At 43.7% G+C, this 104,530-nt stretch overlaps 1 protein-coding gene across 2 annotated transcripts; it reads left to right on the forward strand.

Moving 5' to 3' along the window:
- Positions 1-9,931: 9,931 nt before the first annotated feature.
- On the forward strand, positions 9,932-92,866 carry ENOSF1 (enolase superfamily member 1). 2 transcript variants are annotated; one of them, XM_069731158.1, is made up of 16 exons: positions 9,932-10,129; positions 12,230-12,338; positions 17,540-17,655; positions 43,481-43,567; positions 45,775-45,801; positions 58,350-58,422; positions 58,500-58,538; positions 59,358-59,440; positions 59,540-59,574; positions 67,632-67,719; positions 69,303-69,437; positions 73,711-73,752; positions 87,444-87,573; positions 91,190-91,289; positions 92,072-92,153; positions 92,613-92,866. In XM_069731158.1, exons 1-16 carry the CDS (start codon positions 10,046-10,048, stop codon positions 92,718-92,720), a joined length of 1,338 nt encoding a protein of 445 aa, XP_069587259.1. In that variant the 5' UTR covers positions 9,932-10,045; the 3' UTR covers positions 92,721-92,866. The 2 variants fall into 2 exon arrangements, with proteins under 2 accessions (XP_069587259.1, XP_069587260.1); XM_069731159.1 differs by lacking the exon at positions 73,711-73,752 and having other exon boundaries at positions 9,939-10,129.
- The last annotated feature ends 11,664 nt before the right edge of the window (positions 92,867-104,530 follow it).

The raw sequence follows: 104,530 nt of genomic DNA on the forward strand, positions 1-104,530 counted from the left end.
ATACTGTGCAAGAGCACTGGGGGCCAAAGTACTGGTACAGAGAAGGAACGTAGGCATAACTTAAAGAAAAGAAAAGAGGGGAACGAAGGGAGAAAAAAAGGGGGGGGGGGGAATAATATAGAGTATATAATACCATAGACTATTGTTGGCAGTAGATAAATACTTTAATTAAAGAAACAGGAAAGTAGCAATGAGTAACCAGCTGAAAAATGAAACAGAAAGGTGACACTGGGGGTGGACGTGACTAATCCGGAGCACTATGACTGTGGGTGGATAAGATGGTGCTCGTTATCCGTGGTGCCCATTAATCAATATAGACGGCTCTAAAAAGACAGAGAGAAAGGAATTAGTAACATTACATAGCAACAAATATCACACAAACGCCATGAGTTCATAATCACGATTGAGCCCTTTAGGGGCCAATGTCTCCAAGGTGTGGATCCAGAACGCCTCTTTCCTGTGGAGTAAAGCGACCCTGTCACCGCCTCTCCTCAGAGGTGGTACACTATCGATAACCTGGTATCGCAACTGAGAGATAGAGTGGCCTGCTGAGTGAAAGTGATGTGGAATAGGCAAGAGTAGATTCTGACATCGAATAGTGGATTTATGTTTCGAAATCCGGTCTCTTACTGACTGTGTGGTCTCACCCACGTATAACAACCCACACGGGCACTTGATTAGGTACACAACGTACGAGGATTCGCACGTGAAGAATTGATTAATCCTAAAAGTTTTGCCTGATCTGGGGTGTTGGAAAGTGTTGCCCTTTAGTACATTGTGGCATTGTGCGCAATGGAGGCATGGAAATGTGCCATTCCTTGGGCGTGATAGGAACAATTGTCTACGTTGGTCTGCCGACCCAATATCGGCTTTGACTAAACCGTCCCTCAAATTGGGTGGCCTTCTGAAGCATGGTAGAAAAGGAGATCTGAACTCAGGTATATCCGGATGGGCTGTGGACAGGAGATGCCAGTGTCGTCTGATGGCCTTGTGAAGGATGAAAGAGAAGGGGTGGTATGAGTGCACAAAGGGAATACGTTTACCCTGATCCCTAGTGGGATACCTAGGTGGGGGATTTCTTGATTGTGCTAAGACCCCTGGTGGATAACCCCTCTCTATGAATTTGGAGGTCATATTTTGAAGTCGATTCTCACATATGGTTCTGTCTTGTACTATACGCTTCACTCGTTGAAACTGCGATATCGGTATTGAGCGTTTGGTGGATGGTGGGTGAAAACTATGGTAATGTAACAAGCTATTTCTGTCTGTTGGTTTGGTAAAGAGATCTGTAGTTAGGAAACCGGCTTGGTCCTTGAGTACCATGGTGTCCAAGAAATTAATTGAATGTGAATCATAGCTAATCGTGAACTTGATGCCTGGCCAGGCTCCGTTTAGGAAAAGGAAAAACTCCTGCAAGGACTCCAATGTGCCACCCCAAATACAGAAAATATCGTCTATGAAGCGTTTCCATATGGAGACATTTTGGAACAAGGGATGTTTATAGATAATTGAGGTTTCAAATTCTGTCATATACGTATTCGCATACGGGGGTGCCACATTGGAGCCCATTGCTGTGCCTCGCTTCTGTAAGTAGAAGGTATCCTGACTTTCTAAAGGTTCCTCCAAGGGAAACTCGTGGACGTGATCTTGAACGAGCACTTAGGCACCAAGTGAACATAGAACTGCACTGCGCCACTCTCTCCGAATATTTTCGTGTTAAAAGGATTCCGCGGGGACTTCGTGTACCGCTGCGTCCTACTCTATTCAGTGACTGTCCTGATTTTTGCCTGAGATTTGAACAGATTCTTAACAAATGTTCGTTTGATTTGATAACACTCACCCTAGAGCATCTCCACAAAGCCATCGATTCAAACGCAGCCAGGATTAAAAGCATCGAGACTCAACTCACCACCACCGGCACTGCAGAGGAAGTGAGCTCTCTAAGAGCCCAGATCCAGGAGCGTATTGACCTACATAAAAGGGATACTGAGAACCGCAAATGGATCAAGTTTTCCCGTGACACTATAGATTACGAGACCAATCAAGTGTACCGGTGGCAAGACAGCACTTCTTCTTCTCGACGTCAGCCTCCACGCAACCACAGATCCTCCACGGAATATTCTACTTCCGGTTCAGAACCAGAGAGGAACCCTAACCCCTCCACTTCAGCCTCTTTTTTAGGACCGCGACGTCGCTTCCCAAAAAGAAGACCCGACGGAGCAAATCAAAGAAGGGATACCACGGAGCAGCGGATCACCAGATCCAAGGTACTGAATCGTTGGTAGTCAATATCTCATCTAGATCATTGGGTGTTGCTGAACTCAGGGTCCTTGAGAAGGGCTTATCATTTTGTCCTGCTTACCATTGTAAAACATTTGACTTAGAAATGGATCTTTTACGTTTCTTTCGACTGTTAAGACTTAAAGTCCACTTTGCTACCTCCCCCAGTGCTCCCACTACAGTATGTACTAACCCTATGTCCGTTATGTCTTTGGGGTTACGCAGTAAAAGTTCCTTCCGTCCGCCATATGGGTCTCACGCTGTTGAAACCTTCATTGGTTTCATCCAAGATTCTTTTCATACCCTGCGTTATGACATAGAGAAGGGTAGGTTACACTATCCCCCTAATCTTTCTCCTACTGAACATCAGGCATTTATGGCGTTACAAAAAGACTCTACGTTAGTCATAAAACCGGCTGATAAAGGGGGTGCACTCGTGGTAATGGACAAGGTACAGTACATCAAAGAGATCCATCGTCAATTAAACGACACATCAGTCTACGATAGACTCTCGAGGGACCCCATCTCAGAAATTAGGGGTAAAATAGACACCGTGATATCTAAATACTCTGAATTAGGGATTATAGACACTAAAACCAGCGAGTTCCTTAGAAAAAACAATCCTATCACACCAGTGTTTTATACACTGCCTAAGATTCATAAGGACTTATCTAACCCACCTGGTAGACCTATTGTCGCCTCCACCGACTCTATCCTCTCTCCCCTTTCAATATACCTTGAAAAAATCTTAACCCCCATCACTCAAACATCACCTTCCTTCATTTTGGATACAGGGGAATTCTTGAAGTGTATTAAGGAGCTTGGGAGGGTACCCGTGGACACCATCTTGGTCACACTAGATGTTAAGGACCTGTATACATCTATTCCCCATCTCAATGGGATCAACGCAGTGCACCATTCTCTTACTACTGCAGGTCTCACCACTAGTCAGATCAATCTATGTGTGGAATTACTTACTATTGTTCTATACAACAATTTTTTCCTTTTTCAGGATACCTTCTACTTACAGAAGCGAGGCACAGCAATGGGCTCCAATGTGGCACCCCCGTATGCGAATACGTATATGACAGAATTCGAAACCTCAATTATCTATAAACATCCCTTGTTCCAAAATGTCTCCATATGGAAACGCTTCATAGACGATATTTTCTGTATTTGGGGTGGCACATTGGAGTCCTTGCAGGAGTTTTTCCTTTTCCTAAATGGAGCCTGGCCAGGCATCAAGTTCACGATTAGCTATGATTCACATTCAATTAATTTCTTGGACACCATGGTACTCAAGGACCAAGCCGGTTTCCTAACTACAGATCTCTTTACCAAACCAACGGACAGAAATAGCTTGTTACATTACCATAGTTTTCACCCACCATCCACCAAACGCTCAATACCGATATCGCAGTTTCAACGAGTGAAGCGTATAGTACAAGACAGAACCATATGTGAGAATCGACTTCAAAATATGACCTCCAAATTCATAGAGAGGGGATATCCACCAGGGGTCTTAGCACAATCAAGAAATCCCCCACCTAGGTATCCCACTAGGGATCAGGGTAAACGTATTCCCTTTGTGCACTCATACCACCCCTTCTCTTTCATCCTTCACAAGGCCATCAGACGACACTGGCATCTCCTGTCCACAGCCCATCCGGATATACCTGAGTTCAGATCTCCTTTTCTACCATGCTTCAGAAGGCCACCCAATTTGAGGGACGGTTTAGTCAAAGCCGATATTGGGTCGGCAGACCAACGTAGACAATTGTTCCTATCACGCCCAAGGAATGGCACATTTCCATGCCTCCATTGCGCACAATGCCACAATGTACTAAAGGGCAACACTTTCCAACACCCCAGATCAGGCAAAACTTTTAGGATTAATCAATTCTTCACGTGCGAATCCTCGTACGTTGTGTACCTAATCAAGTGCCCGTGTGGGTTGTTATACGTGGGTGAGACCACACAGTCAGTAAGAGACCGGATTTCGAAACATAAATCCACTATTCGATGTCAGAATCTACTCTTGCCTATTCCACATCACTTTCACTCAGCAGGCCACTCTATCTCTCAGTTGCGATACCAGGTTATCGATAGTGTACCACCTCTGAGGAGAGGCGGTGACAGGGTCGCTTTACTCCACAGGAAAGAGGCGTTCTGGATCCACACCTTGGAGACATTGGCCCCTAAAGGGCTCAATCGTGATTATGAACTCATGGCGTTTGTGTGATATTTGTTGCTATGTAATGTTACTAATTCCTTTCTCTCTGTCTTTTTAGAGCCGTCTATATTGATTAATGGGCACCACGGATAACGAGCACCATCTTATCCACCCACAGTCATAGTGCTCCGGATTAGTCACGTCCACCCCCAGTGTCACCTTTCTGTTTCATTTTTCAGCTGGTTACTCATTGCTACTTTCCTGTTTCTTTAATTAAAGTATTTATCTATTGCCAACAATAGTCTATGGTATTATATACTCTATATTATTCCCCCCCCCCTTTTTTTCTCCCTTCGTTCCCCTCTTTTCTTTTCTTTAAGTTATGCCTACGTTCCTTCTCTGTACCAGTACTTTGGCCCCCAGTGCTCTTGCACAGTATTATACTATATGTCCCAATCTCTGTGCCATCCACTACATTTTACAGCGGACACTTCACAGTATTATGTGCCTCTCCTAACATGGCAACTAAATGTGTTGTCGTTTGACGCCCAACTTCCGGTGCGTCACATCCGGCTTTTGTCCCCTCTCCTCCTCACACATTCCCGGCGCTCCTATGGAGTTCAGCCTGCCACATCCATTATGGCGACCGGGCCTGTTCTGTATGCGTCCGGTGCCCCACTTCCGGTACGCCATATCCGGCCCTCGCCTTGCACCGTCCTCTATTGGTGCATCATGCGAGCATGCTCTGTCCGTCTAAGCGCCTCACTTCCGCTTCCTCTAGCGGCCAGTGTACGCCGCAGCATACAATGTACCCATCACACCGGCGGTTTTCCCGCCTTTAGGTATTTAAATAGGCCCTCCTCCTTTAGTCCTTACCTACACAGCGGTGGACACCGCGATTCCGGCCATCAGTAAGGTATACCACCTCATATATCTGTGTGACTATAAATGATTATATATTTGTATGCTGCTCTCTACAAGATTGCTCTATCTCCATTCTAGACTGACTCAGGATACATTTCCCTCCATTTGGAATAAGCGCTGTACCTTTGATTTTATCGGTAGGCTTCTTTTACCTCTAGTTCCCATTATATCACTATACCTCCATATTTTATCGGGTTTTGCCACTATCTCCTCCTTTTTCTTTAGGCAGCGTATATAGCCAATTAGCATAAATCTTCTATCCCGACTATTGGTACGTAACCTTTCTTCTGACTCTCTCTCACTCACTGTGCCATTATTTATTACTCTCCATTCCCATATGCGCACCATAGTAACACCTCTATTGCCATGTACATGTACGGTTGTCCATGTGTATTTTGTGTATATACCGTACTTTGTTTATTAGTTTGTTTTGAGTTGACATTATCCTTATTACATGATGTGTTTTGATATATGTAATTTTCAGTTACTGACGAAGGTCCTGTATGTGACCGAAACGTTTTGTTTGGGATACAATAAAATATCCAATTTTCTTCTCACCGCAAAGTTGAGTGCTGGGTTTCTTACTTATGTAGTGTAGAAGTTAGGGAAAAAGTGGGGAAAGTGCTCTGGAAGCGATCAGCTATTGATGACTGTGTGTTATTTTCTGCAGAGACAATCCTGGCTGGAAGAAGTGACGGCAGTCTGTGCTGGTTGAAGAAGAAAAGCGAAGATGAAGAATTTCAACTACAGACGTCACTGGTGAGTCAGTGTATTACATGTACACACACACTATACACTATATGCTATATACAGAGGTCCTGTGTATAATGTCACCAGTGATCCCCGTATTACCTGTACACTGACACTATATAGAGAGGTCCTGAGTATAATGTCACTGGTGGTAATAACAGTGTTGTTAGCATTGTGGTTTGTATTCATAATCAGTGTTGTAATATTTGGTGACAATGTGGTGGTAATTTGTGGTCTGGTCATGGTGTGGCAGTATTTGTCCCTTGCATGTAGTATTATTTGGTCACTATTTATATGGAAATTTGGTTTGGATAAAATTATCCCTGTGTGTGCTGTGGCCGTACCCAATAAGACTGAGTATTTTGATCGCTCATCAAGAATGGACTGTACACCATTGTGACAGAAAAGCATTCCATCAATACTGATCATTTATTGTACATACATAGTTTTATAATTGCATATGGAAAGGAGTGGTTAGGGGTGGTTAGTTAATTAACATATTGTCTAGCTCCTCTGTTATTGGTTATCTAAATATATATGGAATATTGTGATTAATGCACATCTGAATGCTGATTAAGCAACTAAAATGAAGTTCTCTGCATCTAGGACAAAGTTGAGACATCTCATCAGCACTTAAGACATCTGGAGTTCTTCCGCTTTTTTGGGTGGAAATCACCGAACAGTCTGTCTGGCTTATATCAGTTTATGTCAGCCATTTTAAGCAATTGATTATAGTGTATATAGATATATTTGCGTTTATATGAGTATACATGATTATAGAGGAGTATTCATACAAGTGAGATCTACATGATATAAATATTTCTATCACACCATGTGGTCTGGTTATGGTGTGGTGGTATTTCTTCCTGTATGTCATGGTATTGGTCTTGGTATAGTGGATTGTGTTGTGTATGGTGGTCATTTGTTCTCTCTGATATTAATTAGAAGATTCTTTATTTCCATTTTAGAGATTACTTTGTACACAGCATCAGAGATGCACTTACAGGGGTTGTCCTGTGGAAAAAAGTAATCACCTATCCACAGGATAAGTGATAACGTATTGATTGGTGGGGGTCTGACTACTTGGACCAATTCAGCAAAATGTGGAACTTTTTATCCCCATTAGACTGGAGTGGCATGTCTGACTTGACCACTGATCCATTCATTCCCTCAGTGGCTGTACTTGTTTTTTTATGGAAGCCCCAAAGAGGATGAATGGAGCTGCGGTTAGATATCCCTCCTGCAGCTCCATTTTAAAATGGGGATAAGTGTACTATCAACGATAAAACTTCCTCATTCTTCCGATCGGTGCAGTTTCTAATGGTTGGACCTAAACAATCACCTGTCCTGTGGAGCCCATGGATCGATGATAACTTGTTTTAGTCAAAGAACCCCATTAATGCAAACTACCGTAATTGTACATCCCAGTTATGGGGGCGCATAGTAGATGTTCAGGAGCCACCGATGTTTTACAGCCGATGCTCCACTATAATGGGGATAACGACTGACAGATATTTGCATATAGCTGTAGGGTGGGCATTCCCTTGGGCCCCAGACACCGCAGCGCGACCCTGAACAAATGCATTTTCTGCTTTAAACAGGAGAGAGGCCAAAAGAAAGTAACTAATCCTCCAAGAAGCCTTAAGCATGACTATATGTGTGTAAATCTCATCCGCCGCTTGCTGCTACTGTATTCCTCCTTACATTTTCATATGGAAAGTTCACAGCCATTCCATTACATGTAAAAGTACCCTAAATACAGTGTGTAGGATGCATGCATTAAAACCAAACCAATTTAAAATGTAAGCACAAAAGTTTTATTTTCTTCATGGATATATGATGCATTGACAAGTTTGTTTTCCAATACTATTTTTAAGCTAAAAACACAAATGTGTAGATTTCCTATTAAAAGCGGTATCTGCTGACATACCATCTACCATATACCATCATCTCAACCTCCACCTATTATTTCATGTATGTGTGTGTAACTCTACTATCAATTTCTTCCTGACACTTAGCATAGGTTGTGGGTGTCATGGTACAAGACGGATAAAGCAAAATTTAATTCACAAAACCCAGATGGTAACAGGATGACAGGGTCACATGGCATTAGGCTGTTCATACAATGTATCCAGGTGACCAGCTCTCCTGGATTGATCAAAATAGATCCTGAAACAAAGGAAATAAACCAATCTCCAAAAATATATAGACAATATTTACTATCTCTTTTTTTTTACTAGGATCCCATTTTTTGATGGAAAACACATAGTATTGTGGCAGTTACACTGCTATACAATCAGATTTGCCCCTTTTTGAAGTTTGTCATTCCCCACTTCCTGTATTCCAGCTCTGATGTAACACCTCCCTTCTTCCTCACATAGTTTCTGACTGCCATGTTGCTAGTACATATCAACCCAGCTCTGGTTCAGAATTGTCTTTTTACCTGTGCATAATTACAAGAATTCCGTTTGGCAAGACAAGTTCTTCTGTAATCCTCATACATGCCTCTGCAGTCGAGTCAAGCTGTTGAAATCATTTCGCTTGAGTACTGGTTAATACAGACAGCTATAGAAATGGTGCCTCAAGAGCCCCACAATCCCAGCCTAGTTATGGACTCCGAATAATCCTCTGGACTCAGTATGACTAGTGCCTCGAACTTCTCTTATTTATAAACCTATATTATTCATTATTATTTCTATGACTGCTATATGGGCTGAGGTTCTATTTAACAAATGTCATCAACATTTTTATTTATTTATTTTACTCACTTATACAGCGCCATTAATTCGATACAGCTTTACAGACATTATCATCACCGTCCCCGTTGGGGCTCACAATCTAGACTCCCTATCAGTATGTCTTTGGAGTGTGGGAGGAAACTGGAAAACCTGGAGGAAACCCACGCAAACATGGGGAGAACATACAAACTCCTTGCAGATGTTGTCTTTGGAGGGATTTGATCCCAGGACTCCAACACTGCAAGTCTGCAGTGCTAACCACTGAGCCAATGTATTGCAAGTGTGTACAATTTTGCATGGGGAAGAGTTCACCAATTTCCACCACACCTGCAATAATCCATTCCCATCCCTAAACAGCACACACTCTTCCCTTCAGGGTAGGTTCACAAGAGCGCATAAAAAATTTATCACAGTTTCATCCTGAAACATGGGACCATTTTTTTCTCACTTGTCCGTATGGAATATATATTTTTTTTACAGCAGCAGCCATTAATCATTTACAGGATCATTTACAGTTTCCTATGTTTCAGAATTGCAATGTAAGCTATACTGGATACACATCCATAGACCTGAATGAGCGAGTCTCATCCGACTCACAGAAGAAACTCATGCGATCTGCAATTTTTTTCGCACGTACATTTGGTCAGTGAAATATAATCGCTCATGTGCACTGTCCCATTGAATAACATTGGCCCGAGTGTTGTCCGTTTTTTCCACGGACAGCACTCGGCCACAAATATATGTGTATATCCAGTCTATTGAACAACAACCTTGATGTGCGTACATTTATGTTTTCCTATTTTTCGTGCGATCGCCTTTAGATTGTGAACTCCTCACGTCAAAGGTAGCTCGCTTTATTTTCATTCATTGATATTTGTCAGAATTTAAAATGAGTTTAATAACAATACTTAAATAACAGTAAGGATAACTTTTTTAAATGATAAGGAAATGCAAAACAGGCCGCATTATTGAGCGATAACTTGCTGAGCTGTTGAGCGTGTGCAGTAAGGGTTAAGCTCTGTTGTGTCTAGAATCCACGTGAGCTACCAGTGAGTGATCAGCTGATGGGGCGTGATATCCACAGCTCGGAGGAAGCTGCCGCCACTCTGCTCTGGCCTCTCACACTGACACCAGTTATTGTTCTTTCTTCTTTTCCAGAAACAAAGTGTACAAATACGACATGGTGAACGGAAAGATTACTGGGCTTTCAGTGAAAGATGTCCGGTTCCCAACCTCACTGGGCCTGCACGGCTCTGATGCCATGGTAAGGTGAACAACTTGCACTTTAAACATGGCAAATACAAACCCTGTCTCAAGTTCCTGAAAGCCGCACTAAAACTAAACTCTGCATCTGAAAGAATACTGAACGAAATGTTGGCATATTCGGATGTTCCGAAAGGGGCTGTCTCAGGTTCTTAAATAGGTAAAAATGCAACGTGTTTGTAATATTAAACATCTTTGTAATGCACCTGGTATTAAAAATCCTCTGTGTTCTCAAGAACTGAGGGATTTTTCATTTGATAGTGTACAGCTCGTCACCTAGGTTACAGGCCACCCTGCATTCTCCAAGGGGCTGGTTGCCTAGGTAAGGAGCACATGCCGCTATCAGACTCTATGCGTTAAACGCTGCTCGTTGCACTCTGAAGTGCTCTGGATCTCTGCATCTGGTTTGTCTCGGTCCCCCCACACTTTTCCCAAACTGCAGAAGCAAAGCTTCCTCTTCTAGTTAGGCTTCTTTCACACTTCCGTCAGCAGATGGCGTCATGATGCGTCGACGCGACGTATCGACGGATGCATAAAAAATAGTGAAAAACGGGTGCAAAGTATCCAGTTTTTCGATGAATCCGCTAGACTGTTCCATCGAAAAACTGGATCCGTTACATCCGTCTTGTCCGTTTTTCCCATCCATTTTCTTGACGGATCCGTTTTGCAAGCCTACAAATGAGAGGCTCCCAAATGTGATTGGCTGCTGGAAAATAATGGAAACCTATATATTGAGTGTTTTAACACCCCATCTTTGACAAGTGGCAGAAATGATAGGAATTATAGCAAATATTGTGACCATCTATGCATCTATCCATCAGGCAGGCTGCTGGCAGGCTTCTTGCTTGTATGCTTCTTGCTGGAACATTGAGGAATGAAGCCACATGGCAGGTTTATATAAATTTGGGTCTGTCTGGCCAATTGGCTACTAAATACTGATTTGGAGCATGCTCAGTGTAAAAAAATGGATTCCAGCACTGGATTCCGTCATGCGACATACCACGACGTATCCTGCGTCCATAGGCTTCCATTCTAGCCAACGATGTATGCTGCAGGATCCGTCGTGGCACGTTTTTCCAACTCAGACAAAAACATTTAATTGTACGTTTTTTCTAGACAGTGTGCCGCCAAATGAAACGTGTGGTCATACGTCGTGATACGTCGCTAATACAAGTCTATGAGAAAAAAACGCATCCTGCGGGCAAATTTGCAGGATGCGTTTTTTTCCACAAAATGACGCATTATGACGGGTGATGAAAGACAGAAGTGTGAAAGAGGCCTTAGTGCCAGTGGTGGGACCATGTCACTAGCCCAACTATCAGTTGTGCAGTGCTCCTGGCAAAAAGGAGGCCAGGGGCCTTCTGTGGCTCACTGCTGAGGATGGAACATTAGAGCTTTAAAGACAACCTGCAGGCAGGATTTTGGAAAGTAAAGTACACACAGCCATATTGGCTCTGGGATACAGATTACAATGATACCGGCGGGGAAGACACTTGTTTTGTGTCTTTTGTGTAATCTTTGTGTGAAGTTCTCATTTAATGATATCTTCGTGCATCGGCGTGGGCTTGTAGGCAGGGTCTCTTCTTGGCGCTCTGGTCCCCTATTCATCTTCCTGATCTAATGACAAATCACTGATCCGCCTCTTCTTTTAAATATCGCGCCGACACACTAATTGCTGTGGTCTCTAGAAAAAACATTGTCTCCAATAAAATGGCGACGGCAGCACACGCACAGTCGTATCTCCATGTCATCAAACATTGAATTTGCATCCCTGGCCCTCTCTAACCTTCGCTGGCACCCGGCAGACTGGCCAATTGGTGCTCAGCGCTGTGTTTGAGTCTTTACATATTATCAAAACTGGATGTCTGACTCCTTTACAGGATGTACATTTCATACCACGATGATTTGGGGTTTTTTACAGTAAAGATTACTGGAAAAGTGACATTGTTTTATGCTAAAATGTACTAAGAAAATGAAAGAACACAAAAAATATGAAAACTAACAGTAAAAAAATGTTTGATGCAACTTATGAAAAAAATCTAAAAATGAAACAAAATTATTTCAGATCTATGTCTGATTCTATTATTTTACTGTATGACAGCACACAGACCCCGATTACTCTGCGGCCTATGTTGTCATAGAAACTGATGCAGAAGACGCTTTAAAGGGCTGCGGTCTGACATTCACTTTAGGAAAAGGCACAGAGATTGGTAAGTTGATATTTACCATTATTTGCTTTCAACTACCAATATAGGGAAATACAATGAGACAATTTTAGGAAACCAGTTACATAAAAAAAAAATTTTTGGATCCAGAGTTTAAGTTGGTACAAGTAGATACAATAGATATACATAAAGTACTTGTCTGCCGTTTTTCCATGTGACTGACAGTTTTTATTGGTAGTGTGGTCAGATTTGATGCAAATAGGCACCAAACTGTTAGCTTGAATCACTCTCTATGCAATAAAATACCTGTCAGTCAATATAAGTCACAGCAAGGCGTTCATACATGAAGCTTTCGCTACTGTGTTGTCTAGCTGTATTATATCGGTTCCCCATTTTGCCCCCTAATGCTAAAGTTATTCTAGTAAATGGCCAGGTCCTCCCAGAATGATCCACCACTGACATTACCAGCCTGGGTCAGTGTTCTGCAGTGATCGGGTACAACTACAAAGCTCTGACATCATTGCTGCCTAGAAACCCTGGCACCTAAACTGTCTACACAAAGATGGAAGCTCTATGTCTATTGTACTAGTTTTTTCAAGCCAAGTGCAAGATCTTGGCTTTAACAGAGGTCATCTAAGCAAAAATGGAGGACAAAGGTAAGTTGAGAGGCGAAGAGGGAGACCAATGACCAAAAAATACACTTCAAACCAGAGTTTCAATTTCACATTTTTACCCAACATACAGTGGGGCAAAAAAGTATTTAGTCAGTCAGCAATAGTGCAAGTTCCATCACTTAAAAAGATGAGAGGCGTCTGTAATTTACATCATAGGTAGACCTCAACTATGGGAGACAAACTGAGAAAAAAAAATCCAGAAAATCACATTGTCTGTTTTTTTTAACATTTTATTTGCATATTATGGTGGAAAATAAGTATTTGGTCAGAAACAAAATTTCATCTCAATGCTTTGTAATATATCCTTTGTTGGCAATGACAGAGGTCAAACGTTTTCTGTAAGTCTTCACAAGGTTGCCACACACTGTTGTTGGTATGTTGGCCCATTCCTCCATGCAGATCTCCTCTAGAGCAGTGATGTTTTTGGCTTTTCGCTTGGCAACACGGACTTTCAACTCCCTCCAAAGGTTTTCTATAGGGTTGAGATCTGGAGACTGGCTAGGCCACTCCAGGACCTTGAAATGCTTCTTACGAAGCCACTCCTTCGTTGCCCTGGCGGTGTGCTTTGGATCATTGTCATGTTGAAAGACTCAGCCACGTTTCATCTTCAATGCCCTTGCTGATGGAAGGAGGTTTGCACTCAAAATCTCACGAGACATGGCCCCATTCATTCTTTCATGTACCCGGATCAGTCGTCCTGGCCCCTTTGCAGAGAAACAGCCCCAAAGCATGATGTTTCCATCACCATGCTTTACAGTAGGTATGGTGTTTGATAAATGCAACTCAGTATTCTTTTTCATCCAAACACGACAAGTTGTGTTTCTACCAAACAGTTCCAGTTTGGTTTCATCAGACCATAGGATATTCTCCCAAAACTCCTCTGGATCATCCAAATGCTCTCTAGTAAACTTCAGACGGGCCCGGACATGTACTGGCTTAAGCAGTGGGACACGTCTGGCACTGCAGGATCTGAGTCCATGGTGGCGTAGTGTGTTACTTATGGTAGGCCTTGTTACATTGGTCCCAGCTCTCTGCAGTTCATTCACTAGGTCCCCCCGCGTGGTTCTGGGATTTTTGCTCACCGTTCTTGTGATCATTCTGACCCCACGGGGTTGGATTTTGCGTGGAGCCCCAGATCGAGGGAGATTATCAGTGGTCTTGTATGTCTTCCATTTGCTAATTATTGCTCCCACTGTTGATTTCTTCACTCCAAGCTGGTTGGCTATTGCAGATTCAGTCTTCCCAGCCTGGTGCAGGGCTACAATTTTGTTTCTGGTGTCCTTTGACAGCTCTTTGGTCTTCACCATAGTGGAGTTTGGAGTCAGACTGTTTGAGGGTGTGCACAGGTGTCTTTTTATACTGATAACAAGTTTAAACAGGTGCCATTACTACAGGTAATGAGTGGAGGAAAGAGGAGACTCTTAAAGAAGAAGTTACAGGTCTGTGAGAGCCAGAAATCTTGATTGTTTGTTTCTGACCAAATACTTATTTTCCACCATAATATGCAAATAAAATGTTAAAAAAACAGATAATGTGATTTTCTGGATTTTTTTTTCTCAGTTTGTCTCCCATAGTTGAGGTCTACCTATGATGTAAATTACAGACGCCTCTCATCTTTCTAAGTGGTGGAACTTGCACTATTGCTGACTGACTAAATACTTTTTTGCCCCACTGTATATGCAACATAAAGGTTTAAGGTCAATGGAATTAAAGAAGTTTCATCAAAATTTTAATTGAATTATCTATGTAATTGGGGTGCAAGTGTATTGAAGTACTTACTGACAGACTATGGACTCCAAACAAGGCTGCATAGTCCGCTCTGTCATTGGCAAACAATGGATGTTCGGACCCCCCATTCATGTGAATGGGGTCCGGGTTCGAGTTTGGGTACTGTTCTGGTACTCAAACTGAACATTTATTAACTATTCGGACTCAAACATCCAAGGGTTCGCCCATCACTACACTTTAGCCTTATTTGCATATCCATTCAAACACTGATTTCTTGGTAATGGAGGAATGGACTGGCCATGTAAAGGTATTGCTGGACTTGTCTTAAAAGAGCTAAATGTGCATATAAATACTTTTGAGGGGTGAAATCCTGTGAAGAGATTTCTTTTAAGAAACAGACATTCCTGTGTACACAACTTTCAGTTGATAATAATAAGGTACAGTGGGGAAAATAAGTATTTGATACACTGCCCATTTTGCAAGTTTTCCCACCTACAAAGAATGGAGAGGGTTCTAATTTTTATTCTAGGTACACTTCAACAGTGAGAGACAAAATCTACAAATTAAAAACAGAAAATCACATTGTATGATTTTTAAATCATTAAATTGCATTTTATTGCATGAAATAAGTATTTGACCACCTACCAACCAGCAAGAATTCTGGCTCTCACACACGTTAGTTTTTCTTTAAGAAGCCATCCTACTCTGGGACTCATTGACTGTATTAATTGCACCTGTTTAAACTTATTACCTGTCTAAAAGACTCCTGCCTACACATTCAATCAATCGCACCTCAACCTCTCCACCATGGCCAAGCCCAAAGCACCAGAGATGAAATTGTAGACCTGCAAAAGGCTGGGAGGGGTTACCGGAAAATAAGCAAGCAGCTTGATGAGAAGGCAACAACTGTTAGAAAATGGAAGAAGCACAAGATGTCTGTAAGTCTTCCTCAGTCTGGGGCTCCATGCAAGATCGCGCCTTGTGGGTTAAGGATGATTCTGAGAAAGGTCGGGAATCAGCCCAGAACTACACAAGAGGACCTTGTCAATGACCTGAAGAGAGCTGGGACCACAGTCTCAAGTATTACTGTTAGTAACACACTACGCCATCATGGATTAAAATCCGTCAGGGTGCACAAAAGATCCCCCTGCTCACACCCGCACGTGTACAGACCCGTTTGAAGCTCACTAGTGACTATCTGGATAATCCAGAGGTGGCATGGGAGAAAGTCATGTGGTCAAATGAGACCAAAATATAACTTTTTACTATCAACTCTACTCTCTGTGTTTGGAAGAACAAGGATGAGGACAACCTCAAGAACACCTTCTCAACCATGAAGAATGATGGGGAAAACATCATACTTTGAGGGTGCTTTTCTGCAAAGGGGACAAGACTGCTGCACCATATTGAAGGAAGGATGGATGGGGTCATGTATCATGAGATTTTTTGCCAACAATGTCCTTCCCTCAGTAAGGCTACGTTCACACTAGCGTTGTGCGCCGCTGCGAACGCACAACGCACGCAAAAACGCGGCAAAACGCACGCAAAAACGCTGCGTTTTGCGACGCATGCGTCGTTTTTTGCTGAAAATCGGACGCAAGAAAAATGCAACTTGTTGCGTTTTCTTGGTCCGACGCTTGCGGCAAAAAAGACGCATGCGTCGCACAACGCAACTAACAAAAACGCATGCATCCCCCATGTTAAGTATAGGGGCGCATGACGCGTGCGTCGCCCGACGCTAACCCGACGCACACTAGCATAACGCTAGTGTGAACGTTACCTAAGAGCATTGAAGATGGATCATGGCTGTGTACTCCACATGACAATAACCCTAACCACACAACCAGGGCAACTAAGGAGTGGCTCCGTAAGAAATATTTCAAGGTCATGGAGTGAAATTAGTCAGTCTCCAGACATGAATCCAATAGAAAATCTTTGGAGGCAGCTGAAACTCAATGTTACTCAATGACAGCCTCGAAACCTGAAAGATCTGGAGAAGATCTGAATGGAGGAGTGGGCGAAAATCACTTAAGCAGTGTGTGCAAACTCGGTCAAGAACTACAGGAAATGTCTGACCTCTGTAATTGCAAACACAGGTTTCTGTACCAAATATTTTAAGGGGATATCTTCACAAAAAACAAAAATTGCCTGCCTTTTGTGCGGCACAGAGTGGTCACAGACCAATTCTACCGTGGATTCAGAAGACTCTGCTGACGTCATGTTTACAGAGCGGAAACTTCTTTTCCATTCCACTCTGTAGATGTGGCGACACTTCCGAGGTAATTCCGATTGACAGCCATATCCCTGCTACCTATCTGGGGGAGTCGGCTGTCAATCAGAATTACTTGGTAGTCCCGCCCCATTGCGTTAGCAGATGCAGCTGAATCCCTGGCAGGAGTGGTCTGTGACCGCTCTGTACCAGGGAAGAACGGCGCCAGGCACAACAGGCAGGTACGTTGCAATTACCTGCCTGTAAGTGCTTAGATACATTTTTTTTTGTAAAGTCGCTGATACACCCTATAAGTTCTGTTTTTCTATTTTATCAAATGCTTATTTCATGCAATAATATACAAATTAATTATGTAAAAATCATACAATGTGATTTTCTGTATTTTTTAAAATATTCTGTCTCTCAACAGTTGAAGTGTATCTACGATAAAAATTAGACTTCTCCATTCTTTGTAGGCGGGATAACTTTTAAAATCAGCATTCTAGCAAACACTTATTTTCCCCACTGTATGTTGCTTTAAATAACAATTTAACAATGAAGACATACATTTTATAGTGAATTCAATCCTGAAGATCTAACACAGTTGGGTTATAATTAATGATGTTATTTTGCAGTGGTGTGTGCTGTGAAAGCACTGTCACGTCTTGTGGTCGGAAGAAATCTTGAAGACATTGTTACTAATTTCAGAGACTTCTATAGACAGCTTACAAGTGATGGACAGCTCCGATGGGTATTGTAAACCACTTGACTTTGATATAACTTTATCATCTTATCTTTTCAGCATTGAGAAAAAATATTTATGCTGTAAAAATATATTTCTATCATATGAATGGCATTTCAGGGTGCTGAAGTGTTTTGGTGCCAACAGAATAAAAATGGTAACTACATCTGTAATGATTTAGATTTTGTTGAAACCTCTGCTATAACACTCATCCCCCACCGAGAGAAACAATTCATGGATCACGCCATTCCTCTTTTCATTCAGTTTTCTGCAGAGATCTGGGAACTAATGAGGGCACTGAACAGTGCTTTCATGAACAATAATATTTTGTAAATATTTCTTCCAGCAAAATGCACTCCTGAAGGATGATGATGGAACTCGATATTCTGATTAAAAAAGGATTTTTATTTCAAATTAAAACACAACAGGTTTCGACTCCTTAGGGTATGTGCACACGTAGGTGGGATGTCTGCGGATTTTTCCGCACCTGTTTTTGTAAATCTGCAGGTAAACCGCACTGCGGATTACCTGCGGATTTACCGCGGTTTTTATGCGGATAACACTTGCAGTTTTAAACATGCGGATTCCCATTATGGAGGAGATTTAACCCGAAGCGGAATCCGCACAAAGAATTGACATGCTGTGGAATAAACAACGCAGTGTTTCCGTGCGTTTTTTTTCACAGCATGTGCACTGCGGATTTTGTTTTCCATAGGTTTACATGGTACTGTAAACTCATGGAAAACTACTGCGAATCCGCAACGTCAAAACTGCTGCAGATGCACAGCAAAATCCACAGCGTATGTACATACCTTTAGAGTCTTCCTCAGGTATAATGTCATGCATGTAAACAGATCTATCTGAACACATTTTATAGCAGGTATCCCTGCATATCATTTTGGGTGAGGGCTGAAAGATGTTTTTCAGACACACTCAGATACTCAGATATGAAGGATTTTGCATTTTTAGGAATCTAGTTTTTACATGACGTTTGATTTGGGGATCCTCTACCATTCTTCCTTGCAGATCCTCTCTAGTTCTGTCAGGTTGGATGGTGAACGTTGGTGGACAGCCATTTTCAGGTCTCTCCAGAGATGCTGAATTGGGTTTAGGTCAGGACTCTGGCTGGGCCAGTTGTAATGCTGCCGCAGCGCAGTACCGTGCGTTCTATCCAGGGGGTGTTGGAGAGGGAAGATAGGTAACTCTCACGGCGTAAAACTTCAGTGCGGCAGCGCAGGCACCACTAGGTGGCAAGAGAGAGAGGTCAGACAAGCCGGGTCAGGAACAGACAGGAAACGCAGTACCAGGAAAAACAGCAATACACGTGGTCAGATACAAGCCAAAGAAGTTGGAGTCAGTCAGGAGCAGAGATGCCAGAGATGTAAGACAGAGAAACAGGTCAGAGGGCAAGCTGGGTCAGATACCAAGGTCACAGCACGGGGAGCACACAGCAAGACGAGCGGGGAAGCAGGAATGGGAAGGTAGGGGAACAGAGTACACGGGCAGGGGACAAATCAGGGTGTAACAGGGTCAGTTGCTCAAACCGGGGGTAAGAACTATAGCTGATGCTGCCTGCAGGCAGCCGTGGACTGAAATAGCAAAACAGATCCCAAAATGAGGCAAAGAAGGTTAACCCCGCATGACCAGACCGGGGAGAGAATAACAAAAAACAAACCTCGGCCTGGATCATGACACCAGTCAAGATTGGTCACAGAGTTGTTCTGAAGCCACTCTTTTGTTATTTTAGCTGTGTGCTTAGGGTCATTGTCTTGTTGGAAAATAAATTTTTGGCCAAGTCTGAGGTCCAGAGTACTCTGGAAGAGGTTTTCATCCAGGATATCTCTGTACTTGGCCGCATTCATGTTTCCTTCAATGACAACCAGTCGTACTGTCCCAGCAGCTGAAAAACACCCCCATAGCATGATGCTGCTACCACCATGTTTCACTGTTGGGATTGTATTGGGCAGGTGATGGTTTTCTCCGCAGCACATACCATTTAGATTAACACCAAAAAGGTCTATCTTTGTCTAATCAGACCAGAGAATCTTATTTCTCATAGTCTGGGAGTCCTTTGTGTTTTTTTTAGCAAACTCTATGTGGGTTTTCATATGTCTTGTACTGAGCAGAGGCTTCCATCGGGCCACTCTGCCATAAAGGCCAGACTGGTGGAGGGCTCCAGTGACAGTTGACTTTGTGGAACTTTCTCCTATCTCCCTACTGCATCTCTGAAGCTCAGCCACAATGATCTTGGGGTTCTTTACCTCTCTCACCAAGACTCTTCTGGACGGCCAGGTCTAGTAAGATTTCTGGTGGTTATTATGGAGGCCACTGTGCTTTTAGGAACCTTGAGTACTGCAGAAATTCTTTTGTAACCTTGGCCAGATCTGTGCCTTGCCACAATTCTGTCTCTGAGCTCCTTGGCCAGTTCCTTTGACCTCATGATTCTCATTTGGTCTGACATGCACTGTGAGCTGTGAGGTCTTATATAGACAGGTGAGTGCCTTTCCAAATCAAGTTCTATCAGTTTAACTAAACACAGCTAGACTCCAATAAAGGAGTAGAACCATCTCAAGGAGGATCACAAGGAAATGGACAGCATGTGACTTAAATATGAGTGTCTGAGCAAAGGGTCTGAATAATTATGGCCATGTGATATTTCAGTTTTTCTTTTTTAATACATTTGCAAAAATTTCTAAATTTCTGTTATTTTTTAAGTCAAGATGGGGTGCAGAGTGTACACTAATGAGAAAAAAATGACATTTTTTGAGTTTACCAAATGTCTGCAATGAAACAAAAAGTGAAAAATTTAAAGGGGTCTGAATACTTTCCGTATCCACTGTACATAGAAAATAATAATTGTAAATTTAATGTAGGTAATTTAAACCACAGTAAATACGTTATATACCCACAACTTTAGGGCTGGTATATATGGTTCTGCACCATGAGAACCGCAGATCAGATAAGAAAATGTGCAACTGAACCAGTAATAGGATTAACACAAAATTAAGATAAAATACATAATTAGCTAGTAGATGGCACCACATAACTACAAAAAAAAATCATCAAATTATAAGACCTACATTTTCCAAACGGAATTGATACCACATCTATTTGTCATATAAATGTTAGGTAAAATTCCTTTTGGAAATTGTAGATCTTATCATTTGATTATTTTTTAGTAGCTATGTGATGTAATTTATTGGATAATTATGTAATTTTGTTAATAAGTTTTGTGTCAATCCTATTACTGGTTTAGTTACTATGGTAATTTGTATGTTCATACCGTTCCCTATTTATTGCTATGTGGTGCCATCTACTGGCTAATCAATATATTTATATTTTAGTTTGCGTTTTTCAATAAATTGTATTTTTTCTACATGTTGTTAATACATTTTCTTTTGGGGAATGTTGTTCATGGAATATAACACATCCCCTGAAAATAAGCCCTAGCGCATCTTTCAGAGAAAAAAATATTATAAGACCTTGTCTTATTTTCGGAGAAACACGATAGTAGGAGCTAAGTTAATGCATGGAGGGATTGGCAAGAAGATGCCTGTAGAAGTACTAGTGCAGGAATAGAAGAGAAAGTCCAAAAAGAAGATGCTACAGCATAAGGATGAGACAAGGTGAGGTGTGAAAACCAGGAGACGTAACAATATTTGAGCATGGACGTTATCAATTATAACTACTCTCCTATAGATGGTAGGTAAAGATGAACAGCTATATTTCTGGTTACTTCTTATCATATATGGCTTCCCGGTTATTCATATAGCTAGGGAAACACTCCTGATGGCATTGTCACATAGGTGCATAGAAGCTAAAAAAAATGCTCTTTCCATTGTAACTAAAGGACAAATTCTGACATTATGTAAAACGACCAGAATTTTTTTTTTTTTTTTTAGCAAATTACGGCAAGTACAGTATAATTTTAGACTTAACCCCTTAACGACCGCCGATACGCCTTTTAACGGCGGCAGTTAAGGGTACTTAAACCACAGCGCTGTTAATTAACGGCGCTGTGGAAAAAGTGAATAGCGCCCCCCAGAGTCGGATTTTCTCTGGGGTCTCGGTTGCCGGGGGTAGCCGAGACCCCAGAGAACATGATTCGGGTGTTTTTTTACCAACCCCCGGGTTGCGATCGCCGGTAATTAACCGTTTAACGGCGATCGCTAAAAAAATAAACGCGATTTCCCATTTAATTTTTCTGTCCTCCAATGTGATCGCACATCAGAGGACAGAGAAATGGGGTCCCCAATAGCCCCCCAATACTCACCTGTCTCCCCTGGTGCTCCTCGTGGCTCCCGATGGGCGCCGCCATCTTGTTCTGGCCAAAAAATGACGGGCGCACTGCGCCGGCCGGCACACGGAGGATCTTTGGGGTCTCGGCTGCTGGGGGTAGCCGAGACCCCAAAGAACATGATCGGGGTCGGATTTTACCGCCCCTGTTTTGTGATCGCCGGTAATTAACTGCTTACCGGCGATCGCAAAAAAAAAAAAAGCAATGTAATTCTCTGTCCTCTGTCCTGATGATGTCCTGATCGCACATCAGAAGACAGAAAAATATGGGGATTCGGGGACCCTATCATACTTACCGATGTCCCTGGGTCCTCCTGCGTCCTCTCCTGCCCGCCATATTCTGCCGGCCAGCAGGTGGAGTAGTTGTGGCTTATTTTAGGGTTAGGGTTGGGGCTAAATTTAGGGTTAGGGTTGGGGCTAAATTTAGGGATAGGGTTGGGGCTAAATTTAGGGTTAGGGGTGGGGCTAAATTTAGGGTTATGGTTGGGGCTAAATATAGGGTTAGGGTTGGGGCTAAATTTAGGGTTAGGCTTCTTTCGCACTTGCGTCGGCCCGACATACCGACGCACGTGAAAATTGTGCACAACGTGGGCAGCGGATGCAGTTTTTCAATGCATCCGCTGCCCAGTCTATGTCCCGGGGAGGAGCGGGCGGAGTTACGGCCACGCATGCGCGGTCGGAAATGGCAGACGTGACGTACAAAAAAACGTTACATTGAAGGCTTTTTTTTGCCGAAGGTCCGCCAAAACACAACTGATCCAGTGCACGACGGACGCGACGTGTAGCCATCCGTCGGCAATACAAGTCTATGGGCAAAAAATGCATCCTGCGAGCACATTTGCAGGATCCGTTTTTGTCCACAACGATGGATTGCGACGGATGCCAAACGACGCAAGTGTTAAAGTAGCCTTAGGGCTAGGGTTAGGTGTTGTGAATTCTGTGGCAGAGCTCCCTCCTGTGGTCACAAGTGGTACTGCGGCTTCTGAGTTTCCTTCCTCAGGTTATGTGGTGAAGTCGTTAGGTGCTGCTCTATTTAACTCCACCTAGTGCTTTGCTCCTGGCCTCCAGTCAATGTTCTAGTATTGGTCTTGCTTCCTCCTGGATCGTTCCTGTGGCCTGTCTGCTCTGCATAAGCTAAGTTTTGCTTGTGTTATTTTTGTTTGCTATTTTTTCTGTCCAGCTTGCTTTATTGGTTTTTCTGGCTTGATGGAAGCTCTGGGACGCAGAGGGAGCACCTCCGTACCGTTAGTCGGTGCGGAGGGTCTTTTTGCCCCTCTGCGTGGTTGTTTGTAGGGTTTTGTGTTGACCGCAAAGTTATCTTTCCTATCTTCGGTCTGTTCAGTAAGTTGGGCCTCACTTTGCTAAATCTATTTCATCTCTGCGTTTGTATTTTCATCTCTACTCACAGTCATTATATGTGGGGGGCTGCCTTTTCCTTTGGGGTATTTCTCTGAGGCAAGGTAGGCTTATTTTTCTATCTTAGGCCTAGCTAGTTTCTCAGGCTGTGCCGAGTTGCATAGGGAGCGTTAGGCGCAATCCATGGCTGCCTCTAGTGTGGTTGGATAGGATTAGGGATTGCGGTCAGCAGAGTTCCCACGTCTCAGAGCTCGTCCTATGTCTTTTGGTTATTGTCAAGTCACTTTGTGTGCTCTGAACTTCAAGGTCCATTGTGGTTCTGAATTACCTAATCATAACAGTACTGGAGGCCCAAAGTACTAATGCTTCTCAATAGAGGGAAAAAAGAAGTTCTGAGACCATTTTTTTTTCTTTGCACTGTGTTTTGCCTTTTTTTCCCCTAGACATTTGGGTGGTTCAGGACACAGGTGTAGTGATGGACATTAAAGGTCTGTCTTCATGTGTGGATCATCTCACTGCAAGAGTACAAAATATTCAAGACTTTGTGGTTCAGAATTCTATGTTAGAACCAAGAATTCCTATTCCTGATTTGTTTTCTGGAGATAGAGCTAAATTTCTGAGTTTCAAAAATAATTGTAAACTTTTTCTGGCTTTGAAACCTCGCTCCTCTGGTGACCCAGTTCAACAAGTTAGGATCATTATTTCTTTATTACGTGGCGACCCTCAAGACTGGGCATTTTCCCTTGCGCCAGGAGATCCTGCATTAGGTAATATTGATGCGTTTTTCCTGGCGCTCGGATTGCTGTACGATGAACCTAATTCGGTGGATCAGGCAGAGAAAAATTTGCTGGCTCTTTGTCAGGGTCAGGATGTGATAGAGATTTTTTGTCAGAAGTTTAGAAAGTGGTCCGTGCTCACTCAATGGAATGAAGGTGCGCTGGCAGCTATTTTCAGAAAGGGTCTCTCTGAAGCCCTTAAGGATGTCATGGTGGGATTTCATATGCCTGCTGGTCTGAATGAGTCTATGTCTTTGGCCATTCAGATCGGTCGACGCTTGCGTGAGCGTAAATCTGTGCACCATTTGGCGGTATTATCCGAGCATAAACCTGAGCCTATGCAGTGCGATAGGACTTTGACCAGAGTTGAACGGCAAGAACACAGACGTCAGAATGGGCTGTGTTTCTACTGTGGTGATTCCACTCATGCTATCTCCGATTGTCCTAAGCGCACTAAGCGGTTCGCTAGGTCTGCCACCATTGGTACGGTACAGTCAAAATTTCTTTTGTCCGTTACTTTGATCTGCTCTTTGTCATCTTATTCTGTCATGGCATTTGTGGATTCAGGCGCTGCCCTGAATTTGATGGACTTAGAGTATGCTAGACGTTGTGGGTTTTTCTTGGAGCCCTTGCAGTGTCCTATTCCATTGAGAGGAATTGATGCTACGCCTTTGGCCAAGAATAAGCCTCAGTACTAGACCCAGCTGACCATGTGCATGGCTCCTGCACATCAGGAGGATATTCGCTTTCTGGTGTTGCATAATCTGCATGATGTGTTCGTGTTGGGGTTGCCATGGCTACAAGTCCATAACCCAGTATTAGATTGGAAATCAATGTCTGTGTCCAGCTGGGGTTGTCAGGGGGTACATGGTGATGTTCCATTTCTGTCTATTTCGTCATCCACCCCTTCTGAGGTCCCAGAGTTCTTGTCTGATTACCGGGATTATTTGATGAGCCCAAGTCCAATGCCCTACCTCCGCATAGGGATTGTGATTGTGCTATCGATTTGATTCCTGGTAGTAAGTTTCCTAAAGGTCGACTGTTTAATTTATCTGTACCTGAGCACGCCGCTATGCGGAGTTACGTGAAGGAGTCCTTGGAGAAAGGTCATATTCGCCCGTCATCGTCGCCATTGGGAGCGGGGTTCTTTTTTGTGGCCAAGAAGGATGGTTCGCTGAGACCTTGTATAGATTACCGCCTTCTAAATAAAATCACGGTCAAATTTCAGTACCTCTTGCCGCTGCTATCTGATTTGTTTGCTCGGATCAAGGGGGCTAGTTGGTTCACCAAGATAGATCTTCGTGGTGCGTATAATCTTGTGCGTATTAAGTGGGGCGATGAATGGAAAACTGCATTTAATACGCCCGAGGGCCATTTTGAGTACCTAGTTATGCCTTTCGGACTTGCCAATGCTCCATCGGTGTCTCAGTCCTTTATGCATGACCTCTTCCGAGAGTACCTGGATAAATTCCTGATTGTATACTTGGATGATATTTTGGTCTTCTCGGATGATTGGGAATCTCATGTGAAGCAGGTCAGAATGGTGTTCCAGGTCCTGCGTGCTAATTCTTTGTTTGTGAAGGGATCAAAGTGTCTCTTTGGTGTTCAGAAGGTTTCATTATTGGGGTTCATTTTTTCCCCTTCTACTATCGAGATGGACCCTGTTAAGGTCCAGGCCATCTATGATTGGACTCAGCCGACATCTCTGAAGAGTCTGCAAAAGTTCCTGGGCTTTGCTAATTTTTATCGTCGCTTCATCTGTAATTTTTCTAGTATTGCTAAACCATTGACCGATTTGACCAAAAAGGGTGCTGATGTGGTCAATTGGTCTTCTGCTGCTGTGGAAGCTTTTCAAGAGTTAAAGCGTCGTTTTTCTTCTGCCCCTGTGTTGTGTCAACCGGATGTTTCGCTTCCGTTCCAGGTCGAGGTTGATGCTTCTGAAATTGGAGCGGGGGCTGTTTTGTCGCAGAGAAGTTCTGATTGCTCGGTGATGAAACCATGCGCCTTCTTTTCCAGGATGTTTTTGCCTGCTGAGCGAAATTATGATGTTGGCAATCGAGAGTTGCTGGCCATGAAGTGGGTATTCGAGGAGTGGCGTCATTGGCTTGAAGGAGCTAAGCATCGCGTGGTGGTCTTGACTGATCACAAGAACTTGACTTATCTCGAGTCTGCCAAACGGTTGAATCCTAGACAGGCTCGTTGGTCGCTGTTTTTCTCCCGTTTTGACTTTGTGGTTTCGTACCTTCCGGGCTCTAAAAATGTGAAGGCGGATGCCCTGTCTAGGAGTTTTGTGCCCGACTCTCTGGGTTTGTCTGAGCCGGCGGGTATTCTCAAAGAGGGAGTAATTTTGTCTGCCATCTCCCCTGATTTGCGGCGAGTGCTGCAAAAATTTCAGGCTAATAAACCTGATCGTTGCCCAGCGGAGAAACTGTTTGTCACTGATAGGTGGACGAATAAAGTTATCTCTGAGGTTCATTGTTCGGTGTTGGCTGGTCATCCTGGAATCTTTGGTACCAGAGATTTAGTGGCTAGATCCTTTTGGTGGCCGTCTCTGTCGCGGGATGTGCGTTCTTTTGTGCAGTCCTGTGGGATTTGTGCTCGGGCTAAGCCCTGCTGTTCTCGTGCCAGTGGGTTGCTTTTGCCCTTGCCGGTCCCGAAGAGGCCTTGGACACATATCTCTATGGATTTTATTTCGGATCTCCCCGTCTCTCAAAAAATGTTGGTCATTTGGGTGGTTTGTGATCACTTCTCTAAGATGATCCATTTGGTACCCTTGTCTAAATTACCTTCCTCCTCTGATTTGGTGCCATTGTTCTTCCAGCATGTGGTTCGTTTACATGGCATTCCAGAGAACATCGTTTCTGACAGAGGTTCCCAGTTTGTTTTGAGGTTTTGGCGTGCTTTTTGTGTTAGGATGGGCATTGATTTGTCTTTTTCCTCGGCTTTCCATCCTCAGACTAATGGCCAGACCGAACGAACCAATCAGACCTTGGAAACATATCTGAGATGCTTTGTTTCTGCTGATCAGGATGATTGGGTGTCCTTCTTGCCTTTGGCTGAATTTGGCCTTAATAATCGGGCCAGCTCGGCTACCTTGGTTTCGCCGTTTTTCTGCAACTCTGGGTTCCATCCTCGTTTCTCTTCAGGGCAGGTTGAGTCTTCGGACTGTCCTGGTGTGGATACGGTGGTGGACAGGTTACAGCAGATTTGGACTCATGTAGTGGACAATTTGACCTTGTCCCAGGAGAAGGCTCAACGTTTCGCTAATCGCAGATGCTGTGTGGATCCCCGACTTCATGTTGGGGATTTGGTTTGATTGTCATCTCGTCATATTCCTATGAAGGTTTCCTCTCCTAAGTTTAAGCCTCGTTTCATTGGTCCGTATAGGATTTCTGAGGTTCTTAATCCTGTGTCTTTTCGTTTGACCCTTCCAGATTCTTTTTCCATCCATAACGTATTCCATAGGTCATTGTTGCGGAGATACGTGGCACCTATGGTTCCATCTGTTGATCCTCCTGCCCCGGTTTTGGTGGAGGGGAAGTTGGAGTATATTGTGGAGAAGATTTTGGATTCTCGTGTTTCGAGACGGAAACTCCAGTATCTGGTTAAGTGGAAGGGTTATGGTCAGGAAGATAATTCCTGGGTCTTTGCCTCTGATGTCCATGCTGCCAATCTTGTTCGTGCCTTTCATATGGCTCATCCTGGTCGGCCTGGGGGCTCTGGTGAGGGTTCGGTGACCCCTCCTCAAGGGGGGGTACTGTTGTGAATTCTGTGGCAGAGCTCCCTCCTGTGGTCACAAGTGGTACTGCGGCTTCTGAGTTTCCTTCCTCAGGTTATGTGGTGAAGTCGTTAGGTGCTGCTCTATTTAACTCCACCTAGTGCTTTGCTCTTGGCCTCCAGTCAATGTTCTAGTATTGGTCTTGCTTCCTCCTGGATCGTTCCTGTGGCCTGTCTGCTCTGCATAAGCTAAGTTTTGCTTGTGTTATTTTTGTTTGCTACTTTTTCTGTCCAGCTTGCTTTATTGGTTTTTCTGGCTTGCTGGAAGCTCTGGGACGGAGAGGGAGCACCTCCGTACCGTTAGTCGGTGCGGAGGGTCTTTTTGCCCCTCTGCGTGGTTGTTTTTAGGGTTTTGTGTTGACCGCAAAGTTATCTTTCCTATCTTCGGTCTGTTCAGTAAGTTGGGCCTCACTTTGCTAAATCTATTTCATCTCTGCGTTTGTATTTTCATCTCTACTCACAGTCATTATATGTGGGGGGCTGCCTTTTCCTTTGGGGTATTTCTCTGAGGCAAGGTAGGCTTATTTTTCTATCTTAGGCCTAGCTAGTTTCTCAGGCTGTGCCGAGTTGCATAGGGAGCGTTAGGCGCAATCCACGGCTGCCTCTAGTGTGGTTGGATAGGATTAGGGATTGCGGTCAGCAGAGTTCCCACGTCTCAGAGCTTGTCCTATGTCTTTTGGTTATTGTCAAGTCACTTTGTGTGCTCTGAACTTCAAGGTCCATTGTGGTTCTGAATTACCTAATCATAACAGTTAGGGTTGGGGCTAAAGTTAGGGCTAGGGTTAGGGTTGGGGCTAGGGTTAGGGTTGGGGCTAAATTTAGGTTTAGGGTTAGGGCTAGGGTTGGGGCTAAAGTTAGGACTAGGGTTGCGGCTAAAGTTAGGGTTAGAGATGGGATTAGGGTTAGGGTTTTGATTAGGGTTGGTATTAGGGTTAGAGTTGGCATTAGGGTTACGCTTGGGATTAGGGTTAGGTTTGGGATTAGGATTAAGGTTAGGGTTGGGATAAGGGGTGTATTGGGATTAGGGTTAGGTGTGATTAGGGTTATGGTTAGGGTTGACATTGGGGTTGTTTTGGGGCTAGGGTTGTGATTATCAATAGGGTTGTGATTAGGATTATGGATCGGGTTGGGATTAGGGTTAGGGGTGTGTTGGGGTTAGGGTTGGAGTTAGAATTGGGTGGTTTCACTGTTTAGGTACATCAGGGGGTCTCCAAACACGACAGCCAATTTTGCGCTCAAAAAGTCAAATGGTGCTCCCTCCCTTCTGAGCTCTGCCATGCGCCCAAACAGTGGGTTACCCCCACATATGGGGCATCAGCGTACTCTGGATAAATTGGACAACAACTTTTGGGGTCCAATTTCTCCTGTTACCCTTGTGAAAATAAAAACTTGGGGGCTACAAAATCTTTTTTGTGGAAAAAAAATATATTTTTTATTTTCACCATTCTGCATTATAAACTTCTGTGAAGCACTTGGGCATTCAAAGTGCTCATCACACATCTATATAAGTTCCTTGGGGGGTCTAGTTTCCAAAATGGGGTCACTTGTGGGGGGTTACTACTGTTTATGTACATCAGGGGCTCTGCAAACGCAACATAACGCCCACAGACCATACTATCAAAGTCTGCATTCCAAAACGGCGCTCCTTCCCTTCCGAGCTCTGCAGTGCGCCCAAACAGTGGTTTACCTCCACATATGGGGCATCAGCCTACTCGGGATAAATTGCACAACAACTTTAGTGGTCCAATTTCTCCTGTTACCCTTGTGAAAATAAAAACTTGGGGGCTACAAAATCTTTTTTGTGGAAAAAAAAATATTTTTTATTTTCACGACTCTGCATTATAAACTTCTGTGAAGCACTTGGGCATTCAAAGTTCTCACCACACATCTAGATAAGTTCCTTGGGGGGTCTAGTTTCCAAAATGGGTCACTTGTGGGGGGTTACTACTGTTTAGGTACATCAGGGGCTCTGCAAACGCAACACAGACCATTTCTCCTGTTACCTTTGTGAAAATAAGAATTTGTGAGCAAAAAGATCATTTTTGTGTAAACAAATGCGATTTTTTATTTTCACGGTCTATGTTATAAACTTCTGTGAAGCACTTGGGGGCTCAAAGTGCTCATCACACATCTGGATAAGTTCCTTAAGGGGTCTAGTTTCCAAAATGGTGTCACTTGTGGGGAGTTTCCACTGTTTAGGCACATCAGGGGCTCTCCAAACGTGACATGGCGTCCCATCTCAATTCCAGCCAATTCTGCATTGAAAAAGTCAAACGGCGCTCCTTCACTTCCAAGTTCTGCGGTGCGCCCAAACAGTGGTTTACCCCCACATATGGCTTATTGGCGTATTCAGGAGAAATTGCACAACAAAATTTATCATTTAATTTCTGTTTTTACACTTGTGAAAATAAAAAAAATGGTTCTGAAGTAAAATGTTTGCAAAAAAAAGTTAAATGTTCATTTTTTTCCTTCCACATTGTTTCAGTTCCTGTGAAGCACGTAAAGGGTTAATCAACTTCTTGAATGTGGTTTTGAGAACCTTGAGGGGTGCAGTTTTTAGAATGGTGTCACACTTGGTTATTTTCTATAATATAGACCCCTCAAAATGACTTCAAATGTGATGTGATCCCTAAAAAAAAATGGTGTTGTAAAAATGAGAAATTGCTGGTCAACCTTTAACCCTTATAACTCCCTAACAAAAAAAAATGTTGCTCCAAAATTGTGCTGATGCAAAGTAGACATGTGGGAAATGTTATTAATTAACTATTTTTCGTGACATATCACTTTAATTTAAGGGCATAAAAATACAAAGTTTGAAAATTGCAAAATTTTTAAAATTTTCGACATATTTCCATTTTTTTCATAAATAATCGCAAGTAATATCGAAGAAATGTTACCACTAACATGAAGTCAGAGGGATCCGTTGAAGTGTTCCAGAGTTATAACCTCATAAAGTGACAGTGGTCAGAATTGTAAAAATTGGCTCGGTCATTAAGTACCAAATTGGCTCTGTCACTAAGGGGTTAATGGAATTGCAGATAAATCTCATGCTACTTCCCTTCATCAAGATCATGATGGATCCTGGTTATATATCATCTTCATGATTTTTTTTCTTACATTTTATTATTTGCAGTTTTCCTCCAGGCAATTTAATTTTCAGAGTCATTTTGTTCTTTTTTTAGAAAAAAAAAAAATCTTTGACGTCATAATTTTCAGTTTTTCATTTTATTTTGCTTCTAGCTTTATTAAATTATTATTTATGTGACAGACTAATGCATAACAGTTATAGCTGACATCTCATTGTTCTATTCTGGTTCTAGCAGTTGTAAATGTGCAAAGTAATGTATTTAGTAGCATGAATGGTTAGATTCTGTATGAGTTATCTAGCCAATACTACATATAGTCTTATTGCTGAATGATGGGAATATAGGGGATCATGCACATGGTAATGCAGCACCCCAGGGTCCTGGTCATTGCAGTAATATCCTTCTCCTCTAGGGGTGAGTGATGTTACATTTGCAGGCAATAAAGGAGATCTCTTTACCAGGTACCACAAACATACAACACCTTTCATATTCCAGTCCACCAGGGGGAGCTATGCTCCTATTTATTAGGGCACTCTTCACACTTATGTAAAACTGGTGGCCTGGAGAGGAAGTTAGGCAGTTGCTAGATGAGCTCCGCTCAGGTAGTTGCAGGGGCGCCGCTATCATGGGGCAAGTTGAGCCCTTTGCTTCAGGCGGCAGTCGTCACTGAAAGACAGGGGGCGGCAGAGTGGCGGTCAGAACACCTGGTGCCTCCATAATCCCTGACATTTGCTGTCACCAGTGCGGTGCACGCGCCCCTGCTCACAACCCACAGTGTGCAATATCAGCTGGTCATTCCTGCACCCGCAGACCAGCACACCACATATTGGCTGGCTGCTCTGTGCAAACAGGACCTGTGATGAGGTCACAGGAGGGGAGGAGTCAGGGGTCACATGATCGGGACCTCCATGGATTGCAGGACTGCTGTGCTGGTTGCCATGGTAAGTGTGTGTATGAGGTGTATGGTGCGGACTGGAGCTGTGTGTATATGAAGTGTATGGAGCGGAGCTGTGTGTGTATGAGGTGTATGGAGTGGAGCTGAATATGTACGAGGTGTGTGGAGCGGAGCCGTGTGTGTATGAGGTGTATGGAGCGGAGCTGAATGTGTACGAGGTGTATGGAGCGGAGCCAGGTGTGCATGAGGTGTACAGAGCAGAGCCTTGTGTGTATGAGGTGTACGGAGCAAAGACGGGTGTGTATGAGGTGTACAGAGCGGAGCTGTGTGTGTATGAGGTGTATGGAGCAGAGCCGTGTGTGTATGAGGTGTATGGAGCGGAGCCGTGTGTGTATGAGGTGTATGGAGCAGAACCGTGTGTGTATGAGGTGTATGGAGTGGAGCTGAATGTGTACGAGGTGTATAGAGCGGAGCTGTGTGTGTATGAGGTGTACGGAGCAGAGCCGTGTGTGTATGAGGTGTACGAGCAGAGATGGGTGTGTATGAGGTGTACGGAGCAGAGACGGGTGTGTATGAGGTGTACGGAACAGAGACGGGTGTGTATGAGGTGTACGGAGCAGAGCCGGGTGTGTATTAGGTGTACGGAGCGGAGCCGTGTGTGTATGAGGTGTATGGAGCAGAGCCATGTGTGTATGAGGTGTATGGAGCAGAGCCGTGTGTGTATGAGGTGTATGGAGCGGAGCTGAATGTGTACGAGGTGTATGGAGCGGAGCCGTGTGTGTATGAGGTGTATGGAGTGGAGTTGAATGTGTACGAGGTGTACAGAGCAGAGCCATGAGTGTATGAGGTGTATTGAGCAGAGCCATGTGTGTATGAGGTGTATGGAGCGGAGCTGAATGCGTATGAGGTGTATGGAGCGGAACCGTATGTGTATGAGGTGTATGGAGTGGAGTTGAATGTGTACAAGGTGTATGGAGCAGAGCCATGTGTGTATGAGGTGTACGGAGCAGAGCCGTGTGTGTATGAGGTGTACAGAGCAGAGCCGGGTGTGTATGTGGTGTACGGAGCACAGCCGGGTGTGTGAGAGGTGTATGGAGTGGAGCCGCTTGAGTACGGAGTGGAGCCGTGTGTGCAAGGTGTACGGAGCGCAGCCGCGTGTGTTGGAGTAACTATGTGTGGCCATTATACAGTATGGAGCACTGTGTGGCCATTATACAGTATGGAGCATCATGTGTGACCATTATACAGTATGGAGCATCATGTGTGGCCATTATACATTATGGAGCATCATGTGTGGCCATTATACAGTATGGAGCACTGTGTGGCCATTATACAGTATGGAGCACTGTGTGGCCATTATACAGTATGGAGCATCATGTTTGGCCACTATACAGTATGGAGCATCATGTTTGGCCATTATACAGTATGGAGCATCATGTGGGGCCATTATACAGTATGGAGCACTGTGTGGCCATTATACAGTATGGATCATCATGTGTGACCATTATACAGTATGGAGCATTATGTGTGCCCATTATACAGTATGGAGCACTGTGTGGCCATTATACAGTATGGAGCACTGTGTGGCCATAATACAGTATGGAGCATCATGTGTGGCCATTATACAGCATGGAGCATCATGTGTGGCCATTATACAGTATGGAGCATGTGTGGCCATTATACAGTATGGAGGATCATGTGTGGCCATTATACAGTATGGAGCACTGTGGCCATTATACAGTATGGAGCATCATGTGGCGCTCATTATACTGTATGGAGCAATATATGGGGCTCATTATACTGTATGGAGCAATATATGGGGCAGTTATTCTGTATGGGGCGCTGTTGTGAATTCTGTTGTCGAACTCCCTCCTGTGGTTGTGAATGGTACTTCGGCGAGTTCTGTCTATGGGCTCCCTCTGGTGGCTGTGAGTGAAGCTGCTGCTTCTGAGGTTCCTTACACAGGTGACAATGCTTTATCCTTTGGTTGACTGCTCTATTTAACTCCTCTCAGATCGTTACTCCATGCCAGCTGTCAATGTTTTTGCATTGGTTCAGTTCGCTCCTTGATCTCTCTGGTGACCTGCCTTCTCCTGCAGAAGCTAAGTTCCTGATAGTCATTATTTGTTCACTGTTTTCTTGTCCAGCTGGTTTTCATGATTTTGTCTTGCTAGCTGGAAGCTCTGGGATGCAGAGTGGCCCCTCCGCACCGTGAGTCGGTGCGGAGGTCTTTTTTGCACACTCTGCGTGGTCTTTTGTAGGTTTTTGTGCTGATCGCAAAGTTACCTTTCCTATCCTCTGTCTATTTAGTAAGTCTGGCCTCCCTTTGCTGAAACCTGTTTCATTTCTGCGTTTGTGACTTTCATCTTTACTCACAGTCAATATTTGTGGGGGGCTTCCTTTACCTTTGGGGAATTTCTCTGAGGCAAGGTAGGCTTTATTTTCCATCTCTAGGGCTAGATAGTTCTTAGGCTGTGACGAGGCGCCTAGGTCTGGTCAGGAGAGCTCCACGGCTATTTCTAGTGTGTGTGTATAGGATTAGGGCTTGCGGTCAGCAGAGCTCCCACATCCCAGAGCTCGTCCTGTATGAGGTTTAACTATCAGGTCATTCCGGGTGCTCCTAACCACCAGGTCATAACAGTACAGCTGGCCCAAAGTATTAATGCATCTCAATAGAGGGATAAGAGAACTTCTGAGACCATTTTTTTTCTTTGCACTGTGTTTTGTCTTTCTTTTCCCCTAGACCTTTGGGTGGTTCAGGACACAGGTGTAGATATGGACATTCAAGGTCTGTCCTCTTGTATGGATCATCTCTCTGCAAGGGTACAAAACATTCAAGATTTTGTGGTTCAGAATCCTATGTTAGAGCCTAAAATTCCTATTCCTGATTTATTTTCTGGGGATAGATCTAGGTTCTTGAATTTCAAAAATAATTGTAAACTGTTTCTAGCTTTGAAACCCCGCTCCTCTGGTGACCCCGTTCAACAGGTAAAAATCATTATTTCTTTGTTGCGTGGTGACCCTCAAGACTGGGCATTTTCTTTTGCGCCAGGAGATCCGGCATTGCGTGATGTTGATGCGTTTTTTCTGGCGCTTGGATTGCTTTATGATGAACCAAATTCAGTGGATCAGGCAGAGAAAATCTTGCTGGCTTTGTGTCAGGGTCAGGATGAAGCGGAGGTGTACTGTCAGAAGTTTAGAAAGTGGTCTGTGCTTACTCAGTGGAATGAATGTGCCCTGGCGGCAATTTTCAGAAAGGGTCTTTCTGAAGCCCTTAAGGATGCCATGGTGGGATTTCCCACGCCTGCTGGTCTGAATGAGTTTATGTCTTTGGCCATTCAGATCGATCGGTGCATGCGTGAGCGCAAAGCTGTGCACCATCTGGCGGTATTCTCTGAGCATAGGCCTGAGCCTATGCAGTGTGATAGGACTTTGACCAGAGCTGAACGGCAAGAACACAGACGTCGGAATGGGGTGTGTTTTTACTGTGGTGAGTCCACTCATGCTATCTCCGATTGTCCTAAGCGCACTAAGCGGTTCGCTAGGTCTGCCACCATTGGTACGGTACAGTCTAAATTTCTTTTGTCCGTTACTCTGATTTGCTCTCTGTCGTCCTATTCTGTAATGGCATTTGTGGGTTCAGGCGCTGCACTGAATTTGATGGACTTAGAGTTTGCCAGGCGCTGTGGTTTTTTCTTGGAGCCCTTGCAGTATCCTATTCCATTGAGAGGAATTGATGCTACGCCTTTGGCCAAGAATAAGCCTCAGTACTGGACTCAATTGACCATGTGCATGGCTCCTGCACATCAGGAGGATATTCGCTTTTTGGTGTTGCATAATCTGCATGATGTGGTCGTTTTGGGGTTGCCATGGCTACAGGTCCATAATCCAGTGTTGGATTGGAAATCTATGTCTGTGTCCAGCTGGGGTTGTCAGGGGGTACATGGTGATGTTCCATTGCTCTCAATTTCACCTTCCACTCCTTCTGAAGTCCCTGAGTTTTTATCAGATTACCGGGATGTATTTGAAGAGCCCAAATCTGGTGCCCTACCTCCTCATAGGGATTGCGACTGTGCTATTAATTTGATTCCTGGTAGTAAGTTTCCTAAGGGCCGTCTGTTTAATTTATCTGTGCCAGAGCACGCCGCTATGCGGAGTTATATAAAGGAATCCTTGGAGAAGGGACATATTCGTCCGTCGTCGTCACCATTGGGAGCAGGGTTCTTTTTTGTGGCCAAGAAGGTTGGGTCTTTGAGACCTTGTATTGATTACCGCCTTCTTAATAAGATCACAGTCAAATTTCAGTATCCTTTGCCGCTGCTGTCTGATTTATTTGCTCGGATTAAGGGGGCTAGTTGGTTCACCAAGATAGATCTTCGTGGTGCGTATAATCTTGTGCGAATTAAACAGGGTGATGAATGGAAGACGGCATTTAATACGCCCGAGGGCCATTTTGAGTACCTGGTTATGCCATTTGGGCTTTCTAATGCTCCATCTGTGTTTCAGTCCTTTATGCATGACATCTTCCGAGAGTACCTGGATAGATTCATGATTGTATATTTGGATGACATTTTGGTCTTTTCGGATGATTGGGAATCTCATGTGAAGCAGGTCAGAATGGTGTTCCAGGTCCTTCGTGCAAATTCCTTGTTTGTGAAGGGGTCAAAGTGTCTCTTTGGAGTTCAGAAGGTTTCATTTTTGGGTTTCATTTTTTCCCCTTCTACTATCGAGATGGACCCTGTTAAAGTTCAGGCCATTTACGATTGGACTCAGCCGACATCTGTGAAGAGCTTGCAGAAGTTCCTGGGCTTTGCTAATTTTTATCGTCGCTTCATCGCTAACTTTTCCAGTGTTGCTAAGCCGTTGACTGATTTGACCAAGAAAGGTGCTGATGTGGTCAATTGGTCCTCTGCAGCTGTGGAGGCTTTTCAGGAGTTGAAGCGTCGTTTTGCTTCTGTCCCTGTGTTGTGCCAGCCAGATGTTTCGCTCCCTTTTCAGGTGGAGGTTGATGCTTCTGAAATTGGAGCAGGGGCTGTTTTGTCGCAAAGAAGTTCGGATGGTTCAGTGATGAAACCCTGTGCCTTCTTTTCTAGAAAATTCTCGCCTGCTGAGCGCAATTATGATGTGGGCAATCGGGAGTTGTTGCCCATGAAGCGGGCATTCGAGGAGTGGCGACATTGGCTTGAAGGAGCTAAATATCGCGTGGTGGTCTTGAGGGATCACAAGAATTTGACTTATCTCGAGTCTGCCAAACGGTTGAATCCTAGAAAGGCTCGATGGTCGCTCTTTTTCTCCCGTTTTGATTTTGTGGTTTCATACCTTCCGGGATCTAAGAATGTGAAGGCTGACGCCCTGTCAAGGAGTTTTGTGCCTGACTCTCCGGGTGTTCCGGAGCCGGCGGGTATTCTTAAAGAAGGGGTAATTTTGTCTGCCATTTCCCCTGATTTGCGGCGTGTGCTGCAAAAGTTTCAGGCTGATAGACCTGACCGTTGTCCTACGGAGAAACTGTTTGTCCCTGATAGATGGACTAGTAGAGTTATCTCGGAGATTCATTGTTCAGTATTGGCTGGTCATCCTGGAATCTTTGGTACCAGAGATTTGGTGGCTAGATCATTTTGGTGGCCTTCTTTGTCACGGGATGTGCGTTCTTTTGTGCAGTCCTGTGGGATTTGTGCTCGGGCTAAGCCCTGCTGTTCTCGTGCCAGTGGGTTGCTTTTGCCCTTGCCGATCCCGAAGAGGCCCTGGACGCATATTTCCATGGATTTTATTTCTGATCTCCCTGTTTCTCAAAAAATGTTGGTCATTTGGGTGGTTTGTGATCGCTTCTCTAAGATGGTCCATTTGGTACCCTTATCTAAACTGCCTTCCTCCTCTGATTTGGTGCCATTGTTTTTCCAGCATGTGGTTCGTTTGCATGGCATTCCGGAGAACATCGTCTCGGACAGAGGTTCCCAGTTTGTTTCGAGGTTTTGGCGGTCCTTTTGCGCTAAGATGGGCATTGATTTGTCTTTTTCTTCGGCTTTCCATCCTCAGACTAATGGCCAAACCGAACGAACTAATCAGACTTTGGAAACATATCTGAGATGCTTTGTTTCTGCTGATCAGGATGATTGGGTGTCTTTCTTGCCTTTGGCTGAGTTCGCCCTTAATAATCGGGCCAGCTCGGCTACTTTAGTTTCTCCTTTTTTCTGTAATTCTGGTTTCCATCCTCGTTCCTCTTCAGGGCAGGTTGAGCCTTCGGACTGTCCTGGTGTGGATGCGGTGGTGGACAGGTTGCAGCAGATTTGGACTCACGTGGTGGACAATTTGACATTGTCCCAGGAGAAGGCTCAACGTTTCGCTAACCGCCGGCGTTGTGTTGGTCCCCGACTTCGTGTTGGGGATTTGGTTTGGTTGTCATCTCGTCGAGGTTTCCTCTCCTAAGTTTAAGCCTCGTTTCATTGGACCATATAAGATTTCTGAAGTTCTTAATCCTGTGTCATTTCGTTTGGATCTTCCAGCTTCTTTTGCCATCCATAATGTGTTCCATAGGTTTGTTGTTGTGGAGATACGTGGCGCCTATGGTTCCCTCCGTTGATCCTCCTGCCCCGGTGTTGGTCGAGGGGGAGTTGGAGTATGTAATGGAGAAGATTTTGGATTCTCGTGTTTCGAGATGGAAACTCCAGTACCTGGTCAAGTGGAAGGGTTATGGTCAGGAAGATAATTCCTGGGTTTTTGCCTCTGATGTTCATGCTGCCGATCTTGTTCGTGCCTTTCATTTGGCTCATCCTGATCGGCCTGGGGGCTCTGGTGAGGGTTCGGTGACCCCTCCTCAAGGGGGGGTACTGTTGTGAATTCTGTTGTCGAACTCCCTCCTGTGGTTGTGAATGGTACTTCGGCGAGTTCTGTCTATGGGCTCCCTCTGGTGGCTGTGAGTGAAGCTGCTGCTTCTGAGGTTCCTTACGCAGGTGACGATGCTTTATCCTTTGGTTGACTGCTCTATTTAACTCCTCTCAGATCGTTACTCCATGCCAGCTGTCAATGTTTTTGCATTGGTTCAGTTCGCTCCTGGATCTCTCTGGTGACCTGCCTTCTCCTGCAGAAGCTAAGTTCCTGATAGTCATTATTTGTTCACTGTTTTCTTGTCCAGCTGGTTTTCATGATTTTGTCTTGCTAGCTGGAAGCTCTGGGATGCAGAGTGGCCCCTCCGCACCGTGAGTCGGTGCGGAGGTCTTTTTTGCACACTCTGCGTGGTCTTTTGTAGGTTTTTGTGCTGATCGCAAAGTTACCTTTCCTATCCTCTGTCTATTTAGTAAGTCTGGCCTCCCTTTGCTGAAACCTGTTTCATTTCTGTGTTTGTGACTTTCATCTTTACTCACAGTCAATATTTGTGGGGGCTTCCTTTACCTTTGGGGAATTTTTCTGAGGCAAGGTAGGCTTTATTTTCTATCTCTAAGGCTAGATAGTTCTTAGGCTGTGACGAGGCGCCTAGGTCTGGTCAGGAGCGCTCCACGGCTATTTCTAGTGTGTGTGTATAGGATTAGGGCTTGCGGTCAGCAGAGCTCCCACATCCCAGAGCTCGTCCTGTATGAGGTTTAACTATCAGGTCATTCCGGGTGCTCCTAACCACCAGATCATAACAGGGCGCTATGCGGTGCCCACAATACTGTATGGAGCAATATATGGGGCTCATTATACTGTATGGAGCAATATATGGGGCTCATTATTCTTTAAGGAGCACTGTGGTGCCCAGAATACTGTATGGAGCACTATACTGTCTGATTTATGACCTATTGTAGAATGTACAATATTTATCATTCATGTAATGTATAGGGGGACTGTATATGAGATGGGAGCCCTATAGGGGGGCTATACTGTATATGTGTTTGGGGGGGCGCCGTTTTGAAGTTCGCCTCAGGCAGCAGTGTGGCTTGGTTCACCTCTGGGTAGTTGGTCCCTGACAGGGGTGGGATCCTGTCAGAGGTCTAGACAGAAGGTCACGGAGCTGCGCCTGCCCCACATGCGGCAGTTCCTAAGAAAGGACACGAACAGAGAACTGTATTGTAGAGAGGGTGAAGAAGTCATAGCAAAAGGAGTGGAAACCAGAAGGAGTTCTGCCCTGCACAGGCTGCCTCCCTCTGAGGCGCAGGATCCCGGTAGCTGGAACACCGAGGGAGCAACAGTCCTTTATGCCTTGCTCCAGAGACCGGCAGGACAGCTAATTGCAAGTTACTGATCCGCCCTATACCCAGGAGGCAAGGTGGCACCCACGAGAGACCGGAGCATGATAGAGTCCCTGTAAAAAGCCTCACGCCACCGGTCATACGGGTTTGTCCTATCCATCTGGGGGACAGAGAGAGATAACATTGATAACATCTACAACATATGTAAGGACCTTATGAGGGGCTTAGCAATAAGGTACTACAACACCAAGGCGCTAGAGGAAGGCTACTGATTTCCACGTGGATAAGGGGACTCTGGATTTGTGCCTCCAAACTGGCCGGACTCTGCCTGCCCTGGTGCTCTGGACTGTGGATGCTGAAGCCTTCAGTAAAAGGTAAAGAGACTGCAACCTCGTGTCCTCTTTCTTCAATGCGCCTCACACCATCCACCATCTACACACTGGGAAGCCCTGGGGACACACTTCACCTGTGGGAAGGTATACCATCTAGCTGCCATAACATCACCCGAGCGGACCCCTAAGCAGTGTCAGTCACCCTGACCGAATACCACAGGAGGCGTCATGAACATTTCCCTTTTAAAGATCTTCCCCCCTTTTACAACGGACCTCCCGAGGGCCACGGACCGGGTCAGCCACCGTGACATCCCCCTTGAGAACTGAAGGACCCGGTACCGAGTACCCCACTGCCCACGGGGGCGCTCCAGCAATGCGATGTGCACTTAACCAGTACGTCAGCTTACATAATATGCTGTAAGATGAACTTTCCGGCTCTCCGCATGATGCCATCATTGCCACCACAAGCAATAATATTTCCAGGAAATAGGGTACATGTGCAGTTACAACAGCTCATGGATGCCGATGTACTGTACTGTACTATAGAGCTGACAAGCGCTGCTCTGAAGCTGGTTGGATCACTGGATTCGGCCATGTTCAGAGCCCCTCAACTTCTCCGAAGCTGCTTAGGCAAAGTTACCTCAGCTAGCTGCATCAGAGAGCACCAAGGTCAGGCCAGCAGCTAAGCCAAGCTGCCAGCCCAAACTGTCGATCATCTGGTAAGCATTGTTGCCCTGGCAAGCAGGAAGTCGGGAGGCAGAAGAGCAATGTGTACCTGAAGAAAAGACATTCATGCTTCTGAATCAAACCATAAACTATTATTGCAAATGGATTTAAAGAGGTTAGATATCATAAAATCTATTGTTACTTACCTATCTACAAGATAGGTGATAACTTGCTCATTGCAAACCCCGGCAAGTAAAGAGCAATTGTCACTCCATTCCTTATTTATGACCTGGTCAGAAAACGCTGAGTGCTTTACCATCAATCCATTTATTATTTATGAGGCTGCCAGAGATCACCAAGTACTGTACCTTTGCTCTACTCATTATTTATGGTGCTGCCAGAGATCACCGAGTGCTGTACCATCACTCTATTCGTTATTTATGTGACTGCCAGAGATTACCGAGTGCTGTACCATCACTCTATTCCTTATTTATGGGGCTGCCTGAGATTGCTGAGCGCTGTACCATCACTCTATTCATTATTTATGGGGCAGCCAGAGATCACTGAGCGCTGTACCATCACTCTATTCATTATTTATGGGGCAGCCAGAGATCACCGAGCGCTGTACCATCACTCTATTCATTATTTATAGAGCTGCCAGAGATCACCGAGCGCTGTACCATTACTCTATTCATTATTTATGGAGCTGCCAGAGATCACTGAGCGCTGTACCATCATTCTATTCATTATTTATGGGGCAGCCAGAGATCATCAAGCGCTGTACCATCACTCTATTCATTATTTATGGAGCTGCTAGAGATCACCGAGCGCTGTACCATCACTCTATTCGGGCAGCCAGAGATCACCAAGCACTGTACCATCGCTGAACCTATAGTTATACACATTGGATCTGCATATACATCAATTGCCTCAAATACTCTGATCTCTCCTTCACCTCCCTTATACAATCTCTTGCCCGCTCGTGCCGCTTACACCTAAAGAACATTTGTAGAATCCGCCCTTTTCTCACCATGGAAACAACAAAAACCCTCACTGTCGCCCTGATCCACTCCCACCTGGACTACTGTAATGCTCTACTAATTGGACTCCCCCTTACTCGACTTTCCCCTCTCCAGTCTAGCCTTAATGCAGCAGCCAGGATAGTCATCTGGCTAGTCATTACTCGGACGCGTCCGCTCTTCGCCCATCATTACACTGACTGCCCATTCATTACAGGATACATTTCAAAGTACTTGTTCTCGCCCACAAAGCTCTCCACAGTGCGGCACCCCATACATCTCCTCCCTCATTTCGGTCTATCGGCCTAGCCGACCGCTGCGCTCTGCAAATGACTTTCGACTAACCTCTGCACTAATCCGTACCTCCCACTCCCGACTCCAAGACTTTTCCTGCGCTGCGCCAATCCTCTGGAATGCTCTACCCCAAGAAATTAGGGCCATCCACAATTTGCATAGTTTTAGGCGCTCGCTCAAAACACATTTGTTCAGAGCGGCCTATCACATTCAGTAATCAAAGTCATTTTATGTTTGTGTGTGTGTAGCCCATTCACTATCTCCATCTATCCCCCACCCCCTGAAGATGGCTGGACCATCATTGTAAATGCATCATTGTAAATACACACCTGTACTTTGCATCTCCCCCACCTCAGTGTAGATTGGAAGCTTTCACGAGCAGGGTCGTCTTATTTCGCCTTAATTATTGTATTGTTAACGTTGTTACTTATGACTGTTGTGTTTGAAACTGTTAAACTGTAAAGCGCTGCGGAATATGTTGGCGCTGTATAAATAAAGATTATTATTATTATTATTACTCATCAGGTATCAGGTCTTCTTTATGAGTCCATCAGCAAATGAAGAGGACCTGTCAGGTGCCATGCATCCTCACATGTCTTCTTTGGAAAATACCGTACTTGTATTTTTAATGATCTAATAATGCTGGAGAATCTCTTCTTAGAACTCTTTGTTGTTACTCCTGGAAATGTATGACTAAGTTGACATATGGATATTACCATTTCATTTATTAACATGGCGATTCCCAATATTGTCTGACAGTGTCAGCACTGATTAGAAAGAGCCAAAGTTGAAGGGGCGCACTAATGATGAGCATGCTTGGGTTGTCCCCGTGTATTTGTTAATGCTCAGACATTTAGTTTTTGTCGCCTCAGCGCATGATTTGTGACGGCTAGACAGGCTAAATAAATGGGGGGATTCCCAACAAACAGGCATTCTTCACATGTATTTAGCCTGTCTAGCATTCGCAAATCATGCAGCTGAGGCGATGAAAATTAAATCTCCAAGCACCCCAAAATACTCGGAGACCACCCGAGCTTGCTCGGGAAAACCTGAGCAACGAGTATACTCGCTCATCACTAGGGCGCACCCTTATCAACTCCTCATATCCAATATAGGAACTTTAAGTAATTTGTGCCTTTCCTTTGAAACCAAGAAATACTTTCACTTTTTTTCAGATTGGTCCTGAAAAAGGGGTTGTACATCTGGCTACTGCTGCAGTGCTCAATGCAGTGTGGGATTTATGGGCCAAGCAAGAAAAGAAGGTATTATACTATGTACCATATGCTGCAGAATTATAAGAAAAGGATTTTATTTCTCCAATGTCAACAACAAAAACAAACTATTATATAGTACAGAAAAATGAATACATGAAATAACGATACATTCGCGCCTTCTTAGAGTGATATAGAAATACTACAACTATATTACAGTAGCTGCAGGTGATCAAACAAGGGTTCCTGTGCAAAAACCACCTATGTAGAAATAATCAGTAAAGGAAAGAATGGAAGACCGCGCTACCTCTAGAATATCCTAAAGAATAGTGGTATACTGTGTATACATGGACATGGTATATAATGCACATACAAGAATATTTAAAGATATTAAATGCAGGTATTCAATGGATGGAGATTAGTGATCCTCATGCTCTTTACTCGAGTTTTCCGAGCATGCTCAGGTGTTCTCCGAGTATCTTGGGCAGATTGTGGGGATTTCCTAACAAACAGGCAATCCCTGCATGTGTTCAGGTTGTCTAATAGCTGCAAACCATGCAGCTGCAGGGACTCAAACATAATCTACGAGCACGCCCCAGATACTCGGAGAACACCCGAGCATGTTCGGAAAACTCGAGTAACGAGCATACTCGCTCATCACTAATGGAGATAAAAAATGGAAGAAATGCTGTTGTGGTGCAAAAGCAGGATTCCTAGTGATGTTCCACATAGCTCAGTCTCCTAAAGTTAAGTCTATCACAAGTGTGCACTGCAGTGTGCACCCAGGAAGCCCCGGCCGGTAGCGTTCCTAGTAACCACACGTCTTCCTGGATCCGGTGTTATTACGTTACTGGCTCAACATTTGATACATCACTATGAACGCTCCATTTGAGCCACACCAGCATTTCCTGCATCATCTATCTCTATCCATTGAATACCTGCGTTTAATACCCAGAAGGAGCTGGGATTCGCCTGTAATGTAAGTAGGCCCAAATCTCCATCCCCATTTATTAGTTAGTCTTTAGAAAGTCTTGTATGTGCATTATGTTAGGTGTTGAGTTCCCACCGCTGCACAGGGGGAATCTCGAACCATGTCTGCTGCGGTCTCCCATTCTCCTCCAGCCGCAGTGGAACCTGCACAGCGGAGATGTTGGTCCCAGCATCTGGCTCAGCCTGATACTGTCCGAATTGTTACTGCTGCCTTTCCAGGCTCTGCCTTTGTAGCCAGCACTGGTCAGCGGCGAGCAGGCTTTTCTGGGGCTAAGTCCTGCTTTTCACGCACTGAGCATGCCCACGGGAGGACCTCTCATTGGATGTCGGGGGTCACATGCTCAGGCCCTGTAGCAGCTCCCATTGGTCCACCAGGAAGGTCCTGAAGAGCTGCAACTATAAAAGGTTTGCATGGCCCCATGGCCATGCGCTAGTATCAAATGTGTTTGGCTTATGCCAGTGGATGCTATACCACTCTATACATACAGTATGTGGTTTGAGGCTGTAGCTTTGGGACTGTACACTCAGGCTGGCAGCTAGCGTCATTGTGGGCATTTAGCCTTGGCTTAGCGTCTGGTTCCTTCATGTGTGTGGTTAGCACAAAAGAGCAAGCACAACCCTTAGTTAGGGTGATAGTTTTGTGTACAGCGCGACTCTGTGCGGCAACAGAGATCACTTCCAGTTCACACGGGGTGAAGCTTAACCCACGTGTGAGCTCAGAGGTTATCTGCCGTTACTTTGCAGCAGATATCTCTGCACGGTGGACCCCGGGCTGCGACCGCACTTTGTAGCTACCTATCTATACTTGGTGCGTTCCGCTAGCCCTAACACATTATATACCATATCCATGTATACACTGTATACCACTATTTGTTAGGATATTTACACTTAGCGCAGTCTTTCACTCTTTACTTATTAATAATTAATACATATAACAAGGATGTTACCTCTTGAATTAGTTGACAAGATCTAATAGTAATCAAAAGGTAGAGCCTTGCCTTAAATGTTTAGAAAAGAAGAATAGTAAATGATATTGTGCATAAGACAGCTCCTTGCTTGATGCAAATACATACTAGTGCTCCTTCATGTCCTCTACATGTCATAGAAAATGTAGAGAAGCAGATATATTATTTATTTGAGATATATATATATATATATATATATACATACATATATATATATATATATATATATATATATATATATATATTATGTTTTGATGTACAATATACTACATATTAATATTGATTAACATATTATTCTTTTAGCCTCTATGGAAGCTGTTAGTTGATATGGTGAGTTATTTACATTTCTTTTTCTAATCATTGTGTATCTTAGTGTCAGACTCGGTACCATAATCTTTGGTGATCGCGTACCAATTACTTTTGTCTTTACTGTCATAATCTTTGGTACTACATTCAGAGATTCTTCCTGAGGCTGGAAACAGACTAGGGTATGGCGTCCAATGCAAAATGCTAATGATTAGTGATGAGTAGGGTTGAGCGACTTTTGTTTTTATAGGATCGGGTCGGATTTCACGAAACCCGACTTTTTCGGACCTATTAGGAATATACTCACCCTCGGACGCGCCCTGGTTCTAACCCGCAGCCTTCCTTCCTAAGAATCAGCGCTTGAAGGACCTTTCGATGACGTCGCGGCTTGTGATTGGTCGCGTGACGCCCATGTGACCGCTCACGCGACCAATCACAAGCCGCGACGTCATCGAAAGGTCCTTCAGGCGCTCATTCTTAGGAAGGAAGGCTCCCGGTTACAACCAGGGCGCGTCCGAGGGTGAGTATAGCAATATTTTTTATTTTTATTCTTTATTTTACACTTAAATCTGAATTCCGATACCGATTCCCGATATCTTAAACATATCGGGAATCGGTATCGGAATTCCGATTCCAGATCAGAAGATCGCCGACCTCATGGCCGACCCCACACAGGGGTCGGGTCGGGTTTCATGAAACCCGACTTTGCCAAAAGTCGGCGACTTCTGAATCTGGCCGACCCATTTCGCTCAACCCTAGTGATGAGCGAATATACTCGGTACTCGAGATTTCCCGAGCACGCTCGGGTGTCCTCCGAGTATTTGTAAGTACTCGGAGATTTCGTTTTCTGCGCCTCAGCTGAATGATTTACATCTGTTAGCCAGCATAAGTACAAATGGGGGTTGCCTGGTTGCTAGGGAATCCCCACATATACTTAAATGAATTTTTATTAACATTTTTCACTGGAAGTGGATGCATTCAAAAAAATCCTAAGGTGCTTAGCGCTACATTTGCTTGGAGTTTATTTTCCGTTTGAATCAGCTGGCATAGTGAGAGAACAATTCAGCTATTTTGGGGTTACACTATTCAGGGGACTAATTTTTCAATTACAATAACCACCACACTGTCCTCTCTTATTAGCTATAACCACACTATGTTCAATTTTAGCTATAACTGACAGTTTGCCCTTAATAGCTATAGCTGTGTAATGACCAGAGGTCCGAATAAGATCCAGTGAGTCACAAACCAAGACCAAGGCAGAAATCTCCAACGGTATTTACTCAAAGGCAAATTAATCAAGGTAATATGGAGAATATTAAGGCAGATGCACCCCAAAGATACACTAATTCAGCAGCAGCTGAAATCACTGTGCCACTCAAAGGTCTCCTGAGAACTGTGTACTACAACAGACTAGTAAGAAATTTACCTAACAGGCAACTAAAAACAGGAACAAGTGTAAATTGAATGTAGTGTTATTAAGGGAGCCCCTGGAATGGCACATTGAGTATAACTTACACAACTCTAATATAAGATACACCTCTAAAGTAACAATTTAACACTCTGAGCAGAGATACCCGGGTATCTATAACTATGGTACCGTATCCTGAGATGGATTTCCTCTCAGGCAGGAATCCGCAGAGGCTGTAGCCAGTTCATATCTTCAGCGCCAATAAGTTACAGCAAGCTCCTCTTGTCTTGTCGGCCGATGCCGAGCCCAAACGCCGGGGACTTAGTTAGTGGTCTCACGATGTAGTCTCTGCTTCTGTAGCTCCTAGGAATGGTTCCACGACAATCCGTCCGTCTCTGTATCAGCAGTCTGTCCAGACTTGTTCCTCCACTCAATGCACAGGGAATCCACAGACTTCCAAATTCGTACTGGGTTCTTAGCAAAGTCTCCGTCTTTTCTTAGATAAAGGGTTAGCTCCTCTCCAGGAAACGTTAGCAACAAAAAGTCTCTCAAAAGCTTCTTTTCCTCCAAAAACACTTGCAGTAAATCCACACAGTCTCTTTTTAAGATCTCACAGCAGCTTCTCCTTTTCTTCCCGCCTTTTCTCTCTCAGCTCTCACTTCCTACTTTCACTTTACACTCGAGACACTAGACCCCACCCCGCAGCACACATTGTCTCTGGGAGGTCTGTCCTCTGCTGCAACAGGCAAAAACCACAGGGTCCTAGTGCCCTCTCAGTGGGACTACAGTTCACCCTCTTACATGCCACCCCACTAGAGGTTGGCGTCCTCGACATACCTTCCCACTCAAATTCATCTTGAGCATATCGCTGAGGCGGTATTCCTGCCGTAGATCGTGTAGTTCTCCTGAGTCCTACATCAACAGGTGCGACCTTAGAGGGAGCTAGAGTCTCTTCCGTGGTCGTGTTAGTGGGCGTAAGTGGAGTTGTCTCCTCCTGCGGCTCGATGTCCTGTGATACAGCGTCAGGACCAAGCAGTTGACCTGATGCACTCTCCTCAACAACATCCTCCATATCCCCAACATTCTCATCACCCGAGGCCAGATCGGTCACAGGGGGCAAATAAGCAGGCGCAGGAGTAAGCACACCATCAAACTCAAGATCATTCAGAGCTTCCGCCCCTTGGAACATGGCCTCTGGCTCTAGGGGGGTAGGCGCCGAATCTTCAAACCAGCACCGTTGTAACATGTTACGATGCAAATTACGGGTTGGCCCCCCTGTCCCCACCGGTTCGACCTCGTACACTGGAATCTCAGGGTTCACCTGTTTTTTTATCAGATACGGTATCGCCTCCCATCGGTCACTCAGCTTTCCTGACCGTCGTTTTGTCCTCACCAACACTCTGTCCCCCGGAGAGAACAGCTCTCTTTGTACAGGTCGCGTGTCCTTATGGACCACCTGTCGAAGGCGGTCGCCCACCACCTGATGCACCACCCTCAACCGCCGCCGATGCTCTCGTACCCACTCGGATGCAGTCCGAAGGGGGGCGGAGGAGGGATCTGGCATGTTCAAATCCTCAATGTCTCGGCCAGGTCTACCAAACATCAACATGTGTGGTGAGTAACCAGTAGTACTGTGCACCCTGTTATTGTAAGCCCACATCAATTCGGGGAGATACTCAGGCCAGCATGTCTGTTGCTGACTCTCTAAGGACCTCAACATTTGCAACAGGGTCCGATTAAAACGCTCACACGCCCCGTTACCCTGAGGGTGGTAAGGCGTTGTTCTCGACTGCTCGATACCATAGAGCTGGTGCAACTCTTTCCTCAGCGTCCCCTGAAAGCAGGCCCCTTGATCTGAATGTATTCTCTGCGGACACCCGAACACTTGGAAGAAATGTCGGCACACTGCCTCAGCCGCCGACTTGGCCGTCTGATCTCTTGTCGGCACCGCTACAGCATACTTGGTAAAGTGATCTGTCATCACCAGGCAATAGGAGTACCCTGACGTAGAGTACCCTATCAACACGTAGTCAATCATGAGTAGCTCCAGTGGAGCTGAAGTCTTAATAGACTGTGTGGGAGCCCGCTGCTCAGGGCTTTTGTTGAGCCCACAAATTCGGCACTGCCGACACGCGTCGGCCACCATCCCTCCCAACTCAGGGCAGTAGAGGACTCGCTGCAACCACTGAAGTGTCTTTTCACTTCCAAAATGGGCCCCCTTCTCATGCGCCTCACGAGCGACCACTGGCCCCATCCCCACAGGAATTATCAGTTGGTACCGATGCTGCAGCTCCGATGGCAGGTACACCTTACGATACAAAAGACCTTGCTCCACACACAATTTATCCCATTGTCGAAGGAGTTTCATTCCTTCCATGGACAACTGAGCCTTGTCCTCTGCACTGGGCCAGGCCTTGTTTTGTACCCAACGGCGCACAAGTGCAATGTCCGGACACTCATCCTGGACTCTTGTCCAATCTGAGGGTGTTTTACCCAGGACACAGGGCATCCCGGTGGCCACCCCACTTGAGTGTACCACACTTTGGAAGATAGGTATCTGCCCCAAAGCTGGAGTTTCAGTATCCTCAAGTTGTTCGTCAACATCTTCCCCGGATGACCCAAGGGGCACCCTTGACAATGCATCTGCATTGCCGTTCTCTCGACCAGAGCGAAATTTAATGCGGTAATTGAACTTGGCCAGTCTGGCGACCCACCGCTGCTCCAACGCCCCCAGTTTTGCATTCTCTAAGTGAGCTAGCGGGTTGTTATCTGTCATGACTAGCACCTCAGCCCCTGTTAGATACTCGGCGAAGCGTTCTGTCATTGCCCACACCAGGGCCAGCAATTCCAGCCGGAATGAGCTGTAGTTAGCCGGATTTCGCTCGGAGTCTCTTAAAGATCTGCTGCCATAAGAAATCACTCGTTCTCGGCCGTCCTGCACCTGTGCTAGTACTGCCCCCAACCCATGAAGACTACCATCGGTATACAACAAAAAAGGGGTGTCAAACCGGGCGTAGGCCAGCAATGGGGCACTCGTTAGGGCGGTTTTCACTCCATCAAATGCCTTTTTCTGTAGGGGCCCCCATGGAATGGGGCGATTTCGAGGACCCAGCGCTGTCCCTCTCAAAAGTTCATTCAAGGGACTCACCACTTGTGAGAATTTAGGCACAAACCGCCGATAGTATCCTGCTAGGCCCAGGAAGGCCCGCACTTCTCGCAGGTCACAAGGAGGTGGCCACTCTTGTACCGCCTTAATCTTACTGGCTAAAGGTAGTACCCCGTCCGGGGTCACCAGATGCCCCAAATATTCAATCTGGTTTCGTAACAGTTGACATTTTTTTGGCTTTATTTTCAGGCCGTAGCTCTTGAGCCGCCGGAGAACTTGACGCAGCTTCTCCAGATGATCTTCAAATGAGGTTCCGAACACCACAATGTCGTCTAGATATATCAGGACTGATTCAAAATTTAGATCGCCCAAGCAATGTTCCATCAGGCGTTGGAAGGTTCCTGGGGCGGTAGCGAGGCCAAAGGGCATCCGGTTGAACTCAAAGAGCCCCATTGGCAAGACAAACGCCGTCTTGGCCCGATCTTTTTCAGCCATTGGGACCTGCCAGTACCCGCTTGCCAAATCCAACGTTGAGAAATACTTGGCCCGACCCAGGGCCGACAGGGATTCTTCAATACGGGGTAAAGGATATGCGTCTCGTACGGTGTGGGCATTCAATTTCCGATAGTCCACACAAAATCGGAGTGTCCCATCCTTCTTGCGGACCAAGACTACAGGGGCCGCCCAGTGACTCCGGCTCTCTCGGATCACTTGGTTGTCCAGCATACTGGCCACCATGCTCTTCACCTCTTGATAGAGCGCCGGAGGAATTTGACGATATCTTTCTCTAATGGGTGGAGTATCCCCCGTTGGAATCTCATGCTCAATCGTCTGGGTACACCCGAAGTCCTCTCCATGTCAGGAAAATGTCTCTTGATGTTCCCACAAAACTCTCTCCAACTGCTCCAACTGCACGGGGGTCAGCTTCTCCCGATCCACTCCCATCTGCTCCATGATCACATGAACATTCCATTCCTCCGTAGGAGGTTCAGTTCGGCCTACCTCGACCGCGAATGTCCAGGATGACTGTTGGTCTGGTCGCAATTCGAACCCTGCATTTTCCGGCACCTTCTCTGCCGGCACGAACAGTTCAGCCAGTATGGTCCCAGCGGGAATTGCAACAGCTTCATCTAAAACATTGATGCATCGGACCGGCACTCGTCCATTCTTCACAATCGCCAAAGACCGGGCCACATGTACCTTGGCAAATGAGGAACCCTCTCGGGCGGGCTCAAGTAGCACTTCAAGCCCATTCAATCTCTGTGCAGCTCCCACAGGCAGCATTAAGAGTTCCTCTTGTCTGGGTCCCAGCAGGATCGGGGCCCTCGAAGTCACTCGGACCCGGCCCACCTGGCCACCTGGGACCGCACTTTTCAGCAAGTCGCAACTCAGCACTAGACGGTGTAGAATTCTCTGTGTGGGTCGGTGTCTTGTCGCACGGGCCCAGTATCGGGGTCCTTCACTGGCATACATCTGGTGATTCAAATCTCGCAGCACGTTCATTCCGAGCGTCACTTCCATCCCTCTTCTAGGGGGGTGATCCACCAGTACTACCCCTTTCTGCCCCAGCTCTTGACCAAACATTTTTAGTTGCATCCACACGATCCCTTTGACTGACAATTGACCATTATTTGCGGCGGTCAGTCGTATCACTCGGCCATCCTCTGGAATCACTAGTCGACTGAAGTATCTCTCATATACTTCTAGAGGCATTATAGTACATTCGGATCCCGTGTCAACCAAGCACCTCATCTTCCGCCCTTCAAACTCTGCTTCTATCACTGGACTACATGCAAACAAATCTTGTTCATTCCGTCGACGGCTTTGTGTGGGTGGGGCCGCTGCTGCTTGCCCTCTCATGGCAGCGGCCGGAAGTTTAAAGCCGGCGACGGGGTTTCTGGGGCTGTAAACGCCCGGCAGTAACGCGAGATGTGTCCCTGGCGGCCACACTTCCAGCAGGTGATTGTTCCTCGTGGGCGAGGGCTTGACTCATTCTGATAGGACGACCTGGCCATTTGCGGGGTCACCGTTCCAGGGGGTGGGGCAGGAGGTTCCCGTGAGGGGGTAGAGGCGGGATCAACTGTCAGTTGAGACAATTTCAGCTTCAACTCCTTCACCTCAGCACGCAAAGCTTGTACCACGCTTACAAGCCCCTCTCCCCCCGACCCTGATGACACACCTTCCTCCAGCTGGGCACTGTTCACTGACCCCTCGGGAACATAGGCTGATTTCTCTTCCCTTTCCACTGCAGCTCGGTAAATCTGCCAGAAAGATAACTCTGGTGCAACCCGGGCCATTTCCAACAGCTTGTCCCGGAGAAGTCTATGGGCTAAACCGGTGATGAATTGGTCCCGGAGCAAGCGGTCTACCTCCCGGAACGCCCCCATGGCCCCCGGGTCTAGTCGCTGCATCTCATTCAACATCTCTTGTAAAATATTAGAGTACTGCATCAGGGACTCACACTCTCTCTGGGGACGATTAAAGAATAGGGACCGAAGCTGGGCCACACGCGCTCGGCCCCCCAAACTCCCCTCTAACAGTTCCAAAATCTTTTCTAATGTATCCCTCTCTGATTCTGGGCGCACCATCACCATACGCCTAATATCACCCTCCAGTGCATTTAATGCCAGCTCAGCGCGTAACGCGGGGGTCAAATTACACATGCGCAGAATACTCCGGATTCTCTCAGCCCAATCTTGCAACGCCATATTGCGCCCATCGTATTTCGGCATGTGCTGAAGTAAAGCTACTACAGGCACATACCCTCCCGGAGTCGCAGCGGCTGCCAGGGGAACCCCAACCCCCGAGGAGGATGCGGATACAGCGGGGTCATTTCCACCCTCGCCCTCGTCCATGACAAACACTGGATCCCGCCGACTACGCCAAAAATGTAATGACCAGAGGTCCGAATAAGATCCAGTGAGTCACAAACCAAGACCAAGGCAGAAATCTCCAACGGTATTTACTCAAAGGCAAATTAATCAAGGTAATATGGAGAATATTAAAGGGACTCTGTCACCTGAATTTGGCGGGACTGGTTTTGGGTCATATGGGCGGAGTTTTCGGGTGTTTGATTCACCCTTTCCTTACCCGCTGGCTGCATGCTGGCTGCAATATTGGATTGAAGTTCATTCTCTGTCCTCCATAGTACACGCCTGCGCAAAGCAATCTTGCCTTGTGCAGGCGTGTACTATGGAGGACAGAGAATGAACTTCAATCCAATATTGCAGCCAGCATGCAGCCAGCGGGTAAGGAAAGGGTGAATCAAACACCCGAAAACTCCGCCCATATGACCCAAAACCAGTCCCGCCAAATTCAGGTGACAGGTTCCCTTTAAGGCAGATGCACCCCAAAGATACACTAATTCAGCAGCAGCTGAAATCACTGTGCCACTCAAAGGTCTCCTGAGAACTGTGTACTACAACAGACTAGTAAGAAATTTACCTAACAGGCAACTAAAAACAGGAACAAGTGTAAATTGAATGTAGTGTTATTAAGGGAGCCCCTGGAATGGCACATTGAGTATAACTTACACAACTCTAATATAAGATACACCTCTAAAGTAACAATTTAACACTCTGAGCAGAGATACCCGGGTATCTATAACTATGGTACCGTATCCTGAGATGGATTTCCTCTCAGGCAGGAATCCGCAGAGGCTGTAGCCAGTTCATATCTTCAGCGCCAATAAGTTACAGCAAGCTCCTCTTGTCTTGTCGGCCGATGCCGAGCCCAAACGCCGGGGACTTAGTTAGTGGTCTCACGATGTAGTCTCTGCTTCTGTAGCTCCTAGGAATGGTTCCACGACAATCCGTCCGTCTCTGTATCAGCAGTCTGTCCAGACTTGTTCCTCCACTCAATGCACAGGGAATCCACAGACTTCCAAATTCGTACTGGGTTCTTAGCAAAGTCTCCGTCTTTTCTTAGATAAAGGGTTAGCTCCTCTCCAGGAAACGTTAGCAACAAAAAGTCTCTCAAAAGCTTCTTTTCCTCCAAAAACACTTGCAGTTAATCCACACAGTCTCTTTTTAAGATCTCACAGCAGCTTCTCCTTTTCTTCCCGCCTTTTCTCTCTCAGCTCTCACTTCCTACTTTCACTTTACACTCGAGACACTAGACCCCACCCCGCAGCACACATTGTCTCTGGGAGGTCTGTCCTCTGCTGCAACAGGCAAAAACCACAGGGTCCTAGTGCCCTCTCAGTGGGACTACAGTTCACCCTCTTACAGCTGGCACGCTGTCCCCCCTTATTAGCTACAGTGGCATCTAAAAGTTTGGGCACCCCTGGTCAAAATTACTGTTATTGTGAACAATTAAACAAGTTGAAGATTAAATGATCTCTAAAAGTCCTAAAGTTAAAGATGAGAGATTTCCTTTGTATTTTAGGCAAAAAAAATGTATATTGTTCAGTTTACGTTTTAAAAATTGCAAAAACTAAAACTGTCTGATGCAAAAATGTGAGCACCCTTGGAGATTTGTGTGCCTAGATAACTTTGACCAAGGTTTCAGACCTTACTTAGCCTGTTAGGGTTATAGCTTGTTCACTATCATCGTTAGGAAAAGCCAGGTGTTGCAAATTTCCCAGATTTATAAAACCTCAGCCTCCTCTAACCTTGGGCCCAAAAAAACAGCAGCCATGGGTTCTTCTAAGCAGCTGCCTAGCACTCTGAAATTAAAATGATGGAGGCCTACAAAGCAGGATAAGGCTATAAGAAGCTAGGGATGCATTTGCAAGTTGCCCTTTTCTCTGTTCGAAATGTAATTTAAAAATGGCAGTTAATAGGAACAGTGGAGGTCAAGATAAGGTCCGGAAGACCAAGCTAAATTTCAATGAGAGCTGCTCGTATCATTGCTAGAGAGGCAAATTAGAACCCTCACTTGACTGCAAAAGACCTTCAGAAATATTTAGCAGACTGTGGTTGTGGCACATTGTTCTACTGTTCAGAGACACCTGCACAAATATGGCCTTCATGGAAGAGTCATCAGAAGAAAACCTCTACTGAATCCTCATAATAAAATTCAGCATCAGAAGTATGCAAAAGAACATCTAAACAAACTAATGCATTTTGGAAACAAGTCCTGTGGGCCGATCAGGTTAAAATAGAACTTTGGCCGCAATAATAAAAGATGTGTGGAGAAAAAATGACACATAATTTCAGGAAAAGAAAATCTAGCAAACCATAAAGCATGGGAGATGGATCCATCATGCTTTGGGGATTTCTTGTAGCCAATGGCGCGGGGAACATTTCATGTGTAGAGGGAAGAATGGATAAAATGAAATTTCAGCAAATTCTTGATTACAAGCATAACACCATCTGTTAAAGGCTGAGGTTGAAAAAAGGATGGCTTCTGCAAATGGATGATCCTAAACATGTCAAAATCCACAATAGGCTACCTTAAAAGATGCAAGCTGAAGGTTTTACAATGGCCTTCACAGTCCTCTGATCTGAACATCATTGGAAATTTGTGGCTAGACCTCAAAATAGCAGTGCATGTAAGAATTTCAAAAGGGGGTGCTACTAGGTACTAAACATGCAGGGTGCCCAAACTTTTGCATTGGTCCAGTTTCCTTTTTCTAATTTTTAAAATGTAAAAGATGAATATATATACAGGGTGGTCCAAAAGTAGGTGGACAGTATGTGTAATAGGGTTATGAAGGGAGAGATTTATCAAACATGGTGTAAAGTAAAACTGACTCAGTTGCCCTTAGCAACCGATCAGATTCCACTTTTCAATCTTCAGACTCTTTGGAAAATGAAAGGTGGAATCTGATTGGTTGCTGAGGGCAACTGAGTCAGTTTCACAGATCCAGTTTTCACATATAAATCTCCCCCAAATCTGTTTTCTTTTCGGATAATTCAGATAACCCATAATGGCAAATAATTTAAATACAGGTCAAAGAAAATGGATTTTAAAAGAGTATTGAAAATCTCAAAATGCTGAAACAGTTAGAGCAAATTGGGTTGAAACATTCGGTACTCAAGCCCCAAAGAGACAAACCATTTACGCATTCGTGACAAATTCGATGCCACTGGCTCAATCCTTAATGCTCCAAAAACTGGTCGACCCAAAACAGCCTGTACAGAAAATAATAAACAACTTGTTGCTGAAACATTGGTTCAGAGTCCAAAAAAGTCCACCAGAAGAGTCTCTGTAGAATTGGGAATTTCACGAGCTTCCATCATGCGAATCCTGAAACCTATTGGGTGGAAATAGATTCCACCCAACCTGTCTAAATCATGGTTTATTGGAGGATGATCCAGAATGGCAGCTGCAATTTAGTGAGATTATGCTTAACGAAATTGAAGAAAATCCAGTAATTTTCGATAACAATTTGTGGAGTGATGAAGCTTCTTTCAAATTATCTAGCCATATTAACAAATATAATTGTATTTACTGGTATAATGAGAACATGCATTTAACATTAGAGCAACAACTAAATGAACCTGGTGTCAATGTTTGGGGTGGTAGTTCAAGTTTTGGTGTTTTTGGACCATTTTTTTTTTTTTTTTTTGATGGAACAGTCACAGGAGATAAGTATCTCGAAATACTAATGAATCAAGTAGTTCCCCATTTACAGCAACAGCCTAATTCAAATGACCTTTATTTCCAACAAGATGGGGCCCCTCCACATTATTCAAGAGTAGTCCGCGAGTGTCTTGATGAAACATTTCCTAATAAATGGGTTGGCCGAAGAGGCCCACTTGATTGGCCGGCACGTTCACCAGACTTGACCGCAATAGATTTTTTTTTTTGGGGAGTACTCAAGGACAAAGTTTATAGTCAAAAACCAAAAAGTGTCAGTGACTTGAAAAATTACACAAGAGATGCATTTCAAGAAATTAATACCCAAAGAGACTTGTGCAAAAATGTTTGTCGAAGCGTAAAAGGCAGACTTCAAAGCTGTGCAAATTGTGATGGAAAACAGTTTGAGCACCTGCGTTGATAAAATGTAAGGGTTTTTGTATTATTGCTTAGAATACAATTTAAGTGTCAATGTTATGCTTGTGTTAGTAAATATAATTTTATATATAAATCAAAATAAATGTTGTTATTTTCTGTCCACCTACTTTTGGACCACCCTGTATATAACTTTAGGCCTTTTAGAGATCATTGCATCTTCAACTTGCTTATCTGTTCACAATAACATAATTTTCACCAGGAATTCCCAAACATTTACATGACACTGTATAACTACTAAACTGTCCGCCCTTATTAGCTATAATAGCCACACTGTGCCTATCTTCAGTATCCCTCTAACTCTGCTCCCTTTCCATACCGAGTCCCCTTCTCACCCTGTCATCTCACACTGTAGCCCCTCCATACCATCCAGTCTCTATACCATGCCCCCTTCTCACACTCTGCCCTTTCTTCTTACTCTCTCCTGCATACTTTCTCCCATGCTGTCCCTTGTCTATGCTGAACCCCATACTGTCCCCACACACTATTTTCCACCCCAAACTGACAGTCTCTTTACTGTTCCCTCTCACGCTTCACCCCATACTGCCCCCTCATACTATTTCTTTCTAATACAACTTCTCTATATCTTTGGTTCAACTGTCGCATTTACCTTTCTGACAACTTCTATTATTCCTATCATCCCACCTCTACTATATATTGTTGTCTCACACTTAGCACATAATTTAGACCATGGCATAATGCCTACTGGGCTATTCTTAGGATTCTGGAATTTTTGCCACTCCTTTTAATTGTTTTTCACAATGTTAACATGGCCTCATCAATCCAACTACTTGAAATAGATGAATAAATTACTGACAAGAATCAGTTGATTAATTCATAATTAAGTAGTAGCAGGAGAAAATTAAGGTTATTTTGTACTGAGTAGTAGTGATCACATTGCGAAACTTGTTATATTTGGACTAATTTAGCAAAAAACTACAGCTAGTAAATGGAGTAGGCCACAGAGAAGTGAGCGGCTTCGAAACCATTACAATATATCCACAATATAAATGGTTAGTTTGTTGAAAATAAAGCAATTTAGTCACTATTTTTAATTGCACGGTAATGGTGTCATTTATAATCCATTCTTCTTGGCAGACTCCAGAACAGTTGGTGTCTTGTATTGATTTTAGATATATAACAGATGTATTGACCGAAGCACAAGCACTTGGTAAGTCTCATTCTTAAACTTGAAAGAAAATCATTAGCCTTTACCTTCTGAGGTTTAATTTGCATTTTACTTTGCAGAAATTCTTCAAAATGGACAACAAACACAAGAAACAAGAGGTAAAAGAGAAGCAATCTTCACTTCACTCTCACTTTTTAAACTCCAACCCAACTTTGGACTCATCAATCTATTTAGCGGCTACTATTTTCCTAATGCTTGTGTGATATTCTTGACAATTGTGTCCAGTTGGATGAACACGTGGGTGGCCTTCCCCGCTGGAATGAATCAATTCTTCAGAAAAGATGATGAGGAAAAGGCTTTTTATTCACAATGCGTTTCAACGCCGTACACATTTGTTTTTTCAAAAGACGCTGGTGTGGCGTTGAAACCCGTGAATAAAAAGCCTTTTCCTCATCATCACCTTTTCTGAAGAATGGATTCATTCCAGCGGGGAAGGCCACCCACGTGTTCATCCAACTGGATCCAATATCTCCAGGAGGATTCATCCACCAGCCACGGGGCTGCAGCAGCTATTTTTCTTCATGCCTACGTAGGAGTTGTGCCTGTCATAACTCCATCTGGTGAACGCAACCACCAGCACTCTCCCTTCATAGGGTGTCACCCTATTGTGCGCTCTGTTTCCCACTTCTAGATTTACACAACTTTGATAATTGTATCATATGAGTCTTCATTTGTGCTGTACCCAAACACATAACAACCATACATCTATATACAAGACGATTTCTAATAGCATGAAAAAAACTGTTGGGTTCTTCAAAGACCATAGTTGGTTGCCTATATCTCCCCATACATGACATGACTAATGTAATGATAAATGGGATACATTCTTATATAGAGAGCGCTGTGGAACAATACAGTAGTACCACAAAAGATTGCATGTTCTTTTTGTGCGACATAGAGCTGTGCTTATTTTATAGAGGAATTCATGGTAAAGAACGGATACCCAGCATACACCACATCTTGTGCTTGGCTTGGCTACTCAGACCAACAGCTTCACAAGGTTTGTTTGAATTTCTTGTTATTATTCAATATGTGGACTAGATTATTCACTTGGATATCATTTTCTGAATGTAATTTTCCTTTCACTCTTATGTCCCAGCTGTGTGCTGAAGCACTAAAGGAAGGTTGGACACGGTGAGTATTATTATTTAGTTAAAAAGGTTATAGCATTTGCAATTTTACACATTTATCAGTGATGGCCACTTTTTTTACGCAAAGACCACAGCGCTTACAAGCTCTTTTTAATAGACTTTACCAGTGCTACTCTGAAGCGGGCTGAATGGCTGGATTTGACCAACCTGAGTGTCCCTTGGATACTGCAGAGGCAAAGCTGACTCTGCTTGCAGCATCGGAGAGAGTCCTGTCCATGCCGCTGGTCCAAATGTTTCACTCCTTCAGGAGTGTACTGCCCTCTGGAAAGAAGAAAGCTCAAAGACAGGACAGCAGTGTGCACCTGAAGACAACTGGAAAATAACACTTTAACTGGTTAAAAATAGAGCCTATTTATTGTATAGAAAAAGTAAAGTCATGAAGCTTAGCCTCTATTGTGGGTAAAATCCTGGAGGGCATTCTAAGAGATACTATACAGGAGTATCTGAAGAGGAATAACCTCATGACCCAATATCAGCATGGGTTTACTAGAGATTTTTCCTGTCAGACTAATCTGATCAGTTTCTATGAAGAGGTAAGTTCCGGACTGGACCAAGGGAAAGCAGTGGACGTAGTGTATATGGACTTTTCAAAAGCTTTTGATATTGCGCCACACAAAAGATTGATAAATAAAATGGGAACAATGAGGATAGGGGAAAATATGTGTAAGCGGTTTAAGAGCTGGCTCAGGGATAGGAAACAAAGGGTGGTAATTAGTGGAGCACACTCCGACTGGATCACAGTTAGCATTGGGGTACCACAGGGGTCAGTATTGGGCCCTCTTCTTTTTAACATATTTATTAATGACCTTAGAGGGGGGCATACAGAGTAGAATTTCAATATTTGCAGATGACACTAAACTCTGCAGGGTAATCAATACAGAGGAGGACAATTTTATACTACAGGAGGATTTATGTAAACTAGAAGCTTGGGCTGACAAATGGCAAACAAGCTTTAATGGGGATAAATGTAAGGTCATGCCTTTGGGTGGAGAAAGTAATATGTATAATTATGTGCTTAATTGTAAAACACTGGGCAAAACTGTCAATGAAAAAGACCTGGGTGTATGGGTGGACGACAAACTCACATTTAGTGGCCAGTGTCAGGCAGCTGCTACAAAGGCAAATAAAATAATGGGATGCGTTAAAAGAGGCATAGATGCTCATGAGGAGAACATAATTTTACCTCTATACAAGACATTATTGCGGCCACACTTAGAATACTGTGCACAGTTCTGGTCTCCGGTTTATAAGACATAGCTGAACTAGAGCGGGTGCAGAGAAGAGCGACCAAGGTTATTAGAGGACTGGGAAGTCTGCAATACCAAGATAGGTTATTACACTTGGGGCTATTTAGTTTGGAAAAACGAAGGCTAAGGGGTGATCTTATTTTACTGTATAAATATATGAGGGGACAGTACAGAGACCTTTCTAATGACCTTTTTACTCGTAGACCTGAGACGGGGACAAGGGGGCATCCTCTGCGTTTGGAGGAAAGAAGGTTTAATCATAATCCCAGACGCAGATTCTTTACTGTAAGAGCAGTGAGACTATGGAACTCTGTGCCGTATGATGTTGTAATGAGTGATTCATTGCTAAAATTTAAGAGGGGACTGGATACCTTTCTGGAAAAGTATAATGTTACAGGTTATATACACTAGATTCCTTGATAGGGCATTGATCCAGGGAACTAGTCTGATTGCCTTATGTGGAGTCGGGAGGGAATTTTTTTCCCCAATGTGGAGCTTACTGTTTGCTACATGGGTTTTTTTTTCACTTTCCTCTGGATCAACATGTTAGGGCATGTTAGGTTAGGCTATGGGTTGAACTTGATGGACTTAAAGTCTTCCTTCAACCTTACAAATTATGTTACTATGTTACAATGAAATATTCGCATCACATTTCAATGATTTACTTGTATCAATTATAATTGTTGGGATACTGAACAATTTATAATTCCATGGAACTTAGACTTAAGCATAAAAGTGTAGGTTTTAGTATCCCCATCAGAACAAGCCAAGAATTTGGTTTTATACCACTGCAGTATACAAGCTTACTAGCGTATAATTTCCATGTTCAGTTTTTGTCCCCTTTTTGAATATTGGCACCACATTTGCTATACGCCAGTCCTGTGGTACAGACCCTGTTATTATGAAATCTTGAACCCCTTTACCCCCAAGGGTGGTTTGCACGTTAATGACCAGGCCATTTTTTACAATTCTGACCACTGTCCTTTTATGAGGTTATAACTCTGGAATGCTTCAACATATCTTGGCGATTCTGACAATGTTTTCTCGAGACATATTGTACTTCATGATAGTGGTAAAATTTCTTTGATATTACCTGCGTTTATTTGTGAAAAAAATGGAAATTTGGCGAAAATTTTGAAAATTTCGCAATTTTCCAACTTTGAATTTTTATGCAATTAAATCACAGAGATATGTCACACAAAATACTTAATAAGTAACATTTCCCACATGTCTACTTTACATCAGCACAATTTTGGAACCAAATTTTTTTTTGTTAGGGAGTTATAAGGGTTAAAAGTTGACCAGCAATTTCTAATTTTTACAACACCATTTTTTCTTTTAGGGACCACACCTCATTTGAAGTCATTTTGAGGGGTCTATATGATAGAAAATAACCAAGTGTGACACCATTCTAAAAACTGCACCCTTTCAGGCGTTTCACAGGAATTTTTTGAATGTTTAAATGAAAATGAACATTTAACTTTTTTTCACCAAAAATTTACTTCGGCTCCAATTTGTTTTATTTTACCAAGGGTATCAGGAGAATATGGACCCCAAAAGTTGTTGTACAATTTGTCCTGAGTACGCCTATACCCCATATGTGGGGGTAAACCACTGTTTGGGTGCATGGTAGAGCTCGGAAGCGAAGGAGCGCCGTCTGAATTTTCAATTCAAATTTGACAGGAATTGAGATGGGTCGCCATGTTGCGTTTGGAGAGCCACTGATGTGGCTAAACATTGAAACCCCCCACAAGTGACACCATTTTGGAAAGTAGACCCCCTAAGGAACTTATCTAGATGTGTGGTGAGCACATTGACCCACCAAGTGCTTTACAGAAGTTTATAATGCAGAGCCGTAAAAATAAAAAATTTCTCACAAAAATTATTTTTTAGCCCCCCAGTTTTGTATTTCCCCAAGGGTAACAGGAGAAATTGGACCCCAAAAGTTGTCAAATTTGTCCTGAGTACGCTGATACCCAATATGTGGGGGGGGGAAACCACCGTTTGGGCACATGGGAGGGCTCGGAAGGGAAGGAGCGCAATTTGGAATGGTCTGCAGACGTCACATTGCGTTTGCAGAGCTCCTAATGTACCTAAACAGTAGAAACCCCCCACAAGTGACCCCATATTGGAAACTAGACCCCCCAAGGAACTCATCTAGATGTGTTGTGAGAACTTTGAACCCCCAAGTGTTTCACTACAGTTTATAACGCAGAGCCGTAAAAATAAAAATAAAAATTTTTCCCACAAAAATTATTTTTTAGCCCCCAGTTTTGTATTTTTCCAAGGGTAAGAGGAGAAATTGGACCCCAAAGGTTGTTGTGCAATTTGTCCTGAGTACGCTGATACCCCATATGTTGGGTTAAACCCCTGTTTGGGCACACGGGAGAGCTCGGAAGGGAAGGAGCACTGTTTTACTTTTTCAACGCAGAATTGGCTGCAATTGAGATTGGACGCCATGTTGCGTTTGGAGAGCCCCTGAGGTGCCTAGACAGTGGAAACCCCCCAATTATAGCTGAAACCCTAATCCAAACACACCCCTAATCCTAATCCCAGCGGTAACCCTAACCACAGCTCTAACCCTAACACACACCTAACCCTAATCCCAACCCTATTCCCAACCGTAAATGTAGCCCCAACCCTAACTTTAGCCCCAACCCTAACTTTAGCCTCAACCCTAACTCTAGCCCTAACCCTAACCATAGCCCTAACCGTAGCCCTAACCCTAATGGGAAAATGGAAATAAGTACATTTTTTTAATTTTTCCCTAACTAAGGGGGTGATGAAGGGGGGGTTTGATTTACTTTTATAGCGGGTTTTTTAGCGGATTTTTATGATTGGCAGCCGTCACACACTAAAAGACGCTTTTTATTGCAAAAAATATTTTTTGCTTTACCACATTTTGAGAGCTATAATTTTTCCATATTTGGGTCCACAGAGTCATGTGAGGTCTTGTTTTTTGCGGGACAAGTTGATGTTTTTATTGGTAACATTTTCGGGCATGTGACATTTTTTGATCGCTTTTTATTCCGATTTTTAGAGGCAGAATGACCAAAAACCAGCTATTCATGAATTTCTTTTGGGGGAGGCGTTTATACCATTCCGCGTTTGGTAAAATTGATAAAGCAGTTTTATTCTTCGGGTCAGTACGATTACAGCGACACCTCATTTATATAATTTTTTTCTGTTTTGGCGCTTTTATAAGATAAAAACTATTTTATAGAAAAAATAATTATTTTTGCATCGCTTTATTCTGAGGACTATAACTTTTTTATTTTTTCGCTGATGATGCTGTATGGCAACTTGTTTTTTGCAGGACAAGATGATGTTTTCAGCGGTACCATGGTTATTTATATCAGTCTTTTTGATCGCGTGTTATTCCACTTTTTGTTTGGCGGTATGAGAATAAAGCGTTGTTTTTTGCCTTTTTTTTTTTTTTACGGTGTTCACTGAAGGGGTTAACTAGTTGTATAGTTTTATAGGTGGGGTCGTTACGGACGCAGCGATACTAAATATGTGTACTTTTATAATTTTTTTATTACAATTTAGATAAAGAAATATATTTATAGGAAGAATATTTTTTTGGAATTTTTTTCAAATTTTTTTTACACATGTGAATATTTTTTTTTTACAGTATAACATTGCCCCAAAGGGGGGGGGGGGAGGTATCATGTTATAGTGTAAGATCGCTTATCTGACACTTTGCTGTGCACTGTGTCAGATCAGCGATCTGACGTGCACTTTTCCTGGCTTCCCGACGCCTGCTCTGAGCAGGCGCAGTGAAGCCACCTCCCTGGTGGATCCGGGCCTGCTGCAGGGAGAAGGAGGTAAGAGATCCTTGCAGCAATGCAATCACATCGCGTTACTCCAGGGGTCTCAGGGAAGCCCGCAGGGAGCCCCCTCCCTGCGTGATGCTTCCCTATACCGCCGGCACACCGCGATCATGTTAGATCGCGGTAGGGCGGTCCGTGACCGCTCCTGGCACAGAGTGCCGGATGTCAGCTGCGATAGTCAGCTGACACCCGGCCGCACTCCCCCCGTGAGTGAGGCCGATCGCGTATGACGTACTATCCCGTCGGTGGTCATACGGGCCCACCCCACCTCGACGGGATAGTACGTCATATCAGAAAGGGGTTAAAGATAAAAAATAATGGTCTATCTATGACTGTACTTAGTTCCAGCAGTACTCGGGGGTGTATCCCATCTGGGCCTGGAGATTTGTCAATTTTAGTGATTTTTAGATGCCGCCGTACTTCCTGCTGGGTTAAGCAGGTGACAGGGATTCAAGCTTGAGGAGGCTAATTTGCATATTCCAGGTGCCTTCTGGGAAAAGCGAAGAGTCTCCCTAAGCTAGACGATCGTTGGGTACAGCCGGGACCAGCTGCTTGGAAAGAATCACCAAACCAGGGATTCAAGCTTGAGGAGGCTAATTTGCATATTCCAGGTGCCTTCTGGGAAAAGCGAAGAGTCTCCCTAAACTAGAAGATCGTTGGGTACAGCCGGGACCAGCTGCTTGGAAAGCATCACCGAATTTTTGCCTGTAGGACATTATTGCAAGAGAGCTTGGCTGAGTAGATTACACAAGAAGGAAAACACACAGCAAGTCAGCAGGATCTAGGAGCAACATGGCAGATGTGACAACCTACATGGTGAGCTGCAGCATGTGCTACATGTTCACAGATCGACCAGAAGAATTAAATTTCACCTGTCAGAAGTGTAGACTAGTGGCCCTTTTAGAAGAAAAGGTGCGGGGTCTGGAAGAAAGAATAGCAACTTTGAAACTCATCAAAGAGAATGAAGACTTTCTAGACAGAACAGAAGCATCTCTACTGGTCACAGAAGGTGAATAAAGTGTCAGAGAACCTCCAAAAGCAGATGAGTGGAAGCATGTGACCAAAAGAAGCAAGAAGACCATGGAGAAATCACCAACCACACAACTGAAGAACCGATATCAAATCTTTGTAGAGGATGAAGATGGCACACCTAAGGATGAAGCAATACCAGCAAGCAAAAAAGAAAAGGGCACACAGCAACAAGTGACAGCAAAAAGTACAGCCAAGAAGTAACGAAGAGTGGTGGTGGTGGGAGACTCACTACTGAGAGGCACAGAAGCAGCCATCTGCAGACCGGACATAACTGCAAGAGAAGTATGCTGCCTTCCAGGTGCGATGATCAAGGATGTGACCGATAGGATACCAAAGCTCTTCAGCTCCAAGGACGTCCACCCATTTCTTCTGATACATGTTGGCACCAATGACACGGCAAGGAAGGACCTACCGACAATCTGCAAAGACTTTGAAGAGTTGGGGAAGAAAGTAAAGGAACTGGATGCACAGGTAGTTTTTTCTTCTATCCTTCCAGTAGACGGGCATGGCACCAGGAGATGGAACAGGATCCTTGATGCAAACAACTGGCTAAGACGATGGTGCAGACAACAAGGATTCTCCTGGAGCAGAACAATATTGTATCATACAATTATTAGGTTCTGTAGAAGGACGTAGATCTGGGGATTTATTATGATGGAATATAGGCTGAACTGGATGGACAAATGTCTTTTTTCGGCCTTACTAACTATGTTACTATGTTACTATGTTACTATATATTTAATGGGGAATTTTTGCTATCACTAATTATTTTGTCTGCCATGGGATTTTCTTGTGTAAATACTGTTGAAAAAAGTCATTAAGCATATTGGCTTTTTCCTCATCCCCATCCACCATTTAACCAAGACTATTTTTAAGGGGGCCAACACTATCATTTTTTAGTTTCTTACTATTTATGTAGTTAAAGAATATTTTGGGATTATTTTTACTCTCTGGCAATAAGTCTCTCTGTCTCAATCTTTGCTGCCTTGATTTACTTTTTACAGAATTTATTTAATTTTCTGTATTTATTTAATGCCTCATCACTACCTACTTCCTTTAATTATCTAAATCAGGGGTCCCCAACTCCAGTCCTCAAGGCCCACCAACAGGTCATGTTTTCAGGATTTCCTTTGCATTGCACAGGTGATGCAATTATTACCTGGGCAAGACTAAGGAAATCCTGAAAACATGACATGTTGGTGGGCCTTGAGGACTGGAGTTGGGGACCCCTGATCTAAATGCTTTCTTTTTGTCACTTATTGCGCCCCTTTCAGCTCTATTTAGCCATATTGGTTTCCTCCTATTTCTAGTATGTTTATTCCCATACGGTATATACTGTGCACAGGTCCTATCCAGGATGCTAATAAACATCTCCCATTTTCTTTGTGTGTTTTTATGTCTCAGGATATCGTCCCAGTTAATTGCACCAAGATTCTCTCTCATCCGTTGGAAATTTGCCCTCCTGAAGTTTAGTGTCCTTGTAACCCCTCTACTACACATCTTATTAAAGGATACATGAAAACTTATTATTTTGTGATCACTATTCCCCAAGTGACCCCCAACCCTTATATTTGATATGCAGTCTGGCCTGTTGGTTAATATTAGGTCTAGCAGTACCCCCCTTCTTGTTGGGTCCTGACCAGTTGTGAGAGGTAATTGTCTCTCATAGTTGTCAAAAGCCGATTACCTTTGCTGGAACTGCAGGTGTCTGTTCCCCAATGTATTTCTGGGTAGTTGTAGACAATTGCAATAAATGCATGTGCTTGTCATAAAATTTCAGCATTGTTTTCCAGGATTTGCCATGCGAATTTGCTCTTTACACACAATACTAAATAGTCACAGCATCTTGGTAATCTCTAATTCATGTGAATATTTAAGTGTGCAGTATGTACGTTTATAGTCATTCTTTGCATTACATGCATGCTTAGGTTTAAAGTAAAAGTTGGGGCTGATTTACATGATGACGTGAGAAGATGCAGACTTATCCGGGACATGATTGGACCTGCTAATAAACTGGTATGTACAAATTAACGTGCATTACTCACAAAAGGTTAGGGATATTTGACTTTTGGGGGAAATTTCTCGAAAAGGTAAAAAGTTTACACCACAGTGATATTTTATCATGAAAGTAGGGCATATAAGCAGAAGCATGCAATGGTGATTTCCTTATCTCAAACAATTTATGGAAACAAAAGAAAACAGTGGTATACCCCTTACACTTGTCATGTGGCCTTGAACATCAATTACAGCTTGACAATGACTTCTCATGCTTTTCACACGTCAAGTTACTGTCTTTTGAGGCATGGCATCTTACTCTTCTTGAAGGGCAGCTCCCATGTCATTGAGGTTCTGGGGTATAGAGTTATGAGCTTCTACGTGGTGACTCATCTGATAGGATTTCTATCGGACTCAGGTCTGCAGAAAGTGCAGGCCACTCCATTTGAGGTACCCCAGTCTCCAGCAGCAATTCCCTAATGATGTGACCTTGATGAACCAGAGCATTATCAGCCATGAAGATATTAGGCCTGTGTTGTTCATGCAGAGGCAGAATGACTGGATAAATGATGTTATTTAAGTAGTAGGGGCTTGTCACAAAGTGTAGGGCAGTTCTGTATTAACTAGACACAGCTACCACACTAACATCACCACCACCAAAGGCTCGGATGGTGACTACAGTGGCTAATGGATAGCGCTCTCCTTGACGTCTCCAACATTGTTGATGGCCATCATTTCTGTTCAGCGTGAATCAACTTTCATCAGTGAACAGCACTAGTCCCTCATTCAGTGTAGATGCTCCATGGCCCATGCAAGACGATGACACTTGTGCCTGGTGGTGTGGTCAGGTACCCTTACATGTCGTCTAGCACACAGACCACACTGATGTAGACTGCTTCAAATGGTCTGACGTGATACTTGGGTGTGTCTCACCTCTCTTAAACGTGCCTGGAGTTATGTGGCATTTAGCATCTGGTTCCTAAGGGCATTTTCACAATCAAGGGGTCATCAGTGTGGGATGTTAGCAAAGGACGTCCACTTCTCTGCATTTCTTTGACTCTTCAAGCCTCTCAGCATCTGTGTTGCAACATGCTGATGAATCGGGGACACGCAAAGTTCAGTGCCCACTTCTGTCTGAGAACTTCGTTCTTGAATCCTCGCAATCACAAGGTACTGTTGAACAATTGTTAGGGGTTGTCTTGGTCTCCATTATGTCACAATGTGAACAGCATGATGTGGAGGACTGTTTATTATCAATTCTATTTGTACTAAAATGTATTAGGCGATTCATGGATCAAACACCAACTTTCCCAATAATGTGGACAGTTTCACCCACGCCAGTAAACACTCATGAAGAGCAAGCAGAAAAGTCTAAAGATACAGTATATGTTGAAAAAATAAATGAACAAATACAGAAAACATCTAAAGAAGATGTGGCATATGTATATGTGTATAATTTTTTTGGATGAATAGATCAGGGGATAAAATGTGTAGTGGTTTCGTAAATTGATTAATGTGCTATTGCACTAGTTCTGTGAATAATAGAAATCAGAGGTTCATTGTGAAAATGAAATCTGTCAAATATTAATTTTAATTTGCTTCAGATGCTTGATGCAAACCAGAGATGGGACGTAATTGAAGCCATTTCCTGGGTAAAAGAATTAGCTGCATTCAAACCGCTATGGATTGAGGAGCCTACATCACCTGATGACATACTAGGCCATGCAACGATTTCACAGGTACACAGTGCACATATGTAAACTGTTGACTAATGTACTTTATTCTAATGACTGTCCTATACATAAATTAAAGATCTGATTGGTTGATGGCATATTGTTAGGATGTGTGATCAAGCTATTGTAGCAGTGTGGAAAGAAACACCCTCCTAAAGACCTTGTAGTGCTCTTATGTGTTATATTTCTGCATTTTCCTTATGTTGATGTATAATGCACTTATGTTAGAAAAGTATGGGTGGATGTGGCTGTGACTCTTGCAGAAGCCACAGCCTCCAGTTTCTTAGCTAGACTTGCAGTTCCTTACTAAATTGGGGTCGGTGCCCTTATTGCGACTTGGTCCCTCTACATCTGGATACGGGCCCCACGGGTGGCTTTTGCACTTCCCGTGCCCCTAGGACCCCTTCTGGGAGCTTCTTTCTGTCTCTATTTCACTCTTCTTCCATTCTGTCTGTCAGGAGCTGCAGGCCTGCACGTCTGTGCAGCTCCACTTCCTCCCTCCTTCTCTCGCTTTCCCTCCTAATTAGCTCCTCCCGTACTCTACCTACCACCCACACCCAACACCCATTCCTGTCCATCCTGGGATGAGGCCTTACTCCTTAAGGGCACGCCCAGGTGCCCCGACTAAACTGGTGTGTGTTGGATGTGAGTGTTAGAGTCCTGGGTAGTGCTCCCTCCTTACCGGAGAGTGGGATACCACACCTCTGGATGAGGTGCAGTATCTCTTTGGTGACTGGACCCCAGCGGCACCACGTGTAGATGTATGGCACAGAAGAGATAACAGCAGCCCTGAGAAGGGAACAGTTTTTGGGAGTAAGAAGAGAATGACCTTCTGATTAAAGTATGTCAGCAGTTGGTAGTGAAGTAAAGCCAGTCCTAGGGAGTGTGACACCCTAGGCCGCATACTGGGAGTGAGTGCAAAAAGATTTGCTGAGATAGCAAGGCCTGTAAATGTACTAGTGTACTGGATAAGGTTGTAGTATGGATGCTAGTATAACCAGTACATTCTGGATCCTGTAAAGTTGAACAGATAAGTAAGGAGAGCTCAGCTACAGTTGGTGCAGGCAGGAGCCCAAAGAGGTATAGCTGTGGGCAACCCTGAGACAGCATTGGTGAAGTGGGGTTGAACAGGCAATGTGCACGCTAGACCTGGATGTTTTAATAAAGAAATACCAAACTTGTCAGGTGGGTTTCACTGAAAGTGGGCTGTGGTCAGTGAAGGGCAGATAGAAAGCATGGGGTATTCAAGTCAAGCATTGCTTTAAAGTTGTTGATAAGTGATGTGCCTCTGTGTAAAACAGAAAATTCTATCTACCATATATACACACGTGGTCAAAATTGTTGGTACCCCTCGTTTAATGACAGAAAAACCCACAATGGTCACAAAAATAACTTGAATCTGAGAAAAGTAATAATAAATAAAAAATCTATGAAAATGAACAAATGAAAGTCAGACATTGCATTTCAACCATGCTTCAACAGAATTAAAAAAAATATAAATAAAACTCATGAAATAGGCCTGGACAGAAATGATGGTACCCTTAACTTAATATTTTGTTGCACAACCTTTTGAGGCAATCACTGCAGTCAAACGATTCCTGTAACTGTCAATGAGACTTCTGCACCTCTCGACAGGTATTTTGACCCACTCCTCAAGAGTAATCTGCTCCAGTTGTCTCGTGTTTGAAGGTTGCCTTTTCCAGACGGGATGTTTCAGCTCTTTCCAAAGATGCCCAATAGGATTTAGGTCAGGGCTCATAGAAGGCCACTTCAGAATAGTCCAATTTTTTCCTTTTAGCCATTCTTGGGTGTTTTGAGCTGTGTGTTTTGGGTCATTATCCTGTTGCAAGACCCATTACCTGTGACTGAGACCAAGCTTTCTGACACTGGGCAGCACATTTCTCTAGAATCCCTTGATAGTGTTGAGATTTCATTGTACCCTGGAACAGATTCTAGACACCCTGTGCCAGATGCAGCAAAGCAGCCCCAGAACATAACAGAGCCTCCTCCATGTTTCACAGTAGGGAGTGTTCTTTTCTTGATATGCTTAATTTTTCCCTCTGTGAACATAGAGCTGATGTGCCTTGCCAAAAAGTTCAATTTTTGTATCATCTGTCCATAGGATATTCTTACAGAAGCTTTGTCGCTTGTCAACAAGTAGTTTGGCAAATTCCAGTCTGGCTTTTTTATGATTTTTTTTTTTTACAACTATGGTGTCCTCCTTGGTCGTCTCCCATGAAGTCCACTTTGGCTCATACAACAATGGATGGTGCGATCTGACACTGATGTTCCTTGAGCTTGAAGTTCACCTTTAATCTGTTTAGAAGTTTTTTCCGTGCTTTTTTGTTACCATTCGTATTATCCTTCTCTTTGATTTGTCATCAGTTTTCCTCCTGAGACCACGTCCAGAAAGGTTTGCTACAGTCCCATGGATTTTTCATTTCCAAATAATAAGTGCAACTGTAGTCACAGGAACATCAAGCTGCTTGGAGATGGTCTTATAACTTTTACATTTAACAAGTTTGTCTATAATTTTCTTTCTAATCTCCTGAGACAACTCTTTCCTTCGCTGGTCCATGTTGTGATACACACCATGTCACCAAACAGCACAGTGAGTATCTGTAGCACTATAATCTGGCCAACTCACTGATTCCAAGATTGTAGACACCTGTGATGCTAGTTAGTGGACACACCTTGATTTAACATGTCCCTTTTGTCACATTATTTTCAGGGGTACCATCATTTCTGTAAAGGCCTATTTCATGAGTTTTATTTTTTTTTTAAAGTCTGTGGAAGCATGGTTGAAAAGCAATGTCTGACTTTCATTTGTTAATTTTCATAGATCTTTTATTTATTTTTACTTTTGTCATATTCAAGTTATTTCTGTGACCATTGTGAGTTTTTCTGTCATTAAACAAGGGGTACCAACAATTTTGACAACGTGCGGTATGTTTCACCAATTCCACCAGTAAAGTCCACTTTATTTTGATAAAATGGACTGAATCCTTCCTTGTTATAGCTTTTCATCTGGGGCTCTTAAGTCATCTGAGAGCATGTAGTCAAATTGGGAGACATCTGAAAGCAGTAATATCACACACCCAAAGAAGTTACTTGTTTCACTGGTGCATAGGCTCGGAACAGAACACCATGGTCTGAATGACCCTTACACTATGATCAGTAGGGGACCCATCTTTGTGACCTCCACTTAACCTAACCTTTAATGAAGGGGTCGCAAGACTGGATCTCACAAGTTTTCACTAATTTCACTACACATATGAATGGGGCCTTTGCTCCAGAAGCATTACAGGCTTTTGTTACTATAGATGTCGCTCCCCCTTTTTTAATTTTTTTTGTGAAGCTGTAATATCTAGTTTGTTGAATATCAATCATTAACCCTGCTGTTCTGTTCGGTCTGGGGAGACCTATTTTGAACTTTGGTATTTTTTGGGGTGTTCAAGATGCGGTTCTGAAACTTGTGGTTGATTGACTTAAATGAGGATGGGTCGGTCGGCCACGGGTTTCAGAGCCGCATCTTGAATATTTTAAAGAATATTGAAGTTCAAAGTCGGTCATTTTTGACCAACAGAACAGCAGGGTTAATGGTCAGTGCTAGTCATGGTATCGACAATATGAACACACACAACTACATGTGCCATGTTGGAATTACACTGTCAACTCAATGATACGTTTGTACTTGTAAACTTGATAAGAGGTTAATGTAAAATTAAATGTGGTTTTCTTTAAAAAAAAAAAATTCAGCTTAAGCAAAGAGACTAAGGAATTATTTAATTAGTACCCTACATTCACGAGGGTATAAATATTGTGCGATTTTCATCCACAAAAAAACATTTTTCATCTGTATTATCATCCGTCTGCAATCAGTATGTCATCCATATTTTTTTTACATCAGTAGTAAGTCCAAATACAGTTTACTACATTAAAGAATTGCCATGTGTCCATAAAAATCAAACAACATGCGGATCAGCCGTATAGTATCTAATTTATTTTGCGCACCCTTTGATTTTGACCACTCATAGACTTGCATTGGTGAGTCTCATCCAATTGCATTCTGCAATTTTTTTTTTCACAATAACTTGGACCGACTATACAGTTGCGTGAACAGAGCCTAAGCAACCGAGTCACCTTCATTATGACCGATGAATCAGACAAACCAATCGACCTTATAACTCTTGTGTAAAAGACGATATGCTGTGATAACTAATCATTCCGTGGTCAATATTGCTAAAAACGCTTCAAGGTGATGTTATTTTCTATTTAGGCTTTAGCACCACTGGGAATCGGAGTGGCTACAGGAGAACAAGTGAGTGCTTCTGTACATATCAAAGGGGTCGCATGGGACAGCTGCCATGAGAGTGTTTATAGATTATGAAATTACAGGAATCTGAGAGGTTAACAGCTGCAGCCTTAGTGACCCTTGGCAAGAGGGACTAGATTAAAGCCAGACAAACAGGAGTCTAGGCTGCTTCTTGAACTAATTAATAGCACTGGTAGCATGGCAAACTGACAAGTCTATCAGAAAGTTCACCCCCTACCAGCTGAATCTCCACGCAGAGAGGTATCTTCCATAGAAGGATACTAGATATTATCTGAATGATCACATAGAAATAGCTGCTATGATAAAAGAAACTGTTTATTGTCACTTATCTCACCAGGCTGTCTCATGTATACAATATGGAAAATAAATCAAATTAGTCATGCAATCATTAGCAAGAAGTGGGGGACAGATAGAAGGGAGTGAGATTGTAGTATTAAACTGAACATAGTCTGTAATCATACAAAAATAGAAGAACATATGGGAGCTGTAGACACTCATGTAATTCTATTTTCATATTAATTTATATTTTACCTGCATTGGAGCTATGAAAATGGTTGCAAAAATGTACATATTTTTCAAATAACATTGAAACAAATTAATTGTGTGTTCCCATGTTGTTTCTGCAGGAGCACACCGTTCCTCTTCTTCCCAGCTTCCTAGTTGCCGCAGGTGTGCTCCTGAAGAATGACAGTTCACACTCATGGTAAGATCACACCGCTGGTCCAAAATGTGCCCTCTCCCACGCTGAAGCTTCTACAGGTCCTTCTCAAAAAAATTAGCATATAGTGTTAAATTTCATTATTTACCATAATGTAATGATTACAATTAAACTTTCATATATTATAGATTCATTATCCACCAACTGAAATTTGTCAGGTCTTTTATTGTTTTAATACTGATGATTTTGGCATACAACTCCTGATAACCCAAAAAACCTGTCTCAATAAATTAGCATATCAAGAAAAGGTTCTGTAAACGACCTATTACCCTAATCTTCTGAATCAACTAATTAACTCTAAACACATGCAAAAGATACTTGAGGCTTTTATAAACTCCCTGCCTGGTTCAGTACTCAAAACCCCCATCATGGGTAAGACTAGCGACCTGACAGATGTCAAGAAGGCCATCATTGACACCCTCAAGCAAGAGGGTAAGACCCAGAAAGAAATTTCTCAACAAATAGGCTGTTCCCAGAGTGCTGTATCAAGGCACCTCAATGGTAAGTCTGTTGGAAGGAAACAATGTGGCAGAAAACGCTGTACAACGAGAAGAGGAGACCGGACCCTGAGGAAGATTGTGGAGAAGGACCGATTCCAGACCTTGGGGAACCTGAGGAAGCAGTGGACTGAGTCTGGTGTGGAAACATCCAGAGCCACCGTGCACAGGCGTGTGCAGGAAATGGGCTACAGGTGCCGCATTCCCCAGGTAAAGCCACTTTTGAGCTACAGAGAAGCAGCACTGGACTGTTGCTAAGTGGTCCCAAGTACTTTTTTCTGATGAAAGCAAATTTTGCATGTCATTCGGAAATCAAGGTGCCAGAGTCTGGAGGAAGACTGGGGAGAAGGAAATGCCAAAATGCCTGAAGTCCAGTGTCAAGTACCCACAGTCAGTGATGGTGTGGGGTGCCATGTCAGCTGCTGGTGTTGGTCCACTGTGTTTCATCAAGGGCAGGGTCAATGCAGCTAGCTATCAGGAGATTTTGGAGCACTTCATGCTTCCATCGGCTGAAATGCTTTATGGAGATGAACATTTCATTTTTCAGCACGACCTGGCACCTGCTCACAGTGCCAAAACCACTGGTAAATGGTTTACTGACCATGGTATTACTGTGCTCAATTGGCCTGCCAACTCTCCTGACCTGAACCCCATAGAGAATCTGTGGGATATTGTGAAGAGAAAGTTGAGAGACGCAAGACCCAACACTCTGGATGAGCTTAAGGCCGCTATTGAAGCATCCTGGGCCTCCATAACATCTCAGCAGTGTCACAGGCTGATTGCCTCCATGCCACGCCGCATTGAAGCAGTCATTTCTGCCAAAGGATTCCTGACCAAGTATTGAGTGCATAACTGAACATTATTATTTGTTGGTTTTTTTGTTTGTTATTAAAAAACACTTTTATTTGATTGGATGGGTGAAATATGCTAATTTATTGAGACAGGTTTTTTGGGTTATCAGGAGTTGTATGCCAAAATCATCAGTATTAAAACAATAAAAGACCTGACAAATTTCAGTTGGTGGATAATGAATCTATAATATATGAAAGTTTAATTGTAATCATTACATTATGGTAAATAATGAAATTTAACACTATATGCTAATTTTTTGAGAAGGACCTGTATGTCTATGCTGCATGGAAGAAGCACAGGGACACTACAGCTGGTCAGATCCAGCCAGCCTCACAGCGATGGCCGCCAAGAACATGCTCTTTGTACATATAGAATAAAAAATCCCTCTGTTCTTGAGAACTTTTAAGGATGTTAAATAATAAGTAAATAACTAACTTGCTTGTTTATACAAGCACTTTGGAATTTTATTCATTTAAAGGGAACCTGTCATCTAAGAAACCGCTGTATTCTTGGAGATATATTGTTAATCTACAAGTAAATAACGTTACAATGCTTTCCGGCCACCTTACTGAAAGTTAGGCTGCCAAGAGAAAATTAACCTATTTCCTCCCTGTTGGCTTTCAGTCATTTCAGTCACTATACTGTGAGCAACAGCTGTAAGCAGGTCCTGGGACTATGAGTGACAGCTGGTTCTGCAGCACATCTATGCACAGCGAGCTGTTAATCAGGCTGATGGGGTGTGTCGTGATCACACTCAGTCGGAGCAGCCTTTGGAAGTGGAGAATCACCAGAAATAATACACAAGACACGTCTTGTATAGTGTATCACTGGGAAGTCTCTGAAGCACGCCTGCCTTCAAAGTGCTATCCCTTCTTTATATAGTTGTTAGTGGTTATACAAGTTTTGCATGTTTAAACAAAGAGACAAAACAGGAAAGAAAGAAAAGAAAAGAAAACAGTTTCGTGGGCGGCAGTTTCACAACAAACAGTACAAAGGCAATTCCACAGACAAGAAAAACAGGATTTCATACTATAGCTAAAATGTCCTTGAATGGACAGGTCAATGTTTATCACAAATTCTTTTTTTTTTTTTTTTTGTTCATTGAGGTAATCATTTTTGTTCTGCTCTTCACAATCCCCCCTTTGACATATTCCATTCAAAACCTTGTCGATCATTTTAGTCATTCTTTTTGTGATATTACAAAAAAAAAAACTTTATATTCTCGCATCCATTACACAAAATTTATTTGTGCATACCGAGATACCCTTGAGTACAACCTTGAATAATACATATATAATTACAATAACCATAACTGTATGTATTAGGCTTTGCATAATCCCGGTAACCCACCCACCGATCCCTCTGAACCAATTGGCCGGGTTAAGAAAAGAAAAGGTATCTGACCACCAGCTATCCTTATTTTGGTCATTGTCTTTGTCATACTGATCCCTGAGTCGTTGTACGTCTTTTAATTTAAATCTCATACTCATAGTACTATTCGAGTCTATATAATGACAGCAGGTGGGTCCGATGATTTGACACATACCCCCTTGTGAGGCAGTTAGGTAATCCAATACCAGGGTATGTTGGTTAGTGACTATTATAAGCTGATTCTGTACAGCTATACTAGTATTTAATATGTCCAATATATCCCAAATCTGATCATCTAGATAATCCGTGGCTCTAACTAATTTATCCCACATCTGTGTTAACATAGGATAAATAAAAATGGTACTAGCAATTTTGTTGGGAATTCCCATTTGTACTATATGCGGCCTCCCCGAGGGACGTGGTGAGTTATCTGCAGCTCTTTTATACAGTGTGTGCTTGGGCACGGCTTGCATATTCACTTGTTTATTTGAAATTATGAAAGTAGCCGGGGTTAGGCGTCCTAATGTACAAGTACCCTTTATACCTACGGGAAGCCATTTATATGCTCCTTCTCCGCATATCCAAAATGTACCCTCAGGCAGATCCCACAAAGCTGAGTGCTGCAATACCAATCTGTGAGCCAAATCCACAAAACTAGATACATTCTGAAGTATACACCAAGAGGGTTTTTGTCCAAGGGGCTACAGTACCCGGCTGCGGGATTCCCACATACATGCATTCCGTTGACATACTCATTGGATTCATTACAAACCAGGTTCCCCGGCTTACTTGTACAACTGTTTGCATCACCTTGGGGGAACAACTCAGAATGTTCCCATTTTCTATTATGTATATATCTTTCCAATACTGTAGGTTTGAAAGCATCAGAGGAAGGGGTGGTTGTACTGAAACTGAGCTGTAGATTTTCAGTGGGGACCTGTCCTAAATCAGTTAATCCAGTCTTATTCCTAGGTACCCATTTTCCTCCCTTGAATGCTAAATATTGTAAGTTGTCTATTTTTCCTGTAAGATTGCCCTGCCACCAAGGAAATTCTACCCATCCCACAATTGGTATGGCGATTGTAGTATTCCATAGTCTAGTATTGCCAGGTTGGTTGTTGGCCAGGTTGTCTGAACAATTAGGCCAAGCGAATATTTCTTCAGCTGACACGGGAACTGCTAGAAAAGGTATACTTGTGGCTGATACTGGTGAATGGGTACAGATCCAACAATCTGCCAGGGGTTGCGTATTATTTAACAAGTCATGCACTAATTTTCTATGATGTTGTACGAATCTATTGTTCAAAGGGGCTAGAGAATTCAGTCTTTCCCATGCCTCCGTTGAGGTTAACATTATTAACATCAATATCATGAGTCTTCTACTGCTTTTTTGCAATGGCTTGCATGTATCCATGATGCCTTTCCTTCAAGCTTGACTGCTGTTGGAGTTGTTAACAGGACTTGGAAAGGTCCGTCAAATCTCGGTTCCAGAGTCTTTCTGGTGTGTCTTTTCACGTAGACTTGATCACCAGGTTCCAACTTGTGGCCTCCTTCGAGATTTTCTGGATCTGGAAGGGAAGCAAAAACTTGCGAATGCACTTTAGTTAAACGTTTTTGTAATTCTTGTACATAAGCAGTTAAAGTCTCAGTATTCAACATCAGTTGTTGTGGAAAATAACAACCCAAATTTGCTGCTCTACCAAAAAGAATCTCATGTGGTGACAGCTTAGCCTTCCCCCTTGGGGTGTTTCGGATGGAATACAGGGCAAGTGGTAGACACTCGGTCCAAGGCTTTCCTGTTTCTGCCATGGCCTTCTGGATTTTTAATTTTATTGTCCCATTTAATCTTTCCACTTTACCTGAACTCTGTGGATGATATGGAGTGTGAAACTGGTTTTCTACTCCCAACATTTTCATAACATTCTGGAATATTTCCCCAGTAAAATGGGTACCTCTATCTGACTCGATCACCTCAGGCATGCCGTAACGGGGTATCAGTTCATGTGCTATTTTAATGGCAGTAGTTTTTGCTGAGGCTTTACGAACTGGATAAGCCTCTGGCCACCCTGAGAACATGTCCACACACACAAGCACATATTCGTATCCATTGTACCTAGGAAGTTGGATGTAGTCAATCTGGAGTCTTTGAAAGGGATACAGTGGTCTTACATGATGCTTGGTTGGGGTTTTAATGGCCTAACCTGGATTGTGTGCCAGGCATATAGCGCATGCAGCACACATGTTCCGAGCAAAATTACCAAAACCTGGAGCCAACCACCTTTCTTTTACCTTGAGCGTCATACCATTTGCCGACACATGCGTGGGTAGGTGGAGGTCACTTGCCACTGCGGGGTACCAGGCTCTGGGTAAACACAACAAAGTTCCTTTTTTCCATAATCCTTGCTGATCTTCTGCCCCTTTTTTCTGCCACTGCCCTCGTTCTTCGTCGTCTACCTGTTTCTGAGCTTCCTTCAATCTTTCCTCATCATCTTCAGAGCTATCTAGTGTGTGGGCATGATGTAAGGGTTTACGTGCTGCCTGTTTTGCTGCCTTATCGGCTTTATCGTTACCCCTGGCTTCCTCGGTGTCGAGTCTCACATGTGCAGCTACCTTTATCACCGCTATTTCTTTAGTTTCTTGTGCTGCCTCCAGAATCTGTCTAATGAGGGAGGCATGTTTAACAGGTTGGCCTGAAGCAGTCATATAACCTCTGGCTCTCCATATTACGCCAAAATCGAAAATAATGCCATGTGCATATCTAGAATCAGTGTATATGTTTGCTGTCTGATCTTTGGCTATTTTTAGAGCTTCAACTAATGCCGTAAGTTCTGCTTCTTGTGCAGACTGATTAGCAGGGAGAGGTTCTGCTTTCAGCACTTCATGCTGAGTTACTTCCGCATAACCTGTATGAAATTGTCCATTCATATCTGCATATCTACTGCCATCTATGAAAAGTTCAAATGTAGCATTACAGAGTGGCTTGTCACGTACATTACATAAGCCCTGAGTCTCTTGTTCCATTAATTGTACACAATCATGCATTGACTTTGATGGGTCAAAGGAGTTGGAGAGTGCAGTTTCAAAGGAGTTGGAGAGTGCAGTTTCCTCAGGTATGGTACCCCCCTCAGACTCTAAAGGGAGCAAAGACGCGAGATTAAGAGTCTGAATCCTGGCAAAGGAAATGTTGGGCGGCAGTAGTAGGGAACATTGGAGACGGAGGTGTCTGGCCATTGAAATATGTTTAGGTTGGACCTGGTTAAGAATGCCATGTGCATCATGAGTGGTCTGAACTAGAAGTGGGTGATCAAGAACAATCTCAGAAGCTTTATCTAATAACAGTGAAATTGCGGCTACTACTCTTACACAAGAAGGTGCGGCTCTAGCTACAGGGTCCAGATGAGCTGATATGTATGCCACAGGTCTCTGTTTGTTTCCATGTTTTTGTGTGAGCACCCCTGTAGCATGTGAGGATATCTCAGCTGCCATCAATTGAAAAGGTTTAGTGTAGTCTGGGAGTCCCAAAGCCGGAGCTGATACCAGTGCTGTTTTCAAAGAGGAAAATGACTGTTTAGCCTCTTCACTGAGTGAATATGGTGTGTTGGCAATACAGTCATATAAAGGCTGCATGAGTTGACTTGCATGTATGATCCACTGTCTACAGTGTGAAACAATACCTAGGAAAGCACGCAGCTGTTTGTGATTCCTGGGTTCAAGCATGTTACGTATGGCTTCCGTACGTTGAGGTGTGAGGTGTCTGATGCCCTGTGATATGCAGTGACCTAAAAACACGACTGTTTGTTGACAAGCCTGGAGTTTCTGTCTATTTACTTTACAGCCTTCTTGCGCTAGGAAAATTAAGAAATTAACAGTTGAGGTAACTGCCGTCTGCTCATCAGGGCAACAAATAAGTAAGTCATCTACATACTGTAGAATGACTACTCCTGGTTCTGGGATGAAATTTTTTAGCACGGTCTGCATTGCTTCAGAGTACAAAGTTGGTGAGTGTACCATACCTTGTGGCAATCTTGTCCATGCTAATTGTTTACCCTTGAATGTAAAGGCAAACAAATGCCAACAGTTCTTATGTAGTGGCACAGAAAAAAAATGCGTTTGATAAGTCAATTACCGTAAAATATGCAGCAGTGCTGGGAATTTGAGACAGTAAGGTATGAGGATTCGGTACCACAGGGGTGACCGGTGCCAAAACCTTATTGATTTCCCGTAAGTCGTGCACCATGCGATATTTCACCATAGTTTCTTTGGAGGACACTTTCTTTTTAACAGGATATAAGGGTGTATTGGCGGGTGACCTGATTTCTACCAAAACATCTTGTAACACATAATCCTGAATTTGTTGAGAAATCGCCTGTTCTTGCTGGGCGCTGATGGGGTATTGCCTAAGCTGAGGTAATATGGTTCCCGGGGCAGTTTCTAACAGTATAGGAGCTACTGATAAAAATCCTACATCAGTGTCTCCTTTTGCCCATAGGCTGTCAGGAACCCGAGACAAGTCAATTTTTGCTTGTTGAGTGTAAATTTCGGGAAAATCCTCCATTGCCTGTATTCTAACATATGGTTCCAGAGTTTCTGCATCTTCAGGGATGGTCAGCATAACTGTGCCATCTTCTCTAAAATGGATGTTTGCATGCATTTTACTTAAGACATCAGTACCCAACAAGCAGGTAGGTGCACCTTTAGCAAATAAAAATTTGGATACAAAAGTTTTAGGGCCAAAGCTCACATTTAAAGGTTTTGTAAAGGGCAACGCCTGAATTTTACCATCATACCCTTCTGCATATGTAACCTTTGTCAACTTGTATTATTGGTCTTCTAGAAGGAAGAGAGACCTGCATAACTTTCAGTCATTCTGAGCTGTCTGTTTGATCAGGCACTGGGTTATTTATCCTATTTTTGGGTACAAAGGTTCCTGAATCTATATCTGTTTTTCTCTTCCTACATTCCCTTTGGAAATGTCCTGGCTTCTTACAGTAATGACAAGTAAACTTTTGATTAGCAGAGCCAGTATTAGCCTGTGCAATTCTTACTGGCTTAGAATTTTCTCTTAAGTCCATTTCTATCCCTACAGCTTTCTGTCTAGCCAGGTGTGGATCTTCCAAGGTTCTCCAATCAGGGGTTGCGGCCTTAAGCTTTTCCTTCACTTTTGCAGACAATCCATCTATAAAGGTTTTTGTAACTAACCTCATCATTCCTGGAGCAGTTAGATCCATGCCTTCATCTCTGAAATTATTTTCTACACTTAGATAATATTCGTCTACTGATTGTCCAGATTTCTGAGCCACCACTCCCGTTGTTCCTCTCTGCCTCTGTCTCTCCCTCATGAAAACCATTAAGTGATCTACAAATTGTGTACCTGATTCTATCGTGTGTAAGGCACCATCTCCTGCTTGGGGCCTATGTACCTGTAGATTTGCTAATAGCTCCTGGAAGAGTCCAGGAGTCATTTTCATTCTACATAATTCTTCTCCATCTGCCCAAACTCCAGCGTGAGTCTGCATAATTTGCTGTATATATTGTGCAAATCTAACTGGACACTGGGTGGGATCTGGTGCGTTATGCAAGAGAGACATGCCTTCAGCGGGGGACCAAGGGAAATATTGTCGAGTTTGGTGATATCTAGTTCCCATTACTCCGTCAGCACCAGGTTCCCTAAAGGGTCTTGGTACTACCCTAACAGGGGCAAGTACAGCGCCATGTCTAGGTGTACCACAGGCTAGGTAATCATTTCTCCAGTCTGGATTTTGTTGTCCACAGTGCGGACATACCCATCCTCCTGGTCCGGCTAAACTTTGAGGTGGTGTTTGGAGAAAAGATGGGGCATGTGGGTTAAGGTATGGGGGTGGGGTATTTTTAGATTCCACATTTTGTTTTTCTCCACAGCCTGTGGGTCTAATACACCACTTTTTACTCTGTTGATTATATGTCCATCCCTCATTTTCTGCTACCCTAGAGACATCAATCAATGCTTGGATCTGATCTATCCATTTCTTGTCTCTGATTATGCCTTTTTTCCTTTCCTGAATTCCTTCCCATAGTTTTCTACTAAAAGCTTCTGCCCTAGTAACTCCAAACTTACTAAAAATCTTTTTCAGCCCCTTAGTGGCATCTTCACCACTTCTCTCCTTTATGATAGTATAGATATCTAATTCTTCTGGTTCCGACTTTGTTTGCTTATTCCCCATTTTCTTATCCTGAGCTTTCTTGCCCTAGGTGGCGTTTGGGTATGAGAATACCTCGTTACCTTCTTCCTAAGGAGCTAGGATGTTTAAACTGTGTTGATGTAAGAAAATCCTGATTCCTACACCTATAGCAAACAACACAAATGCAACCAGACAGAAAAAGAAAAAGAACATACAACGTATCTTGTCCCAGGCTAATTTATCTGTCCTGGGCTTATACTATCACACACAACGTATTCTTGTCCCAGGCTAATTTATCTGTCCTGGGCTCATACTATCATACACTTATCCGTCACCAGGTTTTTGTCAAAGACAGGATCAGAGATTGAACATAGGCGCGGAGGTCTCCCCGAAAGGACGCAACCACGTTGCCCAGTGGGACAGTCACTTCTTCTGTTTCAACCCCCTGGGCGGCTTATAGGGCTATTCCCAACTTCCACACACCTTCTATTCACATTCACTCTCATTCAATGCCGTACTCCGTGAGGTGATCAATTCCTAAATAGTTCAAGAACCCGAGCTATAGGTATCCTCCTCTACTAGAACTACCCGCTAAAGAACACGACACAGAAAATCTTACGGACAGTGCAGGGCAGATATAAGAGATCTAACAGTGTCTCTTACCTGGCCAGGTTTTTGTTCATCTGCCGTCCATTATCCCAGATTCTCTTTTCGTTCGTATTCTGCCGGTGTTCTTGAAGGAATACACAGACCTCGGGTCCCTGTTCGGGCGCCAGGAAATGTCGGGATCACACTCAGTGTGCTTATATCTGCCATTTCCTATATAATAATTGCCAGTTGGGACTTCTGGCCGCTGTCCCCGAATCCCATAAGGCACAGCGGCAGTCACTTGCGCCTGCGCAAATGACATACAGGGTGTCCAGCGATTGCTGGCCGGTGCTGCGGGTGTCCCCGGTGCCCATATTTCCGGAGATCACGGCACATGGAACCGTGGAAGTGGGAGGGCTCTGGCCTGTCGCAAAATGCCGGCAGAGCCCCGGGCAGCGCCGGACACCCACGCAGCACCGCTGGGCACCGGAGACACCCGCAGCAACCGCCGGGCACCCAGAGACAACCTCGCAGCAGCGCGCCACACATCAGAGCCCCCCCCTCATCCCAGCCTGCGGCCTGTAGCATCACCCCACTCCTGCCTCCTCCAGCAGTGACCCTGGGACCCCCTTTCACCGCAGCCACCACCCCCGGAAAGCAATAAGATGCAAGGAATATAAGAAGCACCACCATTTTATTAAAAAATATTTTTTTCTTATTTTTCCTCCTCAAAATTTGGGGTGCGTCTTATAATCCAAAGCGTTTTATAATCCGAAAAATATGGTATGTTGGAAAGCGCAAACAGTGTGAGACATGTCCGCTGCTCCTATCAGTACTACTAAGCATGCACAGATGTTAATTTCACCGCACTCCGGATGCGATAGCATTGGGCCTATTTCTATTGTACAATGAGTAGTGCTGACAACGCTAACTGTAGCTGCTCTATGCATTCCCACATGACAGAGCTTCCTGGGAAGAAAAAAGTTAATTTTCTCCTGGTAGCCACTTTTAGTAAGACAGCAAGACGTAACACTATTTACTCCCAGATTAACCCTATATTTGAAGGTAAATAACTTGAACTTGAGACATCTCCTTTAAAATCATAAGCATAATATATGAAACCCTAAGTTTAAAGTGCTTTAGAATACGTTGTCATTAGCATAAGATGAATATTATAAGGCAGAGGTCCCCAACTCCAGGCCTCGAGGGCCGCCAACAGTGCAGGTTTTCAGGATTTCCTTAGTATTGCACAGGGGTTGGAATAATCACCTGTGCAGATGATCACATTACCACCGATGCAATACTAAAGAAATCCTGAAAACCTGCACTGTTGGCGGCCCTCGAGGCCTGGAGTTGGGGACCACTGTTATAAGGCCACAGGTATTGAGCTGGGTTATGTTTTTTTATGATTTAAAATTTGGCTCATATGTTGAAGTCTTAGGGATCATTCACATGTGACTTTCACGTATGAATACGGTCAGTTTTTTTTCATGGATAGCACTTTTACCTGTGACAGTCTATTGGATTTTTTGCAAACCGAGTGGTCTGTGAAAAATCTCAGTCACATATCCGATATTGATCCGAGTGTCAGATTAAACACGGCAATGGAAGTCTATGGGCCAGTGAAAAAACTGGACTGCACTAGGATGCCATCTATGTGCGGTCTTTTTCCCTTCAGTGATAGATAGAAGGTGGAGAAACTTTTCTTTTTCTCATTAGTGCAAAAAAGCTGATGAAACTCTGACCAAATTCAGATGAAACTCTGATGAAAATCACTGATGATACTTTGTCCATTTTCTCGTATGTAAAAAAACCCCCTGATGTCGAAATGAGGCCGGTATGTGCACACGATGTGGATTTTGCTGCGCATCCGCAGCTGCAGATCCGCAGCAGTTTCCCATGAGTTTACAGTACAATGTAAGCTTATGGGAAACCAAAAACGCTGTGCACATTATGTGGAAAAAAAGCGCGGAAACGCAGCGGTTTACATTCCGCAGCATGTCACTTCTTTCTGCGGATTCCGCAGCGGTTTTACAACTGCTCCAATAGAAATCCGCAGTTGTAAAACCGCAGAAAAACCGTGATAAATCCGCAGCGGTTTCCACTGCGGATTTATCAAATATGCTGAAAACTGCTGCGTAAAAATCCGCAGTAGATCAGAATACTTGTGCACATAGCCTTAGGCTTCGGAGTGCAGTCTAATTTTTTTTTATAGTCACATAGACTTTCATGCACTCAGATCATTATCAAACATTTCTACGGAATTTTGCACTGACCACTCAGTCCGCAAAAAATATCACTGACATGTGAACAGCTCCATAGCCTATCACGCATAGCACTTGTATGTGAAAACCGGACGGGTGAATGAGCTATAAGGTTGAGTTCCCATAATGAGCTTTTGACGCTGCATATTTTTTTCTGTCAAAAACGCAGCATCTTACATTTCCAGCAAATTGGGTGGGATTTATAGAAATCTCCTGTCCCCTGTGGTTTTTTTATGCATTGTAAACTGACCTGCAGTGCGTGTTTCAATTCCGCCGCATGCCAATTCTCTCCCATAGATGTTCATTAGATGAGGAAATCCGCAGGTAAAAAACACAAGTGCACTTTTGCTTTGGAAATGTATCAAAAATGCGTTTAATCCTAACTGAAGTATATCAATGAAGTTTTGTCAAAGCCAAATACCAGGAAGTATCTAAAGAAAGCAGTCTTATTTCAGGCATGACACACAAACAAGGGACAAAAAACACAATAAAAACGCATATTAAAAATACGAAAGTAACCCAATTTAAATAATAGGTGGAGAAATTCTGTAGCTTCAAAAATCAAAAGTTCATCGTGGTAAACATAGCCTTAGGCCGGATTCACAGCAGTGTATAGCATGCGATGCGATATGCTAATGACCCTCGTCTCCTGCTCTGCTGCAAGTGGGAGCCGAGTGTCATGCTACTGTTCTCCGAGCCTCTCGTATGACATGATCAGAGCACATCTGCAGAGGAGACGGAGAAAGTAATTTCTCCATCTCCTCTACTGCCGATGTCGGCGGGAATCGCACTGTACTATGGTGATATTCGAGTACACTGTGATGTTTCACAGGCACCAATAGACTTGTATGAGTGCATGCAATCCAATACTCGCAGCATACCGAGATTGTTTTCTTATGCTGAATCAGCATGACAAAATAATAGCAGATGTGCGCTGCCCCATAGAATGACACTGGTCCAAGTGCAATCCGATTTCTTGCCTGATTTATTCGCTTGTGTGATCGAGCCCTTAGGCTGAATTCTCATGTTAACCATTTTGTTGCAGAAACTTGTGCATCTAAAAGTCAGTCTCTATTCATCTGAATGGAGCCGTTTCAGATGAAAGGCATAGATGCAGAAGTTTCTGCAACAAATACTGAAGCAAATACCCTGCAGAATGTGAACAGACTGCAATGTTTTTTCGCTATATCATCTGGCAATACTAATCTCTGCTTTTTTGTTTGCCCAGTGCCACAACAGAGTCATGTTTAAACAGTTCCTACAAGCCCGTGCCCTCCAGTATCTCCAGATCGACAGCTGCAGATTGGGGAGTGTGAATGAAAACCTGTCTGTTCTGCTCATGGCCAAGAAATTCAATAGTAAGACTATGATTATAAACCAGAAGCAGCGGAGGAAACACAACTGCTACAGGGCATCATAGTGCTGAGTGTTCAGCTCTGATATGAAGTCTTTTCGCCAGTATATTCGCACTCCTCGTTATTGAAGAATAATGCTGGACCTGTATTCTTTTGTTAGTCGATTTAAAAAGTTTCAGGGCCGTGCTGATTAATGTTAGGCCGGGATCACACACAGCGAGATACGGCCGAGTCTCGCAGGTTAAAACCAAGCTCTGGCACCGGCACTCCGGAGCGGAGCGTGTGGCCACACAGCAATACATGGAGCTGCACGCTCCGCTCTGGAGCGCCGGTGCCAGAGCTTGTTTGTAACCTGCGAGACTCGGCCGCATCTCGCTGTAGTGTGACTCCGGCCTTACAATTTATTATTTCACCCTTCACACAGACATAGAGCTAGGTATGAGGTTATGGTAGTTAAAATGCGTCAAAACTACATGAAGAGTTGCTGGTCTTTTTGCTATGTGAAATGGTTTTTCCATTTTTTACAGGTTAACATTTTTATTATGTTTCACCTGAAAAAAAAATTCTACATGACAAAACTGTTGCAACTTATGGTAAAACCTGTGTACAAATCATTCTTCAAATTCGAGGCTCTGAAGAAACCTAAGGTTTGATATGAGCTGTATAACAATTCAGCTCACCTGGGGGCATTCTTTGCGTCTGGAGGAGAGAAGGTTTTTCCACCAACATAGAAGAGGATTCTTTACTGTTAGGGCAGTGAGAATCTGGAATTGCTTGCGTGAGGAGGTGGTGATGGCGAACTCAGTCGAGGGGTTCAAGAGAGGCCTGGATGTCTTCCTGGAGCAGAACAATATTGTATCATACAATTATTAGGTTCTGTAGAAGGACATAGATCTGGGGATTTATTATGATGGAATATAGGCTGAACTGGATGGACAAATGTCTTTTTTCGGCCTTACTGACTATGTTACTATGTAATGTACTAGATGGTGGCCTGATGCTATCGCATCGGGGGGGCGGTAATGTCACGATGGGGGAAGGCTTTGCAGCGTTGAGAATTTCTCCCCCATGTGTTCACCGACCTCTTCACTCTCTTTCCCCATGTGCTGTCTTCTCCCGTCTGTGCTCTCTTCTTTGACCTGTGTATCCCATGTGCTATCCCCGGTGTCTGCTGTCTCTCTCCTTCCTGTGCTGTGTCCTCCCCTCACGTGCTGACCCGTTTGAGCTGTCTCCCCCCTGTGCTGTCTCTCTCACCCCTGTGCGCCTTCTCTCTCCCCATCTGCTGTCTTCCCCTCTCATGTCATCTCTTCTTTGACTTGTGTGATACTGATATTACAGCAGGAGATCGTAGAGGAAACATTTTGTGATGTAAAATATTGTTTAAAAACAGTCAGTGAAATATTTTGCCTGACAAAATGAATCCTCTGTGATCCCCTGCTGTAATGTCAGTATTGTCTTTTGCTTCCTCCCCTGCCCAGCAGATGTGGTATGCTCCGTACACGGTCAGACACAGACAATTTTTAAAATGAACTTTCGTTTGTGGGAAAACCCATTTAATGTGACCAGCTTCCTCTGAGGCTGCATACGGTGTATGTGTGGTGCGTACAGCATATACAGTGTGTGTATGTGTGGTGCGTACGGCATATACAGTGTTTGTGTGTGGTGCATACGGCATATACAATGTGTGTATGGTGCGTACAGCATATAGTGTGTTTGTGTGTGGTGCGTACGGCATATACAGTGTGTGTGTGGTGCGTACGGCATATACAGTGTGTATGTGGTGCAACAGTGTTCCGCTGGTGGTACAGTGCAAGAGGCTGGTACCAACCACCAGCAGTTTCCTTATTGAGACACCCATCACTTGGGTGTCCCAATATGGCGGTCGGTGAACTTCCGCCGCTTGGAATTCTGAGATCCGGACACATCTGGATGGAACATTATGTGAAGGCATTAGAAGGTAAGTATATATTAAGATTTGTATATATCAACATACTACATATATGTACATAGTATTTATGTTGTATGTAACACTAAATATTTATAACATACACACTACATACATACTACATACATATAGAATACATACTACATACATAACATACAATATACATGCTGTATCCATTTAACATACACACTACATACATGCAACATACATACACAGTACATACATACCACATACACACTACATACAACATACATACAACATACAAACAAACATGCAACATATTAGTACCACCTATTAATGGATTCATCTAGAATGTGAAAAATGTGTTAACTAAAACGTTCCTTTTATGGAGTCCATAGGCAACACACAAACAAGTCAACAATCAATTGTCTTATCGGATAGCAAACATGGGAATTTTCAGCATACCATTAATTACACAACTAAATGACCAGATTGCCCTATAAAAATAATTTCTAATAGCATAGCCACATATTGTATGCCACAATGAAATGTGATATGTCTAGAAATTATAATTTGCTTCCTTTCCTATTACAGAATATTCAATTTCCACAATAGTTTTCAGCAGCAGTTTAATGGAATGTTTAAAACAATACCCGGTGACGGTTTAAGGATTTCGAAACCTATTCAAGCAATCTGTTAGCAAAACCCGAGCCCTGTGTTAAGAAGACATCAGGACCCCGATACATCAAGACCGGCAATTTTCTGCCTGTGTTTTATAAATTAGGACCATCTGATCGTGTACCCCATATATATCTTACTCCAGTCCGTGACTGGTAAAGGGAACATCAAAGCTTGCCATGAATTATAAGAGCCATGGTGTTGCGCTCCCCAGTCCTGCTCCAGCTCTGCCCATTTTGGCAAAAGTGGGAGAAACTGGTGTGAAAAACGTCAAAGTCACAAAATTATTGCAACTTTAAGTTATGCCAATATTTAGCAACTTTTTAAATCAATTCATGCCAGAGTTCTGACAAAATTGTTTTGGTGAATTGAGGCCCAAGTCTCTAATATCTTACAAACCTTAAAAAGGAAGATCAGGTTGCCGGTTTAGAAATCTGTTTCAGTCTCGATCACATAGAGGGTGGATTAACTGTGAGTAAAGAGATTCCAAGGAATACATTTTTTATTTTGTCCCTGGAATTGGAAAAATAGTGTGTTCGACTTCCTGAAGGGTTGAGTTCACTGAACGTTAAGTAGGACTCTCCCGACGGTGAAGGTGACTGTAAACATTGTCCAGTGCGCACAAGATTTCCTGAAACAGGTTAAAAGAAGTCGCTTTCAAAATAATTCTAGCAATAACCAATCAGATCCACCACTTAGACAACTCTTCCGGCTCTGATTGGTCATAGGCATCGCATGACATCAAAATAGCAGATTTACAGCAGCAGTTTGTGGGCATGTGTTGGGGGACTCATCAAGCATGGTGCAACTTTGTTGATAAATTTGGTGAATCTATATCAGCTAAGAGTTGGCATCGATTCTTGCTAAAAAATGCACCATTCTTTTAACTTAAAAAATAGTACACCTGTTACCCATGCCCGCTCCTGTTTAGCGCCACCCACTTCAGTGTAAAAAACAAAAAGGTTTACAATAAAAGCATGTCAGTGAAGAATATAACTAGACCTGTATTAAGTGTGCTTGTCTGCTTTTATTCAGTTCCCGTCTGCCCACATGCTGGAGGAGTTGGACTCTGTGAACTGGTGCAACACTTGATCATATTTGATTACATCTCCATATCAGGAAACCTAGAAAACAGGTGTGTTCACCATGATGTAGCTATGTGACTGAATTTCACTGGTCATCACTGGATTTTATGTAGATTAATTTAAGACTTTCACAGTAATCTCTAGGAAATGCTATCATTTTATCATAAACCATTGTGACTCCAATCTCTCCTAAAGGTACCGTCACATTTAGCGACGCTGCAGCGATCTAGACAACGATGCCGATTGCTGCAGCGTCGCTGTGTGGTCGCTGGAGAGCTGTCACACAGACAGCTCTCCAGCGACCAACTATGCGAAGTCCCCTGGTAACCAGGGTAAACATCGGGTTACTAAGCGCAGGGCCGCAGCGTTCAGGTAAATGCCAGCACCCTGCAGGTTAGTAACGCTATTAACCTGCAGATTAACCCCTTATCTGCATATTACTAACATTTTTACTGGTGACAGGTTCCCTTTAAATCAGGGGTGGGGATCCACACGGCCCACGATGACATTTTCTGCAGCCCAGGGCAGATTCTCAGGGACCGCAGTGCTTGAGCTGGCAGATCTGTTTTGCCAGTCGACGGCCCTTTAACGTCTTCTTACCCTTTGAGTACGCACACACAATGTTCACTACTAAACACTGAGGCGCATGCAGTGAAAGTGCTAGCGTCAGGAATTACTTTGTGGGCGGAGTTAGTGCACAATTTATACTGCCCCCAAAGGATGGTATAAATGTCCAAAAGGCCTTTGAAATTAAAAAGGTCATTGTCCCTGATTGAAATGATTCCACCTCTCAGTGGCGACAGCTTAAGACCCCCATTTCTCTGTCTTGTAGGATGTGCGAATATGTGGATCATCTACATGAACACTTTAAACACCCTGTGGCTATCCGCAATGCAGCTTATGTGCCTCCAGAGGTAATGTAAATCCTTTCAGCCATGTCACAGATATGTATTGTTACTCACAGACGACAACACGGAACACGCAAAGGTCTGAGAAAGTATTTTATTTGGTTTTGCACATTAGAGCTAAAAACATTTTCTAAATATGCAAAATTGAGTCTGTGTGAGATGGCTACTGAAGTCTTACTCATCCTTCCGCCAGTTTAGGAATATTACCACTCATAATCAGTACCAACGAAACAGAAAATATTGGCTGCAATATGCCGATGCTTTAGCTTTATTGTACCTGGGCCACGGCTGCCATTGGAGCACCAATGAGCCACTCAACGTGCGTAAAGGCAATTTAGATACAGGGCTAGGGAAGCAAACCGAATCCTTTCCTGAAGATATGGAAGCCAAGCTTAAAGACTGGACTACCTCCTACCACACATGCAGATAAAAATACTGACGAACAATCATTCTCACCTTTTTCAGGATCCAGGATATTCCACAGAAATGAAGGAAGAGTCTGTGACATTATATGAGTTTCCAGGTGGAAGTATCTGGCAGCAGCTAATTCATGAGAAAAAGATTGAAATCTAGAAGATCTAGTCAAAGATGAGCGAGCAGTTTTGGATTTCCTGAATATGCAACAGAAAAATACAGCCAAAAGTAATGTGATTTAGTAGTCGGTCCAGAACAAATGTAACATATGCAGCCTAGCAATAAATCTAGAACATTTGTCTTCATTCAGATTTATTTTATTTAATATTGCGCTCATACTTTCATCTAGTTTAGCTTATAAGGCGTACAAGGTGGCCTAAAATTAATTATGGTGACGCTGAATGCTTATTCAGTGGGTCATTCACATGTTGCCTTGCTAGGTCACGTCACTAGGATGGGGGTGGTTTGATTTGTGAGAGACCCCTGTGCTATACCTGTGAAGGAGCAGCAGGTTCCTTAATTTAAAGGATTAGTAGGGGTTCTGGTGGTTGGATTCCCATGGTCAAAAAAGGATGACATATTCTAATGACGTCTTCACTTTAAAAGGGTGTTCCCAGCTCAAAATCATATTCCACTATGTAGTAATAATAATAGAAAACACCTCCAATTAGAAATGTAGTATAGTTTTTCTGATTCTTTCCTCATGTGCAGGTGTTGCAGTAGCTTAGGTACTCACGGTTACGACCACTAGCAACTGGCTGTCACTATATCAGTGGTCGTAACTTTGGATATCTAAGGTCCTGCATATGAGGAAAGAGACATAGCGAGTCAGAAAAACTATATTACATTTCTAATTGAAGATCTTTTCTAATATTATTATTACATCTATTACATAATGGGATAGGATCTTGGAGATGGGAATACCACTTTAACATCATAGAAATAGTTGACATAAAAAAGCAGTAACAGCCCTAATCACACATTTCTTCTGACAATTCTTGTTTTAATTTATATGCATCTCTCAGGTTGTTCTCATTTTACTTTCATAAATCAATAGCATACAAGAAAAGAAAACATCATACTATATCTTGAGCTTCTTTCTCTGCCAGGACTGATCATTAGTGATGAGGACAAGTGCTCGTTACTCAAGTTTTCTGAGGGTGCTCGATTATTGCGAGTGTTTGAGTGACATATTAGAGTCCCCGCAGCCGCATGTTTTACGTCTTTTAGCCACAAAAAATGCAGGGATTGTCTCACATATATGGGCAATCCCCACATGTTTTGTGGCTACCCAACAGCTCTGAAACATGTGGCTGCAGGTAATCAAACATGTCAGTCGAGCACCTGCATATATTAAGTTGACAGATCCGTTTTAAGATCAATATCTTTGTTTTTGAACTAGGCTATTTTGAGCCTTTTGGACAAAGCAGTTTTTATTTTCACATTCTTGAAGCCATAGTATTTTTAGATTTTTGGCAACTAGCTAACTTTTGTTTTTTACATTTTTCCAGGATGAATTGTATTTACCAGTGGCGTCATTTTCGGGACCATTAATATTTTTTAAAAAATTTCCTTTATTCACAAGCTGCACAAATAAGGTGTTACCTTTATTCTGTTGGTCAGCGACATTATGGCGGTATCACACTTATAGTTGTATGTTTTACTACAAGAAATACGGATTGAAAAAAACAAACAAAATCAGTGTTACCATTATCTAAGATCTATACGTTTTTACAATTTTCCATCAAAGGAGCTCTATGAGGACTTACCTTTGCACGAGAAGTAGTTTTTAGTGATTCAATTTTGGGACATATATAACTTTTTGATTACACTTTTTGGGTAGTGAAATTTCCAAAAGAAGCATTAAAAAAAAAAATGGGGGTGGGAGGAAGGGGTGGGGTAGGTGAGATGATTGCTGGTTTGTCATATTCTGAGACCCATACTTTTTATTTTTCCGTACACAGATGTGTGAGGGGTTTTGCAAGGGAAACTGTAGTTTTCACTACTGCCAGTTTGGGATACAAACAACTATTTGCTCTCTATTTTTGTGAGGCCGGATGAGCAAGATCCAAACAATTCTGGCAAGTTATTTTTTTCCTTATAGCATGCACCATATAGAATGAAAGTGATACAATTATAATCTTTTGCATAACAAGCTGTAGTATTTATTGGTAATATTTTGAGATGTGTACAGCTTTATCACTTATTTATTTGAGGCGGGATAAATAGATGCCAATTCTGGCAGTTTTATGTTTTGTTTTTTTAAATAATTTTCTCTATCATGTGGGATGAATAATGGTAGTGTTCGAATATACAGTGGTTTACGAAATGATTCACCACCTTGGCTTTTTACTTCACATGTGTTTAAATATTTTGTAATCTGATTTGCGTGTGGTGCATCAGCGCTAAATAGTCTAAGTTAGTGAAGTGAGAAATATAGGCAAAAATGTATTTTTTAGAATAAAATAACTAAAAGTTGGCATGTGTAATCACCCCTTTTGTGATGAAGCCCCTAAAAATTCCTGGTGCAAGCAATTAAGTTCATAAATCACATGCTCAGTGAAAGGAAGTCCATCTGTGTGGAATCTGGAGACTGTCACTATATACACACTTTTTCTGAACGGCCACAGAGGCTGCAACACTTAAGAGGCACCACTAACCAAAAACACCATAACGAGCAAGGAGATCTCCAAACAATTCAAGAACAAAGTTGTTGAGAATATGTGAGGATTCCTTGGAGCAACATCAAATCCATTATTATCAAATGGAAAGAACATGGTACCACAACAAGCCTGACAAGAGAGCTACCCACCAAAACTCTCAGACCAAGGTGGGCATTAATCAGAGAGGCAGCACAGAGACCAAAAGTGACCCTGAAGGAGCTGCAGAGTTCCCAAGCAGAGACTGGAGTATCTATCCATACTACCACAATAAGCGGTACAGTCCACAGAAATTGCTTTTATGGCAGAGTGGGCAGAAAAATGGTAATTAGACCTACCAGTAATTGTTTTTCCAGGAATCCATCCTGACAGCACCTATGGAGGCCATCCTTCTTATCCTTACTAGGACAGGAAACAGGGAGAGGTTAAAAGGACCCTCCCATCTCCATCCCTCAGTGTCTTTTCTATGTACCAGGATGGATGCAACAGAATTTTTTGATCATTCTTTATACAAATGTTACATCACAGAAGTATAGAATTTCTCAGAAGGGCGGGAACTAGCAGTGCTGTCCGGATGGATTCCTGGGAACACAATTGCCAGTAGGTCTAATTACCATTTTCCAGGTCATCAATCCTGTCAGCACCTATGGAAAATACCAAAGTATGGTGATCTAGGGTGAGACCACTGTGTGAAGAACCTTCCTACTGAAGGCCACTTGCCCTGAGACTACGTCTAGCTTGTAATGTCTCAAGAAGGTACTCAGACTGGACCATGTTGCAGCCCTAGAGATCTAATGCACTAATGCCTCCCCCCCCTTTCTGCCCATGAAGTGGCTAAGGCTTTAGTTGAATGGGCTTAGAGTCTCAGGTGTTTTTCCTTCAACCTCGTAAGCCAGACTAATCGTGGATCTGATCCACCTTGCTATTGAGAAATTTGACACCTTTTTTACCCCCATTTGATCCCCCATATTGCACAAAAGTTTGTGTTCTGTCTCCAGTCCCTAGTTGCTTCAAGGTAGTGGAGAACAATGTCTAGAGAAAAAGGACTGTTCCTTGTGGTTTCTAGGGTGCTGGCAGGAGGGTAGTACGACTTTCTGGTTTATATTTGGGGTTGACGCCACTTTGGGGAGAAAAGCAGAGTCAAGCCTCAAGACTAATCGGTACTCAAATATCCGTAGATAAGGGTCCTTGACAGACAGGGCCTGCAATTCTTCTACCCTTTTGGCTGATGTAATCGCTACTCGGAAAGCAGTTTTAAATGAAAGTCTTCTAATGTCCATACTGCTAACTAGTTCATATGGCTGCTTACAAAGTGCATTGAGCACCAGGTTTAGATTCCAAGGTGGGACAGATTTCCGAATACTTGCATGGATTAAGAAGCATTAGGTTCGAAACGCGTCTGCCCAAATAACTCTTCCCATATTGGGGGCTTGTGACTTTTATGCTGAATGGACTACTTATTTTAAAGAATTTTCTTAATAAAATCCCTGTCTGCATGCCTCATCCTTCACTGTCCTGGAATGAATGCCTCCCCCGTTTTGTCCCTGTATGCATGTTTTCTATTGAAACAAAACATCCTACCTGTGCACCCTCGGTGCTAGAGCTGTATTTCGTTCCGGCCGCCGGGCTGCAGCTCTTCCTGTGCTCATCGGTCACGTGGTACCGCTCATTAAGGTAATTAAGCTGCGCTCCACGCCTATGGGAGTAGAGACGGGTACATATTCATTACCTTAATGAGCAGTACCACGTGACCGCTGAGCACAGGAAGAGCTGCAGGCCGGCGGTGACCAGAACGAGTTGCAGTGCCAGCACCGGGGTTGTTTGGGAAAGGGGGTTGGGAGAAGGTAGACAAGTATGATGCGTGCTGGAAGCCACTGGCTTTCTGTACCATGACTTGTGTATAAGCAGAGGGGGACGTTTTAGCACAAAAAAAATGTGCTGAAAAACTCGGCTGTTTGCTGTTCACCATAACAGGCTTAGTGATCGCACATCCAATTGGAAAAGTGTTTTAGGTTGAGTACCACAAGGCTCTGTCCTGGGGGGGGGGGGGGGGGGTTGTTTGGGAAAGGGGGTTGGGAGAAGGTAGACAAGTATGATGCATGCTGGAAGCCACAGGCTTTTTGTACCATGACTTGTGTATAAGCAGAGGGGGACGTTTTAGCACAAAAAAAATGTGCTGAAAAACTCGGCTGTTTGCTGTTCACCATAACAGGCTTAGTGATCGCACATCCAATTGGAAAAGTGTTTTAGGTTGAGTACCACAAGGCTCTGTCCTGGCCCTAGTGTTGTTCAACTTTTTTTTATATATAATTTATCTAGATAAAGGAACTGCACATAAACTGATCAAATTTTCAGACGATGCAATGCTAGGAGGGATAGCTAACACTAGAGAAGACAGAGAAAGGATTCAGAAGAATCTAGATAAGCTTGAACAATGGGCAGTGACTAATAGAATGGCATTTAACAGGGAGAAAGGCAAGATTCTATATCTGGGCAAGAAAAACGAAAATTACATCTATAGAATGGGAGGAAAAGAACTAAGCAACAGCACATGTGAAAGAGACTTAGGCCGGCGTCACACTAGCGAGGTGCAGAAAATACGGATTGCACACGGTACAATGATTCTCTATGGCCCAGCTCCTATCTGCCGTATTTTACTGATCCGCATTATACGGTCTTTTACGGCCATAAAAAAAAATCACAGCATGCTGCGTTTGTCTATGGGGGCGAGAAAAATACGGATTACACACGGACCAACAGTGTGACTTGCGAGAAATACGCAGCGGTGTTCTACAGAAAAGCCGGCAATTCAGTGCAGTGTACAGTTAAATCACACGGACAGGTTAGAATAGAATAGGTAGAAAAAATGTCTACACATAGTATAGGTGTGTGTATATATATATATATTTATTACAGCGCTAGATAGGAGAAAAGCCGGTAATTCAATTGCCGGCTTTTCCCTATCTCCTTCTCAAACCCGACATGATATGAGACATGGTTTACATACAGTAAACCATCTCATGTCCCTTCTTTTATTACATATTCCTCTTTAGTAATGTTAGAAGTGTATGTGTGTAAAATTTGGTGTCTCTATTAAAGGGTTAAATCGCGGAAAAAATTGGCGTGGGCTCCCGCGCAATTTTCTCCGCCAGAGTGGGAAAGCCAGTGACTGAGGGCAGATATTAATAGCCTGGAGAGAGTCCATGGTTATTGCCCCCCCTCGCCAAAAACATCTGCCCTCAGCCACCCCAGAAAAGGCACGTCTGGAAGATGCGCCTATTCTGGCACTTAGCCTCTTTCTTCCCACTCCCGTGTAGCGGTGGGATATGGGGTAATGAAGGGTTAATGTCACCTTGCTATTGTAAGGTGACATTAAGCCAGATTAATAATGGAGAGGCGTCAATTATGACACCTACGCATTATTAATCCAATAGTATGAAATGGTTAAGAAAACACACATTATTATAAAGTATTTTAATGAAATAAAGACACAGGTTGTTTTAATATTTTATTATACTCTTAATCCACCTGAAGACCTTTGTCACCTAAAACAAAGTTAAACAAAACAAACAACAATATGCCATACCTTCCATCGTTCAGTCATGTCCCACGCTGTAAATCCATCTGAAGGGGTTAAATCATTTTACACCCAGGAGCTCTGCTAATGCAGCTGTGCTCGTGGCTGTAAAAACCCGGGTAATGAATGGAATGCAGGGGAATGACCTGTAGTTACCTCGAGTCGCGGTGATGCGCCCTCTGCTGGATGTCCTCATATGAACTCTGTACTCCTCCTTCTAGACCTGTCCTCTGCTTTCGACACAGTTGACCACTGCCTCCTACTACAGATCCTCTCCTCCTTTGGCATCAAAGACCTCGCCCTATCCTGGATCGCCTCGTACCTTTCCAACCGCACATTCAGTGTCTCCCACTCCCATACTACCTCCTCATCCCACCCTCTCTCTGTTGGAGTCCCCCAAAGCTCTGTTCTAGGACCCCTACTCTTCTCAATCTATACACTTGGCTTGGGACAACTCATAAAGTCCCATGGATTCCAGTACCACCTCTATGCTGACGACACTCAGATCTACCTCTCTGGCCCAGACGTCACCGCTCTGCTGTCCAGAATCCCAGAGTGCCTATCAGCCATATCCTCCTTCTTCTCCTCTCTCTTCCTCAAACTCAATGTGGACAAATCTGAACTCATCATCTTTCCTCCATCCCACAAATCTCCCTTACTTGACCTATCTATCGCAGTCAATGACATCATGCTTTCCCCTGTACCCGAAGTCCGCTGCCTCGGAGTAACCTTCGACTCTGCCCTGTCCTTCAAACCACACATCCAAGCTCTTTCCACCTCCTGTCGCCTCCAGCTCAAAAATATCTCCAGGATCCGTCCTTTCCTCAACCCCCAATCTACTAAAATGCTTGTGCACGCCCTCATCATTTCCCGCCTTGACTACTGCAACATCCTTTTCTGTGGCCTCCCTGCTAACACCCTTGCACCTCTCCAGTCCATCCTTAACTCTGCTGCCCGACTAATCCATCTCTCTCCTCGCTACTCCTCCGCTTCCCCCCTCTGCAAATCTCTTCACTGGCTCCCATTCCCTCAGCGTATCCAGTTCAAATTGCTAATACTGACCTACAAAGCCATCCACAACCTGTCTCCTCCATATATCTCTGAACTAATCTCTCGATATCTTCCCTCACGTGACCTCCGGTCCTCCCAAGACCTCCTTCTCTCCTCCACACTTATTCGCTCCTCATCCAATCGCCTCCAAGACTTCTCCCGAATATCCCCCATCCTCTGGAACTCTCTGCCCCAACACGTCCGACTATCAACCAGTCGGATCCTTCAGACGGAACCTGAAAACTCATCTCTTCAGGAAAGCCTACAGCCTGCACTGACACCGCTGCTGCCTCATCACCAACGAAGCTACCGCCTCACCAACACCGGAGCTCCTGCAACCCTCACCTCAACCTACTGTCTCCTTCCCCATAATCCTGTAGAATGTAAGCCCGCAAGGGCAGGGTCCTCGCCCCTCTGTATCAGTCCGTCATTGTTAGTTTGTTTACTGTATGTGATATTTGTAACTTGTATGTAACCCCTTCTCATGTACAGCACCATGGAATCAATGGTGCTATATAAATAAATAATAATAATAATGAACTCGGGCGTGGGAAAATATTCTGAAAAGTTCCCAGACTCGAGTTCATACGCTGACACACCATGCCTACGGATGACATACATCATTAGTCAGGCCTCATCTGGAATACTCCAATTCTGGGCACATTTTAAAAAAGATATTGAAAAACTGGAGCAAGTTCAGAGAAGAGCTACCAGGATGGTAAGCGGACTGCAAAGTACAGGTCCTTCTCAAAAAATTAGCATATAGTGTTAAATTTCATTATTTACCATAATGTAATGATTACAATTAAACTTTCATATATTATAGATTCATTATCCACCAACTGAAATTTGTCAGGTCTTTTATTGTTTTAATACTGATGATTTTGGCATACAACTCCTGATAACCCAAAAAACCTGTCTCAATAAATTAGCATATCAAGAAAATGATAATTACTTACGGGTAATTTGATTTTCCAGAACCATGACAGCGCCGCACGTGAGAGATGGCATCCGCCCCCAGGAACAGGAAACCTGTAGCAGAGATATAAGAATGGGGCGGCCCCTCTCTCCTCAGTTTGTTTCCAGAGTATGGAAGATGACCGCTTTGTTAGTACACAGTTATGTATCATATTTACATTTGTATAATCTTTCGTTAGCTTCTGTCTACACACATGTTTTGCATATATACATTTACTTATATACAATAAGTTTTTTTTTTTTTTTTTGTGAATCACACAACCATCACCAAGATAGGGCGGGAATTAATGCGGCGCTGTCATGGTTCTGGAAAATCAAATTACCCGTAAGTAATTATCATTTTTCCCTTCACCATGACAGCGCCGCACGTGAGAGGAAGAAATAGAAGATTCCTAGGGTGGGACGACAGCAGACAACACCTTTCTCCCAAAAGACAAGTCTGATTGACCCAAGTCTAACCTATAATGTCGGAAGAAGGTAGAGGGTGATGACCATACTGCCGCTTTACAAATCTGTTCTATCGAGGCATTAGCCCTTTCCGCCCAGGAAGTGGCTATAGCACACGTGGAGTGAGCCGTAACACCCTGTGGGGGAACTTGACCAGAAAAAGAATACGAAAGTGAAATAGCCGTACGCAACCACCGTGCAATAGTTGCCTTTGAGGCCTTTTTTCCCCTGTTTGTCCCCTGAAAGGTGACAAAAAGGGCCGATGACTGACGCCAAGATTTTGTGGCCTCTATGTATTGAAGGAGGCAGCATCTGACATCGAGACAATGGAAGGTTTTCTCCCCCTGGGATTTTGGTTGGGAACAAAAAGAGGGCAGAATAATTTCCTGGTCTCTATGATATTTAGAATTGACCTTCGGAAGAAAGGCAGGGTCGGTTTTAATATCTACTTTGTCATCATGGAAAGTAGTGTAAGGAGGGTTCACCGACATAGCTTGTAACTCACAAGTACGGCGGGCAGACGTTAAGGCAACTAGGAGGACCGTTTTTAGAGTCAAGGATTTTATTGATATAGAATCAAGAGGCTCAAAGGGGGAAACGGTTAGAGCCTTTAAAACTAAATTTAAATCCCAGGGAGCTACCTTAGGTATTAATTTTGAGGGTCTGGAAGTAAAGGAGGCTCGAATGAACCTATAGACCCAAGGGTGGTCAGCAAGTTTATGATCAAACAGTGCACCAAGGGCAGAGACTTGCACCTTTAAGGTGCTAGTAGACAGACCTTTTTCCAACCCTTTTTGGAGAAATTCAAGAATTTCCTTTACCGGGACCTGTTGACCAGAGTTAGACAACTGTCGCCCCGAGAAATCTAGGAATTTTTGCCAGATTTTCTGGTATTTGTCTGAGGTGACTTTTTTCCTGCTAGCGAGCAATGTGGTCACCAAAGGGCTTGAGCATCCTTTTGCTAACAGAAGTCCCCTTTCAAGTTCCAGGCGGTGAGATGCAACCTGTGAACTTGGGGATGTTGAACTGGCCCTTGGTATAGGAGATCCGGGGCATCCGGAAAGATCCACGGGTCCGAGATAGACATGCGCCTGAGCCATGTGAACCATGCTCTTTTCGGCCAAAAGGGAGCTATGAGGATCACTCGTGCTTTGTCTTCCCGAATTTTCCTGAGGACTGTCGGGATTAATGGTATTGGGGGGAATGCGTATGCTAGATGGAAGTTCCACCGATATAGGAACGCGTCTACCCCCTCCGGGTGTTCTCTTGGGTTCAGAGAATAGAACCTCTTCACCTTCCGATTTTGTTTTGTGGCGAACAAGTCTGTCTGGAACGCCCCAGCTGGCACATATTTTCCCAAATACTCGCTGGTTCAGGGACCACTCCCCCTGATGTAACGTGTGACGGCTTAAGTAGTCGGCTACTTGATTCTCTGATCCTTTCAAGTATGTTCCGGTTAGTGAAAGAAGGTTGTTTTCGGCCCATATAAAAAGTTCTTTGGCCTCTGCCATAAGGGATGTTGATCTTGTGCCCCCTTGGCGGTTTATATAAGCTATCGTTGTGTTGTTGTCGGACAACACCACCACATGTCTTCCCAGAATCCTTTTTCCTATATGAAGAAGTGCTAGTCTTACCGCAGACAATTCTTTTAGATTGGAGGACGCTGTTGTCATTGGGCTCCCCCATTGACCCTGAAGGACCTGATCTCCTAAGTGTGCCCCCCAACCCCACGGACTCGCATCGGTAGTAATGACTACTGGATCTCGTACTGACCATGGCACTGCGTTGGTTAGATTTTCTATTTTCAGCCACCACTCTAGTGAGTTTTGAACCTTTGGTGATAGAAGAATCTTCCGATTCAGATTGTATGGATTTCTTTCTTGTTCGGCTAGTATTTGCCATTGTAACTCTCGTGTGTGGCTTTGTGCCCATCGCGTTGCTGGAATTGTTGCCGTTAGGACTCCTAAGAGTGACATTGCATTCCTCAGAGAGATAGTCTGTTGTAGTTGGAATGACTGTACTCTCTGCTGAATAGATTGAACTTTCCTCTGTGGGAGGACACACTCCTGCTTGACTGAATCTAACACGATTCCGAGGAATTCTTGAGTTTGAGTTGGGACAAGCCTTGATTTTTTCAGGTTTATCATCCATCCTAAACTGGTCAGCACCTCCAGTACTCTTGCGGCCGCTTTTTCGCAACTTTCTTTGTTTTTTGCCATTATCAAAAAATCGTCCAAATAGGGTACCAACATTATGTCTTCTTTTCTGACGAAAGATGCTACTTCGGAAATAATTTTTGTGAATATACGGGGCGCTATGGCTACCCCAAAAGGAAGACATTGATATTGTAGATGGACAGGGGTTTCCCCCAGATTTACCACTAATCTTAGATATTGTTGGTGTTGGACAGCGATTGGCACATGGTAGTAAGCGTCTGTAAGATCGATCACCACCATGTAACAGTTTGGGTCGAGTACTTTTACTGCAGTCTTTAAAGTTTCCATCTTGAATTTGTCTATTTGAATGTAATGGTTTAGGGCCTTTAGGTTGAATATTACTCTCAGCGAGCCGTCTGGTTTTGGTGTTAGAAATAAAGTGCTGTAGAACCCTTTCCCTATCTCTTGATGGGGTACTTCTACTAACACCTCTTTTTGCATGAGGAGATAAATTTCTCTTTTTAATATGGCCTGATTTTTTCCCGCCACCTGGGTCATTTTTACACGATTTGGTGGGAGGTTGGAGAACTTGAACCTCAGACCCTCTGACAACAAATTTGTTATCCATTGAGAAGCCGGCAGCGCTGCCCAGTGATGGACAAACCGCCGGAGTCTTACCCCCACCGGAATACTGGCGTCACTGACTTTTGGGATCAGGCTTGGGGGGAGGCTTGTTGAAAAGGAATCCCCTTTCCTTTCGCTCTCTCCAGGGTCTGCCTCGACTAGACCTGTCATCTGATCGGCCGCGGGTCCCTCTATATCCACCACGAAAGGACGAACGAGAGGTATCCCATCGGCGCCTGGGAAAGGAAGGAGGTGGAACCCGCTTCTTTTTGTCCGACGCTTTCTCAAGGATCTCGTCTAGAGCTTTTCCAAAAAGGTATTGCCCTTCACAGGGTACTCCAGAGTTTGACCTTTGATTGGAAGTCAGCTGTCCAATTTTTTAGCCATAATGTTCTCCTTCCTGAATTGGATAACGCACACACACGTGCGGCACTTCTAACCGAATCTATCGAGGCGTCTGCTAGGAATCTTGCGGCG

The sequence above is a fragment of the Ranitomeya imitator genome, chromosome 6, assembly GCF_032444005.1.
Source record: "Ranitomeya imitator isolate aRanImi1 chromosome 6, aRanImi1.pri, whole genome shotgun sequence".
Taxonomy (NCBI): Eukaryota; Metazoa; Chordata; class Amphibia; order Anura; family Dendrobatidae; genus Ranitomeya; species Ranitomeya imitator.

Excerpts from the sequence above, each read along its gene's own strand:
- ENOSF1 (XM_069731158.1), top strand. The coding sequence starts at position 10,046 with ATGGTGAACGGAAAGATTACTGGGCTTTCAGTGAAAGATGTCCGGTTC. Across the intron at positions 17,656-43,480 it reads GTGATGGACAGCTCCGATGG|ATTGGTCCTGAAAAAGGGGT; the intron begins GTATTGTAAACC and ends ACTTTTTTTCAG. Across the intron at positions 69,438-73,710 it reads GCCATGCAACGATTTCACAG|GCTTTAGCACCACTGGGAAT; the intron begins GTACACAGTGCA and ends TTTTCTATTTAG.